The sequence below is a fragment of the Dreissena polymorpha genome, chromosome 15, assembly GCF_020536995.1.
Source record: "Dreissena polymorpha isolate Duluth1 chromosome 15, UMN_Dpol_1.0, whole genome shotgun sequence".
In the NCBI taxonomy this organism is placed as follows: Eukaryota; Metazoa; Mollusca; class Bivalvia; order Myida; family Dreissenidae; genus Dreissena; species Dreissena polymorpha.
Genome location: NC_068369.1, coordinates 6,192,185 through 6,321,188, shown reverse-complemented (window position 1 = coordinate 6,321,188; position 129,004 = coordinate 6,192,185). Strand labels below are relative to the sequence as shown.

The following is a 129,004-nucleotide window of genomic DNA, read 5'->3' as shown; positions in this document are numbered from 1 at the left end:
TACTAACCCAACTTCAGATTAACTCAATTTGAAGATAATTTATCATTGAAATATGATAAAATAAAACCTTTTGCTTGTGTCCATTTATGTTTTAATTTTCTTCTAGACATTTTGACATACATGTATTTACTTGCTATTAGAAGAAAGGTAATGTTTTGATTGAAATGTTCTCGGAGCCTATGGACACAACAGGTAATATTTTTCTGCGTCCCTGGTAAAATTATAGCGTAATTAGAAATATTTACAGCGTAAACCTAAACACTGAGTAGACCATAACCCAAACACTGGGTAGACCATAACCCAAACACTGGGTAGACCATGTTGTTTTCCGCGCACTATCCAGAGTATTGTGGTTACTGGTACTTGGCATGAAACGAAGGGGCCCTTTGATTTTGAAGTAAACAGGTCCAATGTTTTTGTAACAGGGGTTGTGGCATGAATCGTATACCATTTCATTTCTTCACAATATCTAGAGAGTTCTTTGACAAGCAGGGACTTGTTACATAAAATTCATCTCTGCACAATTTTGTTTGCATGTTTTGACCTTTGACCTACCATTATGCAATTGTTATGATGGTTACCCGGAATGAAAGGAAGACACCTATAGATTTTGAAATCATAAGTCAATTTCGCAGAAGCTCTTAACATGGAAGTTGTTTCCACACAATATTTATTTCTCATATGATAATGAACGTTATTATGCTGCCTACTGGTAGTTATGAAGCAAGGAAGTCCCTATTGATATGCAGAGCTACAGATCAAAGTTCAAGGTCGCACATAGATGGCAGACATGTTTTACAAACAGGTGTTGTTGTAAGTCATATTTTTCAACTGAATTGATTAGTTTAATTAGTAAGAAATTTTTAGCTCGTCTGATTGCTCAGGTGAGCTTTTGTGACCGGTCTTTGTCCGTCGTATGTCCGTACGTTAACATTTGCTTGTAAACACTCTAGAGGCCACATTTCTTGTCCCATCTTTATGAAACTTGGTCAGAAGCTTTGTCCCAATGAAATCTCGGCCGAGTTCGAAACTGGGTTGTGCCGGGTCAAAAACTAGTTCACTAGGTCAAAAAAATAAAAACCTTGTAAACACTGTAGAAGTCACATTTCATGCCCAATCTTCATGTAACTATGTCAAAATGTTTGTCTAAATGATATCTTGGTTAAGTTCAAAAGTGGTTCCGATCCGTTGAAAAACATGGCCGCCATGCAGTGGGCGGGGCAGTTTTCCTTATTTGGCTATAGAGAAACCTTGTAAACACTCTAGAAGTCACAATTTTTGCCAAACCATCATGAAAGTTGGTCAAAACATTGGTTCAATTAATGTCTTGGACGAGTTCGAAAATGGTCAAGATCTGTGAAAAAACATGGCCGCCAGTGAGCGGGGCATTTTTCTCTATATGTATATAGTGGCAGTTTTCCCTATTTGGCTATAGAGAAACCTTGTAAACACTCTAGAAGTCACAATTTTTGCCCAATCATCATGAAATTTGGTCAAAACATTGGTTTTATTTATATCTCGGACGAGTTTGAAAATGGTTGGGATTGGTGAAAACATGGGCGTGGGCGGGGCATTTTCCCTAGTCTTTTCTCCTCCCAGCCTATTTCATACTGGGGGATAAATCTGCTACTTTTAACACCTCGATTGATATACTTGATTAGTCACTGATTGAATTATCAATGTTATTTCAATCAGTGATCAATCAAGCTCATCAATAGAGAAACAAAGTTTATCATTGCTTCATTTTCATTATTTGACAATGAAATAGTGTCTTTATCTTATTTCAACATTATAATGTTAAATTTATTTAAACAGTCTTTATTTGAATTTTTTTTTTTTATGTTGTATCTTTTTTTGACATTTTAATAGACTTGTAAGCCAATACTTAAAAATTATTAACAATAAAGTAACTAAGAATAATATTTCAAAATAAATCAATACATTAATTTGAATTAAGTACGTACATTTATTTTAAACATATTCTAAGCTACTTTTTATTATGCCAAATTATTTATGTACAAAATGCAAAAAGTTACTAGATAATTCAAGTGATTTTTTTTTTTTTAAGTTAAACTGCTAAAGATTTAGATCACACAATGAATGATAGAAATTGAAATAAATTGCTAAAATAAGTGTGATTTAAATGGGCTATGTAGCAACCCATATTTTGAATATTGATTATTAATTTTGAATTTAATTTAGTTGAATTTAATATAAATATTTCCAAACTGTAAAATATAAATTTCAAAATGATCATGAAGCAATGAAAGTCAAATCAAAACTAACTTGTTTCATGACATTGTGACTGTAAGGATATGGACAGGATGTGGAAATGGTCAGGTGTGAATCCCTAAGACATTCTTGTGAAAAATTCATGCTTAATTACATTGGTGGAATGTGTCATCCTTTGGAATGTATCATCCTTGTTTATTTGAAAGAATGTGCCAATCAACATCTTAGCTCATTTTAACTGATCATTAAACAGAAACACAACACAATTACAAATTAATTAATTTTAATTTGTTTCAAATCATCAATTTTTATTCATAAGATGGTATACAGCAAAAACAATGTTTAGTTTTGTAAAACATTTAATGAAAGTTTAAATATATTTTAAACATAAACAGAAACACAACACAATTACTAATTATTTTATTTTAATTCAAATCATCAATTTTTACTCATAATATGAAATTTTGTATTTCCACAATGGATGTGCTGCCATAATCCACAGTTATCACAAATAGCGAAGTCCTTTCTTAACACGCGTTTTTGACAAGCAATACACTTAGAGACGGGCATATTCAAAGTTGAATATTAGCAGCACACACTTGAATATTACAAAGTGATAAGGAAGGTGAATAAAAAATGCATGGTATATAAAGAGAAAATGAGTAACTGTTTTTTTGCTCTATTATGATCAAAGGCAGCTCACACTGTGTACCCTTTTTATATTATTTAATTATCAACCAACAATGTTCCAGATCAATCATACATGTGATAATTTAATTAAATTGTGTCTTTAATTACTAGACATCAAACAGTTCAATCAGTCTGAAGTACATATAAACATATAAAGGAAGTGTGAAAAACAACATCTTTTGATCATTTCAAAAATATTCAAGAATAATAAACAATCAAATTTTATTTAATTAGTTTAAATCATTTAAACTTTGAGTCGTTAACTTATAAACTAAAACAGAAACTTAACTTTCATAGTCTTATAGACTTACAACAAAATTTAATTAAAAATAACACTACTCACTGATTAATATATATATATATATATTATATATACTAAAATATGCTCCTATATTAACAATTCTTCAATCACAAACTTCATTTTCTCCTACCTAAATATACAGATAATAAAAAAAATTGTTGGGAGGAGAAAAGACTAGGGTTTGGGAGGAGAAAAGACCAGGGAGAAACGTCCAGGGGGAGAAAAGACCGGAAATCATTTTTCTTTATATGTTTATGGTGAAAACATGTGAACGCAGTAGAAGTACCATTTTTGGCCCTATTTTCATGAAATTTGCTCAGAACAATAACATGGCTGCTGGGAGGGGGGCAGTTTTTTCGTTATGCCCCCCCCCCCCCCCCTTTTGAAGAAGAGGGGGTATATTGTTTTGCTTATGTCGGTCTGTCCGTCCACCAGATGGTTTCCGGATGATAACTCAAGAGGGCTATAATGCCAAGGATCATGAAACTTCATAGGGACATTGATCATGACTCGCAGATGACCCCTATTGATTTTCAGGTCACTAGGTCAAAGGTCAAGGTCACGATGACCCGAAATAGTAAAATGGTTTCCGGATGATAACTCAAGAACGCTTATGCCTAGGATCATGAAACTTCATAGGTACATTGATCATGACCTCGAAGATGACCCCTATTGATTTTCAGGTCACTAGGTCAAAGGTCAAGGTCACGGTGACCCGAAATAGTAAAATGGTTTCTGGACGATAACTCAAGAACGCTTATGCTTAGCATCATGAAACTTCATAGGTACAATGATCATGACTCACAGATGACCCCTATAGATTTTCAGGTCCCTAGGTCAAAGGTCAAGGTCATGGTGACCTGAAATAGAAAAATGGTTTCTGGATGATAACTCATGAACGCTTATGCCTAGGTTCATGAAACTTCATAGGTATATTGATCATGACTTGCAAATGACCCTATTGATTATCAGGTCACTAGGTCAAAGGTCAAGGTCACAGTGCTAAAAAACGTATTCACACATTCGCTGTCAAGGTCACGGTGACTCAACTTAGAAAAATGGTTTCCGGATGATAACTCAAGAATGCTTACGCCTAGGATCATGAAACTTCATAGGTACATTGATCATGATTTGCAGATGAAATAATGATGAAACTTGACCAGGATGTTTGTCTGGACAATATCTAGGTCAAGTTTGACATTTGGTAAAGATTGAATGAACCGACTCCTCTCAGGTGAGCGAACAAGGGCCATCTTGGCCCTCTTGTTTTCTTTGGCAAGTTATAAGGCAAGTTCAATAAACTATGGTATATGGTGACAAAATATGTCAAAAGTTGAAATTTGTGTAATATATATTTGAAATGTAGGTCACCATAAAGTGTAGATGAGGAAGACAGTTTTTTTCAATTCCAATGACCCACACATTCCTGAGTGATTTGCCTTTGAATAAAGCTGACAAACAGTGTTTAATTATTTGTGACGTTTGCTTTCATATACTTTTTTCAGGATTCAGAAATGAATGACTTGCTGACTCGGCCACTGAGTCGTTCTGAAGTGAGTCTCAAATCCCAGAGTAGTCACGCTGAAGTTTTTGATGGACCTCCAGCACCGCCACGACAGAGAGGTCTGATACCGTATTTACCCATTTATTAACATAAACATTGTTCTAAAATTGTCAGTTTCCTGGTCCAAAATGCATGAGGTCCCCTGCAAGTTTTACCAAAAGAGACTGTGTTAACCCTTTAATCCTGATGTCTGCCTGTCCGTCCGTCAGTATGTCCAGGCAAAAAACTGGATCTAGCAATTTTTCTACAAGAACTAGAGTTATTTAGATGAAATCTGATATCCTTATAAAGGGCAATATTAATATTATTATGGCCCTGTTAACAACAGGTTAAAGGTCAGAACTCTGTTACTTAGAATATAACAAAATCTAATATCATTATAAATAAAAATGTACATAATGCAGTAATATGGAACGCAGTCTACTCATGAAGCTGTAGGTTTTCTATTGGTCTGTCTGTTAACCCTGTATTTTTCATCGATCAATCTGTTTGTTGTTTAAAAACTGAAATAACTTGAAAAGTTACGAAGATAAAATCTGGGTCTTACGATTTCATGGAAAGTTCTCACGGTTCTTGGATGAAACTTCGTATACGTGCCGGAAAGTTCTGACGATTCTTGGATGAAACTTGGTATACGTGCCAATTAAAAGTTCTCTCAATTCTTGGATGGAACTTGGTATACGTGCCAATGGAAAGTTCTCATGGTTTTTTAATGATACTTAGAATACGTGCCAATTGAAAATTCTTACAATTCTTTGATGAAACTTGAAATACGTGCCAATTGAAAGTTCTCACAATTCTTTGATGAAACTTGGTTTACGTGCTTATGGAAAGTTCTCACAATTCTTTGATGAACCTTGGAATACGTGCCCATTGAAAGTTCTCACAATTCTTTGATAAAACTTGGTTTACACGCTAATGGAAAGTTCTCACAATTCTTTGATGAACCATGGAATACTTGCCAATTGAAAGTTCTCACAATTCTTTGATGAAACTTGGTATACTGGTACATGCTAATGGAAAGTTCTCACAATTTTTGGATGAAACTTGGTATACGTGCCAATTGAAAGTTCTCACAATTTTTTTTATGGAACTTGGTATACGTGCCAATGGAAAGTTCTCAGGATTCTTGGATGAAACTTGGTATACGTGCCAATGTAAAGATCTCATGATTCTTGAATGAAACTTGGTATACGTGTCAATGGAAAGGTCTCACAATTCTTGGAAGAAACTTGGTATACGTGCCAATGGAAAGTTCTCACAATTCTTGGATGAAACTTGGTATACTTGCCAATGGAAAGGTCTCACGATTCTTGGATGAAACTTGGTATACGTGCCAATGGAAAGTTCTCACAATTCTTGGATGAAACTTGGTATACGTGTCAATGGAAAGGTCTCACGATTCTTGGATGAAACTTGGTATACGTTCCAATGGAAAGTTCTCACAATTCTTGGATAAAACTTGGTATACGTACCAAGGTCAATGTAAGGAATATGCACGGCCTTCTGTTTCCACCACATTTAAAATGTCAGGTCACTGTTACTAAAAATTTACACAACTTGATACTGTAATAATTGAGAGATATGCTCATGTTGCTTGGTCAACTCCGTATGCTATATGTTTTTTCACATTTGACTGCCTTTCAAAACCAGGTCTTGTCAGTGGTTTGAAAAACAAACTTATCAAATTAATATCTAATCGGCCAGGTCAAGATTTAAATAAGTAACAAAAAAGACTGTTTAGTAACGCGTTTTACTATCCTAGAATATGGGACTGTTTGCCAAGTCAGAAATGTAGAATGTCAGAATATACTGATTTCTATTGTTGTCGTTATGTTTTGTGAAGCTACGAGGTTTGGTTATATGAAGTATAAAATACACCTGTCATTGTATCCGGAAGGATGGCCAAGTGGTCTAAGTGGGAGACTTTTTACTCCAGGACTCCAGGGGTCAGTAGTTCGAGCCCTGCTGAGGGTTACCTTTTTTTTTCTTTTTTAAATTTTATTCTTGATTTTTTACTGGAGATTTTTATATCCAATGTTAACAATATAAAGCATTTAATGGCAAACTTCAAAACATGCCAAAATCTGTGAAAAGGCCCCTTTAAGTTTAAACCATATTGTTGAAAATATTAAATTACATTGTGAATGGTGAATTATATGAAAACTCTTAGCATATTAGACATTGAATATACAATCTACATTTTATTTCTTGACATATTCCACACACAAATATGATTTATTTTTCAGATCCAAAGACTCGGGACGAGGCTAGGTCAGGTCAGCAAGTGCTGGACTTGTGCATACACGAGTTCATGAATGTCACGAACATGGAGGACTCAAATAGAGCTCGATACTTTGTGCAGCGAGCTGACATGGATGTGAACAAGGCTATCTCACTGTATTACGAAGAAATGTGAAACTCAGTGAACAGGGCATTAAATTTTTTCTACCTGAACTGACATGGTTTTATCAAATAAAAATTAATTCCAAGGCCCGTAACTTCGCCAAAAAATCAATGGAACGGAACGAATTTCACACTATATTTATAGCTTATGTAGGTAGCTTCACATACCAAAAATCAGCTTAATATCTGAAAGTGTAAAAAACGGTAATTATAGAGAAAATGTATAAATTCAATCTAACTTCGAAGCTGTTGACGAATTTTATGGTTTGTCTGTGTTGACGATGGTGAAAGTAAAAATGTGTAGTAGATGATAAACATTAATGATACATTTCTTTATAAAGATTTGTTATTTTCAATGTATTATTTTCTTTTTCATCAAACATAATAGATTTATGAAATCTGAAGCATTTCAGATTGGTGTGAATTTCACTGATTTACTTGTTATATTCCATGAATTAATATCACAAAAATGTTTTTGAAGCATAAAAATTTCCCTTGAAAAGTGCACAATTCAAAAAATTAAAACTCAGGAGGGGAGATCCCTCACATAACCTCCCCGGTTGGACCCCAGTGAAAAAGACATTTGAACGGCCCTGGAGATAGTCACTTATAGACCGTTCCATAATCGATAAATTGACCGCCGCCATATTGTCAGTCACGTGACTGTCCGCCATTACACTGCTGCTAACTTGTGCGAGTCTGCGATTCCAAAAGCCAAAGACGTAGAGAATACCCGCTTCACCGTTGTCGGATAAATAAATTACTTAATGAATTAATGAGAGGCGATTATCACATTGTTGTTGTTTAAATGATTGTTTGAAGTTGAGATTGATTGTTACAAATAAAATGTTTAAAATGCTTTCGTGTATTTGTTTTTTTTATCTGTTATCAAGTGGTAATCATCGGCGAAAATTTGCCGATTCAGTCGCTCATACTATGTCTTTGATTAGACTTGTTACTTTTAACGTTTCACAAACAATTCACGCATGTATTGTTGTGTTGATTTTAATAGCCGCAACATCAAGCAGATTATATTTTAATTAATACTTATTTTAATTAATACTTATAAAAGATTCTCGCGCAATTAATTACCGCTAATTGTTTGTAATTGATCTCATTTGGTAAAAATCTGCATTCCAAAATCATTACATATTATATTAAGTATGATATTTTTGAGACGCCTTCCATTATTTTTCTTGCTCTAACTGATATCAGAGATAAAAAAATTGTGGTTTGGATTTATATTTATTTTTTAGATGGAATTTTGTCACGTTAAAAACGAGCTTTTTATCATGAGAGAGTGATATTGATCTTGACGACCTTTTTATGTGATTATTCGAAAGATGAAGAGAATGCGATCTATGTGATATATCTATATTTTCATCTTTGAATCATTTAACAGCTGTAAAGCTAAAAATACTAAAAATTGTATTTTATAGGTCTTTGAAGTAACGCAAAACATATGGATAACGACACCAAATGTTTAGTCAATTAATCCACACAAAAAACTCCGATATAAAAACACCTAAATAATATTTCAAAAATATATTATTAAGCGCCAAACGAATTTATTAATACATTTATTTGCAACTTTAAAAACGCGACATAAGCATCAAATTAAAGATGACTGAAAGGCCGACAATTTGACACAATAAAGAGCTCTATGCATAAGCGGTAATATTTTTTTTGCAGAAAAGCTTCAATAAATTACAATAGTAATACATCTAATTATAAAAATATAATTATCAATGGCATGAGGACGCTAGTGTGATAAATAAATGAGTGTTAGAAAGTGTAAGGAGTGCTTTGAAAATAAACATACTACAAAGCCATATTAAAAGCAAAGGACATGACAGTATTTACATGTAATTTTAATTTGATGGGTTTTGTACAAAGAATGACGCTATTGAGGAATATTAACATACAACTGAAAAAACACAACTTCATATGATGCAAATTGAACTGTGTACTCATGTATATTGAAAACTCGTTACTAGTGAGTATGAGTGACACATATCTAACATTTTAACACACATATATTTATATACATATATATATTTTTAAATATTATTTAGCTCTGTTAGGTGTCAAATGTAATTTATTGTTTTATGATATCGTTCGTGCATTGCCGTAACATCAAATCTTCATACGGAATGACGTAGTTTTAATTAACCGATACCCGCTAAATACGTTAAATGTTTTATTTTTATATTTTTTTAAATACTTTATTTTTTCATAATTTAAACGGGCTAGTATCTTTACGGTGTACAATTTCTGATATTCTATATTGGACATAACTTTTAATTTGTAAAATATGTAACATATCTTATTTACGCAACTGTTAAGTATGTCGGAGGTAAATTATCTTACCAAATGACTGCTTAATACAACAGACAGTTCAAAGACAGACAGACAGACAGTTTATTCAGACTTATACACAAGTACATCGTCTTCATACTTAAGTTTACATATTATTTTGTGTCACGTAACTAGGTATAACAAATAAACATTACATAACATAAATATACATTTAGGAATACAAATACAAATCAACTATCAAAGCGGTAATGACACTTATGGAACAGTATTATTCAGAATCGTATTTCTTATAACAAGCTCTTCTTTTATATATTTACATACATTGTAAATGAATGATTTGTCACATGAAAGTAATAATTTGTGGAATTTATATACAGTTGGGTTTTCATAATAAATACGGCTTATAAATTTTTTCCTTAAATCAGAATAACAGCGGCATATACAAATAAAATGGTACTCATCTTCTAAATCCAAGTCATTGCAACATAAACAATAACGTTCATTACGTGGTATGTTATTTTGGGCGTATCTGCCAGTTTGAATTCTCAAAGGATGTGCAGAGACTCTTAGTCTTACAAAAAATAATCGCAGATGTCTAGGAAGTAAGTCTAAATATGTTTCATATTCCAAACAGCTTTTAAATACTTTATACATATCTAATACAGTACTATTATTCATTTTACCGTACCACTCTTGTTTAAAATTGTCAACAAGTCTACATTTAAACTCGCTAATAAAACTATTAACTTGAACAACGTTTGGATTTTCAAATACATAACCAAATCCAAAATTATTTAACATGCTCCAGGAAGATGAGACATGGTGGCATCATCAATTGTGTTAATGACCAGACTGTCATCTGCCACCCAGTGTGGTTTATGACACCATGTGGTTAGTTAAGTCTGGAAAATATCTGATCAAAACGAGATCATCGGATTATGCAGAACAAAGGGGCAATTAAACACTGGAATGCAAAGGCATACACGATTTAAAGATTGATGCAAATAATCAAATGAAAAATATTGCATTTAATTTAATTAAATGCTTTTTTAATGTGTCAATGTGTTAGTTTTCCAAGAAAACCAAGACCATGTAATGACGGCCTTAGAATTTAGAAAGAAATTCATCCGTTGAATAATCGGTGCTCTCTTATATGTTACCGATTGTTCAGCAGCAGTGTAATGGCGGACGCGGAGAGAATTCAGGGGAGATAATTATGTAATGACTAAATTATGGAACGGTCTATTGAGAAGTTCAGAATCTAAAACAGTGTCATGGCAATAGGAAGCCTTAATCATTTTGTGATTTGAATAAATGGGTATATACAAAAGGCAACTATTTTAAACTGAAATATTTCTACGGAGTCTTAGATTTTATATTTTAAAGTTTTAGTTGTGTGGAATGATAATTCATGATGGTATTTTTCTAACAAATACAATATGTTATACAAACAGTGCACAAGAATGTGTTAAAATAGAAATTCAATACAACTATTTTCAGGGTGAGAAACGAGTGTGTCGTGTAATGACTTTTCCTTTATGTGTAATATAACCATAGTGTTTAAAAACATATTGTGGCTAAGAAACTGAATGGCGCCTATACATTTATTCAATGATTGTACCAAGGGGACTCATATAAGTCAAAGATATTTTAATAAATGTTTATTGATAGATCTCTGATTTGAGACTATCAAAATGAAGTAGTTCTATGTTTGATTCTCTTGTTTATATAAGTCTGTTATCTGTTGGGATGTTATTATAAAGGAACTTGATGTTTATTGATTTTGTAAATGATGTAAATATAAATTATAAAATACAAAACAATACAAAATACTTTTTTAACTGTGGATGTATATTATGAATCGGAGTGTAAATAATTGTATTATATAATATAATTGTATTATATATGTATACATACAAGTGACAGCTCGTGTTTATACTCTTTAAGAAAGCTGAATGATTAATGCATACGTTGTTATTTTGCAACAAGCTTGTTTCGTTTGATTGGTTATTTAACGACCCTCAAAGTCTTGAAGTTGGTTTTCTACTGGCAAACACTTTCTGGCACATGATATAAATATTTTTAATGGGACATGAACTGAGATGATATCGCATAACTTAAGCAATAAAACAGACATGTTAACGTTTTATTGCAACTTTTACAAAATAATTTTCACATAAGCGCAATATAAACTGATTCAGGTGTAATTCCTATCAATGATACACAACTGTTCATTTCTAAGGGTATCTAGTCACTTCGGCATCTGGTTACTTCGGCACCGTAAAAAAGTGCTACTTCGGCACTCGGGTTTGACCATTTCGGCATTCACAGTTAGTCACTTTGGCACTGGTATATTATACCACGGACTCTAGATTACACGGATATGAAACGGGACCGTTACGCCAAATATCTTGTTGTGTCTAAGTCACGTGACCGTGTCGTATCTGTCGATCTTTTATCGAAGCGCCGATGTTATACATTTGATGTACCTACTCACGTATTTTGTTAAATTATAGTTTCATTTCTAGGCCGATTTTGACAAATTATATATCATTAGAAAGCTTACGTAATGTAGTTTTCAGATATATAAATATATATTTAGTTTTTCTTCTGATTTTGGCAGCTCGGCGAGTTATAACTTTAACTTTTGCAAATATCATACCGTTTTGGAGTTTTAGAATCTAGATTTACGGTTGACATGTTCGTACTTTATACCGATTTGTAGCGTTTATATTTGGAGTTCAGTTTTAAAAATAACATCTTGCTTAGGAGAATAGAATTCTGTATATGATAGAAAAAAAATTGGTTTAAAAATGAAAGCAAGTAAGGAATGAAGGCGGAAATAAGTAGCGCGCGGTCCTAACGAACCGAACTGATGGCGCTTATGCTTTTGTTTAGATGAATGCCGGACAAAAACCCTCCCGGATAAAAACCCTCCCGTCAGTTTTATAGGGACCGGACGCAAACCCTCCCATGAATGAACGGGGACGGACAAAAAACCCTCCCATGATAAAAACGGGGGAGGACAAAAACCCTCCCATGAAAAAACGGGACCGGACAAAAACCCTCACGTGAAATCTGAGCCACGAATTCAAGTACCAACGATTATTTATGAATTTTTAATCCGAAATCGGTCATTTCCAAATGTCATTTCCGACATTTGTATTTTGTTGTCGGTTATCCGAGATATTTATTTTTAACAAAAACCAACATTGTAGACACTTGAGAATACAAACAAACACAATTGCATTAATCTTACACAGTTCACATACACTCCTAAACGTGAATACGAATGCAGTGCCCAACTGCAGCCAAGAAGTCCTGTGCCGTCTTGTTTCCCGACGCTACCTCCTCACATAGGCGTTGCATCTTCTTCTGATGATGAAGGGTCCCCTTCCGGACTCGCTTTGCTAACGGCTCCCCGTGTTCGTACCGGTACACCTCTGCTTCGGCCAAGGCGTTGTCCTACTGCAGACATGTGATGACGTTCCACAATGACCAGCACCCGTGCATCGGTAGATGCATTGTCATAGATAAGGAATGACTTGTCCCCATCTGGCTGCGTTGTGGTTTACTGCGGCGGTAATGGTTGAGGGATGCTGACAGAACCAGCTGGCTCTACTGGTACCACGCCACGTTTCTTCCTACGGATGGCCCGCTTCAGACTCTCCGTCTTGCCGATAGCTGCTCGGACCTCAACCGGACGAGTGATAAGTGGTGATAATTTCCATTTTGGATGTGTGCCTTTACACAAACAAAAAATTATATGTTGCAATTCACAGTATGATATTTTGAGCAGATGTTGTCAGCATTAAGTGGTGTTTTCGGATTAATGAAGTTGCAGATTCACAGTTTGCTATTTTGAGAAAATTTTGCGGATTAATGAATGCAACAATGTGTAAAGCAATTGCATTTGTCGGTGTTTAATTGCTTTCACGGGAGGGTTTTTGTCCGCAGTTGCAGATTCACAGTTTGCTATTTTGATATATATTATTGTATGCCATAAACTAGTTAATTGTTATGATTAGCTGATTCGTGGGCCTAAATAACCAAATCATTGACATATTTGACAATACAGTATGCTTTATATATTGTCTGCAAAAATGCAATTCAAAACGTTACAGTCAAAGATAAATTAAATAAGTAATTAAGACAAATTAGTTACATGCTAACGAATTGTTAGTTGTTAACAGAATTTTACTTTCATTTTCGCAAAGTTTCAGTAAACTTCCCGGAAAGCACGTTTTTTGCATGAATGAGCGTATAGGCCATTAAACGTTGCACTGTATCGTATTGGGTTCAATCTAAATTTAAATTCACTTGTCTATAAATGGCCTCATTTTATGTTTAAATTGATGTTGATATTATATCGGATTATCGGATATATATGCACATTAGAAAGCGGTATGTTTACAGTTAATGAATACACATTACACACAATGGGTAATTTTGTCGGATTAATGAATGCAACACTAAGTGTTAAATTTCTTTTACGGGAGGGTTTTTGTCCGCCCCCCATTTTTTCATGGGCGGGTTTTTGTCCTCCCCCGTTTTTTTCATGGGAGGGTTTTTGCCCGCCCATGTTTATTCGTGGGAGGGTTTTCGTCCGCCCCCTATGAAAATGACGGGAGTGTTTTTATCCGGGAGGGGTTTTGTCCGTATTCCTGTTTAGATACCGGCCATTGAATTTCCTTTGCCACGATTATTATATTTTTTATGGAATATATTGAAATATTTTGTTCTAGAGACATATCCATAAAGCTAAGTATTAATGAAGCTTAATAAATTTACGATTTCAGCTCTTGATTATAACACAGAAAGGGCGTTAATTTTATGATGAAACAGCGTATACAAATGTATAGCGGACCCTCTTGATATTTTTCGGCTTTGCATACTTCAAATATAATGGGTGTCAAAACATTCATCGTTTGTTGTTTATTATCAAAAAGGTAATTATGTAAAATTATATGAAAGGTTATTAACCATAAAGTATCAATTAATTAAAATTATTTAAAGATTCTTGAAAATCACGGTCAACTGTCTATGCATGTATATTGAAATATCTTTATAAGTTAACAGAGTTATAAATATATAGAATTCTAAATTAAAACTCTGTATTATTTGTATTTTTCGGAAAGATTATTTAACCCCGTTGTGGTCAAATGAGAATGCTGTTTTAAATTATGTTGTTCCGTACACTACCATACACTCTTTATAGGACTACGAAATGACGGAGTTTTTTTACCGGTACCCGCTAAATACGTTAAATGTTAAGTATTAGATTTTGTTAATGTTTAAAATGTACATGTATAGGTATTAAGCACTTATAATTATTGTGATTTAGCTGGCTGACATCTATACAGGCAGATTTTAATAAATCACGACTAGATTAAATAATAATTAGCATGAAAATAGAATGACTAGCAAAATGCTAGTGTGCATGTTGTATGATGCTGCCAACGAAGTCATTTATGAGTCTGTTACTCAATCTCACAGAGAGCTAGCTGTAGCTCATCAAACATTGAGTAGTAATACATATCTTAGTAATACATATCTAAGGTCTGAGCTCAGCTGCTGAGGATGCGTTTCGAGGCGGCGACCACTGCTGCTCTGATGTTTCTGTACAGCTGGCGTTGTCCCTGGCTGGATAGGTGGCATCCATCTTTTGCGAAGTTTCTTTCTTTGGAGGAAATTGTCCAAAACCCTTTTAAACGCCATAGGCAAGCTCGGCTGTCTAACACCGATCTCAAACGTTCAGAAAGTAGCAAGTTTAGACTGTCCACCCTGTTATTGAACCATATCGTGTCAACTGGGTATTTTGAAGAGACTTGTGGTGTGCAGCGATGTAAACATTGCATTACCACAACATAACGCACATTCAATTCAAATAAAAGTGTTCTCACCAGGTCTTCAATTTTATTTGCCACAGAAAGAATTGAACACGACGAATCATAAATGTCGTTGGTGCCAATAATCAGCACAACAATTTCCGGTTCAAAGTCAGAAATCTCGGTTAAACGATGGTGTAGTGTTTCGACGCGAGCACCGGAGAATCCAGAGTATTGCACTAGAGGGTGTCCTAGCAGATTCAAGTTAAAACGTAGAGTGGAGTCATGTCGGATGAAATCTTTAAGGTGCCTCACGAACGAATGGCCGAACAGCTGTACTTTTAGCGGACTGGGCGCAGCCATGTTTGATGACGCGATGACGTCACTAAATTGTCAGGAAAATGGTTTTCTTTGTCTTCCAGAAAACCATGTACACATGAATTATAATCGTAAAATCCACGGTAGAGCCAGGTCGCCGCCGATGAAATGAAACGGATAACTCATAACTAAAGAAGTCTTAGCATGAAAGCATAATGCTTTACCTTGTAATAAAATCCAAAGTAATGTAAAAAGTGTTTTGAAGCGTAAGCTTTTGCGATGCAACTCGCACCAAAGCATTAACAGATCACATGACTTTTATCTATACAATGATTGGCTAATGCCTAAGCGTGCCTTTAAGGTTACACTGCACTAATGTAGTATGTAAACAAAGGTATTGAGGATAACTTCTACAAAAACAGGAAAAATCATCACAATGACATAAAAAACTTTATGTGTGCATAAACTTGGTTTAGTTTATGGCAATCTGTATGGGCAGATGACTATAAATGTTTTCAATACGCTACATATCTTATAAACGCAAAATTGAGTATTTGGCGTTACATAACTCCAAGAAATGACCACTAATACCACGATAAGACATGGAGGTATCATAAAAAGTGTAATCTGACCAGACATTGCCACCTGTGGTTAGGGACCAATATACAAGTATAGGTCCCTGCTGTGGCGTATGACACCATAGTGTTATTTAGTATTGGTCGGCACAGTTTCTGATCATAACGAGATAATTGGTTTGTGCTGAACACAGGGGCAATAAAACCACAGATCTATCAATAAACAAGATTATTGAGATATCTTTTTTGAACACCGCGATAAAAATGCTCAAACCATGGACTCTAGATTACACGGATAAGAAACATGGCAACATTCTCAGAATCATCACTGCTATATGTGTAATCACCTAACAATTCGTCTAAAAATAATTTATATATTTGAGTTGAAGACGATGTACTGTTGTTTAAGTCTGAATAAACTATCTGTCTGCCTGTCTAAATCCAAGCCGTCATCGTCCCGGTGAAAAAAATCTGATTTTCAATAGTTGGACATGATGCCCTGATGTCAAAATACGAAATGACCCGCGTAACACGGACCGTGATTTTTAAGAATCTTTAATAAATTGATAATTTAAGGTAAATAACATTTCAAATAATTATACATAATTACCTTGTTGATAATAAACAGCAAACGATGAATGTTTTTGACACCCATTTTATTTCAAGTATGCATGCAAAGCCGAATAATATCGAGAGGGTCCGCTATATACGCTGTTTCATCATAAATTTTACACCCTTTCTGTGTTATAAACAAGAGCTGAAATCGTTAATTTATTAAGATTCATTTATAATAAGCTTTATTGATATGTTTCGTGAACAAAATACTACAATATATTCCATAAAAAATATAATAAGATGGCAAAAGAAATTCAATGGCCGGTTTCTAAACAAAAGCATAATCGCCAAGACCGTAGCATCAGTTCAGTGCGTTAGGAACGCGCGCTACATTTTCCCGCCTTCATTCCTTAATTACTTTCGTTTTTAAACAAATTTTTTTTCTATCGTATACATAATTCTATTTACTTGTGACTCTAAATATTCTCAATCGTGAATTATTTAACTCGATTCTTATGATTCGTTTTTGTGAATTATTTTCCTTTACTCTAATGATTCTTCTTTCTTAGTTATATTAAACCACTGTAATGATTATTCAATGTGAATTATTGCACTGGGATTATTATCAATTTGTGAATTATGTACTTGACTCTAACGATTCTTTCTTGTGAATATTTTAGTGGTCTCTGATGATTCTCATTTGTTTATTGTTTGTTCTCGACTCTCATTACTTGTCTGTAAATTATGTTACTTGACTCTAATGATACTCCATTGTGAATTTGTGTCCTTGGCTCTGATACATCCCTACTTATTGTTTCGTCTCTCCAATGTACTTGATTCTGTCGTATACGTCTTCTGTGTCCTAGATTCTGAACTCATGTGATGGATTCTACTCTTCGTCGTTCAGTTGCTTGACGATATAATATGATCTTTTTTTCGTTAAACGGGACGTCAATTAATTTCAACGTTGACAGTTAATAATCTTACTCAGACGAATGGTACATACATAAACAGTGTTGTATCTACCGGTATGCAGTATTTACAATTTACAGAGGCCGTCCAAAAGATTTCACGTTTTGGTAAATTGACAAAATTAAAATAAAGTTGTTTCAGATTCGCAAATTTTCGTTTTACTTATGATATTTTTGAAGAACCATGCTCTTAAATATTCATTATATGCATCATTTGATGATTTGAAAACCTGAAAATTATAAAGCGGCGTGCGACACGAAACGATTGAATAATTTGGAAAGTTCTGTTGTTGTCGTTTTATTTTGGAATACTACGAGGATTGCTTATATAGGTAAAAAAATACCTCCGCTTTAAGCATGAGCATGGATGGTCGAGTGGTCTATGCGAGAGACTTTTTACTCCAGGACTCCAGGAGTCAGTGGTTCGAGCCCTGTAGAGGGTAACTTTTTTTCTTTTTTTAAATTGTATTCCTATTAGTTTTTTACTGGAGATTTTTAGTTAAAATGTTTAAATTTATCAAAATAAAGCATTTAATGACAAGCTTCAATATATGCCAAAATATGTTGGACGGCCCCTTTAATCAACTTACAGTATTCCATAATAGAATTCGCCTCAAACGTCTGATACTAGACTGAACAAAACTGCATTCTGGTGACATATATCTGTTACGACCGAGTTTTACATTAAACACATCTGAAACACCATCTCCAAATTCATCGATAATAATAGTCTATATCTAAACAGTCTCTCAGCATTCCCGCTACGGTAAGACGTACATATTCCCGCTACGATAGGACGTACATATTCCCGCTACGATAGGACGTACATATTGCCGCTACGGTAGGACGTACATATTCCCGCTACGGTAAGACGTACATAATTCCCGCTACGGTAGGACGTACATAATTTTACCTAATTAAGATACATTTTTATATACATATATACACTATATTTTGCAAACATATGTGCTTAAAAATGCGATAAGATGCAATTTTAAACCAAGAAATAAGTTTATTACACTTTCGGGCGTTATTACAACTCATGTCGACACGCGATTGTAATAATGTTATAACTTTATTACAATTGAGTTTGTATGAGAACACCTTTTTGTCATTCATAATTCGTATTACCCTATTAATATATATATTTTATATCCATGTATGCATTATATTTTGCAATAATCTGTGTTTGGAAATGTGATCAGATGCAATTTTAAAGCAAGACAAAAGTTTATTACACTTCCGGGCTTTATTACAATTCAGGTTGTCACGCAATTGTAATAATGTAATAAAGTTTATTACAATTCAGGTCGTTATTACACTTCAGGTTGTAACATGGCCTACAGATGAAGTGTGAATTTTGATCCGGTACATCGATTTTGGGCTAAGTTACAGTCTTTTGACTTAGAAATGTTCTCTACAGTTTTCATGACGTTTTTACGAAATGCTTAAAGATAGTAAGCTGATTTTTTGGTGAGTCTACATACATGACCTACAGATAAAGTGTGAGTGTCGTTTTGGCTGATTGGTTTTTGACGAAGCAATGGGCCATGGACTTTGAAATTTTCTCTATAATAACAGTTTTCCGGACGATTTTTACTAAACGCTGAAAGATATTTAGCTGATTTTAGGTATGTACGGTTACCTACATGACAGGTGAACTGTGCGCATTTTGGTTCATTGATTTTTGCGACGTTATGGGCCTTGGATTTAGATATTTTCTCTAAAATAACCTTTTCCGGAGTTTTTATTTACGAAACGATTTCAGATATGTAGATGCTTGTTATGCCCCCAGTACGGTAGGATGGCATATAGCAGTCGCAACGTTCGTCCGTCTGTACGTCTGGCTGTTTTTCTATAATAACCGTTTTCACGAGCTTGTGTACGAAACGCTTTCATATTTTTGGCTAATGATTTGAATGAATCTACCTACATCATATTTGGCAAAGTTATGGGCCTTTGACTTAACATTGTTCTCTATAATAATCTTTTTCTGGGTTTCTTTTACAAACCTCTTTAAGATATTTAGCTGATTTTTGGTTTGTGTGTCTACCAACATGATGTACAGATGAAATGTGAGTCTCGTTAATGTCCATTGATTTTTCGGCTAAGAAATGGTCACTATGATAAACGTTTTCCGGAGAGTTTTACGAAACCATTTCAGATATTTACCTGATGTTAAGTGTGCGAGTCTACCTAAATGACTTAAATATCAAGTTTACGTTTCCGCCCGGTCAACTGATTTTTGGAAAAGTTGCAATCCATTAAATTTTCTTTAGAACACCTTTTTTCATAAACGCTTGCGCAATTAGTTTTAAAAAATAAATATACGGTCAATAATTGTGATCATTTTACTGGTGTCAAAACTGGCCATGACTCATTAGTTACATTATTTTGACTTGTCGAGAAAAATAACCTTTAAATGTCTGTTAAATGACAATGCTTAAAGGTGAAGGTTTTGGTAGTTAAAATCCATCAGTGGCCCTCTACTAAGTTTGCCCCATTTATGCTAATGCACTTAAAAGTAGCCCCAAACCAGGTAGTGACGGATAAATATATCGTCAGAATAAGTCATTGGCGTCGCACTGAAATGCGGCGACTAGTATGCAATACGTTGTTTTTCGCTTATGGGAGGATAAGTTATTATACGGATCAATGTATATATTTTTGTTGTCAGAATATCTTGCATAGTGGTGATTTTTTTTAAATTAGTGTAAATAAGTACTGCATGTGTGCCTATTACATTTACTACAACATTTATTGCCAATAATGCAAAGCTAATTCTTGTTTTCATAGATGTTTCTTACGTACAGGTCTTTATTTCGTGGACAACTAAATTTTCTAAAAAAATAATGCTGCCAACATATATATGTCATTTTGTCACTGAAGTATTTAAAGCAGGAACGTTGAAGGTACATCAACACTTACATTTACAGCATTGTCTTTTGAAAGTGTTGAGTAAATAACCTTAACTTCATTGACGTTGCCAATAAAACAAGCAAATGCGGTGAATAGATATCCCCCGCCATTATACTTCGATCTGGACACAAAAGTTTTCTTGACGGATGCACAACGCCAACGTGCATCATCCTCTCTTCCATATATATACTCAAACCAAGTTTCAATGAAATCCGTCAAAGCACTTCCAAGATATGGCTCCGGACTCACAAAAAAGCATTTTTTCAAGATACAAAGGGCCATAACTCTGTTATTATCCGAGGATGTACAATGCCATTTGTCTTGCATCATCCTTTTATCCAAATATATACTCATACCAAGTTTCAATGAAATCCGCCAAACCACTTTCAAGATATGGCTCCGGGCACAAAAGTGCCGGACGGACGGAAGGACAGAAAGACGGACGGACGGACAACACCCAAAACAATATCCCTCCGCCTATGGCAGTGGATAATAAAGCTGAACATTGTCAAGAGAAAGAAGATGGTATAATTGGAAACGTGGATTGAAATATTCATTGTTATCCCTGCATGCATGAGGAAACTGGTGCTTATTCAGTTCCCCATTTATGCTTGGAAAGTCGTCAAAGGCTGGAGTTATAAACAAAGTCCATAATAACTAAGTTACTAAGGGAAGGGAAGTAACTGCGCGACGTGCGCGTGGACCAGTTTATGGATATGAAAAACACATAACAGGGCTTGAACGGCACGTGAATCGTCTTGTTAATACACGATTTCTTCCGTTCAAGCCCTCCTTTTGCAAAGTTTCTGCACCCTGTCAGAGAGCATTATAGATAAAGTTTATGCAATAATTTGTATTCTATCTTAATGAAACTTTATAAGACTGAAAGTCTTCTACACTGGAAGCAGCGACCCAGATGCCTCTAGTAGATTACAAAGTTCCACCACGATACCTCAATATGAAAAACTCATGATAATGGTCCCACATCTCAGTTCAAATGATTAGGTGTTTATTTTAAAATCTTTAATCCTTTGCATGCTAGGAAATGTGTCATCTGTTAAAATGTCATCTGCTGAATTTCTATAATTAGCATTTTCTTCGATTTTTTTTTTAAAGAATACGATCAGAATAGCAAACAGTTTGGATCCTGATGAGACGCCACGTTCTGCGGCGTCTCATCTGGATCCAAACTGTTTGCAAAGGCCTTTAAAAATTTGGTTCCAGCGCTAAAAGGGTTAATTTCTTCAAATATTGTTTCGGTTCATATAAAGAATATATTTCATTCGGAGAAACAATCCAAGATACATGTATCAGCCACAATTATGATACAAACATCACAGAAATCTGAACATACAACTTTTGTTTCCACATGTCTTTGGTGAGGGACCTATGGCCTTTTGGCCATTTTGTTATTTAATAAAGCTTTGGATATAGATAAATTAACATGATCATTACTAACTATAAATATCTATCATATTTGATTTTCAACTAGTGTGCGATTAACTTTGATAAGAATTAACTAATTTGTAATGAGTTGTTCTTCCGTTTAATATTTTGCCTAAGTGTTTAGCAATTTGCAAGACATCTTCAGGTTCACTCCAAGAAACATCACAATTTATTCTGTTAAGCAGAGGATCTAAATTTGTAGAAAAAACAACAATTATTTGAAAACTATGCCATTAAACTTCAGGAAAAATGTATTTTCATTCAATTTAATGAGGTAAATGGTACTAAAATACACAACAAAACATGCGTTTCAAATGTCATTAAACAATAATGTTTTATTCAACTTGACATAAATTTTAAAGAGTCATTCATTAAATTTAAAAGTGTTCTAAATGTTATCATGAAAAATGTGATCAAACTCCATTAAATACAACTTTCTGCATGTGTGTTTGATAAACTTATCTATTAAATGTAACTATTCATGCAGAGTCAATTTTGGATGCTTATACTAAACACAACAACCGACAGCGCTCTTCTCACCTCACGCCGGGTATGCGAATACTTCGTTTACGGATGGCACTTCACTAACAGAGAACAACAAACGCCACGCGCTAGAGGTAAGTTCCTCTGTTTTATTTAAAGTTATATCCTAAAGATTAGTTTTTAAGACAAGACACATGGTCGAGTTGATAAATGGTGTATCCTTTTGTATTGGGAATACACAATTTCACGGAAAAATGGAACAGTTTTGCCCAAAAAATAGAAAATTTGATCGGAAAACAGCATTAACTGGATGAACAGTAAACATTTTAACAAAATAAAACTACTTAGAATTATTGCAAGAAATTTTTTGCTATTCCAGCATGTATAGTAATCACTGTGCTTCAAATACTGAAATTTTGATAGCATTCAATGAAATATAAACAAAGATAGTACATTTTGTAATAGGTGGCATACATAAAGTTGCAGCCACTTTGTTTACCGATGAAGGGCACTTCAGATTACGGAGACTTTCAACAAAGCGGGCACTCTAATAACTGAGTTTTATCTTCTACCTCAAATGCATTTATTTATATTATGGCTATTCATACGAAACATTTTTTAAATATATTTTTCAAAAATCACATGACTATTAATTTATACTATGTTTATTATAATTGCAATTTTCAAATAAGATAATATTTATTATTAAATAAATGTGTACGGATAATGCGAATCAACACAATCGTGTTTAATTTTACTTATAGCAGGGCTCTAGATAACGGTAGTGAAGGGGTCTTTATGACGCAAATACACATTTGTTCTTCATAAAATCCTATGTCGGTTGTGCTTATTTGAATCGCATCATCAAGACGATACTTATGCGTAGCAACAAAATTAAAAAGAGAATGGTAAAACTCCCTGTATTTTGAGCGCTGCTTATAGGGAGCACTTCCCTTTACGCAACGCTAACGTTTGCTCGAAGTGCGATTCACCTGACCCTAAATCACTGTATTGGTTGAGTTTTAAGAATCACGGTTAAAATTAAATCGTAAAATCAACTGATTCTGGAAAAAAAGGAATGCGTACATAAAATGTTTAAATGTCATATTATGGAGTCAGTACTTAGTATACCCACACAAACGAAGTTTAGGGTGCTATATTGGATAGAACTTCATATGCAGCATGTGTTGTGTTTATATTAAAAAAAAGACGGATATGCATAATTTTTACACCACTATCGTGTGATTAAATCAACCCCGTCCGTTCTTTTATTGCTATTTTCGTTTATTGGCATTGAGCCAAAAAGTTCCAATAGAATTTCGAACCTGCATCGCTGCTGATATTAATCTCTGAGAGGCAGTTTAAGCAGAGTGATTATTCATGACATGCTATCTAATATAAAAGAAAATAGCCTTAGTACCTTCATTTGGACATAAAGATAAATGCTTTAGATCAACCGCTTAGACCGTAATTTAAAATATATGGTCATATAGATTTTACTCATTAGACATATCCAATTTGTTTAACATTTATCTTTCACATTTATACCAAATCATAATCATATTTCAAAGGGATAAGAACATGCTTCGGTTATTCGTTTTTTATTTGCGTACTAAGTACATACATTTTTATTTATTGCCTGCTTACTTTAACAGTATTCCACAGCGAATTCTGCATTTTTGATTCAAAAAATACGAGTGTGTTATATCTGGAAAAAAGTGTCTAGATGTCAGGAAACGAAGTGCCATTGTTTTTTAGATGATCGGTAAACGAAGTGCAGATGAAAAATGTGCATGCGACTCTTAAAACATTTGAATTTTCTCAAATACATTAGTAAACTAAAATGTAACATGTTGTAACATTACTGGATATATGGATCTTTTATTTCGAATAGTAAGCACGTTCTTGATTTATTTCCAAGTATGTTTATTTTGTTTAAATATGTACTGATCATTCAATTCATGCTGATTATCGATGAAATTTTATCGTTTTTTTTTAAAAAATAATTCACCGTTTTTCCGCGAATTTCTTTCTTCGCAATACGAAGTGCTATACCATTAATCACCCAAACAATGTTCTGTGTCTAAAAACCAAATAAACAGAACATAAATACAAAAAAGCTGAAGAACTCACCTCTCGCGCGTGGCGTTTGTTGTTCTCTGTAAGTGAAGTGCCATCCGTAAACGAAGTATTCGCATACCCGGCGTGCACCTAGGCCACCCGGGTTCAATCCACATTCCCGGAAGTATGTGAGTATGGTTGGTGGTCACCTTACCAGACAGGTTGTTATTTTTAGGTACTCCGGCTTTCCTCCAGAACACAAGACCACGCCAAAATTACAAATATCTTTAAGTAGTACAAAAAAGCAAAAAATTTCAGCTGTAATTCAAAATTTGTCCCGACTTTTGTCAGTCAAATAGTTCATTAAGGTAGGAGTGCTGGGACACATTCCTGGTTCTCACCTTACGCAGTCCCCAGGGCAGAAGAACTTGAAAAACATGCACATACAGTCTTTTCCTGGTCAAGTGACTTTTTCCATGGACCGTGTTCAAAAACATGTATTACCTTAGGTTTTTTATCTTTACTGATTGAAGTAAGGAGTTAACATTTAAAATATGCATGAAATATTATTCAAGTTCTTCCATATGGAAGGTTAATGAATCTTCCCATGGACTAAAAGTTAATCGCCCTTCATTTGAACACAACAACTAAAATACCTTTGAGTTGTATATAAAGATATGTACCAAAGACTCAAATCGTGCTGGCTATAAATTTAAAAACGAAGTAATGTATGTGTTTGAATTTCCAGCTGTTCTCACTAAGTTGCATACATACATTTACCCTTACCCATATTAACCATTTACCACTAATATACGTATTTTAACGCATGTGTAGTCACTTAAAAAATTAAATCTAATTTAAGACCTTTCTTACTAGATTAAATATTTTAAGGCTTCATTTCCAACCATGAGATACTGATTAGCAGGAAACAGCATAAAACATGAACAGACTGTAAGTTACTCGCAGGCTGTTCTGGTTTTATGCTGTTTGCACATAGCCATTTTCACTTTGCTTCTGAGTGGGGCAGGGTTAATCATACAGAAACACTGTCTGGTCTAGTAATCAATCATCACAGTTATTAAAACATTTTATAAATATTAGTGAATTAGAGTACTATCAGATATGAGAAATTGGAGCATCCGAAACTTGTAGTAGTGCAGTTCTCCAACGATGCACTCTGTTTGAAAAGCAGAAACTATCATTTTATTCGATAAATGTGCTTTATTCATAAATAAAAAAACGTCCAACAGATCACATACCAGAAAAAAAGAAAATAATTTTAATAATTATAATAATAGACATGTACCACATATATTTATATAATAGTGTAAAACAAGGTGAAAATTACTGAAATATTAATTAGCAAATTGTATAATTATTAGTTATAACAAACATCAACAGCATAGTACAATAATGGCATGCATGAAATTGCATGTTTTAAACATGTTAAATACATGTCACCTACAGCGAAAATGTTGAAATGTACAAAACATGTATTGCACAAATTATGATCCTCATGATGGTTAAATAATGACCATTTGTCTAACATATAAACACTGCCTATACTGATTTTATCATTTCTATATTATTTAATGCAAAAAGCAAAACATTATTTTCACTTCAAAAGTACACTATAATAATGCTTACATTATAATATCATTATAAATAATATTTTTTCAATAAAACACACTCTACAACAATTGTATAGACATTTTACAAATAGAAGTAAATTAATCAGAAATAAATAACAAACATTAACAAAAAATGTGTTAACAAAAAAATAAAACACGATAAGTGTCAACGCTAAAAATAATTGTATATTGCAGATGTAAAATGCGCCCTGTTAAAAAACTCTTACTGATAACCGGTCAAAAAATTTACTCGAAATCCACTTAGTCTAAAATTGAACACACAGCAATAAGCTCATGAGTGAACATAACTTCTTGGTAGATACATGTATAAAGGTATACAGTTTTAAAAATCACTTTAAGAGTGTGTCATGGCTAAAACCCTAGAAAGCAATTGTGGTTTGATTGAGATGGAATATATTGTTGTTTAACCCTTTACGACTTAGATACGTACTTTTACGCATTAATAGTCCCATAAAAAGTAAAATTTAATTAAAGACCTTTCTAACTAGATTCAAGTTTTAAAGGCTTCAATTCCAACCGTTAGATACTGATGAACAGCAAACAGCATAAAACCTGAACAGTCTGCGAGTTACTTGCAGGCTGTTCTGTTTTTATGCTGTTTGCACATAGCCATTTTCGTTTCTGAGAGGGAAAGGGTAAATACAGTCATTAATAAGATTATAAATGATGGATTCAGTTGGCTGATCAGTAATTGCAGTTTCAAAAATGGGGCTGTCTGCACCCTGCAGCTCTGTCACGCCTCCTCGTCTCAATGTGTTTTGTTGTGGATATAAAAAATAAACACACTTTTAATAATGTTGACTACTGGTAGTTAGCTGAAAAAAGTATTTCTTAATGTGTTTTGTTGTGGAATTAAAAAATGAACACACTTTTAATTATGTTGACTACCGGTCAAGTTAGCTGAAAAAAGTATTTCTCAGTGTGTTTTGTTGTGGATTTAAAAAATGAACACACTTATTGTTATGTTGACTAGTTAGCTGAAAAAAGTATCTCAATGTGTTTTGTTGTGGATTTAAAAAATAAACACACTCATTGTTATGTTGACTAGTTAGCTGAAAAAAGTATCTCAATGTGTTTTGTTGTGGATTTAAAAAATAAACACACTTATTGGTTATGTTAACTAGTTAGCTGAAAAAAGTAATAAAAGTATATTCAGGTAACCCGACAAATGTATCTTTCCTGAGATGATATATTCTATGTCTTCAAGTATTTTCATTAGTGCCTGCTGAAATTGTCTCCCTTTCTAGTGAGGAAATGGTATAATCACACATAAAACCCACACATGTTTTTTTTTTATTCATTGCTTACCACTGTGTATTGTATATTTTAACAAGATATGTGTTTGTCAGAAACACTATGTCCCTTTTGCGCCACTTAGAAGCTATATAATTGACCTTTGACCTTGAAGGATGACCTTGACCTTTTACCACTCAAAATGTGCAGCTTTATGAGATACACACGCATGCCTAATATCAAATTGCTATCTTCAATATTGCAAAAGTTATTGCAAAATGTTAAAGTTTGACCAACCAACCAACCAACAAACCAACAGACAGGGCAAAAACAATATGTCCCCCACTATAGTGGTGGGGGAAAGACATTTCAGCACGGTAACTTGTGCAATTATTTTCGTCACTGGAATGTGTCAATATTTCATAATTGAACATCAATTTAAATGTGATATTTTAATAACTGTTCACCAGCAATTATTCTAATGAACAAGATTTGTAAAGGGGCCTTTACACATTTTGGTAAATTGACAAAATTTAAAAAGTTGTTTCAGATTCGCAAATTTTTGTTTAAGCTATGATATTTGCGAGGAAACAGTTATGCTGAACATTTACCATGCTCTGAAGTACCATGCTCTGAAGTATCCAATATATGCATCTTTTGACGATTTAAAAACCTGAAAATTATAAAGCGTTGCACCACGAAACGATTGAATAAATAAGAGAGTTCTGTTGTTGTTGTTATATTTTGTGATACTATGAGGATTGCTTAAATAAAGTATAAAATACATTCCTCAATGTATGGGCACAGATGGCCCATTGGTCTAAGCGGAAGATTTTTTCTCCAGGACTCCTGGGGTCAGTGGTTTGAGCCCAGTTGAGGATTTCTTTTTTTTCTTTTTTTTTTAAATTGTATTCCTGTGTTTTTTACAGGAGCTTTTTATACCCAATGTTTACATTTATAATATAAAGCATTTAGGTGCAATGAGTCATCCCTGGTTAGCCTGTGCAGACTGCACAGGCTATTAAGTGACAACACTATACAAATATTATACATTAAGCCCTGTTTTCAAAAAGGGCAGCTCACACTTATAACTTGAACTTACAACAATAATGCATAAGTTTACAAATACAATTAATTGCCTTGCAGAATGCACTATGTTAGTCCTGCATACTGTATACTCTCTAATAATTACTATTGGGAGTTATATTTGTATTATAAAAGAGCATACATTCAATTTACCCTTTGCATGCTGGGTAAATGTTGTCTGCTGAATTTCTAAAATTTGCATTTTCTTCGACTTTTTTCAAAGAATACTATCAGGATAGCAAACAGTTTGGATCCTGATGAGACGCAACGTTCTGTGGCGTCTCATCTGGATCCAAACTGTTTGGAAAGGCTTTCAAAATTCGGTTCCAGCACTGAAAGGATTATGTATAGAGTCTAATCTGTCACATTTTGTTACATGTAACAGTATATAGAAAAAAACTGACAATTTGACATTTAAATTTCTCTACACACAAGTATCACAACCTGTGTAAAATACAGGGGTGTGTGGGGGCAGCGTATTTAGCAAGGAGGCATTTATTAGGAAATTTACAGTAGGTGTACATGACTTACCGGAAACCTGCAAGACACTGTTACATTTTGCAACTTAATGTGCTTTGGAATGTTAAATATAAGTTTTTGTTGCGGCATAGTCATTAAAGTTGCTTCTCCATATATAATTCACATATTTGATCCGCATTCTGGGACAACTGGGCTTAATAAATGTGCGTAAAGTGTCATCCAGGAATTAGCCTGTGCAGTCTGCACAGCCTGATCAGGGACGACACCTTTTGCTTTTAAGGAAATTTTCGTTTAAAGGAGGACTTTTCTAAACACAAATAGGCAGAGAGTGTCCCTGATAAGCCCATGCTGAATGCGCAGGCTAAAACAAATAGGCAGAGAGTGTCCCTGATAAGCCCATGCTGAATGCGCAGGCTAAAACAAATAGGCAGAGAGTGTCCCTGATAAGCCCATGCTGAATGCGCAGGCTAAAACAAATAGGCAGAGAGTGTCCCTGATAAGCCCATGCTGACTGCGCAGGCTAAAACAAATAGGCAGAGAGTGTCCCTGATAAGCCCATGCTGACTGCGCAGGCTAAAACAAATAGGCAGAGAGTGTCCCTGATAAGCCCATGCTGACTGCGCAGGCTAAAACAAATAGGCAGAGAGTGTCCCTGATAAGCCCATGCTGACTGCGCAGGCTAAAACAAATAGGCAGAGAGTGTCCCTGATAAGCCCATGCTGACTGCGCAGGCTAAAACAAATAGGCAGAGAGTGTCCCTGATAAGCCCATGCTGACTGCGCAGGCTAAAACAAATAGGCAGAGAGTGTCCCTGATAAGCCCATGCTGACTGCGCAGGCTAAAACAAATAGGCAGAGAGTGTCCCTGATAAGCCCATGCTGACTGCGCAGGCTAAAACAAATAGGCAGAGAGTGTCCCTGATAAGCCCATGCTGACTGCGCAGGCTAAAACAAATAGGCAGAGAGTGTCCCTGATAAGCCCATGCTGACTGCGCAGGCTAAAACAAATAGGCAGAGAGTGTCCCTGATAAGCCCATGCTGACTGCGCAGGCTAAAACAAATAGGCAGAGAGTGTCCCTGATAAGCCCATGCTGACTGCGCAGGCTAATTTATGCTGACACTTTATGCACATGCAGTAAGCCCACTTTTCTCACAACAAGGCTCATCTGATCCAGTTTAGCTCAACTGGTTACCCGCTAGGTCCTGGTACTGTGGTTATATCCACTATCCAATGAAGTGCTGGATCCCTTTCTGTTTGTTGAAGTAAGGGTACCAGTAGATGAGGAATGGTGACTGACCAATGAGGACGAAGAAAACAACTTGTACCAGCCAATCACAATGTTCGACAGATCCAGCTGGCCAAGCATGATTTGAGCCACACCCATGAAGACTTTCCTGTCCATGCGACCGTAATCCCCCCATACTGTGAGCTGTAATGTGCGCTAAAATGGTTAAGTTGCAGTATGAGTAGTTTTTAAGCAAGAAAACATTGTATGGTTTGGGAGTTTTTAGGATGTAATCATGAAAATGACTGGCTGTCTTAGTACACACTAGTCCCAATTATTCAGGTTAAAGATTTTATCCTTTTGTCACGGTCTGAACTTGGTCATGCTAGGGGAGAAGTTGTGTGGCGGCCCGGTTAGCTCAGTCAGGAGAGCAGTCGCCCTGTAAGCGAGGTGTCCCGGGTTCGAGTTCCGGACTGGCCGCACAATTTTCTAAACCTTTGACACTATTTTGTATTTAATTCTTTGATAAATACACATTTTATAGGGCTATTGGCATTTATATACTGTTACAAAATGCTTTTACTTGTATTATGCATAATTATGTAACAAAAATCAAATTTAACACTCATTTTGATTTTGTAATTTAACTTTGTAAAACTTGTCAGTAATATCCACCAAGAGGAACACGCATAAAAAAGCACATCATTTTAGTAATTACATGAGCAAACAGTGCAATCAGCTGGGAGCACATAAAGGTTTGGGTAAGGACATATGACCTGTGTAAAAATGGATCTAATGTCATATGTGGAAAGTGTAGCTCCAGACCAGCCTTTACACATGGTACCCATGGCAGGTCCTGTCCACACTGCACAATTTCATATGGCCGTATATGGCATAGGACCTGTTTTTGCAGTACGTTACTCATACAATGTGGACAATTGGAAGATTTTGTCAATATCTTGCGTCAAATTTATATGGATTTTTTTTTATTCGATCCAGAAACTAGTGCGCAAATAGAAACAGTGGTGTCCAGGCCACAGTCTGATCAGAAACAAGCTTTACCAATAAATACCTTGACTCATTAAATGAAATATCAACCGTATCAAACGCTGTAGTATTTTGAAGACAATTTTCGTAACATTCTTATGTGTATTCACATACCTGTACTACTTTGTCTGTGTAGGGCTCCGTGAAGACTAGTTGCTGTTGGTAGAGCGGGTCCAGTGTGCGCCTGGCGACTGTTGTCTTCTGCTTCTCAATGCAGTGCTTGCCCTCAATGATGTATACTTTCACATACGGAGCTGGCAGAAAATGAAAGATATTGCTAAATCATTATTATTTTAGGGACATAATTTTTTGTTTATTTTACGGTTTGACCGATCCACAAATTTACAAGAGCTGTCTCCATCGGAAGACTGTGATATGCCCCTCAAAAAACACTTTTCGAAACCTAAACGCAGATTTCGAAACCTAAACGCATACCCTAAGTTCAAGGACAAGGTCAAAGGGGTCAAAATTTGTCTGTGTATGGAAAGACCTTGTCCATATACACATGCATACCAAATATGAAGGTTACATCTGAAGCGACATAGAAGTAATAAGCATTTTTTTAGCTAAAACGCAATTTTTTTTTTTTTCAAGCGCCGTAACTCAGAAGTGCCTGGGTAAATTTGGCTGATTATCAAGCTTTACCAAGATTTTATTGCCTTACACATTTTTTTTAAGTTTGGTGTAGCTCCGATGACAATTGCTTGAGTATAATAGAGCGGGAACGAAAAAAACTCAATTTTTTGATGATTCAATGGCCATAACTCAGGAGTGTCTTGGTCAATTTGGGTGATCATCGAACTTTACCTAGATTTTATGAATTAACACATTTTCATGAAGTGTGGCGAAGATCCTATGACATTTGCTCGAGTTATATATTGAGCCGAAACAAAAAAAACAACAATTTTACGATGATTCAAGGGCCGTAACTCAGGTGTGTCTGGGTTATTGGCCGATTATAGAACTTGACCTATATGTTATTGCCTTACACAATTTCATGAAGATTGGTGAAGATCTGATGACAATTGCTTGAGTTATTGAAAGTAAACGAGAAAACAAGATGTGTTTGTGAAACACAATGTCCCACTATATGATGTTTGACCTTGAAGGATGACCTTGACCTTGTGAAGGATGACCTTGACCTTGACCTTTCACAACTCAAAATGTGCAGCTTCATGAGATACACATGCATGCCAAATATCAAGTTGCTATCTTCAATATTGCAAAAGTATTAATAAAATAAGCGATTTGGGCCACATATATTTGACCTCTGACCTTGAAGGATGACCTTGACCTTTCACCACTCAAAATGTGCAGCTCCATGAGATGCACATGCATGCCAAATATCAAGTTCAAGTTGCTTTCTTCAATATTGCAAAAGTATTTATAAAATAAGCGATTTGGGCCACATATATTTGACCTCTGACCTTGAAGGATGACCTTGACCTTGACCTTTCACCACTCAAAATGTGCAGCTCCATGAGAAACACATGCATGCCAAATATCAAGTTGCTATCTTCAATATTGCAAAAGTATTCATAAAATGAGCGATTTTGGCCACATATATTTGACCTCTGACTTTGAAGGATGACCTTGACCTTTCACCACTCAAAATGTGCAGCTTCATGAGATACACATGCATGCCAAATATCAAGTTGCTATCTTCAAAAAAGCAAAAGTTATTGCAAAATGTTAAAGTTGGCGCAAACAGACCAACGTACAGACCAACGTACAGACCAACAGACAGCGCAAAAACAATATGTCCCCCACTACTATAGTGGGGGACATAAAAACAATTTTACGATGATTCAAGGGCACAATTGATAGGTCTGGCACATGCATATCATTAGAGCATAATATTATGTATAAACTATACATGTAATAGATTTCCAAGAATGGTAATACTGACTACAGCTTCTTATAAGAGATTGCTTTAAACAAACGGTCACTAGACATGTGTCTATAGGAAAAAAATTCACTGTATTTTACTTGTGTCTGGAAACTCCACAATCAAACATGAATATTGTAAAAGTAGCCACCTAGTGCTAATTCGAGACATCATCTCCTAAAGTTTGTACAAGAGTATATTCAACTAAAAAGATTCACGATAGAAAAACCAACAGACAAACATAATTCTTTAGAATTAAGCATGTAAGCATTTAATTGGTTGTATTGGTGAAGTATTAAATATAAGGGAAATTAAAAATTTATAAATTGTGTAGTGGAGGGGCATCAGGTCCTCAGAAGAGGAGTTAATAGTTAAGCTCACTATTTTTTTACCTCAATATATAAAAATAAAGTTAAATTAACATTATAAATTACAAATATACTACACAGCGCAAGGGTTCTTGGATGTCTTGAAGACTAACCAATCAATTTGCAACGCCCTGTGTAGAAAATACGTGATACCAATAAAACAGCTTTGTTTTTGTCTCAGTCAAACACATGTTCTTTAAATAACTTAAAACTTAGCATAAAGGGATATTTTTTTTATTATAAACCTATCATTGTTAGTTGCTGAACACCAGTACAGTAAAAATGTACACTTTTGTAATAAATATGAGTTGACCTCTGAGAAAACAGAGTTCAATGCATGTGCGTATAATTTCTTCTCAGTTTACCCTATTCAGTCTGAACTTGCTAATCAAAGACGACATGTACTTTTTGCCCATTCTGGATCTTTGCATGACTTCCTTCAAACAAAACATAAAATCCAAAAAGTGTCATCCTTGATAAGGCTGTGCATACTGCACATGCTATAAATCTGGGAAGACACTTAACTCACATGCATTCAGCCTCGTTTTCCCAGAGCGAAATTAGACAGATTCTGACTGTCCATACAATGTCCCCATACCTGGCAATATTTTTGCCCCTGGTTTGGCCATTAGTCCCCGGGCCCGTATGACCTCGACCTCTAGATGACCTTTGCGGTCGTACAGACTGAGCTGGATCTCTCCCAGGCAGGCTGACCCCAGCACCTGCCGCCCAACCAGCTGACCCGGGCCAAGCCCCTCCACGAACTCCCCAAATGCCCCGTCCGCGCCCATACGCATCCCCGGGGGTAACCAGAGACTGAAATGAGGAAGGGTGGGCCTTTGAGAAAACACTTGGCATCCCATGTTGATTTTGTTTGTAAGCATAAAATGTGGATGAGACATATAATAATTTCTGATTTTTGAACGCATACAATTGAAACATCATTGCAATAACAGTCTCATTTACATGTAGATCATAACTTTTAAAGACAAAATAACTAAATGCTAATAATTTAATATATATTTATATATATAATGTGTATGTCAGAAGGCACCTTGTAAATAGGACCACTCTGTTGTGGTCTAGCTGATGTAATTTACATCATAATGTAAGGCGTATGTGGCTACATGTTTATTCAGTCATACCCAAGCTACATGTGTACAACAAACTGTGAAGCATAATCCTATAAATACAAGATTAACAGTAGAGACAACTCTTATGGATCTATTGTTCAGTATAACACAGTAATATCCCTTTAACTATTCCGTAACAATATGTAAAGCACATTTCTGACATATCCTTTACTGGGTAAATGTACCCTTTCCAACTAACTTGTTTTGGGAAAATTACCATCTTCTTTTCATTTATACTTAGTATGTAATCGAAAACATCTGACCCATTTGACCATTTCATTGTGGAAGAACTTTTTCAATAAGCTGGCGAAAATCTCAATAACAAATAACACAATCTGTGAAAATTTTGTTTCACAAATTATGGTAAAAAAATCAAAGCTTATGTAAAATCCAATACTTCTACATTTCTACACTTACACGCTGCAACATGAAAATGTGTTGCTTTTCACAAACTATGGTGTGTTTTTTTAAGACAAACTTGTGTCAATTCCAATATATGAGCCTTGTTCTAAGAAAACTGGGCTTAATGCATGTGCCTAAAGTGTCATCCTAGATTAGCCTGTGCAGTCCGATAGGCCGTATGTTCAGTGAAGCGGTAAGGTTATTTAATAGATCAGTTTCGCGGATCAGTCTATTTTGAAAAACGGGGATTTTATCAGTGTCAAAAACTAGTTTTGTTTTCGTTTCTTTTCCATTAGATTCATGCCTAACATTTTTAACATCACCTATATTCGTTTTTATGTTGAACGATAAACATGCATGATCAGAGAACTCGTTAAAGTCGTGAACACAAAAATCGTGAATTAAATTAAAATCTTCGTGTTTTAGTAGAAGATAGTCAACGACGCTTACTCCCCTACTAGAGCAAAAAGTGTATTCGCCCACTTTATCGTCAGTCCCCAATCTTCCGTTTGCTATTAAAAAACCTGTTGCTTGACATAGTTGTAAGAGAATTTTACCAGCAGCATCAATGACTGTATCCTTACTGTTTCGTTGTAAATTATTATCATTAACTTGGGTTATCATCGGTTGAAAATCGTCTAAATACTTGTCAAAAATTATAAAGTCATATTCATTAGATGTTCTACAATTTAGGTCTCCTGTAATGAATGTAAATCCTAAATTATCAAATTTTAACATTTCAGATTCAATTTCTCTAAAAAAGTCAAAGTCATCTGCACATTTTGAATTACTTGGTAATCGATAAGCATGACAAATGTAAACGTCAGTATTGTGTGGAAAAACTGATTTGTCTATCTTTATCCATACAATACCATGTTTGTCTTTACTAACTAAATATGAAAAAACACCGTTCAAAATCTTAAGTTTGTGAACAAACAACTCGTTTATGTGAACCAACAACTCGTTTATTTGTCCATATTCAAATAAGGTTTTATATTCCCAGCAACTAAAAACCCTGGAAATATTTTATATTACGAAATCGTTTCCAGTTAAAAACGCTATGCAACTTTCTAAAATTTAAATCACTACATCTCATTGGAGTATATATCCATGATTTAAGTATTATTGCAAACATATAAAAAAAATGCCTTTTCTGGTTGGAAGTTTTCAAAACAAGAGCTGTCAGAGGACAGCGCGCTCGACTATTCGAGTGCTTGACAGTATAATGTAAGCCATCATGGAGAGGGGGTATAATGTGGGTGTGTGGTCATTTAATAGATGATCTTTAAAAAAAGAAAAAAAGAAAAACAAATTATTATTTATAAACAAACAATTGGGGGGATTCTGGGGTGGGGCGTGGGGGATGGTTTGGGTGGAGTCCATTGTGGCATGTCAGGTAAGTGTTGTTTTGTCAAAGTATGAATCAAATCTGATATAGAATAAAGAAGTTATGGCAATTTAAGCAAAATTTATTAATTTGACCTTGAGAGTCAAGGTCATTCAAAGGTCAAGGTCAAATTCAACTTGCCAGGTACAGTAACATCATGATAGTAAGAAAGTATTTGAAGTTTGAAAGCAATAGCCTTGATACTTTAGAAGTAAAGTGGATCTAAACACAAAATTTAACAAAATATTCAAAGTTACAAAGACAAAAAAGGGCCATAATTCTGTTAAAAAGCCAACCAGAGTTATGCAACTTGCCCTGTTTTCTTCGTGAAATTTCAGCTTATCAACAATGTTCGATATGTTTGTAAAATGCTCATTTAAGGCAATTAGGATCCTACTTTTGCCCTCAACATACACACCGTTCATTAAAATTTTATTTGGCAAATTCACCCCGCTGTTTTGATCATAGTCATTATATGATATAATTTTTAAATGTTTCCAAATATGTGCCGTATTTGTACCATTTTTAACTGCATTGTTGTAATATTCTTTCTTGCTTTTGCGAATTAATGCCGTAGTTTTATTTCGTAACAGTTTATATTTATCCCAGTCTTTAATTTTGCGGAAATGATCTCTATCGTGCATACTTTTAATAACTTCTTGATTTATCCATTTTGGCATATGTGTGCTTTTTATTCTCTTTTGCTTGTAAGGGGCGTGCTTTTTTAAAACGCTATTCAAAATTGTATATAAAGATTGAAGAGACAAATTTGGATCGTGAACAGTTTCAATTAAATTTAGTTGCGAAATCGATAGATCAAATTGGAAATCAGATATTACAAACTTTTTAAAGCATCTATATCTTATATTAGAGTGAGTGTCTTGTTTTGAGATTTTATAGTTAATTTTCCTTGTCATGCATACCGGATAGTGGTCGCTTATAGATATTTGTGGGACATAAGTAGTACTTACTCTGTCTGTTCGATTAGTATATATATATGATCAATTATTGAAGACGATTTATCTGTGACTGGTTGGTGTGTTTATCAGTTGCACGAGGCCATGCTTTAATACAGTTTTTGAACACATTTTGCATTCATATGACTTGCTGTCAGCAATGTATTTAAAATTGAAATCACCTAATACGTGATACTCAATGTTTAAACCCTCAAACTTATCAAGTAATGCATCAAATTTTTCTATCCATTTCTGCGTCTCATTAGGTGGACGATAGATACAATTTAATAGAAAAGATTTTGTGTTTTTAAAGCATATCTCAATACAAACAGATTCAATCTGTTCGTATTCTTTAGATTTGTGATCGCGTAAAAAAATAATTTTACAAGTTTGTATTCGCAATTTATTTACAAAACACAATAGAGAAAATATATAGTTGTTTCATTGGTCCATAAAAGTAAAATGGATGTAAAATTACCAATTTAAAATTAACTTTTTGATACACTTATTGAATCTGTTTCCATGGAATATGCTGTTCTATTAATATTTACCTTTATCAATGATAATCCGCGAGGTATGCCGATTAGAAAAATCGAGCTATCTCAATCGGACTGACTCTGTCTTTTACATTGTGAAGAATGTGTTCATGGTATGATAACTTAGACGATCTGCTTCGCAGCATCGTCAAAAAGTACTCATGCTCCAACAAATAGGACGCACCTCTATAATAACATGCATTTGTGATGTACCTATGTGTGTACAGTGTATGTTTGTGCTGTACCTATGTGTGTACACTGTATGTTTGTTTGTGCTGTACCTATGTGTGTACACTGTATGTTTGTGTCTGTTTACTGTTATCCAGAGGTTTTATCTACCTTTTTATAGCAATACCTGTAAAATATCAATCACGCTGAATTATGAACGAAACTCTATTGTATCCTTACACATAAATATGTAAACTAACAATACAATACGATACGCATGGAGGCGAATACAAGCTACATAAAGAAAAAAAATGATTTTTTTTTTTTTAAGTTAAATGGCATTAATTTGATATTGTCTTATTTGATATTGTTTCACTTTCTATTAAAGGATGCGAAAAATAAGTGTCTATCCGAACGTTATTTGAGTACTGCTTTGACTTTTGAGCTACACTTACGTGGTCGTAAAATGCGGCCTAGTCAAAATAATACCAGCGTAAGGTTATGTTCCGGAACACATAATTGAAACAATATGTGTTTGTGAAACATTATGTTCACCCCCCCCCCCCCACCCCCATATATTTGACCTTTGACCTTGAAGGATGACTTTGACCTTGACATTCACCACTCAAAATGTGCAGCTCCATGAGATACACATGCATGTCAAATACCAAGTTGCTATCTTCAATATTGCAAAATTTGATCTTTTACATTGACCTTTGACCTTGAAGGATGAACTTGACCTTTCACCACTCAAAATGTGCAGCTCCATGAGATACACATGCGTGCCAAATATCAAGCTGCTAATATCAATATTTCAAAAGTTACGGCCAATGTTTAAGTTTGACGCAAACAAACCAACATAGCAACAAACCAACAGACAGGGCAAAAACAATATGCCCCCAGTATAGACGGTGGGACATAAAAAGCAAACACTCACACTGTGCAAACAATAAATTCTCTCTTCATCCAAACAAGATATGTTGTCATTCAAATTGTTTGCAATTTAAAACAAAGGTCAGTACTCATCAGGGCTCTTAAGAAAATCATAGAGAAAAAAACAACACCCAAGCGCATGTGTTCACATGATGAACATGTTTATATACCAGCATCACTTGTAAATTGAAACGAAACTACTCTGCACGAGTAAATCAATGCCACATTGGGCATAACGGACAATACTCCATTGATCTATAACAAGCCGTTTCCTTTAAGTCCACTCCCATATAAGTACGGATGGACTAGGCAGTCCATGACCGCCCCGGATCCCCCCGAATCAAAAACCGGGACGAACCGGGATCTTTTGGGATTTTTGAGCGTCGACGGTCTTCGGAAGACAATCATCTCGATGACAACACGGCTTCAACACGGACTAAAACCGGCAGCAACACGCCATCAACACGACGCCCACGCCGATTGTCCCGGACAGTAACTGCATAGCTACGGACCTACACGACAGAGACACGGATAAACACGGACCAACACGACATTTACACGAACTATTCTGGACCTACACGACGACACGGACTAACACGGCATCCATACGGACCAAACCCGATCTGCACCGGACCGACAATAACTTGTATAAAACATGTTGATCTTCGGTGATTTCATAATTCAGCAATCAAATCTCGAAGGTGTAACCTCGTATACACATATAAATAAAAAAATAGAACGTTCTCGTCTTTTCAGTGAAAATTGAGGTCATCATGGCCAATTAGCTCAATGAGAACCCTATGTTAAACACGAAATGCAATGCTGCCTAATTCAATCCAAATAGATTTGTAGTCGGCGTCGCCCAAGGCCAAGAGTATTATGGAATGCTCATAGTTGTAGTAGGACCTACCACACCGAGGACGAGTACGGCGATGTGCTTCCAGTCCGATACAACCACAATGTAATGCAACTTCTATAGGTCGCCGAACTGCTTAAAGATGCTCTTCTACTCATCTGGCGTTTCAGGACAGGGCATGGGCTCCTCGGCAAATTCTACAAATACGCATCGCAAACCTGAAGCATGATCTTGCAGATGGTGCTGTGTGCGACCCGAAAGCCATACATCAGACAGTGGTAAATGTCCCCGGTGTTAGGTACCGCAAGGTTTTTGCAAACTTTATGCCAGCTTTCAGATGCTTCCTGCATTTTAAATTCTTCGGTTTGATTGTTTGCTCAATACGTGTCAGGATCTTTTGGTTTATCTGATAGCCCATGTGCAGGGCATAACAGAAGTATTTTGTGTCTTTTTTCTTGAGTTCGCCCATCAGACGGTCTGGCTAGCCATTGTCTGACCCAGATGGTTCTCCTTTCCATTCTATTCACTGGTTTAGATAAATATTGTTCGCGATTTTCTATTTCTCTGTCGTAGCGTTGCTTTAGCAATCAGGACCATCCCGGATTGTGCTATCATCCCGGATCGTCAGGGATCAACACGGCAGTTATGAACTTTCTAAAACTGCCGTGTTGGCCTCCCGGAGCGCCTAGGACATTCTCGAACGTCCCAGTACCTACACGGCGGCTACACAGTTCACATGCCGGGTCATCACGGATATGAACGGTGTTGATCCGGCATCTGTAAGGGACTGGGGCTTCAATCAGAGGGGGTAATCACGTGATAGTGAAGATGGCGACGCCCATGCCGTGACAGTTAATTTTCACAGTTTAATACCATTTATTACTTGTTTTTTTATAAAAAAATTTTAATTGCGTTATATTTCCATATCAGTTAAAATGTGATTAGCGTTTATTTCGTTTGAAAATTCGCTTTATATCTCGGCTTTACTCCCCGTAAATTCTCTTCGTGGAGCTGCAATAAGATCATTCCGCTAAGAAATTTCGCAGCGAGTAAAGTCGAAATATAGAGCGACTATTAAAGGGACTGTCCAACAGATTTTGGCATGTATTGAAGCTTGTCATTAAATGCTTTATATTGATAAATTTAAACATTTGAACTAAAAATCTCCATATAAAAAAAAAACAAAAATACAATTTCTAAAAAGGAATAAAAAAGTAACCCTCAACTGGGCTCGAACCACTGACCCCTGGAGTCCTAGAGTAAAAAGTCTCCCGCCTAGACCACTCGACAATCCATGCTCATGCATAGAGTGGATATATTTTTTACCTATATAAGCAATCTTCGTAGTATCTCAAAATAAAACGACAACAAGAGAACTTTCCAAATTATTCAATCGTTTTGCGTCGCAAGACGCTTTATAATTTCAAGCTTTCAAGTCATCAAAAGATGCATATAATAGATATTTAGGAGCATGGTAAATGGTCAGTATTACTATACCCTCAAAAATATCTATGGCAAGCGGTTCGACGCATAATCCCAAGAAACTAGTTTTTTAATGAGAACCTAGGTTCTCACGAGAACTATGGTTCCCAAATAAAATCTTGGGGTCTCATGAAAACTTAATCTAGGTTCTTGTGAAAACCTTGGATATCAAACGAGAACTTTGGTTCTCAGAATGAGAACCTATGTCCTAATAAAATCCTTAGTTTCTCATCTGAACCATAGTTCTATGTGTCTATGTGCGTCGTCTCGCCGAGAACTAAGGTTTTCAAATGAGAACCTAGGTTCTCATGAAAAAAACTAGTTTCTTATGAGAACCTAGGTTCTCATTAAAAAACTAGTTTCTCATGAGAACCTAGGTTCTCATGAAAAAACCTGGTTTCTTAGGGATTTCATAAACCTAGTTTCTCATGAGAACCTAGGTTCTCATGAAAAACCTGGTTTCTTGTGATTTCATTAACCTCGTTTCTCATGAGAACCTAGGTTCTCATGAAAAACCTAGTTTCTTGGGATTATACAACAGGCATAAGCCGTCGGTGACCGCCTCTTGTTTATATGTACGACGTTTTCCGTGCATGGGTGTTCTTGAGGAATGAAATTAGTAAAGAATTCGGACTCCATAGGTCTGTACACTTGAATAAAAAATTAAACTGTTTATGAAATACTTCTTGAGAACCCAAGATTTCATTTAAGAACCTAGGCTCTCATGAAAAACATAGTTTCTTGTGATTATGCGTCGAACCGCTTGCCATAAATATCATAACTAAAACGAAAATTCGCGAATCTGAATCTATTTGTCGCTATTTTTCATTTTGTCAATTTACCAAAACGTGAAATCTGTTGGACGGCTAACGCTTGAAATTTTCTTGATATGACTGAAATGTGAGCGGCATAACAAAAAATTAATACAAGTAGAAAGCGTATAAAACGGCAAAAAATACCTCCCTCGGCATGGGCGTCGTCATCTTGACTATCACACGATAGCCCCATCTGTTAATTACTTATTTGCTTGTTGAGGAGTATGCTTATACATCAATCTCCACGCAGAGTTGTCGTTCCATGTTCTAACATACACTCTTAGCAATCACAAGAAAATCCTACAATATTTGGGATGATTTATTTAGTATTATATGTATATCAAGATTTTTTAAATTATCGGTATATTATGAAAAGGAGTATCATTTTCCTGTATATTTTCAAAAGAGTATATAAGTTGTGGTTCATAATAAAATAACTTATTTCAAAAATAATAACGGGCAAATTAAAGTTCAACGTGGTTCGGCTATCATCACGTGGTTGGTTATGAAGGCAGGGATTCGATCCAGCTACATGCATGTTGGTTCTAGTCAAATCACTGCGCATAGGTTGCGGATACATTTGTAGCGTTATCATTTATTTAGTTCTGATTTAAAGCAGCCTTTTGTTTTTCTTTTTTCCCTTAACATTTTCCATAAGTTCGCTTAATATAATACTCGTACATAGATGCGCAAGTTAGATAAATAAGGAAAAATAAAAACATTTAAGTTGGTATAACGTCATGTTAAGATTCCTATTATTAAACCGAATGTGTGCACTGTTACGCTACATGTTATGATGTTTTATGCATCTCGATTATAATGTGCCCCGATGCATCACAATTAAACTTCAATTGTAATACAACTTGCATGCATTCTACATTGTGATTATTATATTTAAATCATCTTCATCACCATGTAACTTTAACCTAATTTAAATAAATGTCGACAAGCCGAATGTTTATAATTGTAATTGTCTAAGGCCTCCTCATGACAAGATCTATCGGCTGATATGCTGGCATCCGCGCCGTGTTACACAATGCAGAAGACAATACAGAGCACACAGAGGGGCTATACTCTGTCCAAGTCGTACGAAAATTTTTTTTTAACTGTTCACATAGTGGTTTTTGCCGTATATTGGATACAGTGTTACCCTGCTTATTGGTTATGAACATACATTTTAGATATTATGTAAGCTAATGGATACCTGACACATTGAAATTATTGTGCATTTTAAACTATTGACATTGAAACAAAACAATACGTTACGGATAGGTTATTCTATGTAACTATAATGGAGCATATAAATAAGCTGACACAAAATGTATTCAGTTGTTTAACCAAAAAAATGCACACGAAACAAGTACATGTATAGAATCAGAATGCGACTCAGTTAAACAATCGCTGAAAATTTATGGATTTAATGAATACACGGAACGTACTGGTTAAACCTTATGTTTAACATAACACATCCAAAAGCTCGTTGCTACAGTTATCTTTCGTGCTTAAGTTCTATAACCAAGCGTCTGAAAACTTGCTCCCTAAATCCCGCATTTATATTTACTGGTTCAACCATGTTAAACCCGCACGGTGATATTATCACGTCTCTCTACGCGGCAAGAGCTGGGAACCAAGTCCATCTGGACACAGAGTCCCTGAGCGACTGCGAGATGGGGTCCACGTGTTCCCTGTACCGTCCGTCCAGCCGGCCGGGATCCAGACACAAGCGCTGGTCATGGGCGAATCCAAGCATGCGCAGTAGCACAAGTAGTCTGAGCGTCAAGCCGGGGACCTGTATGGAGACGGAACTTGAGCGCGTGAAGAAGGCGTTGGCAAAGTTTAAACTGCAGAAAGAGGCAAACGCTCACCCGAGAACCAATACTGATGGAAGGAAATCGGGTGTTCGCTCGAGATACATGGATGTGTTTAGCAGGCAAAATATGTTGACGAAGAAGTCCAATGGAAAAGAAGAAGACACGCACGCGGGTAAGAGTATACAAACACTTACTACTCCGATTGTAAGAAACGGCCCTGATGCGGTTTCACCTAGAAATGTCACCTTCACAGCTGATACTACGAGGGGTGAAGGAGGGCCGAGTAGATATGAACTCGAGCGGAAGTACCATGATAATATACGAAACTTTCACAGACATAGCAAGTATGATGAAACCTGTACGCCGAGGTCAGCGGAAACAAGAAACGAAATGACGAAAGTCAAACAAGCATCGGAGAAAAGAAGACACGATTTGCGCGACAAATCGCTCGCAACGGAAAAACAGGCTAGCGCTATTCCGACACATGCGCAAGACAATAATCAAAGCAAACCTGTCGATGCAACTCTTAGAGACCATGCGCAGTCGATGGCCGTAAGGGAAAAACCAGCGCAAACGGCAACACACCCACGCAGTCGAAGGCCACACAATCCTCACCAGCATGAACTTAATAAACCCAATCGAGTGGATCACCCAGTTGTCGCCCCGGTGCGAAACGAACACACTACGGACCTAATTAATACACCAAAGGAACGTCAAACGAGTGAAAATTCACATGAAAACAACGAGACATCGAAAGTCAAAGAAACGGTTGCAAGTGAAGTTTGCCCGTTTTGCTCCAAACCAATATCGAGCCTACAGCAGTTACCATGCGGACATAAGCTTTGCTCCAGATGCATCAACCGGATGCTGGACAGGGGACGAAGGTGGGGCATACTGTGTCCGGTATGCAAGTGTATCATAGAAGTGATCCGCAAAGCGCCCACCGACGCCCGCCAGTGGCACGAACGAGTGTCCAAGAAGACGGGAACGGTACCGGTTATCACTGAAGCCGTTTTTGATTATTAATAAACTGTTTTCTAGTCAGCTGATTTGGTAACCGTTATTGGCGTATATTCGATCTATAGTCGGCAATGTAAATGAGTCTCGCTCGAGGAAAACGGGACTTAATGCATGTGCTTTAAGGGTCGGTCTAGATTAGCCTTAGCATTCCGCACATGCTTATCCTGTGCGTACTGCATAGGCTAATCAGGGACGACACTTTAAGCAGATACATCAAGCCCCGTTTTAACAGAGCAATGCTAAAATGCAGTTCTATTTAGGCCGTGCTCTGTGAAAAGAGGATTTAATGCATGTCCGTAAAGTGTCATCCCAGATTAGACTGTGCAGTCCGCACAGGCTTATCAGGGACGACACTTTCCGCTTTTATGATATTTTCTGTTTAAAGAAAGTCTCTTCTTAGCAAAAATCTAGTTTAGGCGGAAAGTGTCGTCACTGATTAGCCTGTGCGGACTTCACAGGCTAATCTGGGACGACACTTTACGCAAATGCATTAAACCCCTTTTTCACAGAGTACGGCTCATTTAGTAATTTGAAAGCTCTTTAACAAGGCCAAGTATGTTTATCGAATTAAGACGTTATTTGTAGTGTCTACTTAAACAACCGTATTTAAATATTGTATGTGACCCCAACGATTCACTGTTATTTATTCACGTGAACTTTATAGAATGAAACGTTTGTTGCGTTTGTGGATTACATTCGGTTATGTTTTTAATGTGTTAATTTGAGCGGCGCTCTGGAAAAACTGGGCTTAATGCATGTGCGCAATGTGTCGTGATGATAAGCCTCTGAAGTCTAATATATCCTACCTATCATATTGTCTTCTGCATTGTGCATCACGTTATTACCCCTCTGGTTTGGGGATTTTATATCACGTCATCGATTGGTCTAATCAAGTCCAAGGCAATCGTCTTTCAATATATATGGCTAAAAGTAAAACCTACTCAGATTTACTCAAGCAAGTGTATGCCCCCTTCAGATGCAATATTATTTTGACAAACGACTGCATCAGTCTTGGAGTTTCAGAAAGAACTGCTTTTCTGTCAACAACTCCATTCGTCATTATTCTATCCCAATTTAAAATAATATATATTCGTGGACATACAATCTAGAATGATATAAAACACACATGCATGTAGCCCTGTTTTACCAGAACAAGGCTCATATGTTGAGAGCTGGAATTCGAACTCGCAAGTGCGGATTAAAATTCTGATCTTACCAGATACCCTCTACCACTTAGATACGTATTTTGACGCATTTGTAGTCCCTTGGAAAGTTTAATTTAATGAATGACCTTTCTTACTACATTCAAGATGCCTCATTTCCAACCCTCAGATACTGATGTGTTACTCGCATGCTGTTCTGGTTTTATGCTGTTTGCACATAGCCATTTTCCCTTTGCTTCTTTTAGGGAAAGGGTTAAAATTCTGATCTCACCAAATACAACAATGAAGAAAAGGTTTAAGACGTTTATTTAATCAAAGTGAGTACTTACTACGTGTAAAGTGTGCATGTAGCATGTTAATGAAATTAGTACATTGTGAATACAATAAAACAACAGCACAATACTGATAAATTAATATAAAAAATATATCAGGAATATTGATAATTTGAGCTCTCGAAATCTTGCACAATAAATGATTTAATCACAGTAGGTTGCTTTACATGGCCACGAGGTGATCATGAAATAATGTTCAATATAAATAGCAAATACCAGTTTTAAGTATGAATCAAGTATGCATGATCTAAATATACAGATATTTTATTTATCATCCACATGTTTTAAAGAGTCTTAACAATTAGCAATTAGGTATATGAGGCACACTCTGGGAAAACCAGGCATAATACATGTGAGTAAAGTACTGTCCCTGATTAGCCTGCTCAGTCTGCCCCAGGCATAATACATGTGAGCAAAGTACCGTCCCTGATTAGCCTGCTCAGTCTGCCCCAGGCATAATACATGTGAGCAAAGTACCGTCCCTGATTAGCCTGCTCAGTCTGCCCCAGGCATAATACATGTGAGCAAAGTACCGTCCCTTTTTAGCCTGTGCAGTCTGCCCCAGGCATAATACATGTGAGCAAAGTACCGTCCCTGATTAGCCTGCTCAGTCTGCCCCAGGCATAATACATGTGAGCAAAGTACCGTCCCTGATTAGCCTGCTCAGTCTGCCCCAGGCATAATACATGTGAGCAAAGTACCGTCCCTGATTAGCCTGCTCAGTCTGCCCCAGGCATAATACATGTGAGCAAAGTACCGTCCCTGATTAGCCTGTGCAGTCTGCCCCAGGCATAATACATGTGAGCAAAGTACCGTCCCTGATTAGCCTGCTCAGTCTGCCCCAGGCATAATACATGTGAGCAAAGTACCGTCCCTGATTAGCCTGCGCAGTCTTCCCCAGGCATAATACATGTGAGCAAAGTACCGTCCCTGATTAGCCTGCTCAGTCTGCCCCAGGCATAATACATGTGAGCAAAGTACCGTCCCTGATTAGCCTGCTCAGTCTGCCCCAGGCATAATACATGTGAGCAAAGTACCGTCCCTGATTAGCCTGCGCAGTCTGCCCCAGGCATAATACATGCGAGCAAAGTACCGTCCCTGATTAGCCTGCTCAGTCTGCCCCAGGCATAATACATGTGAGCAAAGTACCATCCCTGATTAGCCTGCTCAGTCTGCCCCAGGCATAATACATGTGAGCAAAGTACCATCCCTGATTAGCCTGCTCAGTCTGCCCCAGGCATAATACATGTGAGTAAAGAACTGTCCCTAATTAGCCTGCCCAGTCTGCTCCAGGCATAATACATGTGAGCAAAGTACCATCCCTGATTAGCCTGCTCAGTCTGCCCCAGGCATAATACATGTGAGCAAAGTACCGTCCCTGATTAGCCTGTGCAGTCTGCCCCAGGCATAATACATGTGAGTAAAGTACTGTCCCTGATTAGCCTGCTCAGTCTGCCCCAGGCATAATACATGTGAGCAAAGTACCATCCCTGATAAGCCTGTGCAGTCTGCCCCAGGCATAATACATGTGAGCAAAGTACCGTCCCTGATTAGCCTGCTCAGTCTGCCCCAGGCATAATACATGTGAGCAAAGTACCATCCCTGATTAGCCTGCGCAGTCTGCCCCAGGCATAATACATGTGAGCAAAGTACCGTCCCTGATTAGCCTGTGCAGTCTGCCCCAGGCATAATACATGTGAGCAAAGTACCATCCCTGATTAGCCTGCGCAGTCTGCCCCAGGCATAATACATGTGAGCAAAGTACCATCCCTGATTAGCCTGCGCAGTCTGCCCCAGGCATAATACATGTGAGCAAAGTACCGTCCCTGATTAGCCTGTGCAGTCTGCCCCAGGCATAATACATGCGAGCAAAGTACCGTCCCTGATTAGCCTGCTCAGTCTGCCCCAGGCATAATACATGTGAGCAAAGTACCGTCCCTGATTTGCCTGCGCAGTCTGCCCCAGGTATAATACATGCGAGCAAAGTACCGTCCCTGATTAGCCTGCTCAGTCTGCCCCAGGCATAATACATGTGAGCAAAGTACCGTCCCTGATTAGCTTGCGCAGTCTGCCCCAGGCATAATACATGTGAGTAAAGAACTGTCCCTGATTAGTCTGCGCAGTCTGCTCGAGGCATAATACATGTGAGTAAAGAACTGTCCCTAATTAGCCTGCCCAGTCTGCTCCAGGCATAATACATGTGAGTAAAGTAACGTCCCTAATTAGCCTGCGCAGTCTGCCCCAGTCATAATACATGTGAGCAAAGTACCATCCCTGATTAGCCTGTGCAGTCTGCCCCTGGCATAATACATGTGAGTAAAGTACTGTCCCTGATTAGCCTGCGCAGTCTGCCCCAGGCATAATACATGCGAGTAAAGTACTGTCCCTGATTAGCCTGTGCAGTCTGCCCCAGGCATAATACATGTGAGTAAAGTACCGCCCCTGATTAGCCTGTGCAGTCTGCCCCAGGCATAATACATGTGAGTAAAGTACCGTCCCTGATTAGCCTGCGCAGTCTGCCCCAGGCATAATACATGTGAGCAAAGTACCGTCCCTGATTAGCCTGTGCAGTCTGCCCCAGGCATAATACATGTGAGTAAAGTACCGCCCCTGATTAGCCTGCGCAGTCTGCCCCAGGCATAATACATGTGAGTAAAGAACTGTCCCTGATTAGCCTGCGCAGTCTGCTCCAGGCATAATACATGTGAGTAAAGTACCGCCCCTGATTAGCCTGCGCAGTCTACCCCAGGCATAATACATGTGAGTAAAGTACCGCCCCTGATTAGCCTGCGCAGTCTACCCCAGGCATAATACATGTGAGTAAAGTACTGTCCCTGATTAACCTGCGCAGTCTGCTCCAGCCGTAATACATGCGAGTAAAGTACCGTCCCTGATTAGCCTGTGCAGTCTGCACAAGTAATCAGTGTTGACACTTTCCGCTTCTATAGACTTTTTTGTTGAAAATAAGAATCTTCTTAACGAAAATCCAGTCTAGGCCAAAAGTATAGCATAAGCAAAGGCTAATCTGGGTACATTACTTTACACACATGCATAAAGCACATTTTTTTCCAGAGAGTGGCACATTTATATATGCTTCAATACGAATGAAGTAGATAATTTAAATGATTCAAAAACATAGCAAATAGTGTATACGCCAAAAGAATGTGAAATTACACACATTTTGAAAACATTTTTTTTTAGTATTGCAAATATTTGATACAAAAACTAATATTAAACAATAAATAAAACAAACACATACACAGGAAAAGACTGGTCACAGTAAGTACAATATAAATCCTTTTGCCAAACAGAAATCCAAGTTGCAAGGCTGGCTCGAGGTTGTCCATGACTTGTTCAGAAGTTCAGAGACTTGAACACTTCAGGGTAGTGCTCAAAGAAGTTCTGCAAAACACAAATTTTCATGTTTATAAAGCAAGTTTGTTATCATGTTGGACGTACTATGGACAAAACAGGGCATTTTCTCAGTGACACAATTATCAGTGGCAGCTTGAATTTATTCAAAAGCTGGACATGTTTTTCTTGGTTCAAGGTCTATTCTTTATTCATAAGTCTAAGAATTGGTTGGTAAATATGAGGCCAGGTTAAGCTATAAAGTCTACACAAGCCTTATTTGATATTTTCGAAGGGGCGTAATTCAAATATGACAAGACAAATGCAATGAAAACCAAACTTCAGTTCCCTTTTTTGCTGAATAATTTGTTCTCTCAAACTTAAATCACAAAAAATCTAAAGTTATTATCAGCATTAAATGATTTTTTTTTTCCATTCATGACCATTTGCATAATACTCAGTTAAAAAATCTGATGTTTACCGAGTGTCTCATCATTTAGGCGCAATCTAGAAGAACTGGGCTTAATGCATGTGCATAAAGTGTCATTACAGATTAATCAGGGACAACACTTTCCACTTTTATGGTATTTTTAGTTTCAAGGAAGTCCCTCCTTACCGAAAATCAAGTTTAGACGGAAAGTGTGGTCCCTGGGATGACACTATGCACACATGCATTAAGCCCAGATTTCCCAGAACAAGGATCATTTAGCTGCAATCTAGGAAACAGCACACAGGTTTATCTGGGACAATAATTTCCGCACATGCATTAAGTCTGGTTTTTCCAGATTGCGACTTTTTTTAAAATGGATCCTGTAACTTAAAAACTAGGTTGCCGTGGCGTAGTGGAACTGATGTCAGCCTAGCGACTGGGAGGTCACGGGTTTCATCCCCATGGTAGTAGCATTCTTTAGATCCCCCAAAAGACAAGTACTGGTTATAGTCCCTAGAAACTCAATCAACAGTTTCAGTTAAGCCTTGAGTTTTCAATGCAATCAAGCTAAAATAAATATGTTTTAACTACAAAACTTTTTTGTCTTAATTCTGACAAAACTAAAGGAGGACGAATCAAACCCAAATACCTTGAAGAGTGTTTCTGCCTGTAGCACGCTTGATGTACAACACATCTCTCGGATAGAGTGCATGCTCAACATTGGAGCCCCAATATCAACTGTTGCCATTCCGAGCTTGGCAGACATGATTGGTCCGATGGTGGAACCACAGGGAGAGTCGTTTTTCACCATGAAATCCTGAAATCATAGCGTCAGTATTGATAGGAGACTCATTGTGGAGAAACACAGTTAACCCTTTACCACTTAGATACGTATTTAACCGTTTATCATTTAGATATGTATTAACCCTTTACGACTTAGATACATATTTAAACCTTTACCACTTAGATACGTATTTAATCCTATACCACTTAGATATGTATTTAACCCTTTACCACTTAGATACCTATTGAACCCTTTACCACTAAGATACTTATTTAACCCTTTACCACTTGAATGAAATAAAAACATTGTTAGTTGTTAATTGTGCCCTCAATGTCCTTTCCCCTGCATCTTTTTTTGCCAAATGGCTATTTTTCTATTCAATTTGGTAAGGCCAACATTTTCACCAGAAAGTTATTTCAAACAGAGTAAATAAAAAAGCTACATTCAAAACAAGTTGTTTCATTACCAAAGTCAACCTTTGAACTCTAAGCATGACCTTGACCTTGACTTTTGAGATAGGGAGACGGGTTTTATGTGCACATATAACATACAACAGTACAATGGGTTCCTACCTGCAATGGTACCTCAGCCTTTCCCGCTATCTCCCGCAGTATCGCCATGGTGATTGCTGTTGAGGTGTACCTCTGGTTACTGTTAATCTTCACCACAATACCCTTGTGTAGGCCGGGCTGGTGATTGCTCTCGTGCTTATCGCTAAATCAGTGTCAACAATATATAGAGGGTATTTGTTGGATTTGGTGGAATATTAATTTTAATTCATGAGTCAGCATAGAAAAATATTTTTCCTTACATAACGAGTAAATAAAAATTATTGCATAAACTCTATCGATAATGCCCTCTGGAGGGGTGCAGAAACTTGGCAAAAGGAGGGCTTGAAAGGGAGAAATCGTGTATTAACAAGGCGATTCACATGCCGTTCAAGCCCTGTTATGTGTTTTTCATATCCATAAACTGGTCCACGCCCAGTTACTTCCCTTCGTCTTCTTTAAGTCCTTCTTAGTGGATTCAATGAAGTTATTATGAACTTTGTTAATTACTCCAGCCTTTTACGACTTTCCAAGCATAAATAGGGAACTGAATAAGCACCAGTTTCCTCATGCATTCAGGGATAAAGGCAATGAATATTTCAATCCAATTTTCAAATATACCATCTGCACTGTCTGAGTCTCTTGACAACAGCTTTATTTACTGGCAACGTAAATGAAGTTGATGTTATTTACTCAATACTTTCAAAAGACCATGATGTAAATGTAAGTGTTTATGTACCTTCAACGTTCCTGCTGTATGCTTGAAATACTTCAGCGACATTTTGTTGGCAGTATTAATTTTTAGAAAATTTAGTTTGAACGAAAAAAGATAGACCTGTACGTAAGAAACATCTATGAAAACTACAGCTTTGTCACAGACGTGACGAATACCCCCCCATGCTGCATTGACACATAATATTTTGCATGTCGTCTTCACAAAAAACAGCGGACACCATGCTCAATTTTTAAAACGCACTAAGTGACTCCTTGACCTAGTTTTTGACCCAAAAAGGCCCATATTCTAACTTGGCCTTAATATCATCTCCATAAAACTTCTGACCAAGTTTGGTGAAGATTGGATGTAAACTACTTGAATTAGAGAGCGGACACCATGCTGAATGTTAAAAAACGCACTAAGTGACCCAGTGACCTAGTTTTAGGCCCGGAATCGCCCATGTTTGAACTTGTCCTAGAGATCTTTTAGCAAAAACTTGTGACCAAGTTTGGTGAGGATTGGATGAAAACTACTTGAATTAGAGAGCGGACAACATTGTGAGGTTTAAAACCCACTAAGATACAACGTGACCTAGTTTTTGACCCAGCATGACCCATATTCAAACTTGACCTAGACATCATTTAGATACAACTTCTGACTAAGTTTAGTAAAGATTGGATGAAAACTACTTAAATTAGAGAGCGGACAGCATGGTGAGGTTTAAAACACACTAAGTGACCCTGTGACCTAGTTTTTGATCCGGCATGACCCATATTTAAACTTGCCCTTGACATTATCAAGATACAACTTCTCACCAATTTTGGTGAAGATTGGATTAAAACTACTTGAATTAGAGAGCGGACAACATGGTGAGGTTTAAAACACACTTAGTGACCCCGTGACCTAGTTTATGATCCGGCATGGTCCATATTCGAACTTGACCTACACATCATCTAGTTACAACTTCTGACCAAGTGTGGTGAAGATTGGATTTAAACTACTTGAAATTGAGAGCGGACACCATGCTCAATGTGTAAAACATACTAAGTGACCCTGTGACCTAGTTTTTGACCCGGCAAGGCCCATGTTCAAACTTGGCCTTAAGATCATCTAGATAAAACTAGATAAAACTTTTGACCAAGTTTGGAGAGAATCGGATGAAAACTACTTGAATAAGAGAGAGGACACCATGCTGAATGTTAAAAAATGCACTAAGTTTTTGACCCGGCAAGGCCCATGTTCAAACTTGGCCTTAAGATCATCACCATAAAACTTCTGACCAAGTTTGGTGAAGAAAGGATTAAAACTACTTGAATAGAGAGCAGACAACATGTTGAATGTTTAAAACGCACTAAGTGACCCCGTGACCTAGTTTTTGACCTGGCAAGGCCCATGTTCGAATTTGGCCTAGACATCATGTAGATACAACTTCTGACCAAGTTTGGTAAAGAGCGGCTGAAAATACTTGAATTAGAGAGCGGACACTTAATATGGACCGACAGACCGACCAACCGACAGACAAGTTCACTCCTTTATACCCCTCTAAACTTCGTTTGTGGGGGTATAACAATTACTTATTCGGACAATATATTTATCTGTCACGACCAGTAAATTTCAAAATTATTCCCCGTTTCTTACTTTTTATGGCTGCAATTAAACTTTGCATTAATCCATGGTTTAAACACATTTTAAATTGAAAACTGCCTCCGGTATAGCCTTGTCATTTCTGATGTGACTGAGTGAGGCATATGTAAAACACAACCTTGAACTGTATGACGTCATAATAATAATAAATAATCAAATTATTTTGTTGACGTTGAATGAACAAGACATATTGTTTACAATGTTATTTAAATTTATTTTGGTATGTGTGATTTGTTTATGCAATAATAGCGAAAATACACATTTTCTCGGACATGATCATCTGCGGGCGATCTCTCAAAAGTCGTTCCTGCCCTCGTGTTGCCCACTCGGGCAGGAATGGATTTTTTGAGCGCTCGCAGATGATCATGCCCTCGAAAACATGTATTATCCCTATATCGATATTCAACCAAATGAGGACAGCACAGGTTAATCAGGGACTACATTTTATGCACATGCAATTCTTGAATATTCCAATTTAAAGAATATTCTTTATTCTTAGACTGAAGTCTTAAAATTGTTTGGGGCCCAGTACACCCTCTTCAACTTAATAACTTAATTATCAAGTCAGCACAGTGGTATCTTTGGTCAATATTGGAACAAAACTCAGATGCATTCCTAATCTTAAAGTTTTTATTTTTCCTAAAAGACCCGGTTAATTACCCAAAAGGGAAGGTTTTAAAAAAAAATGAGTGAACATTTGGTTTAATTCCATATCTAGCTCTTTAAGTTAAACGTAGTTAGATACAATACATTGTAGAGAAAACAATTATTTTCTCAATTTAATAATATATTTTAGCAAGAAGACCTTTTACATCAAATTCCCCATTAAAATCAAGACGACACAATTTTTCACAATCCAAAGGCCCCTGGCCCCATTCCCAAAATGGCGAAATTTAAAACCACTGCAGCCCCTCACCTGTAGTTGGGGTGAAGAGCGTGAGCCTGGTCAGCACTGATCATGTAGGACTTGGCAATAGCCTCCTCAAACGCGGTCTGGGACCCTCCAGTGCTGATACGGCGCAGCACGTACTCCTGAAAGCTCGAGGCTGCTCCCTGGGCACTCTCCGACCCGACCTCTTCATTGTCGAATAGACTGATCATCCTCACGTTAGGGTCAGCATCCAGACTGGGACCGGTGCAGGAGTTGATCAGGCCCTGCATGCAGAGGTAAGTAATTTGGTGAATATACGAGTCGCGCTCTGGGAAAATGTTGCTTAAAGAATCATTCTATATAAGACTGTGACATTCCCAGCAAAGATTTACTTAAACAATTCATTATACAGCACAATAAGCAATTACAATAATAAACTATATTTTTTACAGATTAAAGTCTATTCAAACTAAGTGTAATTTTTTCATATAGTACAAAATTTTCAACTAGAGCTTTGTCACAGAGGTGATGAATACACCCACATGCCGCATTGGCACATAATATTTTGCATGTCGTCTTCACAAAAAACAACGGACACCATGCTCAATTTTTAAAACGCACTAAGTGAACCCTTGACCTAGTTTTTGACCCAGAAAAGCCCATGTTCTAACTTGGCCTTAAGATCATCTCCATAAAACTTCTGACCAAGTTTGGTGAAGATCGGATGTAAACTACTTGAATAAGAGAGCGGACACCATGCTGAATGTTAAAAAACACACTATGTGACCCCGTGACCTAGTTTTAGGCCCGGAATGGCCCATGTTCAAACTTGTCCTAGAGATCATTTAGATAAAAACTTGTGACCAAGTTTGGTGAGGATTGGATGAAAACTACTTGAATTAGAGAGAGGACAACATGGTGAGGTTTAAAACGCACTAAGATACCCCCTGCCCTAGTTTTTGACCCGACATGAGCCATATTCAAACTTGACCTAGACATCATCTAGATACAACTTCTGACCAAGTTTGGTGAAGATTGGATGAAAACTACTTGAATTAGAGAGCGGACAACATTGTGATGTTTAAAACGCACTAAGTGACCCCGTGACCTTGTTTTTGACCCGGCATGACCCATATTCAAACTTGCCCTAGACATTATCAAGATACAACTTCTGGCCAATTTTGGTGAAGATTGGATAAAAACTACTTGAATTAGAGAGCGGACAACATGGTGAGGTTTAAAACACACTAAGTGACCCTGTGACCTAGTTTTTGACCCGGCATGGCCCATGTTCGAACTTGACCTACACATCATTTAGTTACAACTTCTGACCAAGTGTGGTGAAGATCGGATTTAAACTACTTGAAATAGAGAGCGGACACCATGCTCAATGTGTAAAACGTACTAAGTGACCCTGTGACCTAGTTTTTGATCTGGCATGGCCCATGTTCGAAGTTGGCCTTCAGATCATCTAGATAAAACTTCTGACCAAGTTTGGTGAAGATCGGATGAAAACTACTTGAATAAGAAAGAGGACACCATGCTGAATGTTAACAAGAGCACCGCCTTGCGGGTGCAGACCGCTCATCTATTTTTCTTTTTAAAGGTGTAGGGACCTATCTCAATTTCAATCACAAAGGAGGGAGGGGTGGAGAGGGGTGTATAGTGTGGGGGTGTGGTCATTTATTACATTATCTTCCAAAACTGCCAAAAAAATGCAAAAAAAAAATTATTTTTTTTGGGGGGGGTGGGGGGATTCTTGGGTGGGATGGTTGGACGGTATTTCAAAAATAAAATTATAAAAATAAATATTTGTGTTTTTTAACAATGTTTGAAAAAAAACACAAGAGATGTGTTCGTCAGAAACACAATGCCCCCTATTGCAACACTTTGAATTTTTTTTTTTTTTTTTTTTTACCTTTGACCTTGAAGGATGACCTTGACCTTGAACTTCCACCACTCAAAATGTGCAGCTTTATGAGAACGCCACTTTGAAATATTTTTTTTTGACCTTTGACCTTGAAGGATGACCTTCAAGGACGGATGACTTTGACCTTGAACTTCCACCACTCAAAATGTGCAGCTTCATGATAACACCGCTTTGAATTATTTTTTTTACCTTTGACCTTGAAGGATGACCTTGAAGGATGACCTTGAAGGATGACCTTGAAGGATGACCTTGAAGGATGACCTTGAAGGATGACCTTGACCTTGAACTTCCACCACTCAAAATGTGCAGCTTCATGATAATGCCGCTTTGATTTTTTTTTACCTTTGACCTTGAAGGATGACCTTGACCTTGAAGGGTGACCTTGACCTTGAACTTCCACCACTCAAAATGTGCAGCTTCATGAGAACGCCGCTTTGAATTTAAAAAAAATAATTTTACCTTGAAGGATGACCTTGACCATGAACTTCCACCACTCAAAATGTGCAGCTAATGAGATACACATGCATGCCAAATATCAAGTTGCTATCTTCAATATTAACAAGAGCTTGTCACAGTAGTGCCCAATCCCCGCGGAAATGTGTTTGCTTGTATGACAACATTTGTTTGAGAGAGTACAATAATATTTGTTAAAAAAAATAAAGGGAGATAATTCATTATGCTCCGGACAAAAATTTACTTTGAATTTAAATAAAGGGATATAATTCAAACACTAAGGTAGGTAGAGTTATGGTTCTTAGTCACTGCACTTCTCCTAGTTGCCATCTGTTTAAGTTTGAAGTTTCAAGTAAATCCCTTCAGTAGATTTAGAGTTATGCTCCCTCCGGACAAAAATTTACTTTAAAATTAAAAAAAGGGGAGATAATTCAAAAACTAAGGTAGATAGAGTTATGGTTCTTGGTCACTGCACTTCTCCTAGTTGCCATATGTTTATATTTCAAGTTTCAAGTAAATCCCTTTAGTACATTTAGAGTTATGCTCCGGACAGAATTTACTTTAAAGTTATATAAAAGGGGAGATAATTCAAAAACTAAGGTAGATAGAGTTATGGTTCTTAGTCACTGCACTTTTCCTACTTGCCATCTGTTTATATTTCAAGTTTCAAGTAAATCCCTTCAGTAGATTTAGAGTTATGCTCCAGACAAAAAATAACTTTAAAATTATATAAAAGGGGAGATAATTCAAAATCTAAGGTAGATAGAGTTATGGTTCTTGGTCACTGCACTTCTCCTAGTTGCCATCTGTTTATATTTCAAGTTTCAAGTAAATCCCTTCAGTAGATTTAGAATAATGCTCTGGACAAAAATGTACTTTAAAATAATATAAAGGGGAGATAATTAAAAAACTAAGGTAGATAGAGTTGTGGTTCTTGGTCACTGCACTTCTCCTAGTTGCCATCTGTTAATATTTCTCGTTTCAAGTAAATCCCTTCAGTAGATTTAGAGTTATGCTCTGGACAAAAATTTACATTAAAATCATATAAAAGGGGAGATAATTCAAAAACTAAGGTAGATAGAGTTGTGGTTCTTGGTCACTGCACTTCTCCTAGTTGCCATCTGTGTATATTTCAAGTTTTAAGTAAATCCCTTCAGTAGATTTAGAGTTATGCTCCGGACAAAAATGTACTTTAAAATCATATAAAAGGGGAGATAATTCAAAAATTAAGGTAGATAGAGTTATGGTTCTTGGTCACTGCACTTTTCCTAGTTGCCATCTGTTTATATTCTAAGTTTAAAGTAAATCCATTGAATAGATTTGGAGTTATTCTCCGGACAAAGTTTCAGCCGGACGGACAGACGGACAGGACCAATTACTATCTCCCCTCCGAAAATTTTTCGGCGGGGATAAAAAAGTTATGGCCAATGTTAAAATTTTCGGACGGACAGACACCATATATTTGACATTTGACCTTGAAGGATGACCTTGACCTTCACCTTTCACCACTCAAAATGTTCAGCTCCATGAGATACACATGCATGCCAAATATCAAGTTGCTATCTTCAATATAGAAAAAGTTATGGCCAATGTTAAAGTTTTCGGACGCACAGATGCCATAAATTTGACATTTGACCTTGAAGGATGACCATGACCTTTCACCACTAAAAATGTGCAGCTCCATGAGATACACATGCATGCCAAATATCAAGTTGCTATCTTCAAAAGTGAAAAAGTTATGGCCAATGTTAGTTTTTTTCGGACGGAGAGACAGACTGACTGACATACTGACGGACAGTTCAACTGCTATATTCCACCCTACCGGGAGCATAAAAATTATTTTTTAGGGGTGGGTATAGTGTGAGGGTGTGGTGATCATTTATTAGATGATCTTTTAAAAAAAAATTGGGGGGGGGGGCGTTGGGGATGGTTTGGGTGGAGTCTATTGTGGTATGTCAGGTAAGAGTTGTTTTGTCAAAGTATCAAACAAATCTAATCATAAATGAAGAAGTTATGGCAATTTTAGCAAAATTAAATAATTTGACCTTGAGAGTCAAGGTCATTCAAAGGTCAAGGTAAAATTCAACTTGCCAGGTACAGTACCCTCATGATAGCATTAAAGTATTTGAAGTTTGAAAGCAATAGGCTTGATACTTTAGAAGTAAAGTGGATCTAAACACAAAATGTAACCATATATTCAAAGTCAAAAAAGGGCCATAATTCCGTAAAAATGACAAACAGTGTTATGCAACTTGTCCTTTACTGTCCCCTTATGATAGTTTGCGAGTGTTCCAAGTATGAAAGCAATATCTATGATACTTTAGGGGTAAAGTGGAACAAAACACAAAACTTAACCAAATTTTCAAGTATAAAGGGCCCATTATTCCGTCAAAATGCCAGTCAGAGTAAGATAACTTTGCCTGCACAGTCCCCTTAAGATAGTTAGTAAGTGTTGCAAGTATGAAAGCAATAGCTTTGATACTTTAGGAAAAAAGTGGACCTAAACACAAAACTTAACCAAATTTTCCATTTTCTAAGTATAAAAAGGGCACATAATTCTGTCAAAACACCAGTCAGAGTAACATAACTTTGCCTGCACAGTCCCCTTATGATAGTTAGTAAGTGTTGCAAGTATGAAAGCAATAGCTTTGATACTTAAGGAATAAAATGGACATAAACACAAAACTTAACCAAAATTTTCAATTTTATAAGTATAAAAAGGGCACATAATTCTGTCAAAATGCAAGCCAGAATTATTTAACTTTGCCTGCCCAGTCTCCTCATGATAGTTAGTAACTGTTACAAGTTTGAATGCAATAGCATTGATACTTTATGAGAAAAGTGGACCTAATAGCAAAACTTAACTGGACGCCGACGCAGACGCCAAGGTGATGACAATAACTCATAATTTTTTTTCAAAAAATAGATGAGCTAAAAATCGTATGACCCCGTGACCTACTTTTTGACCCGTCAAGGCCCATGTTTGAACTTGGCCTTAAGATCATCTAGATACAACTTTTAACCAAGTTTGGTGAAGATTGGATGAAAACTACTTGAATTAGAGAGCGGACAACATGCTGAATGTTTAAAACGCACCAAGTGACCCCGTGACCTAGTTTTTGACCCGGCAAGGCCCATGTTCGAACTTGGCTTAGACATCATGTAGATACAACTTCTGACCAAGTTTGGTGAAGATCGGATGAAAACTACTTGAATTAGAGAGCCGACACTTAATACGGACCGACAGACAGACCGACCGACTGACCGACAGACAAGTTCACTCCAATATACCCCCCTAAACTTCGTTTGTGGGGGTATAACAAAAGCATTTTCAGTTCCTGGAAGTCTTACAGCATAAGCATTCAAAAATAAGAAAACATTTAAATGCATGTAATGTTATCATGCATTACTCATAAAATTTACTTGGTTAAAAAAAAACACAAAATGAAAATCCAACAGAGGACATCTCAGAAGTCATAATGCCACATTGCCCAGTACCATATTGCTGCCACTATGCCCAAAATATGATTATACAATTAGGATTATTTATGAGCCTTATTCTGGAAAAAAAAATGTTATCCAAGATTAGCCTGTGCAATCCCACAGACTAACCAAGGACTATTAGCCTGTGCAATCCCACAGACTAACCAAGGACTATTAGCCTGTGCAATCCCACAGACTAACCAATGACTATAAGCCTGTGCAATCCCACAGACTAACCAAGGACTATTAGCCTGTGCAATCCCACAGACTAACCAATGACTATAAGCCTGTGCAATCCCACAGACTAACCAATGACTATAAGCCTGTGCAATCCCACAGACTAACCAATGACTATAAGCCTGTGCAATCCCACAGACTAACCAAGGACTATAAGCCTGTGCAATCCCACAGACTAACCAATGACTATAAGCCTGTGCAATCCCACAGACTAACCAAGGACTATAAGCCTGTGCAATCCCACAGACTAACCAATGACTATAAGCCTGTGCAATCCCACAGACTAACCAATGACTATAAGCCTGTGCAATCCCACAGACTAACCAATGACTATAAGCCTGTGCAATCCCACAGACTAACCAATGACTATAAGCCTGTGCAATCCCACAGACTAACCAAGGACTATAAGCCTGTGCAATCCCACAGACTAACCAATGACTATAAGCCTGTGCAATCCCACAGACTAACCAAGGACTATAAGCCTGTGCAATCCCACAGACTAACCAATGACTATAAGCCTGTGCAATCCCACAGACTAACCAATGACTATAAGCCTGTGCAATCCCACAGACTAACCAAGGACTATAAGCCTGTGCAATCCCACAGACTAACCAATGACTATAAGCCTGTGCAATCCCACAGACTAACCAATGACTATAAGCCTGTGCAATCACACAGACTAACCAATGACTATAAGCCTGTGCAATCCCACAGACTAACCAAGGACTATTAGCCTGTGCAATTTCACAGACTAACCAAGGACTATAAGCCTGTGCAATCCCACAGACTAACCAAGGACTACACTTCCCACCTGAACAGGAATTTTGCTAAATACAAAAAAATCCCATAAAAGCAGAAAGTGTCCTCCCTCATAAGCCTGTGAGGACTGCTCAGGCTGCTTTTGGACAACACTTTACGCAATTGTATTAAGCACTGTCTACTAAGAATGCTACACATGGCTAACTTTTATTTTTTGCCAGCTACCACTTTGCAACGTACAACAGTTGCAGAGTATGCATTGAGCAGATTGTCCCACCTAGATGTACCATAGTTGAAGTGTATGCATTGAGCAGGTTGTCCCACCTATATGTACCATAGTTGAAGTGTATGCATTGAGCAGGTTGTTCCACCTATAATTACCCCAGTTGCGATGTATGCATTGAGCAGGTTGTCCCACCTATACATACCACAGTTGCAGTGTATGCATTGAGCAGGATGTCTCACCAATACGTACCACAGTTGCAGTGTATGTATTGAGAAGGTTGTCCCACCTATATGTACCACAGTTGCAGTGTATGCATTGAGCAGGATGTCCCACCTATACGTACCACAGTTGCAGTGTATGCATTGAGCAGGTTGTCCCACCTATATGTACCACAGTTGCAGTATATGCATTGAGCAGGTTGTCCCACCTATATGTACCATAGTCGAAGTGTATGCATTGAGCAGGTTGTCCCACCTATACGTACCACATTTGCAGTGTATGCATTGAGCAAGTTGTCCCACCTATACATACCACAGTTGCAGTGTATGCATTGAGCAAGTTGTCCCACCTATGCGTACCACAGTTGCAGTGTATGCATTGAGCAGGTTATCCCACCTATACGTACCACAATTGCAGTGTATGCATTGAGCAGGTTGTCCCACCTATACATACCATAGTTGAAGTGTTTGCATTGAGCACGTTGTCCCACCTTTACGTACCACAGTTGCAGTGTATACATTGAGCACGTTGTCCCACCTATACGTACCACAGTTGAAGTGTATGCATTGAGCAGGTTGTCCAGTCTTGGAGAAAAGATGAACTCATCCAGAACTCCTCCAATCACCTGCAACACATAAAATGGGCTTGAAGTGAGCTGCGTTTTGGGAAAAGGGGGCTAAATGCATGCTCTTGTCACCCAAGACTATTGTAAGTTCAGTTTTTTTTTCAATTTAACTTTTTAGTGGTTTGCAGTTCTTTTCATTAAATGGGAACACAACTACTTTGCTCCAGTTGCATATTTGCACATTCAAAACTTCCTTTGACACCTTTTGATATAAACACTATTTAAAACAAGAAATGTGTTAGTCAAAAACACTATGTCCCCTTCTGCGTCGCTTTGATTTAGTTTTTTTGACTTTTGACCTTGAAGGATGACCTTGACATTTCACCACTCAAAATGTGCAGCTTCATGGGATACACATGCATGCCAAATATGAAGTTGCTATCTTCAATATAGCAAAATTTATTGCAAAATGTTAAAGTTTGGGCAAACAAACCAACAGACAGACCACCAGACAGGGCAAAAACAATATGTCCCCCACTGTAGTGGTGGGGGACATAAAAAAACATGTCAAATGATCAAAACTGAGCGATTGGCATTTCAGCAAAACCACACGTTACATCGTGATATATTATGAAATTTGACATATTGTTAATATCACATATGGATATCATTAATATTGCATACTAGTAAAATGGCATACTGGTAATCTGACATACCCGTAATATGGCATACTAGTAATATGGCTAACCAGTAATATGGCATACATGTAATATGGCATACTGGTAATACGACATACCCCTAATATGGCATACATGTAATATGGCTAACCAGTAATATGGCATACATGTAATATGGCATAAATGAAATATGGCTACTAGTCACATGGCATGTATACAAATATAGCACACTCAATTATTTTGTATATAACAGTAAAAACAAGAGAGCCATGATGGCCCTGAATCGCTCACCTGACTAACCAAATACAATCCCAACCCAGTTTTCATCAAGATAAACATTCTCACCAAATTTCATAAAGATTGGATGAAAACTGTGACCTCTATTGTCTACACAAGGTTTTTCTAATATTTGACCTATTGACCTAGTTTTTGACCCCAGGTGACCCAAATACAATCCCAACCCAGATTTCATCAAGACAAACATTCTGACCAAATTTCATGAAGATTGGATGAAAACTGTGACATCTATTGTCTACACAAGGTTTTTCTATTATTTGACCTAGTGACCTAGTTTTTGAACCAAGATGACCAAAATACAATCCCAACCAAGATTTCATCAAGATAAACATTCTGACCAAATTTCATAAAGATTGGATGAAAACAGCGACCTCTATTGTCTAAACAAGGTTTTTCTATTATTTCACCTTGTGACCTAGTTTTTGACCTAGTGACCTAGTTTTTGACCCCAGATGACCCAAATACAATCCCAACCCAGATTTCATCAAGATAAACATTCGGACCAAATTTCATAACGATTGGATGAAAACGGTGACCTCTACTGTCTATACAAACAAATTGTTGACGGTTTTTCTATTATTTGACCTAGTGACCTAGTTTTTGACCTCAGATGACCCAAATACAATCCCAACCCAGATTTCATCAAGATAAACAAACAGCGTTAGGCATTGTAAAGTACTGCGTCTTTTTAACGCTTCTTATAAGGGTCAGATATTTTTAAACTAATAGATTTTTATTAAGGCACCGCACCAACACTGCAAATTTTTCTATTTATATCAATGGTACAGCCCAGTAAAATCTGGCTGTCCATTTTATGGCCGTTTTCGGCTTTTTTATACAGAGTTCTATGTTTAGCAGTGTGCTCAGGCAATGGTTTATAACCGAAGTCCCGAGGGTAAACAATCCCATTAGTCAAGATAAACATTCTGACCAAACTTCATAAAGATTGGATGAAAACTGCGACCTCTATTGTCTACACAAGGTTTTTCTATTATTTGACCTAGTTTTTTACCTAGTGACCTAGTTTTTGACACCAGATGACCCAAATACATTCTCAAGCCAGATTTCATCAAGATAAACATTCTGACCAAATTTCATAAAGATTGGATGAAAACTGCGACCTTTATTGTCTACACGAGGTTTTTCTATTATTTGACCTAGTTTGATGATTTTTCAATTATTTGACCTAGTAACCTAGTTTTAGACCCCAGATGACCCAAATACGATCCCAACCCAGATTTCATCAAGATAAACATTCTGACCAAATTTCATAAAGATTGGATGAAAACTGCGATCTCTTTTGTCTACACAAGGTTTTTCTATTATTTGACCTATTATGTGACCTAGTTTTTGACCTAGTGACCTAGTTTTTGACCCCAGATGATCCAAATACAATCCCAACCCAGATTTCATCAAGATAAACATTCTGACCAAATTTCATAAAGATTGGATGAAAACTGTGACCTCTACTGTCTACACAAACAAATTGTTGACAGACGGACGCACACACAACGGATGCCGGACATCACACGGTCACATAAGCTCACCATGTCACTTCGTGACATGGTAAGCTAACAAGAGATTGCGAAGCAATATGGTCCCCTACCGGTGAAACTCCACCATTGTCAGTATTTGTTGCCAAAGCAACCAGAATTCTTGACGTAGGAACAAAATGAATTGACGTGCATAATCTCCATATTGCCATCTGTCCATGTTTCAAGTTTCATGAAAAAATATGAAGAACTTTGAAAGTTATTGCAGGATCCAGAAAAGTGTGACAGACTGACAGACAGACTGACAGACAGAGCGCAAACCATAGGTCCCCTCAGGTTTCACCGGTAGGGGACAATAAGCATCTCCACGACCAGTACGTACAGCAGGTTGAGTGTCTGCAAGGTGAAGGTCAAAGTCGAGCAGCTGTTCTGGCTTCACCTGTAGTTCCCCACACAACAGCTGGACCAGCAGCGCCTGGTGCTTATCACTCTGAAGGACATACACATATAAATAAATAAATTATATATATGCTCTGTGAAAAGGGGGTTCAATGCATGTGCGTAAAGTGTCATCCCACATTAGTCTGTGCAGTCTGCACAGGTTAATCAGGGACGACACTTTCCGCTTTTATGGTATTTTTCGTTTAAAGAAATTCCCTTCATAGCATAAATGATGAAAATCTAGTTTAGGCGGAAATTGTTGTCCCTGATTTGAATGTGCAGACAGCACTGGCTAATCTGGGACAACACTTAACGCACATGCATCAAACCCCTATACCACAGAGCACAGCCCGTATATATGAGAGTATGTAACACATTTTAAGTAATAATTGCTAATAAAAGTCTCATCTCTACAAAACCTGATTAGCTGATTTGCTTTCTTCAGTTTTGGACGCATCACAGCTCCCACCTCCACCGTTCAGTTGGGATTGTACAGTCGTCGCCAACACTGGGATTCTAGCAAGAACAGGAAGGGATACTTAATTGAAAAGGCGATATTTGGCTTTATTGGTAGTCTTTTTGTGCTATAAAAAACAAAAAAAACGTCGGAGACGGGTGATGCTCCCCAAAGGTTTTTTTTGGTCACAATATTGCACTATATATTCAGATAAAAGGAAACTTCTTGAGGGCACAGTAGTTTGGGGGGACAAGAATTTTTTTATAGAAAATTTCAAAGGGCCATAACTCTTGTGAAAAATCATCCGACCAGAACCCGCTGATAATATGCACATCTCCTCTTGGCAGTGAAGCTTCCCATAAAGTTTCATTGAATTTCGGTCATTAGTTGCTGAGAAATAGCCCGGACAAGAATTGCACTATATGTACAGTTAATGGAAAATTTCAAAAATTTCAAAGGGCCATAACTCTGTGAAAAATCATACGACCAGAACCCGCTGATAATATGCACATCTCCTCTTGGTAGTGAAGCTTCCCATAAGGTTCATTGAATTCGGGTCATTAGTTGCTGAGAAATAACCCAGACAAAAATTGTGCACGGACGGACAGACAGACAGACAGACAGACAGATGCACACACGGACAGACGAAGCAGCAACTATATGCTTCCCCCAAAATAAAATTTTGGGGGAGCATAAAAATTATTCGAGGCAAATTGATCAAAGGCTATGCCATTAGGTACATTCTCATATAGTAAACTGCTTCCCCTCTTGCCTAAAGATTTATATAACTTACATGATGAAATGACTATTTGATGTGTTGTGCACTCATTTATTGGGGCTATTGTGCACTCAATTATTGGGGCTATTGTGCACTCAATTATTGGGGCTATTGTGCACTCATTTATTGGGGCTATTGTGCACTCATTTATTGGGGCTATTGTGCACTCAATTATTGGGGCTATTGTGCACTCAATTATTGGGGCTATTGTGCACTCCATTATTTAGACTATTGTGCACTCAATTATTGGGGCTATTGTGCACTCAATTATTGGGGCTATTGTGCACTCAATTATTTGGGCTAATGTGCAATCAATTATTGGGGCTATTTTGCACTCAATTATTTGGGCTATCTGGTTAATCTCCAAAGTTGCATGTACATGTCTTGTCAAAGTATTTTAAAATGATAGCAGTACACAGACTTCCCTTTCATTATCAAATATAAAATTTGCATCATAAAAAAATGTGTGTAAATGCTTTGCATCAATTAAAAAACAAACATCAATTGCATATACTACCTGCAGTCGTGCACCCAATGTAGAAATCACACTAATTTAACTAAAATTTTAAACATGTGGATTAAAACAGACATATTAAAAAAATCTATGTTTTCAATATAATCTCAAACATATGGGTATAGCCTTGTCAAACAAACTTTTCCATCAAGTTTATTTTAATGATACATAGAGGATATTTGTTCATGTCAGTGTAAGATCGTTTGTTATTTCACGAGTGATCATAGAAAATATTATTTTGCTCTGATCAGAATGAAATAACAAACGATCTTACACTGACATGACCAAATTTCTGTTTCTTTTATGCCCCTTTTTCAAGAAAATAATTAACAGCTGTTTCCCTTTCGCTGAACAGTTACCATTTTTTCCTGTGCGTGCCTCAATGCATTTCAAAACACAAAATGACGTCATTAGTGTTACGAAATGACGTTATTATACCAGCGAAATTCTCCAGTTAAACTCTTTTACAATGTAAATTAACGGTGAAAAAGCATAAAATAAAAAGAAAATTTGTTGGATTCGGTGGAATGTCGATTTTAATTCACTCGTGATCATAGAAAATATATAAAAATTATTTATGACAAGAGGGCCTGAAAGGCTCAAAGTTGCTCACCTGAGATTCAAAGGAACTGACCTGTTCTGTGCAGCCCAAGATGTCATTAGAACAAAATGTTCTTACCAACTTTCATGACTAGTGAACACCCTTCCAGCCACGTTTTTCAACAGACCAGAACCATTTTCATACACATCCAAGATATCATTTAAACAAATATACTGACAAAGTTTCATGAAGATTCATAAGTCCATATAAGGAAAAATGCCCCGCCCACTGGTGGCCATGTTTTTCAAGCAACTGGAACCATTTTCAACCATGTCCATAATATCATTAGGACAAATCTTCTGACAAAGTTTCATGATGATTGTACAATAAATATTACTTCTAGAGTGTTAACAAGGTTTAACTATAGCTATATAAGGAAAAATGCCCCGCCCCCTTGGCGGCCATGTTTTTCCATCAACCGGAACCATTTTCAAACTCATCCAAGATATCTTTGGGACAAATCATCTGACCAAGTTTCATGATTATTGGTCAATAAATGTGGCCTCTAGAGTGTTAACAAGGTTTTACTAAAGCATGATATATAGCCATATCAGGAAAAATGCCCCGCCCCCTGGTGGCCATGTTTTTTAAGCAACCGAAACCATTTTCGAACTCATCCAAGATATCATTAAGACAAATCTTCTGACCAAGTTTCATGAAGATCGGAAAATAAATGTGGCCTCTAGAGTGTTAACAAGGTTTTACTCTAGCCATATAAGGAAAATGCCCCGCCCCCTGGCGGCCATGTTTTTCAACTAACCAGCATCATTTTTGAACTCGTCCACAATATTATTGAGATTAATCTTCTGACCAAGTTTCATGAAGATCTGACAATAAATGTGGCCTCTAGAGTGTTAACAAGATTTTACTATAGCTATTATAGCCAAATAAGGAAAAATGCCCCGCCCCTTGGCAGCCATGTTTTTCAAGAAAACGTAACCATTTTCGAACTCATCCAAGATATCATTGAGACCAATCTTTTGACCAAATTTCATGAATATTGAACAATAAATGTGGCCTCTAGAGTGTTCACAAGGTTTTACTAAAGCCATATAAGGAAAAATTCCCCGCCCCTTGGCAGCCATGTTTTACAAGCAAACGTAACCATTTTCTAAATCATCCAAGATATCATTGAGACAAATCTTCTGACCAAGTTTCATGAAGATTGGACAATAAATGTGGCCTCTAGAGTGTTAACAAGGTTTTACTATAGCCATATTAGGAAAACTGCCCCGCCCCCCCTGGCGGCCATGTTTTATCACCGATCTGGACCATTTTCAAACTCATCTGAGATATCAATAAAACCAATGTTTTGACCAAGTTTCATGATGATTGGGCAAAAATTGTGACTTCTAGAGTGTTCACAAGGTTTCTCTATAGCCATATAAGGAATACTGCCCTGCCCCCTGGCGGCCATGTTTTTCAACATACCGGAACCATTTTTGAACTCAACCAACATATCATTTAGACAAACATTTTGACAAAGTAACATGAAGATTGGGCATCAAATGTGACTTCTACAGTGTTCACAAGGTTTTCCTTTTTTTTGACCTAGTGACCTAGTTTTTGACCCAGCATGACCCAGTTTCGAACTCAGTCGAGGTATCCATGGGACAAATGTTCTGACCAAATTTCATGAAGATCCGGCAATAAATGTGGCCTCTAGAGTGTTCACAAGGCAAAACATTGACGATGCACGACGGACGACAGGCGATCACAAAAGCTCACCATGAGCACGTTGTGCTCAAGTGAGCTAATAATCTTAAAATAGAAAAAGGAGTTTCGAAAATTTGTTATTTTCACCGGTGAAAATAACAACTTGTTTATTTTCATTGCTGTTCTTTCACTGCAGAAATGTATTATTTTATCATAAGGTATAAAAGAAACAAGTTTCAAACCCCTTTAATAATGACCTTCAAATGATCCAAATCTTTATGCATCATCAAAAAAGAGATATTAAGGTCGGCATCCGGGTTGGTTGTGTTAGTGGAAATAAACAATTGTTTGATGGTGAATATTTTTAATGTAGGATGTTGTTGCTGAAAAGTTTGTAAATAGTAACAAGAATGTCAAACTCATGTAAAACACTTAACATATAATAATATATGACATATAATATCAAGTTCTAAAAAAGTATGAAATACTGAAAATAAAACTCTATAAAAAACACCATTTGTCATCCCCAACCCTAAGACATCAATAAACTCATCCCCAATATCAACAACTCCAACTTACTCATCACTGCCTCCAACGGCACCAACTTCATCCCCACTCATTCCTTTTAGACCACAATGCCATCATCATCGCCAACCGCACCAAATTGTCTACATATAATTTAACCAGCGATCTATAAACTAAAACACTGTTTGTTTGAAGATCTTCAATTTGACCAGTATATCGTGTGTCGCATACATAAACAAGAGAGCCATGATGGCCCTGAAGAGCTCACCTGAATTCAAGGTACACCAATTGTTGAAGACTTGATCTAGTGACTAAGTGTTTGACCCAAATTGACCCAGATTCAAACCTGGCCTTAACCCTTTACCACTTAGATGTGTATTTTTACGCTTCTTTAGTCCCATAGAATGTTAGATTCACTTAAAGACCTTTCTTACTAAATTCAAGTTTTAACAAGGGACAAAATTGTCACAAAACCAGGTTTTCATTGTGAAAAAAAAATCTGATAAAGGGAGAAAACTCAAACTGAACTTTTGAAATGACCAAAAAAAATTAACCCCCTTTGTAATTTTTTTTTTTTTTTTAAATCTATTTTTAGTCGTGGCGACCTTGACATTGGAGATATTGACGTGATTCTTTCGTGGGACACACCGTCCCATGATGGTGAACAAATGTGCCAAATGATTTTAAAATCTCACAATGAATGACATAGTTATGGCCAGGACAAGCTCATTTATGGCCATTTTTGACCTTTGAACTCAAAGTGTGACCTTGACCTTGGAGATATCGACGTAATTATTTCGCGCGACACACCGTCCAATGATGGTGAACAAATATGCCAAATGATTTTAAAATCTGACAATGAACGACATAGTTATGGCCCGGACAAGCTTATTCCGCCAGCCCGCCAGCCAGCCAGCCAGCCCGCCCGCATTCGCCAATCTAATAACCAGTTTTTTCCTTCGGAAAACCTGGTTAAAAACGGCTTCTTTTCCAATCCTTAGATACTGATGAGTAGCAAACAGCATAAAACCTGAACAGACTGCAAGTTACTTGCAGACTGTTCTGGTTTTATGCTGGTTGCAAAAGCCATTGTCACTTTGCTTCTTGTTATTGGTAAACATAAACATTTTGAAAATCTTTGAAGTTACTGATTGAGTCATAAATGATGCTTTTTAAGTGGGATTTCTAAGAATTGACCTAGTGGCATAATTTGTGTACGGATGTGACCCAGATTTGAACTTGACTTGAATTATATCTTAATATTCAACAAGCAAATTCGTTAAATTGATATCCCCCGCCAATATGCTGCTGGACACAAAAGTATTATATTTGACACTCAAAAAAGCATATTTTCAAGATACAAAGGGCCATAACTCTGTTATTAACAGATGATGTACAATGCCATTTGGCGTGCATCATTCACTTATCCATATATATACTCATACCAAGTTTCAATGAAATCCGCCAAAACACTTCCAAGTTATGGCTCCGGACACATAAAAAAAGCATTTTTTCAAGATACAAAGGGCCATAACTCTGTTATTAACTGATAATGTACAATGCCATTTGGCGTGCATCATTCTCTTATCTATATACATACTCATACCAAGGTTCAATGAAATCTGCCAAAGCACTTTCAAGATATGGGTCCGGACGGACAGATGAACGGACGAAAAGACGGACGGACAACGCCAAAACAATATCCCTCCGCCTATGGCGGGGGATAATAACAGTAAAAAACAAGTTTTATCAAGATTATGTTACGAATATGGCTTTTAGAGTTGTAAGAGGTTTCTCTAAGATTTTAGCAAATAAGCTGTTTTTTTGACACACATGACCCAGATACAAAGTTGGCCTAGATACTGTCAAGATAACATTCTGGACAAGTGTTATAAATATTGGATAAAACAAACGTGGTCATTAGAGTTTTATTTACTTATACAATTGACACATGACACACTGTGCACATAAACAGACAAAGACTGACAACAATAGCTCAGACACAGAAAAAAATAATTAATGATAAATACTGTAATTAATTTAGAAAATCACTTACAATAACTTTTCTTTCCCTTTTATCAAATTCATTTTCTGTGCCAACTTTTTTACTACATGTAAAGACATCCTTCACTAATCAATGGAACCCAGGCGTTCAAACAGGCGTATTTTGTGACAATTTGGCACTCTTGTTAATTTTGGAAAGAGTACTTTAAAAATGTAAGAGAACTATTTTCTCAAAAACCTGTGACTCCAGCACAGAAACTATACCACGAGCCCTGGTCTTCTACGAAGTTATTGAAAAACTCCATAAAAGCAGAAAGTGCCTTCCCTGTCAAGACTGTGCAGACTGAACAGGCGATTCTCGGAAGACATTTAAGGCATACATTAACTAAGTTTTGCTTACAGATTGGATTCTTTATTAGGCGAGAACTTCTCATTCATGTCCCTCATGAGATGGATTGCAATGTTGGGCACACGCAGGATGGGTCTCTCGATGTTCACCAGTCTGTGCTCAATCCTACCTCCATTCTGAAGTGTAAAGGGTAAGGTCAATTCTAAGTCCATTCTGAAGTGTAAAGGGTAGGGTCAATTCTAAGTCCATTCTGAAGTGTAAAGGGTAAGGTAAATACTACCTCCATTCTGAAGTGTAAAGGGTAAGGTCAATTCTACCTCCATGCTGAAGTGTAAAGGGTAGGGTCAATCCTACCTCCATTCTGAAGTGTAAAGAGTAAGGTAAATACTACCTCCATGCTGAAGTGTAAAGGGTAAGGTCAATTCTAAGTCCATTCTGAAGTGTAAAAGGTAAGGTCAATTCTACCTCCATTCTGAAGTGTAAAGAGTAAGGTAAATACTACCTCCATTCTGAAGTGTAAAGGGTAAGGTCAATTCTACCTCCATACTGAAGTGTAAAGGGTAAGGTCAATTCTAAGCCCATTCTGAAGAGTAATAGGTAAGGTCAATTCTACCTCCATTCTGAAGTGTAAAGGGTAAGGTCAATACTACCTCCATTCTGAAGTGTAAAGAGTAAGGTAAATTCTACCTCTGTGCTGAAGTGTAAAGGGTAAGGTCAATTCTACCTCCATTCTGAAGTGTTAAGGGTAAGGTCAATTCTAAGTCCATTCTGAAGTGTCAAAGGTAAGGTCAATTCTACCTCCATTCTGAAGTGTAAAGGGTGAGGTCAATTCTACCTCCATTCTGAAGTGTAAAGGGTAAGGTCAATTCTACTTCCATGCTGAAGTGTAAAGGGTAAGGTCAATTGTACCTCCATTCTGAAGTGTAAATGGTTAGGTCATTTCTAAGTCCATTCTGAAGTGTAAAAGGTAAGGTCAATTCTACCTCCATTCTAAAAACTTAAGGTCAATTCTACCTCCATTCTGAAGTGTAAAGGGTAAGGTTGTGACGTAATAGCCTAAAGCTTGTTAACATTTGAGAAAATCATTTTACAATTTCATGGTGTTGCGGGCCTTATTACAAGTTCAGGGTTCGACACTAAGGCACAAAACAGACATTGTCTAGTAAGATCCGTGGTCGGGCTAGTAAAACTGTGGGCTAGCTTGTCCGACTGGTCGTACGTAAAAAATCTATACTGATTCATATAACTATAACTAATCGAAAACCTTTTTCTCTTAATGTGTAAAATAACTCTCTTATCTGTTATTTTCATCAGAACAAAACTAGCGTATATAAATACACGCGAAGCATTCACATGATTTATCACTATTTTTAGACGCGTAAGAGAGCTTCCTGCAGAAATTGCTTGTTTCCATTGATCAAGTTGTCATGACTATTAATGATTTTCTGCAGTGTCTTAGAACTTTACATCATGTTTTTAGGACTTCTATCAAAAATCGGTATCATCAATGTAAACATTTTGGCGTAGCAGACGAGAGAATGTAATTTAAAGAATGGCTTTGTTCAAGAATGGATTTTTGTCCGACAAATGAGTTAATAAAGAAGAATCCGACGGTAAAACTGACACAGATTATGATGGAAAAAGGGCCTTGGAGCTGTGGTTGCATGGAGCACAGCGGTCAAGGAGGCCAGAATTTGATGACGTTGAATAAATGTCACCTGCTGTACAGACATCATTTGTTTAACTGGTGATAAACAGTGAAATTATAACAAACAATTTATGTTGTTAAATAGTTTTATTTTAATTTTTACTCTGTGCATCAAAATAACTTTCTTGAGTTCACTAATTATTTACTGATAAAACCTGATTAAACAGTTACACGACACAATTGTGTTTATTTGCTGTAATTTATGGTCTAGTACACATCAGATTCGGGCTAGTGCATTTTAAGAGGAGCTGGTCCGATGGTCTGGCTGTAAAAAAAGGTAATGTCGAACCCTAAAGTTATGTATTAATTTACCCATTCATCTTCCACATGTTGTCAATTGCTTAGGCCAAAACGTCTGGTGTTAATCAAACTCTTTCCTTAATAGGCTGGACTTTTCCTTATATTACATACTAGCGTCTAGTGTTAAATGGATATATAAACTGCCACTTTTTGCATTAATAAGCAGTACCATGCACACAGGCAAGGATGTAGTTACATGATTTCTTGTTGTATTGGGCAAGGCTCTGCTCAGGGGTTCGCTCGTATCTTGCTGATTAACTATTGTATTTTGATCTGGACTTTTGAAAGTTTTTTAGATAAAATTTATGGAGCAAAATAAAATGGAAACTTTGTCTATGTGTTAGCATCATTGTTTAGATCCAATAACAGGTCAATTCTACCTCCATGCTAAAGTATAAAGGGTAGGGTCAATCCTACCTCCAATCTGAAGTGTAAAGGGTAAGGTCAATTCTACCTCCATTCTGAAGTGTAAAAGGTAAGGTCAATTCTACGTCCATTCTGAAGTGTTATAGTAAGGTCAATTCTACCTCCATTTTGAAGTGTAAAATGTAAGGTCAATTCTACCTCCATTTTTAAGTGTAAAATGTAAGGTCAATTCTACCTCCATTCGGAAGTGTAAAGGGTAAGGTAAATTCTAAGTACATTCTGAAGTGTAAAGGTTAAGGTCAACACTACCTTCATTCTGAAAAGGGTAAGGTCAATTCTACCTCCATGCTGAAGTGTAAAGGTATTGTACCCACGCGCTGGGAAAACTGGGCTTAATCCATGTGTGTGACATCTTAGATTATCCCTTGAAATTCCCACAGGCTTATCAGGCCAACACTTTCCACTTAGACTTATTTTTTGTTTAGGAGAGACTTTCTTCAACCAAAAAATGTATACAAGCTGAAAGTGTTGTCCCTGATTAGCCTGTGCAGATTGCACACCCTAAGGCTAAACTGAGACAACACTTTATGCACATGAATTGTTTACAAGAGTGCCGCTCATTTATTTGAGACTTTTAGACCCATTTGTCGAAAGCTTGATAAGACATGTTTGAGTTGTCTGCTTGAATAACTTAAATAATTTAACCACTCCCCCCACCAAAGTTTGGATCAAACAGAAATTTACAAAATGTGTGGTTAATTTGTTAAATAACAATGTTATATATACAAAAGAGCAGACAGATTCAAGAAATATTTAAGATTGAAACATACATTTTTATTTTACATAATATAGACTGTTATAATCGATATAATAAGCCTGGTTATGGGAAAACTAGGCACATGCATCTGAACGAAAATCAAGTTAACGTGGAAAGTGTCATCCCTGATTAGCCTGTGACACAAGCTTATATGGTAAGACACTTTAGGAACTAGCATTAAGCCCAGTAAGAAGGCTCTCATTATAATGGAAACTCAGTGGATTTTTTTTTTAATTTTTTATTATTATTATTATACCAGATTTATATAGCGTCCTTTTCATGCAAGAGTGCATGTTCAAAGGCGCTTCAAATAAGAACATTTGACTTAATACATTTTGCAACACTGTTTCAAAAGAAATCAATCAAAAGTACTCAATTATACTATAAAACTACTCTATTATACTTATACTATAAGTACTACGTAAAAACAAGCACAGTAACCATAGATTAGAAAGATCAAAAAGACACTATAAAAACTACTCTATGTGTATAGCTATAAGACAATTTATGAAACAATAAAATCTAAAACTTAAACTATAAGTACTATGTAAAAAAAAATGCACAGTAACCATAGATTAGAAAGATCAGCAAGACAAAACAGAGATAAGGATACCATTACCACGAGTCCACAAACCCTCAAAGCAATAATTATGCTTCCTTTAAAAGGGTTAATTCCAGTTCATGCTGATTGATTGACTGATCAGCTTTTTTAATAGATATAGGCTAACTGCAAAAGAGAATGTTACCTTGACAAGGACACGACCTCCAACACCAAGGTCACGGTCAAACCAGGTGTGCCAGATACCCCCGCCATAACACTCCACACCCACCAGGTGAAAACCACACCTGTTCACCTTCGAGACTGGCTTCACCTGCAAGGATAATGTTCCATGTCATCAACAACACACATTTGATTTTTTAAGGACTGATTTAAAGTCAAAGCTATATTCTATGTTTCACTAATAGGAAGTCTGATGATTATGTTTGCTTCTGTTTACAACAGGGATATGATGCCACAAGTAACTCACTTCAGTAATAATGATAAAAAACATATGCCTCTCTCTGGGAAAAAACGGGGCTTAATGAATGTGTGTAAAGTGTCTTCCCTGATTAGCCTGTGCAATCTGCTAACAATTATCAGTAAAAACATTTTCCCTTTTCTAGGAATTTTTTGTTTAAAGGCGGTCTATCCGAACAAAACTCCAGTGTAGGCAAAGAGTGTTGTCCCTGATTAGCCTGTGCACACCCCACAGTCTTATCTGGGACGACACCTTACGCAAATGCATTAAGCCCAGTTTTCCCAGGACAAGACACATAAGTACTCAAAATACTGCATATACCAATACTTAGTCCCACCTTCAAGCAGGGGCTGTCTGTATGAGCCCCTATTATGCTGAATCCATTTCCAGGCTTGAACTGTCCTCCCACTGCAAAGGCAATAATGGTAGACTGGTTCTTGGTCACGAAGCACTGAAACAATCATTGTGATCGATAAAATAGAAACAAACATTGTGCTTGATAGCATAGAAACAATCAATGTGCTTGACAGCAAAGCACTGAAACAATCATTGTACTTGATAAAAAAGCACTGAAACAATTATTATGCTTGATAGAAAATCACTGAAACAATCATTGTGCTTGATAGCAAAGCACTGAAACAATCAATGTGCTTGATAGCAATACACTGACACAATGATTGTGCTTGATGGCAAAGCACTGAAACAACCATTGTGCTTGATAGCAATGCACTGAAATAAGCATTGTGCTTGAGAGCAATACACTGAAACAATCACTGTGCTTGATAGCATAGAGACAATCATTGTGTTTGATAACACTGAAACCATCATTGTGCTTGATAGTATAGAAACAATCATTGTGCTTGATAGTATAGAAACAATCGTGCTGGACAGCATAAAGGGCTGTTAAAACTCTTATTGCTAACATTTATCAATCGTCCATGGTAAAAAAATATAAACAAGAGCTGTCAGAGGACAGCGCACTCGACTATTTGAGTGCTTGACAGTATAATGTAAGCCATCTTGGAGAGGGGGGGGGGGGGGATATAATGTGGGTGTGTGATCATTTAATAATGATCTTTCAAAAATAAGAAAACAAAATTGAATTTTTTTTTAGGGGGGGGGGGGGGTTTGGGGGAGAGGGGGGTATAATGTGGGTGGGTGATCATTTAATGGATGATCTTTCAAAAATCAAAAAGAAAAACATTTTTTTTTTTTTTTTGGGGGGGGGGGGGTGGGGGGGTTCAGGGGGGGGGGGGGTGGGCGTGGGGGATGGTTTGGGTGGAGTGCATTGTGGTATATCAGGTAAGTGTTGTTTTGTCAAACTTTAACATAGATTCATCAATAATATGCATATCCTAAATACCATAAATCCATGAATATAATACGCCCTCGTGCATAATACGCACCCCCGAGTTTGGTGAAAATTTATTGGTAAAAATTGAAAATCCGAGTAAAATACGCACTTAAAAAAATCAGTGTCCGAAATGGGCCATTTCTGAAAAAATGTGTCAATATATATTTTTGTGTTGTGAAAATAGCAAATCAATTTGGTGTTGTCAACTATCTGTTACCCCGGTATATTGATCGGGATGTGTTATAGTGCTGTTGTTATGACAGTCGCATAATAAATATCTCTGTCTATTTTTTATATTACCATTGATTGTTACCAATAACACACGGGCCCCTTACTGACATCCGGGTCAAGCAGTCATAATAACAAAAGAAAGAAGCAGAGACGCTGTTTTTTGTTTTCACATTTAATTCAATTTGACAATATTCGGGACGATAATAATTATAATAATAATAAAGTAATAAGAAGACAAAATGGTTACTTCCGTTTTTATAGTTGTCTAGATGAATTACTTTTTCTTTTTTCGAGTTACAAACTCTATATTTTAATATAACTTTAAATACAATTAAACCGCTCGTGTTTTTCATGATCTCTTTAATTAAAATACGCTGCTGTCATTAAGGCTAGTTTGGGAGTAAAAAACAAATTAATTATCACCTTTCAATTTAATTCGGCAATCGGCAGACAGGTGTAATAGACTATTAGCATCATAAAACTAATTATTTAATTACCACTCTTTACTTCAGATATGGTAAATATGCGGTAGAAAGATAAATAGTGGTCAGCTAAGAAATATTTATTTACAGGTATTGTCAGTGGTTTTTTTTTCATTTGCTAATCTCTTTATACGACTTAGCGTCCAGTCGATAATTTGTAGGCAGACGACGATATTAACTGTGTATTCAAAGTATACAGTGTCTGCGCATGGATGACCCAATATAATCCGATAGCTCCTCCCGTTCTCACGTTTCATTCGACAACGTCATTTCATATGTAAGCGAGCTCAATGTTGATTGGCCAGCTACCATGCGCACTTCAATAACAATAAGGTCAAGCGATGTCTCATAATCGGGTACAGACCGAGTTTCGTTTACTGTTCGAATTGCGAACACTTTCATTAAAACAAAGAGACAAATATAGAAAACCAGTCCGATATAAATGGCGGATGTTTTCAATGAAATTTTACTAGATTTTCGCATTTTCACAAATAAGATTTTTATTGAGCCAAATTCTCAATATTTTCGCAAATGACTCAAATGGCGAACAACAGCGCGAGCCCTGTTGCACCCCTTTGATGTAATGGTGTAATTCAAAATGGCTGCCGCGAAGCGAATAACAGCGATTAAGTTGAAAATTTGCACAGGAAAAATTTTGTTCTGCTCTAAACGCGTATATTATACGCATCCCCTACTTGAAGAAAAAAATCTGCAGGTAAAAAAGTGCGTATTACATTTGTAGATTTACGGTTTAAAAGGTGCCATAATTCTGTCAAAATGCTTGGTACAGTTGTCTGCTCTTGTTTATAGGTTGGGGTCATGTTGGTCAACAACGATGCAAAATATGAAAGCAATATGTCAAGGGAAATTGAAAATAGTTGGGGTAGTACGCAAACTTTAATATTTGCTTCATATTCTAAGTGGAAAAGGGGCCATAATTATGACAAAATGCTTGATAGACTTGTTTTCTCTTGTTTATAGGTTGGGGTCATGTTGGTAAAGAAGTATGCAAAATATTAAAGCAATATGTCAAAGGATATAGGAAATATTTGGGGTAGTAAGCAAACTTTAACATAGATTTATCAATAGTATGCATATTCTATGTATAAAAGGGGCAATAAATCTGTCAAAATGCTTGATACAGTTGTCTGCTCTTGTTTATAGGTTGGGGTCATGATGGTTAACAATTATGCAAAATATGAAAGCAATATGTCAAGGTACATTGAAAATAGTTGGGGAAGTACGTAAACTTAAACATATGCTGCATATTCTAATTGGAAAAGGGGCCATAATTATGACAAAATGCTTGATACAGTTGTCTGCTCTTGTTTATAGGTTGGGGTCATGTTGGTAAACAAGAATGCACAATATGAAAGCAATAAGTCAAGGGACAAAGAAAATATTTGGGGTAGTACGAAAACTTTAACATTTGCACGCTAATGCAGACGCTAACGCCGAGGTGAGTAGGATAGCTCCACTATATATATTTTATATATAATAGTCAAGCTAATAAAAAATGCAAAAAACTATTTTTAAACATCAATAAGACATTTGGTAAGCAGCATACTTTATCTTTTGGCTTCAGATCCCAGCTGTCTGCCTCCCGCAGTTCACGGAAGCCTGCCGCCAACAGTCTGGTCTTTACCTCTTCTACAGCTAGCAATTAAATCATGGAAGCATTTTACAACCTTGTGCATGCTGTCCTTGATAAAAATCAGTCACTATGCAACTATTGAAGTGACATTTTTCTTCTGGTTCATTAAATTTTAAAATCAGCATTATTAATTTTGTTATTTTACTGATCCATGAATTTAAGATACCCTAAAATAATTATGCAAAAAAATATGTGTTTAAATTGCAAATAACTATATGCAGTAATGACATGAATATTAAATGTAATCATTGCACACATGCTGAATTCATTTTGCAATCTAGATATTACCAGACAATACACAAAGGGAAGTATATGAACCCTTCATCACTTAGAAGCGTATTTAACCCTTTTCCACTTAGATACATATATAACCCTTTACCACTTAGATACGCATTACCCTTTACCACTTAGATATGTATTTAACCCTTTACCACTAAGATATGTATTTAACCCTTTACCACTTATATATGTATTTAACCCTTTACCACTTAGTTATGTATTTAACCCTTAACCACTTAGATATGTATTTGGACCCATTTGTAATCAAAGACATTTCTTACTAGATTCAAGTTTTAAAGGCTTCATTTCTAACCCTTAGATACTGATAAGCAGCAAACCAGGGCTTTTTTCTGATTTTGTGAAGCAGCCCTGGCCCCCTCACTTTGTGAAAAATGAGTTGCGAACTTTTCAAAATTGTGAAAAAAATGAGTCGCAAACTTTTGAAAATTTAAATTGTGAAATGTCCGTTTTTGACAGTTTTTAGCACAAAATGTCCGTTTTTTTGTGTGTAAAAAAGTCTCAAAGAAGGAAAAAAAGCCCTGCAAACAGCATAAAACCTGAACAGACTGCGAGTTACTCGCAGGCTGTTCTGGTTTTATGCTGGTTGCAAAAGCCATTTTCACTTTGCTTCTGATGGGGGAAAGTGTTCAATGCACTCTGAGTAGTGTAGTGTCTTGATTTCAAAACATGCAGGAAGTTTGTGTGGATTAGGTTGGATATTAATATCCTTTGTGGCTATGCTTATTTAGTCTTTAAACAATTAAACATTTTAAATTCTTGTTTGTCAGGATATTAATCTCCAATTAATATTCTGAAGCATTGTTCAGTGCTTATGTAGGGGTCATTTACAGCAAGCAAAATCAAATGAGCCGCGCTCTGTGAAAAGGGAGTTTAATGCATGTGTGTAAAGTGTCGTCCCAGATTCAACTGTGCAGTCTGCACACGCTAATCAGGGACGACACTTTCCACCTAAACTGGATTTTTGCTAAGAAGGTAGTTTCTGTAAAAGAAAAATATCATAAAAGCGGAAAGTTTCGTCCCTGTGCTGACTGTTTGTTGTAAAATTATTTAAAAAAAACCCACAAAAGCTAACTATTTTTTGTAGAGTTGTTTATAAATAAGCAGCAAAAATGTAAACAGACATGGCCATTTAATAATGAGACCAATCCAGTATGAATTTCTGAAAAAAACAGAAATGTGTTTGTCAGAAACACTATGTCCCCTTCTGCGCCGCTTTTAGTTTTTTTTACCTTTGACCTTGAAGGATGACCTTGACCTTTTACCACTCAAAATGTGCAGCTCCATGAGATACAAATGCATGCCAAATATGAAGTTGCTATCTTCAATATAGCAAAAGTTATTGCAAAATGTTAAAGTTGGCGCAAACAAACCAACAGACAGACCTACAGACAGACCAACAGACAGGGCAAAAACAATGTCCCCCACTATAGTGGTGGGGGACATAAAAAATACAATAGCATACCATGATATGGGGATGGTGTTTTATTGACAAAGTTCAAGAACTGTTTTGCTGCAGAAAGGACAACTTCCTTCGATGCCTTAAAGAAGAAAATAGCATAAAGTTATTTATACAGTTATAAAGATTAGAGTTATTATATCAACAAAGGACTACAGTTGTAATTTTTACCAACAATGCTGAAAAAGACTGTTTTACTTGTAATTAAATATTTACTAACAATACTATATTGCTTGAATAGGCTAGATAATCATACATCGAGAACAAAAATTTGAATTATTTGTGTGTCTTGCATAAATATTGTCCCAGACTATACTCATATTCACAACGGAAGACAGACAATTGACAAAAGGTGATAACAAAATTTCACCTTGAGCAAACAAGATATGAGTTTGTCAGAATGACCTTGACTTCACCACTCAAAATAGGCAGCTCCAAGAGATACACATGCATGCCAAATATCAAGTTGCTATCTGATGCGACATAGAAGTAATGAGCATTTTTCGAAACCTAAACGCGACAACCTAAACGCAAAGTGTGACAGAAGGACAGACAGACGGACGGACGGTCCGATCACTATATGCCCTCCTTTGAGGGCATAAAAATATTATGCTCATAAAGATTGTCACCATTTTTGAAGATGATATTATTAAAACTAATTTAGTAAACTAAATCAAGATATGATATATACATTTGCACTCAGCAAGTGTCATTCAGATTGAACTAAAAATGTGACTAAAAGTATTCACAATGTTTCACTATAAACAACTGTAGACATACAATAAAACCCAGTTTATTTTAGCAGAAGTGTGGACCCTTAAGGGAGAGTATCTTGAGCATACTAGTATGTTGATAAATACAGAGTGGTCATTATCTACTGCACTAATTATGTAAAGGTAAGCCAGTGCATTTAACTGGAGTCAATGTTGCCATGGAAACAATTTCATAGCACAGTAGATGTTCAATCAATACACCAAACACAGTTGGTTAACTTGGCTTATCAGTAAAGATCAGTAAAGATCAAAGATAAGGCTCTACAGTGCATTAGTACATGTGCAGTTATTTTATGACATAGAAACAATAGGTTTATTAAGTGCATGCAAACTACTGTCTTTATGTACACCACATTTTATGAAGGTAGTCCCAGGTTTATACAAGGGAGTTAACTATTAGAATGTATGTACAGGTTATCTTTCTTTAACATTATTGCTTATCAGAACTAGACTGTTCACATGTTTTCATTATATACATATAGAGAAAACTGCCCCACCCCCTGGCGGCCATGTTTTTCCACCCATCATGACCATTTTCGAACTCGTCCGAGTAATCTAAAAAATTGATGTTTAGAAAACAAATTAAGATGATTAGGCAAAAAATGTGACTTCTAGTGTTCACAAGCTTTTTTACTAAATAAATATAAGGAAAATGACCCCCCCCCCCCCCCTTGGGGGCCATGTTTTTTTACCGATCCAAACCATTTTCGAACTCAACCGTCATATCCAGAAAACACATGTTCTGACCAAATTTCATGAAGATTGGACCACAAATGTGACTTCTAGAGTGTTCACATGTTTCCACTATATACATATAGAGAAAACTGCCCCGCCCCCTGGCAGCCATATTTTTTCACCGATCTGGACCATTTTCGAACTCGTCCGAGATATCAATGAAACCAATGTTTTCAACAAGTTTCATGATGATTGGGCAAAAATTGTGACTTCTAGAGTGTTTACAAGGTTTCTCTAAAGCCATATAAGGAATACTGCCCCGCCCCCTGGCGGCCATGTTTTTCAACGGACGGGAACCATTTTTAAACTCAACCAACATATAATTTAGACAAACATTTTGACAAAGTAACATGAAGATTGGGCTTCAAATGTGACTTCTTCAGTGTTCTCAAGGTTTTTCTTTTTTTGACCTAGTTACCTAGTTTTTGATCCAGCATGACCCAGTTTCGAACTCAGTCGAGGTATCAATCGGACAAATGTTCTGACCAAGTTTCATGAAGATCGGATAATAAATGTGGCCTCTAGAGTGTTCACAAGGCAAAATGTTGATGACGCATGACGCATGACAGACAAAAGGCGATCATAAAAGCTCACCATGAGCACGTTGTGCTCAGGTGAGCTAAAAATAAATATGTTCGTATATTTTTTTAAATAATTCTTAACATTGATTTCATCTTCCATCCAGTTTCATAAGTTGAACCTTAGTTATATGTTATATTGAACTCACTTTTGTTTTCAATTTTTAAGTACTTGTAAGAAAAAAAAACCCACTAATTTAAAAAGTTTTTCTTTCATTTTTTCCCCAATTAAAGCCCATTCCCAAAACAAAATCCATAGAAAATGTAAAGGTGGCATGCAAAATGACCTTTGATGTTGGGCAACTGTGGTTATTGTTTGTTGCACTACACACGTGCAGTGCACCAGCTAGGAATATAAAAGGGCATAGGCCGGGGGCTATTTTCTCAAAAGGGCACTTTCGAGCACGCAGAACAGTGTTTTTTTTCACCATTTTGGGAATGATTATGGGGCCAGGACCTTTTGGATTGGGAATATTTGCGGCATCTTGACTAAAATTGGGAAATTAGTGTTATTGTTGTTTTGCTCAAAAATGCTTCAAAATTATTATATTTACTAAGGTTGAACTTATCTGAAAGGGAGATGAACAAAGTATTGAGATCTAAAAAAATATTAATAAATAAATAACTTTCTATTGAGAATTTTTAGCTCCCATTTGGGAAAAATATATACTTTTGTCCATTGGGAATGAGGCCGATTACCGGACCCGATTTGAATGAAAATAAAACACTGCAGTATTTTGTCAAAAGGGCACTTTTGAGCGTGCAGTCGTATCCAGAATATCTGTTGCATATTTATTGTTATATCATTAATAATTGTTAGAATATATATTGTCCAGTATTATTAAACCATGCAAATAAAATGTCTAGAATAAGAAATAAATTCATAACAATGTAATAAGAGATTACTCAATTATATATGTCTCAATTTTTTTTATATATAACAAGGAACCGTCCGAGACGGGTGATGCTCCCCAAAGTTTTTTTTTGTCACAATATTGCACTATATATTCAGATAAAAGGAAACGTCTTGATGGGCATAACTTTGGACAAAATAATACAATGGATGGTTTAGCATAAACTTAAAAATTTCAAAGGGCCATAACTCTGTGAAAAATCATCTGACTAGAACCTGCTGATAATATGCACATGTCCTCTTGGTAGTGAAGCTTCCCATTAAGTTTCATTGAATTCCAGTCATTAGTTGCTGAGAAATAGCCCGGACAAGAATTGAACTATATGTACAGTTAATGGAAAATTTCAAAGGGCCATAACTCTGTGAAAAATCATCCGACCATAACCCGCTGATAATATGCACATCTCCTCTTGGTAGTGAAGCTTCCTATAAAGTTTATGAATTCCGGTAATTAATTGCTGAGAAAAAGCCCGGACAAAAACTGTGCACAGACGGACGGACACACGCACGGACAGACGAAGCGGGGACTATATGCTCCCCCAAATTTTTTTTTGGGGATCATAAAAAGGGCAGGATGGGGCCTTGGAAGAGCAGGGCAGGGCTTTGGAAGGGTAGGGCGGGGCACACTTCCATTTAAGCCAAGCTGGAGCACTGCAATCATGAATGTGATGTACAATAAATGCAAACAATCTGGACCAAACTGGATTTATGAATATCTGATTCTATAATAAAAAAACATACTGAAGTGGGTGAAAAAGAATAGTGTCCATGGCCAACATGCGATATATTGGACATCTCGATATATAATTGGACATCATGATATAACCGACTGCGATACAACGGATTTGCAGTGAATACACAAAATGCAAATAATCAATGAAAACGTTTATCTATCTATCTATAAGGTTGTCACGTTAAAACGGTCGCGTTTAGTGTTTTGCTGAAAAACGTTTACCAAAACAGTAAACGTTTAAAAGACAGTCAATATCAATATAATAAGTATTGGGATGCAAATAACGTAGCCGACTAGCCGTACGAAGTATATCGATGAAGAACTGCGAAATCCGGGTACTTGCGGTAAATCCGGGCTACCGATTTCGGCAGTAATTTATTTCTGATTGGTTAGCACAGACATGAACGGAAACTAACGGAAAATCTTCGCTACTTTCTGAAAATCTTACAACTTGGCAACGGAACAGTGCATATGCCGCCATCTTAAAATATTTTTATTGATTGATTAGCAAAGTAAAACAGGGTGGTAGCATGTTGAAAAGCAATATTTTAACCAAACTATATATTGATTACGTTTTTGCTACTTAACTGGTTTTTCATTTTCTGCAGTCAAACGATATGCACATTGTATTTCATGTACAAAATACGTGTCGTTTTCGGAAACAGTATTTTTCATTGATTTTAAATTATTTTCTACGTTCTTTAAATTATTTTTATACAATGACGAATACACATGTGATGATACGGATGGTCTGTTTTATAATATTTTATGGTTTAAATATTACGTCATTGCGCGAATAGTATATGCACTGAATATTACTTCCGGAAATAACTATTTTCAGTTTGAAAATGTGATGGTACTGATGCTTTTTAAATGGACATAGGGATACCGTTTAAATGGTAACGTTTCGTTTATTTCATTTCGTTTAAACGTTTAGAAAAATCTGTTAACATGACACCCTTTTCTATCTATCTATCTATCTATCTATCTATCTATCTATCTATCTATCTCTATCTATCTATCTATCTATCTATCTATCTATCTATCTATCTATCTATCTATCTATCCATCTATCTATCTATCTATCTATCTATCTATCTATCTATCTATCTTTTTATACTGCAACACCTTCTTTCGCGTATTATGTGCAGTGGTGCTGTCAGTGCAAGAAGTTAAAGGAAGAAATGTATAGGAGACTAAAAGTAATACTGTACAGTATTTGTGAGACATGAAATAAAAGTTGATAGTGTTAATTAAGAAATTGAATATACAGTTAAAAGAGATAACGTCAACACTTGTTTTATTTATGTATTACCAGATGTTTTAAAAAACTTATTAATGTAATGCCACTTCTTTATCATTCTTTTATAATTCTTTTTTGAATGTATGACTTGTTTTCATTTTGCATTAGTGGTCAAAGTCCTTGTTTAGTCATGTGTGACCTTTACAGAAGCATCTGTTTGACACAGATGAACATCTTTCGTTAAAGTTTTCACTCAGTTAATTTGGTGGTCATTTTTACAATTATATTAGAACCAATTACGCTGTAAATCGTGTACGTTAAATAGACGTTTCATATAACAACAAACCATTTTTCTTCAATGCAATATTGTATTTAAGGGTTGAAAGTACGATGCCTTCACGTCTGCGAAACGCTTGTTTTGTAGGATCTAGTGAATAACTTAATTAACTAATACTTTCCTCACTTAACGCTAAACGAAATACGATATGCAATATTACTATTTCAAATAATACTATAATTAATAAAAGTATAAAACTTCGATAATTATCCTTGTTTAATGGTTGAGATAATTTAATGTTAAAAACCGATTTAAATTAAGTTATTCACTTACCCAGTAATTTTAGTTGGAGGTCATAATACACTAAATAGTTGCCCTATATAATTCAATGTAAAAGCGACAACTTTGAGCGAAAATAAATGCAACATTTTGCACATAGAGACCCCCTTAACCATACCTTTTCTTAAAGGCCATTCTAAGCGGAATCGATTTATGCAATAAAAAGGATATGTCATGTACAATGCAAGAAAGAACTTGACACAAATCAAAATCGACTGTTTTTGCAACTTTTTTTTTCGGCCGTTTCTTAGTTGAATGTAACCTTTTCTAGTGCAATGGTTTACTATTGTCTTCACGTGTATCATATTTCAGGGATTCAGTAGTGAACACCTATTCATTCCCTACCATTATATCCGCAAGATAACACCCGAATAATGGTAAAACGTGTAAAACATGCCTTCCTGTCAACTATGATATTTTTTAGAGAGTACAGCCCTTCATGAAGCGATCATTTAGTGTATTGTAACCTATAAGACAACGTTTACTGTTAACATCGCGAAAAATAAGCACTTCTCGATACGTATAAACCTATTTTCTATGTGCATGCCAATTTTCAGACCGATCTTTCACGTAGATATGCTTGAAAATGCATTTTATTATAACGCCTGATAAGCCATGTGGCTTTCGCGTTCGGAGCTTTGATTTATAACGGGCGTTCAGGCGTTAAACGATTACTCTAAGTAATTACAATCGGTCAAAATACTGGAATATTGTTACAAGCTATGTAGAAAAAGAAGTTAACAACTATTAAAACGTGTTCGTGAGCTCTTTCAGCACACATTGTTGCGATTTAAGATGCTCAAGACGAGTTTTTGTACGTTTTTTTTCTTATTTTCCTCTGAAAACGTATTTTCTTCTTAAAAACTCACGATGCTCCTTAAATTCGTGAAACAAACGCATTTATTCCGTGAAATTCGCCAAAACGCGTCATATCCCACTAAAAGAATGATGATTTTCTGTAAATACAGCTCCTTTGAGACTTGACCTGGTTTTGCGTTTAGGTCATAATACACTAAATAGTTTCCCTATATAATTCAATGCAAAAGCGACAACTTTGAGCGAAAATAAATGCAACATTTTGCACAGAGAGACCCCCATAACCATACCTTTTCTTAAAGGCCATTCTAAGCGAAATCGATTTATGCAATAAAAAGGATATGTCATGTACAATGTAAGAAAGAACTTGACACAAATCAAAATCGACTGTTTTTGCAACTTTTTTTTTCGGCCGTTTCTTAGTGGAATGTAACCTTTTCTAGTGCAATGGTTTACTATAGTCTTCACGTGTATCATATTTCAGGGATTCAGTAGGGAACACCTATTCATTCCCTACCATTATCTCCGCAAGATAACACCCGAATAATGGTAAAACGTGTAAAACATGCCTTCCTGTCAACTATGATATTTTTTTAGAGAGTACAGCCCTTCATGAAGCGATCATTTAGTGTATTGTAACCTGGATTACTTTGGTGATGACCGCAAGTGGATTCTTCAAAGTTTTGTTATTATGATAATCGAACCTGATTTTGGATGAGTCATGTGTATTGCTTAGGATTGCTAACAAGTGTTTGTCATGTAATAAAAACAAAGTTAAATTAACCGTGAAGAGATGTGCTTAGGTGTGGTGTAAAGAGGTTGTTAACTGCTTATGTATTATTCGCAACAAAACTGACGCTGTACCTCAAACACAAAGGTGTATCATCGGGCTGATCAGCTTCAGAAATTCAGTAAGAAAGCGTGATGTCAGAGATGATGTTATCTTGCTATGGAAGCTGCCGATTTTAAAACAGATACAATCCTACCCGCAGTCATGGTAAAATGATGATAAGACTTTCATTTAGTTTTCTCCAGCGTAAATGAATTACGGGTTTTGCAGTGCTGCAAGTTGTACAAATGGATAGAACTGGATATGAAAGACTAATGTAAGATTTTGTTTTATCTTATAAATTATGTGAGATAACTATTGTCTATATATTAGAAATTCATTTACATAGTTTTAATCTGCTTGTCAGTTGATTATATTTAATAATTTATATTTGTCAAATTAAAGTTTATATATTTAATGATGTAGTCAATAGATGACAACACATTTAATTATACTCATGTAAACAAACTTATATATGGATATAACACTTGAAGTCTTGATGATACAACAAAATAGAAGGTAATAAATATGTTTTGAAAATTCCAAACTGTGTTAATGTATTACATGTATATATATTGAATATAATTATATAAATAGGCGTTTCATCAAATTAGCAAAAAAAAAAAAATTAGCAAGTTTGACCTAACTAGTTATATTGATATCCGTGGAAACTGCAAATCATGATAAAAAAATCTGTAGTTAATACCCATTTCGGGAAATAAATAGAAGAAAAATAAAGATAATAAAAAAAGTGTGTAGAAGCTCTGAACAGAAGTAATGAAGATTTTTATTTTGTACATGTAGAAGTGTTTGTTTAATAAAGTGTAATATATAATTTAATGCACACATTCCAAATACATAGTTACATAAAATAATATTTGACACTTAAATCTAAAAATTGAAATTTTTCACTGTTGCATACTAAAATTTTATTGTTTTAGCCATGTTGTTGCTCTTGTTGTTTTCTTGAAATTGTTAAAAAATTTGGTATACATTTATTACTAATTTTCTATCAAACTCTATTATTTTTATAAACCAAAGCATTCTCATAACCTTGGAATCAAATTTTCATTTTAAAGAAAAAATAAAATCAGTAAAAACTTGATTAATGTAAACAAGTTGAACAACATACTGAGATGAGTGTTTTCACAATATCATCAGTTATCCCATGACTTTAAAATCTGCCAGCTTTATTAATGAAATTGGTGAGAGCAAAGAAGTAATTCAAGTGACTGTTGTATGGACCTTTAATGAGCCTTGTTCTGATAAAACTGGACTTAATGCATGTGCGTAAACTGTCATCCCAGATTAGCCTGTGCAGTCCACACAGGCTAATCAGGGACAACACTTTCTGCCTAAACTTTATTTTTGGTAAGGAGGGACTTCCTTGAAACTAAAAATACCATAAAAGCGGAAAGTGTCGTCCCTGATTAGCCTGTGCTGACTGCACAGGCTAATCTGGGACGACACTTTACGCACATGCATTAAGCCCAGTTTTCTCAGAACGCGGCTCAAATAATCGTTAGGTTCAAACAATTTGTATTATTGTGGACACTTGTGTCACATAAACATTCAGCTACTGATAAAAGATTTTATGTCCAATTAAGTTCACTGTAGACTGTAGGTGTGGGTTGATTAATGATGTCAGGCTTTTTATCCCCTCTAACACTACAGGGTATCATTACCAACAGCCCATTGTAATGGTTACATAACATTTTATCTCAATATAAATTATAATGATTACAAGGTAATGCAATTGTTTTGTTAAGAAAAACTAAATGAATGAAGAAACCAGGGCTCGACATTAACTTTTGAAGCCACTTGTCCAGTCGGACAAGTAGACCATAATTTCACTTGTCCTGACCAAAAAGCAACTTAAATTAAATGTCCTGACCATTATATCTTTATTCTGCTCAGTACTTTGCAAAATAATGAAATAATACAAAATGCTCAAATCACAAAGTCTTGAATCGTTCAAATTACATGTAAACATAATTGTAGAAGTAGTAGTAGTAGTAGTAGTAGTAGTAGTAGTAGTAGTAGTAGTAGTAGTAGTAGTAGTAGTAGTAGTAGAAGTAGCAGTAGCAGTAGCAGAATCAGTAGCAGCAGTATTACAATACCAATACTTAAGAATGATCAAATGGGAAAAGGTAACCTAGCACTGGCAGTAAATATGGGGCTTATTTACAGGTCAGATTTTGAATCTCTGCTGTAAAATGAGATTTTAAATGCTGTAATAAAAAGGACATGCATAAACGGTAGTTGTTTACCTTGTTTTAACCATGCTAAATCCTTAAAATGCCTATTTCCATTAACTGTGACCTTCACCTGTGACCTTGACCTTTGACCTAGTGACCTCAAAATCAATAGGGGTAATCTGCGAGTCATGATCAATGTACCTATGAAGTTTCATGATCCTAGCCCCAAGCGTTCTTGAGTTATCATCCGAAAACCACCTGGTGGACGGACCGACCGACCGACCAACCGACCGACTGACCGACATGAGCAAAGCAATATACCCCCAGCAGCAGCATTACAATACCAATACTTAAGAATGATCAAATGGGAAAAGGTAACCTAGCACTGGCAGTAAATATGGGGCTCATTTACAGGTCAGATTTGGAATCTCTGCTGTAAAATGAGATTTTAAATGAATTAAAGGGAGGCAAATGATGTAATAAAAACAGAGGTTTTTTTTAGAAAAAGGGGAAGATGCTGGACGCTGGGTAAAGGGGGAAAATCGAGCGCGACAGAGATATATTTGGGGAAAAAATAAAAACTGTTCATTTCAATGTCTATAACTCGCCTACAGACTTCAGGGGTTTTTTTTAGAAAAAGAGGCATGTCTCTGACCTTTTTGTTCTTAAACACATGAACAAGTATGATATTAAAGTCAAAGTCCTAAATAAAGTTGCAGGGGTAAATCTAATAATGGGAAATGTTTTCAACTGGGGCCGGGGAACAATTTCAATATTGTGATTTCAATTTCATGATGAATGGGTTGAGGATCTAGATCTGCTACAGTATTGGAAGGGAAAGGTGCGGCAGCTGCCGATTGTCTACTTTCACTTTCACAATAATCTAACAGTATTAATCGATGTTGATTACATGTACCTCCGAATCCTGCTGGGTTTCAACGGTTTTTGATGATTCATTCTTAAAAAATGCGTCAACGCAATTAATATTTTCCGAGTCCGAACGTTTTATTTTGTTCGTGTATGAACGCCAATTGTGAGACTTTTTTTTCTGTTTTAACGTTTATACCCATCTTGGCTTTCACATAACCCGGATGAAAACTCGACTGGTTTCCGGTAATTAATTGACGAATCACCCTTCTCGCGCAAGACCGGAATCCAGTAAAATAGTCACATGATTAATACGATTAGTTGCCCGGTTTCCATGACGTAATTTAAGAGCTATATATAGAATCACTGGGATTCCCAGATTTTAGTGTTCGTCGGGAGACAGAGAGAGAGAGAGAGCGAGATCGTTGTACATGGTACAAATAGGAAGTGTCGACTTCCCTAAAGAAAGAAAAAAACATTTCTTTGAGGGTAAAATATTATATTTTGGTGAAAAATTATATTTTTGGAGGGGAAATGGTAGTTTTAGGGGAAAAATTTTGGTAGGGGAAGACGCCGATTATCGGCGTCACTTTCTTAGTAAAAAAAACCCCTGAAAAAGGACATGCATAAACGGTAGTTGTTTCCCTTGTTTGAACCATGCTAAATCCTTAAAATGCCTATTTCCAGTAACTGTGACCTTCACCTGTGACCTAAACCTTTGACCTAGTTACCTCAAAATCAATAGGGGTCATCTGCGAGTCATGATCAATGTACCTATGAAGTTTCATGATCCTAGCCCCAAGCGTTCTTGAGTTATCACCCGGAAACCACCTGGTGGACGGAACGACCGACCGACCAACCGACCGACCGACATGAGCAAAGCAATATACCCCCTCTTCTTCGAAGGGGGGCATAAATATATAGCAAACATTTACAAAATTATTAAAATAAATGGTACAATACATTTTATTAAGAAACAGATATGTTATCAACGCAAGCAATCTCAAATTAATTTCGTTTCTATAGAGAGTACAGGTACAAGTGGTATGAAATTGTTGATGTACGTACTTTAACATTTTAACTACTTAAGGTGTTTTGGTTAACCGGTTACTAACCGGTTACAGCAAAAGGTTAACCGGTTAATGATTTTTGTAACCTCTTGCATCCATACTATAAAGGCATTTTTTCTAAGTTATACAATTATAATGACCACTTGTCCTGTCGGACTAGCAAATTTCTTTATTTACTTGTCCGGACTAACAATTTGGTTGTCCCGGACAGTCGGACTACCTTTAATGTCGAGCCCTGGAAACTTAAAAAAAAAATACAATACATGTACACATGTTTTAACTTATAAACAGGAGTTTATTTATTGTCATAGATTGGCATTTTGGAATGCTTACACTAGACTTCTTTAAAGTACTTTGACCAAGCTGTTAACAGGATAGAAGCATGTAAATTATGAATGTACCCATTGAAAACCTTTTTCTCAAGGTTTAGTACTTTTTATGTCTCCCACTATAGTAGTGGGGGACATATTGTTTTTGCCCTGTCTGTCTGTTGGTCTGTCTGTCTGTTTGCGCCAACTTTAACATTTTGCAATAACTTTTGCTATATTGAAGATAGCAACTTCATATTTGGCATGCATGTGTATCTCATGAAGCTGCACATTTTGAGTGGTGAAAGGTCAAGGTCAAGGTCATCCTTCAAGGTCAGTGGTCAAATATATGTGGCCAAAATCGCTCATTTTATGAATACTTTTGCAATATTGAAGATAGCAACTTGATATTTTGCATGCATGTGTATCTCATGGAGCTGCACATTTTGAGTGGTGAAAGGTCAAGGTCATCCTTCAAGGTCAGAGGTCAATTATATGTGGCCAAAATCCAGGGTTTTTTTTCCGATTTTTGGGAAGATAGCCCATGGCTGTGGAATTGGGAATTTTATCGGCATTTTCATGAAATTGGGAAAATTAGTTCATTAGCCTTTTTTTCCACATGAAAAGTCCACTGATTAGGGAAATACTAAATTTGATATAACTCTTTATGATCATTCAAATTAAAAGAACAAAATCATATAGTACTTTGTTAGATGTAATTGAATTGAAATTGAGATAAAATATGCATTAGACTTCTTTCTTAAAAAAAAAAAAAAAAAAAATGTTTTTTTTTTTTTTTTTTGGAAATTGGGAATTTTTTGCCACATTTTGGGAAAAAAGTATACTTTTTGGGATTGGGAACATAGCCGAATTTCGGCTATAAAATCGGGCCAAAAAAAACCCTGAAATCGCTCATTTTATGAATACTATTGCAATATTGAAGATAGCAACTTGATATTTGGCATGCATGTGCATCTCATGGAGCTGCACATTTTGAGTGGTGAAAGGTCAAGGTCATCCTTCAAGGTCAGAGGTCAAATATATGTGGCCCAAATCGCTTATTTTATGAATACTTTTGCAATATTGAAGATAGCAACTTGATATTTGGCATGCATGTGTATCTCATGGAGCTGCACATTTTGAGTGGTGAAAGGTCAAGGTCAAGGTCATCCTTCACAAGATCAAGGCCATCCTACAATGTCAAACATCATATAGGGGGACATTGTGTTTCACAAACACATCTTGTTATCTGTTATATTTTATTTATTTACATGTATTGTAATTTGACTTTTTCTCAACAGTCTGACAATGATATTGAGTTGAACCAATATTTTACAACGGAACATAGTTAACCATAATGACAGCTTTTGACCTTTTCTTTAACAAAAACCTGCATGTAAGTAAACTTTCAGATATGTGAACAATACATAGACCATATGGCAGCTTAAGCAGTGCCGTTGTGCAGGGTGAGGTTTGAGAGGTGATTTTAAAGACTTAAAGTATACATGTAGCAAGATATTTTCTGCAGTTAAGACACATTTTGATGTGGTTTGATTTTCATTTAAGTAGTTCAGAATTCATACATGAAGTGCACTTTTTTTACGCACCAAAACAAGGCTACCCAGGGGTTTTTCAGCACTGTTTGCGCCTCCGTAAAACGGAGGCACTCCTAAAGCAAACGGACCCGATCCCAAACCGAAATTATAAAAAAAATCCCAATTTGCAAAAAAAAAAATTTTTTTTTTTTTTAAGAATGAAGTGTCTTATAACTTGTGTGACAAACCAGTGTTTTTTTTTGGTCAAAAATATCTGCTATAAGGTTTTGACTGTTCAGTTCTTATCTCAGAGTGTAACTGTAACTGAAAAACAAAACTGCAGTACTTGAATAAACGTTGAACATGCCCAATATGTATCTGTTTATATAAAGAAGACAAAATAACAAATAAAAACAAATTTATTTGTTAAACCACTGAATTATTTAAGCATGATAAATTCACAATTTTTTTCCCAAATGAGCCGTTTCATCGAAGCAAAAATTCCCAAAATGACCAATTTTGTCGATAAAAAAATCCCAATTTGGTCAGACTCCTTTCCCCAAAATAGGCAGAAAAACCCCTGCTACCAAATGATGAAACTGTCATTCTACATAACTTTTTCATACTTTAACCAACTTAACTGATCAATAGAAATGAACAAAAAACATCATTATTATTCAGGTGAGTGATAAAGGACCATCATAGTCTTTTGTTTTAACTTACAGCTGCACCAGAACTTTTATTTATTGAAGATTTAGTAAAAAATATGAATGATGTAAACATTCTGTCATATAAAACATATATACATGTATAACATATATATAAACATAATTTTATGTATCACCAACTACAAAATACAGTCACTTTTAATTGAATATTATCTAAAACTTCTCAGTGTTTTCTTCTCGTTCAAATTCTGGTCAAGTAATCGGCCCCGGCCATTAGAGAGTGCTCCAAAAAATAGCTTTTTCGCAACATTACAATATGCAATATAGGGTGATGGCTACTATCAGCATATGCCTATAATTATATTCAATGCAGCTTGTATTAAAAACTTAAAAAGCGTTGAGGAAGTCCTAAATGTTGTTATTGGAGATCTCAACATTTTGTTCATCTCCCATCCAAGTATATCAGTATTACCTAAAGTAAATATAATACTAAAAACTTTTTTTCACAATTTTGACGCATATTTTAGCAAAACAACAATAACACTTAATTTTCAAATTTTTGTAAAACCCTGCACATTTTCCAACAGGACCCAGCCTCGTAAAATTCATACCATCATTATTTCACAAAGCCAACTAAATATAAACATCAGAAACCTTGGGAAATGACTTTTCTTCATCTTTTATGTCTACTACATGTAGGTGGACTAAGGTACATGTCAGATTTTGAATTGTAATACGAAGAAATAACCTAACCATTTGAGCCCTGCTCTAAACAAATCGTTCTTAATTCATTTGCATGAAATGTCGTCCCAGATTAGCCAGTCCACAGAGGCTAATTAGGGACAAAATTTATTTTGGGGGGAGCATATACATGTAGCCGCCGCTTCGTCTGTCCGTCCGTGTGTCCGTCCGTGCACAATTTTTGTCCGGGCTATTTCTCAGCAACTAATGACCGGAATTCAAAGAAACTTTATGGGAAGCTTCACTACCAAGAGAAGATGTGCATATTATCAGCAGGTTTTGGTCGGATGATTTTTCACAGAGTTATGGCCCTTTGAAATTTTCCATTAACTGAACATATAGTGAAATTCTTGTCTGGGCTATTTCTCAGCAACTAATTACCGGAATTCAATGAAACTTTATGGGAAGCTTCACTACCAAGAAGATATGTGCATATTATCAGCGGGTTCTGGTCGGATGATTTGTAGCTCATCTATTTTTTGAAAAAAAAAAATGAGCTATTGTCATCACCTTGGCGTCGGCGTTGGCGTCGGTGTCCGGTTAAGTTTTGCGTTTAGGTCCACTTTTCTCAGAAAGTATCAATGCTATTGCATTCAAACTTGGTACACTTACTTACTATCATGAGGGGACTGGACAGGCAAAGTTAGATAACTCTGGTGTGCATTTTGACAGAATTATGTGCCCTTTTTATACTTAGAAAATTGAAAATTTTGGTTAAGTTTTGTGTTTAGGTCCATTTTATTCCTTAAGTATCAAAGCTATTGCTTTCATACTTGCAACACTTACTAACTATCATAAGGGGACTGTGCAGGCAAAGTAATGTAACTCTGACTGGCATTTTGACAGAATTATGTGCCCTTTTTATACTTAGAAAATTGAAAATTTGGTTAAGTTTTGTGTTTAGGTCCACTTTATTCCTACAGTATCAAAGCTATTGCTTTCATACTTGCAACACTTATTAACTATCATAAGGGGACTGTGCAGGCAAAGTTATGTAACTCTGACTGGCATTTGGACGGAATTATGGGCCCTTTATACTTAGAAAATTGTAAATTTGGTTAAGTTTTGTGTTTTGGTCCACTTTAGCCCTAAAGTATCATAGATATTGCTTTCATACTTGGAACACTCGCAAACTATCATAAGGGTACAGTAAAGGACAAGTTGCATAACTCTGGATGTCATTTTTACGGAATTATGGCCCTTTTTTGACTTAGTAACTTTGAATATATGGTTAAATTTTGTGTTTCGATCCACTTTACTTCTTAAGTATCAAGGCTATTGCTTTCAAATTTCAAATACTTTCATGCTATCATGAGGTTACTGTACCTGGCAAGTTGAATTTTACCTTGACCTTTGAATGACCTTGACTCTCAAGGTCAAATTATTAAATTTTGCTAAAATTGCCATAACTTCTTTATTAATGATTAGATTTGATTGATACTTTGACAAAACTACTTTTACCTGACATCTCATCTCACAAATGACCACCACACCCTCACACTATACCCCCCCCCACCCCCCTCCAAATTTTTTTTTTAAACGGTTAAAAAACACAACTATTTATTTTTATTATTTTATGTTTGAAATACCGTCCAACCATCGCACCCAAGAATCCCCCCCCCCCCCCCGAATCCCCCCCCTAAGTTGTTTTTATACGCCCGTATAAAATACGGGACGTATTATGTGAAACCCCTTGGCGGCGGGCGGCGGGCGGAAGGCATCACTTTGTCCGGACTCTAATTCAAATTGTATTCATCCGATCTTCACCAAACTTGGTCAGCAGTTGCATCTAGTTGATATCTAGGCCAAGTTCGAATATGGGTCATGCCGGGTCAAAAACTAGGTCATAGGGTCAATAAGTGCATTTTCAAAGGGGCCACTTTGTCCGGACTCTATTTCAAATTGTATTCATCCGATCTTCACCAAACTAGGTCAGCTGTTGCATCTAGTTGATATATAGGCCAAGTTCGAATATGGGTCATGCCGGGTCAAAAACTAGGTCATAGGGTCAATTAGTGCATTTTCAACGGCGCCACTTTGTCCGGACTCTAATTCAAATTGTATTCATCCGATCTTCACCAAACTTGGTCAGTAGTTGCATCTAGTTGATATCTAGGTCAAGTTCGAATATGGGTCATGCCGGGTCAAAAACTAGGTCACAAGGTTACTTAGTGCATTTCAAGCATTTAGCATGGTGTCCGCTCTCTAATTGAAGTAGTTTGCATCTGATCATCACCTAATTTGGTCAGAAGTTGAGTCTAGATGATATGTAGATCAAATTCGAATATGGGTCATGCCGGGTCAAAAACGAGGTCACGATCGGACACATAATGAATTTCAAGCATTTAGCATGGTGCCCGCTCTCTAATTGAAGTAGTTTTCATTTGATCTTCACCAAATTTAGTCAGATGTTACATCTAAATGATATCTAGGTCAAGTTCAAATATGGGTCATGCCGGGTCAATAACTAGGTCTCGAGGTCACTTAGTGCATTTCAAGCATTAAGCATGGTGTCCAAAACCTCCGAACGGGCGTATCTTGTGACAGTTTGGCACTCTTGTTTTTTTTTGTTTTTTTTTTTAAGATCATCTCACAAATTACCTCCACACCCTCACACTATACCCCCCCCCCCCCCACCACACCCCCCAATTTTTTTTTTGAAACGGTTAAAAAACACAAATATTTATTTTTATTATTTTATGTTTGAAATACCGTCCAACCATCGCACCCAAGAATCCCCCCCCCACCCCCCCCCCCCCAAATTTATTTATTTTTTTACATTTTTTCCGCATTTTTGGAAGATAATGTAATAAATGTCCACACCCCCACACTATACACCCCTCTTCACTCCACCCCTCCCTCCTTTGTGATTGAAAATGAGAGTCCCTTCACCTTTAACAAGAAAGTAAATGAGCGGTCTGCACCCGCAAGGCGGTGCTCTTGTTCACAGAGTTATGGCCCTTTGAAATTTTCCATTAACTGTACATATTGTGCAATTCTTGTCCGGGCTATTTCTCAGCAACTAATGACCGGAATTCAATGAAACTTTATGGGAAGCTTCACTACCAAGAGGAGATGTGCATATTATCAGCGGGTTCTGGTCGGATGATTTTTCACAGCAGTGATTTTTTTGCTCAAATTTACAGCCGAATTTCGGCTGCTTCCCAATCGCAAAAATACACATTTTTTCCCCAAATTCTGACCAAAATTTCCCAAAAAAAGCCCAACTAAAAAAAAAAAAAAAAAAATGTTTTTTTTTTTTTTTTTAGAAAGAAGTCTCATATAACTTAATTATGATTTCTTAAATCTAGGTCACAACATTTTTTTTTTTAAACATCTTACAAAATATATAACTCGAATTTAGTCATTTTTGTCCATATATCATTCCCAAACTTGCCACTTTTATTGATTAAAGAAAAAAAACAATTTGACCAGACTCCTTTTCTAGAAAACTCCCTGAACATGCACTTAAAAACAATATCACTTCTGTTACTTATAATCCTATTTATAATGCTTAATTTTTCCCAATTTCATGGTTTATCGCGCTATTTTTCCCAATTTCACGGTTTATCGCGCTTATTTTCCCAATTCAAATGGCACAGGGTGTATCAAATTAAAGCAAAAAAAATCACTGCACAGAGTTATGGCCCTTTGAAATTTTCCATTAACTGTACATATAGTGCAATTCTTGTCCGGGCTATTTCTCAGCAACTAATGACCGGAATTCAATTAAACTTTATGGGAAGCATCAATACCAAGAGGAGATGTGCATATTATCAGCAGGTTCTGGTCGAATGATTTTTCACAGAGTTATGGACCTTTGAAATTTTCCATTAACTGTACATATAGTGCAATTCTTGTCCGGGCTATTTCTCAGCAACTAATGACTGGAATTCAAAGAAACTTTATGGGAAGCTTCACTACCAAGAGGAGATGTGCATATTATCAGCGGGTTCTAGTCCGATGATTTATATGCTCCCCCCAAAAAATCGCCGCTTTGTCTGTTCGTCCGTGTGTCCGTCCGTCTTTCCGTCCGTCCGTCCGTGCACAATTTTTGTCCGGGCTATTTCTCAGCAACTAATTACCAGAATTCAATGAAACGTTATGGGAAGCTTCACTACCAAGAGGAGATGTGCATATTATCATAGGGTTCTGGTCGGATGATTTTTCACAGAGTTATGGCCCTTTGAAATTTTCCATTAACTGTACATATAGTGCAATTCTTGTCCGGGCTATTTCTCAGCAACTAATGACCGGAATTCAATGAAACTTTATGGGAAGCTTCACTACCAAGGGGAGATGTGCATATTATCAGCCAGTTCTGGTCGGATGATTTTTCAGAGAGTGATGGCTCTTTGAAATTTTCCATTAACTGTACATATAGAGCAATTCTTGTCCGGGCTATTTCTCAGCAACTAATGACCGGAATTCAATGAAACTTTATGGGAAGCTTCACTACCAAGAGGAGATGTGCATATTATCAGCGGGTTCTGGTTGGATGATTTTTCACAAAGTTATGGCCCTTTAAAATTTTCCATTAACTGAACATATAGTGCAATTCTTGTCTGGGCTATTCTCAGAAACTAATGACCGGAATTCAATGAAACTTTATGGGAAGCTTCACTATCAAGAGGAGATGTGCATATTATCAGCGGGTTCTGGTCGGATGATTTTTTACAGAGTTATGGCCCTTTGAAATTTTCCATTGTACATATAGTGCAACTCTTGTCCGAGCTATTTTTCACCAACTTATGACGGGAATTCCATGAAACTTTATGGGAAGCTTCACTACCAACAGGAGATGTGCATATTATCAGCGGGTTCTGATCGGATGATTTTTCACAGAGTTATGGCCCTTTGCAATTTTCCATTAACTGTACATATAGTGCATTTCTTGTCCGGGCTATTTCTCAGCAACTAATGACCGGAATTCAATGAAACTTTATGGGAAGCTTCACTACCAAGAGGAGATGTGCATATTATCACAGGTTATGGTGGGATGATTTTTCACAGAGTTATGGCCCTTTGAAATTTTCTATAAAAAAAATTATTGTCCCCCCAACTACTTTGCCCTCAAGACATTTCCTTTTATCTTAATATATAGTGCAATATTGTGACAAAAAAAAACTTTGGGGAGCATCACCCGTCTCCGACAGTTTCTTGTTCACAGATTTATGGCCCTTTGAAATTTTCTATAAAAAAATTATTGTCCCCCCAACTACTGTGCCCTCAAGACATTTCCTTTTATCTGAATATATAGTGCAATATTGTGACAAAAAACACTTTGGGGAGCATCACCCGTCTCTGACGGTTTCTTGTTGAGTCTAGATTGGATTTTGGGTATTAGGGATTTAAATACAGCTTTTGAAAACCAGGAGTCAAATGATACAACGCTTAAAATTTGTAGGGGTCGAATGAAATGTGTAGGATTCAAAATACTGAAGTCCAGATATTTTGTTTATATATATTTGTTGATTGCTCCACAGTATTAATTGCTTAGTTAAAAAATTGATTTCTTTAAAAAACACAATTTGTGTAATATGAAGCACATTTTTATGTTAGTTTCATTGTAACATTTGCTTCAAGTGATGCAAGGCAGATAATTTGGAGGAGTCAAAAGTGACAAAAATCAATATGCTTGCATCATAAAGCAGAATTCTGATTCAATTGAAATCCCTTGGTATGAAGAGACTTTTTTTAAACAAAACTGGTTACGGTTACGGTATAAGCAGAAAGTGTCGTCCCTGATTAGCCTGTGCATACTGCACAGGCTAATATGGGATGACATGTTACGCACATGCATTTAGTTCAGTATTCCTAGAATGCACGCCTAATCTTTTGCAGGAGTATCCAGTTTGGGAGTGAAATTTACTCCAGTCAGCGCTTTGATGATTTACCCCTGGTAGAGGTAGGACCCTTGACAGATGAGATCTTCGCAAGCTACTCAGGTCCAGATACTGGACTTGCATTTGGCTTCGAAAACAAGGCTAATGGTAAGTCCCCACTCATTTCAAATAGCCATAAATACATCCCCTGTAATTTAATTGTTTATACGTTATTGATAATAAATGGCCATATCACGGGAACACCCATTAGTGTGTGTGTGTGTGTGTGTGGAGGATCTATATCTTGAGAATAACTTGATCCAGCATGCATGAACAATGACTTGGAAGAAGTAAAAAAATGTAAGAATTTGGGGTGTCCCACACTAGAACAGGTCTCAATGTCTCTGGTCATGGTCAAAATTCCATGTCATACACATGAAGATAAAATATAAGGAATGATCTTAAGCACTTTTTTTCAAAAATATATATTGTGTCCAGTTTGGATTTATGTTCAGAAGTGTAATGCATTATGAGCCAGAGCAGTGATTCTTTGTCCAAAACGACTGCCTATTAGAGGCTGTTTCCCCATTACAATGGAACCATGCTATGTGGAAACTGGGTTTAATGCATGTGGGTTAAGTGTCGTCCCAGATAAGCCTGCACAGACTGCACAGACTAATCTGGGATGACACTCCACGCATATGCATTAACCCTTTGCATGCTGGGAAATTTGTCATCTGCTTAAATGTCGTCTTCTGAATTTCTAAAATTTGCATTTTCTTCGATTTTTTTTTCAAAGAATACTATCAGAACAGCAAACAGTTTGGATCCTGATGAGACGCCATGTTCTGTGGCATCTCATCAGGATCCAAACTGTTTGTAAAGGCCTTCAAAATTCAGTTCCAGCACTGAAAGAGTTAAACCCGCTTTTCACAGAGCACAGCTAAATTGTATTCCCCAAAAAAATCTTAACAGAATTTCCCCAAAAAGGTTCCAAACTATTTCAATTAACTTAATACATTGTAATTAGTTTATTGAGTTTATTGTACAGCAATATAATACCATAGCTCTTAATACTATTACTTTAATACTGCAGTTAAATATGCGCTTAAGAAAAATCGGAATATTGTTATTTATGATAATAAAACTTGTCTCATTTTCCTCCATTTCATGCTTTATCGTGCTATATTTCCCAAAGGCACTGGCTGTGGAATATAAAGAAAAAATATCACTGCTGACTGTTAGGTTCAAGGTTACAATTTGTGGTCCCTGTTAGGAATTAACCTCTCTTATAATGTTATAACCTTCTATGTCATATACATATGTCATGACCATGTTCATTCAGAGGGTTTGACAGCAACACCAGCAGTGAAGGTTGTAATGTTGTTGCAGCTACAACATGTGATTCATTAGCTTTGTATGTGCAAATAATAATCCCCCGCCAGAGGCGGAGGGATATTGTTTTGGCGTTGTCCGTCCGTCCGGCTGTCTGTCCGTCCTTCCGTCCGTCCGGCACTTTTGTGTCCGGAGCCATATCTTGGAAGTGCTTTGGAGGATTTCATTGAAACTTTGTATGAGTATATATATGCATTAAAGGATGATGCACGCCAAATGGCATTGTACAACACCTGTTAAAAACAGAGTTATGGCCCTTTATATCATGAAAAAATGCTTTTTACTATAGGCACTTTTGTGTCCGGAGCCATATCTTGGAAGTGCTTTGGAGGATTTCATTGAAACTTGGTATGAGTATATATATGCATAAGAGGATGATGCACACCAAATGGCATTGTACACCATCTGTTAAAAATAGAGTAATGGCCCTTTGTATCTTGAAAAAATGCTTTTTACTATAGGCACTTTTGTGTCCGGAGCCATATCTTGGAAGTGCTTTGGCGGATTTCATTGAAACTTGGTATGTGTACATGTATATATATGCATAAGAGGATGATGCACGCCAAATGGCATTGTACACCATCTGTTAAAAACAGAGTGATGGCCCTTTGTATCTTGAAAAAAAGCTTTTTACTATAGGCACTTTTGTGTCCGGAGCCGTATCTTGGAAGTGCTTTGGCGGATTTCATATAAACTTGATATGAGTATATATCCCCCGCCAGAGGCGGAGGGATATTGTTTTGGCATTGTCCGGCTGTTCGTCCGTCCGTCCGTCACTTTTGTGTCCGGAGCCATATCTTGGAAGTGCTTTGGTGTATTTCATTGAAATTTTGTATCACGCCAAATGGCATTGTACAGCATCTGTTAAAACCAGAGTTATGGCCCTTTGTATCTTAAAAATATCTGTCAGTTTGTTCATCCGTCCGATTTGCACCCATCCTCAAACAAAGCATATGTTGCGGGGGATATCAATTCTACGAATTTGCTTGTTATTATCTATAAGAGGTTGATATTACCACAAAAAATCCAGCTTTAAGTTTTATTTACACAAACTTTAAACAAATTGCAAATATTGACATAAAACTTTGAAGTGTCTTTTGGAGTGTCATGACTCTTGAATATCATAATTGTAGTATGTCTCTTTGAACTTTGTAAAAAACAATGGAGTTCAATTACCTTCATAAGGAAATACTTCAACAAATGTTTATTGACATGAATGAATCATTTTGCCAGACAAAAACATTTAAATGAAAATATTATATGAGTGTTGCATAAAGAGTATGCTAACCTTGTTCTGAGACGTGGAGCTTACAGCATTATGCAGAATGTTTTTACCCAAAGGCTTAGGGTACATAGAGACGACACTTAACGTTTTTATGGTATTTTTTGTATAAGTCTCATCTTTACAAATATCCAGTAACATGTAAATGCAGTTAAGGCAGAAAGTGCAGTCTGTCATTAGCCTGTGCAGACTTATCTAGGATGTCACTTAAACCCTTTACCCCTTAGTTAGAAACGTATTTTGAAGCATTTGTAATCACTTAGAAAGTTTAATTAAATTAAAGACCTTTCTTACTAGATTCAAATTTTAAAGGCTTCATCTCCATCCCTTAGATACTGATGAGCAGCAAACAGCTTAAAACCTGAACAGACTGCGAGTCACTCGCAGGCTGTTCTGGTTTTATGCTGGTTGCAAAAGCCATTTTCACTTTGCTTCTGATGGGGAAAGAGTTAAGCTAATGCATTAAGTCCCATTTTCCCAGAACAAGGCTCAAATGGTTCAGCAAGGCTTGTGCTGCACTGTCTGTGGCACATTATGGAAAAACTTACTTTGTTTTTATGCCCCCGGTAGGGTGGCATATAGCAGTTGAACTGTCGGTCAGTCAGTATGTCGGTAAGTCTGTCCATCCGTCCGAAAAAAACTTTAACAAAGGCCATAACTTTTTCACTATTGAAGATAGCAACTTGATATTTGGCATGCATGTGTATCTCATGGAGCTGAACATTTTTAGTGGTGAAAGGTGACGGTGAAGGTCATCTTTCAAGGTCAATATCAAATATATGGCGTCTGTCCGTCCGAAAACTTTAACATTGGTCATAACTTTTTCAATATTGAAGATAGCATTTTGATATTTGGCATGCATGTGCATCTCACAGAGCTGCACATTTTGAGTGGTGAGAGGTGAAGGCCAAGGTCATCCTTCAAGGTCAAATGTCTAATATATGCCGTCTGTCCATCCGTCCAAAAACTTTAACATTGGCCATAACTTTTTCACTATTGAAGATAGCAACTTGATATCTGGCATGCATGTGTATCTCATGGAGCTGAACATTTTGAGTGGTGAAAGGTGAAGGTCAACGTCATCCTTCAAGGTCAAATGTCAAATATATGGCGTCTGTCCGTCCGAAAACTTTAACATTAGCCATAACTTTTTCAATATTGAAGATACATGTAGCAACTTGATATTTGGCATGCACGTGCATCTCATGGAGCTGAACATTTTTAGTGGTGAAAGGCGACGGTGAAGGTCATCTTTCAAGGTCAATATCAAATATATGGCGTCTGTCCGTCCGAAAACTTTAACATTGGTCATAACTTTTTCAATATTGAAGATAGCATTTTGATATTTGGCATGCATGTGCATCTCACAGAGCTGCACATTTTGAGTGGTGAGAGGTGAAGGCCAAGGTCATCCTTCAAGGTCAAATGTCTAATATATGCCGTCTGTCCATCCGTCCAAAAACTTTAACATTGGCCATAACTTTTTCACTATTGAAGATAGCAACTTGATATCTGGCATGCATGTGTATCTCATGGAGCTGAACATTTTGAGTGGTGAAAGGTGAAGGTCAACGTCATCCTTCAAGGTCAAATGTCAAATATATGGCGTCTGTCCGTCCGAAAACTTTAACATTAGCCATAACTTTTTCAATATTGAAGATACATGTAGCAACTTGATATTTGGCATGCACGTGCATCTCATGGAGCTGCACATTTTGAGTGGTGAGTGGTGAAGGTCATCCTTCAAGGTCAAATGTCAAATATATGACGTCTGTCCGTCCGTCCAAAAACTTTAACATTGGCCATAACTTTTTCACTATTGAAGATAGCAACTTGATATTTGGCATGCATGTGTATCTCATAGAGCTGAACATTTTGAGTGGTGAAATGTGAAGGTCAACGTCATCCTTCAAGGTCAAATGTCAAATATATGGCGTCTGTCCGTCCGAAAACTTTAACATTGGCCATAACTTTTCCAATATTGAAGATAGCAACTTGATATTTGGCATGCATATTTATCTCATGAAGCTGCACATTTTGAGTGGTGGAAGTTCAAGGTCAAGGTCATCCTTCAAGGTCAAAGGTAAAAAAAAATAAAATAAAATAATAATTTTCAATGCTGCATTCTCATGAATATGCTCATTTTGAGTGGTGGAAGTTTAAGGTCAAGGTTATCCTTCAAGGTCAAAGGTCAAAAAAAATAATAAAATAAATAAAGTGGCGTTCTCATAAAGCTGCACATTTTGATTGATGGAAGTTCAAGGTCAAGGTCATCCTTCAAGGTCAAAGGTAATAAAAATGAAATATTTCAAAGCGGCGCAATAGGGGGCATCGTGTTTCTGACGAATACGACTCTTGTTTTCACCTACACTTATAAAATCATGTTATTACATTTATCCTTAAATTATAATATTCTCGTTAATTGTAAATGGTAAATACAAGATTAAACATATGTTTTGTTTACCATGTTTGGTTGATAAAAGACATCAGCATTTAGTATGATGTCATTTAGGAACAAATGTTATTCTAAAATATGTGTTCAGTGCAACTAGTTTGTAAATTTAGAATATCCAGGATGTTCTTTTTATGAAACAGAAAATGGTAAATTAGGACATATACATATACTCTTGTATGATGTGTCATATCATTTACATATGTGTCAGTAAATGTAGTAGCTTATATTATTACTTCAAATAACAACAAAACAGATTGCACAGGCTTATCAGGGACAACACATTTTTTTGGCATGCATTAAGCCCCGTTTGCCCCAGAGCAAGGCTAATTTACAAGTAACAAGTTTTATGTTTTGTAGGTTCCAATGGGGAGATCGCAGGGGCCACTAGATGGAATGTGAAAGAGCAGAAAGCCTATGGGATCTGTATATCCCTGTATGAGCAGCATCCTGTGAATGGGAAAATGTCAGGTGAGAATTGATAGATGACATCATGTGTATCTATGTATGAGACAGAAAGCCAATGGGATCTGTATATCCCTATATGAACAGCATCCCTTTGAATAGAAAAATGTCAGGTGAGTATTGATAGTTGTGTATTTATTTATGAGAGAACATAAAAAGTGAATTTTTTTTCATTCTTTATACTGTACAGGAAAACAACACTTCCCCAATATGGAAAAAAACACTAAATAATAATCCTTATGCAGCTCTATGGCTTGAACCAACTGTAAGTGAATATAATATTGACAACTTGACAACACTAAGTTTCAATCAATTTTCAAGTATTTGTTATTAACAAATCAAATACACCAATATCCCAATCTGAAGACTTCACAAAGTGAATTCCCAAGGTTAGATTTTTTGCACTAATGTTTCCCAGTTGGGCTGGTACGGGTACTTTTCCCAAGTAGGAAACAAAAATCGCTTGACATCGTTAAACAGTCTGTAGTTTGTATCAGTCAATAACTTATTATTAATAAAAAGAGTTGGTTGTGGTCCTTAAAACATTTGTAGGAACTGGTAAAGGGGCCTTTTCACAAATTTTGGCATGTATTGAAGTTTGACATTAAATGCTTTATATTGATAAATGTAAACATTGGAGGATCTAAATATCTCCAGTAAAAAAAAAAAAAAAAAAAAAAAAAAAGTAACCCCCAACTCAACATTACAACGCTTTATAATTTTCAGGTTTTTATGCCCCCCTTCGAAGAAGAGGGGGTATATTGCTTTGCTCATGTCGGTCGGTCGGTAGGTCGGTCGGTCCGTCCGTCCATCAGATGGTTGTCAGACGATAACTCAAGAACGCTTGGGCCTAGGATCATGAAACTTCATAGGTACATTGATCATGACTCGCAGATGACCCCTATTGATTTTGAGGTCACTAGGTCAAAGGTCAAGGTCACGGTGATCCGAAATAGTAAAATGGTTTCCGGATGATAACTCAAGAACGCATACGCCTAGGATCATGAAACTTCATGTGTAGATTGATCATGACTCGCAGATGACCCCTATTGATTTTCAGACTATATAGCCTTGCATCATGCATAGATAAGTGTACAAGTAGTACTGCTTTGTTAGTTGTTAAATATTATATGTTAAAGAATAAAAGAAACATTAAATGGGTGGAATTGGTCAGCTGTATCGGGAGGAGGAGGCTGAATATGTCCCAAAATTAGTCAGTGAAAACCAAGATTTGGTCAGGGAAAAGTCAGTGAAAAGTCAGGGAATTTTATTTCATCAGGTTGGTGGCAACCCTGATTAACTACATAGCAACTTCATATTTGGCTTACTGGGGGGCATTGTGTTTCTCAAAGAAATCTTGTTTAATCTTCAAAAGATGCATAATAATTATAATGGATATTTTAGAGCATGGTAAATGTTTAGTATTATTATTTCCTCACAAATATCACACCTACAACAAACATTTGCGAATCTGAAACATTTTTAGCTCGACTATTATATATGAAATATATATAGTGGAGCTATCCTACTCACCCCGGTGTCGGCGTTCCCGTGTCCGTTTGCGTGCAAATGTTAAAGTTTGCGTACTACCCCAAATATTTTTTCAATGTCCTTTGACATATTGCTTTCATATTTTGCATACTTGTTTACCATCATGACCCCAACCTATAAACAAGAGCAGACAACTGTATCAAGCATTTTGACAGAATTATGGCCCCTTTTATACTTAGAATATGCATATTATTGATAAATCTATGTTAAAGTTTGCGTACTACCCCAAATATTGCCTGTGTCCCTTGACATATTGCTTTCATATTTTGCATACTTGTTAACAATCATGACCCCAGCCTATAAACAAGAGCAGACAACTGTATCAAGCATTTTGACAGAATTACTGCCCCTTTTATACTTAGAATATGCATATTATTGATAAATCTATGTTAAAGTTTGTGTACTACCCCAAATATTTTCTGTGTCCCTTGACATATTGCTTTCATATTTTGCATACTTGTTAACCAACATGACCCCAACCTATAAACAAGAGCAGATAACTTTATCAATCATTTTGACAGAATTATGGCCCCTTTTATAATTAGAATATGCATATTATTGATAAATCTATGTTTAAGTTTGACAAAACAACATTAACCTTACATACCACAATGCACTCCACCCAAACCATCCCCCACGCCCCCCCCCCAAGAACCCCCCCCCTAGAACCCCCCCCCCCCTCCCTTTTTTTTTCCCTTATTTTTGATAGATCATCTATTAAATGATCACACACCAACATTATACCCTCCTCTCCCCCCCCATTTTTTTTTTCTTATTTTTGAAAAATCATCTATTAATTGATCACACACCCACATTATCCCCCCCCCCCCCCCTCTCCATGATGGCTTACGTTATACTGTCAAGAACTCGAATAGTCGAGCGCGCTGTCCTCTGACTGCTCTTGTTTAATTTTGTCAATTTAGCAAAACGTGAAAAGGGGGCGCTTTAAGAGTACAAATCAAGAGTTCTGTGGGACATTTTTATGATTGCAACTTATCCAATATGAAAAAAACAAATATTTAGACCTAGTAAAAGGGGAAAATCGTAAGAAGATTTTCTATTAATACATGGATTATTCAAATTACTAATCTGTTTGAGATTATTTGTGTGTGACTCTTTAAAAAAAACACTGCACTTTATTTATGGTTCTGAACAGGAAATGGCTGCACCGTAGTCATTGACTTGAGTGTTCCTTTTGTTGTATTGATGGATTTGTACACATGTTCTAAGTTGTTTATACTTTGGTGTGTGCATTATGTTACCCCATGTTCATGTTGCACTAATGTGTCATTCTTTCAAGATGTTCTGAATGAACTTTTCAGCTTGCTTGAAATGCATGCTTTCGTCTTCGTCTCCAACTACTGTTTTCAGTGTGTTTTTTCATTCAAAATCGGGTCCGGTATTCAGCCCCATACCCAATGGAAATTTTTTTTTTTTTTCCCAAATGGGACCTAAAATTTCCCTATTAAAGTTAAAAAAAATAAATGTATCTCAACATTTTGTTCATCGCGCATCAAGCTATATAAGTTCAACCTTAGTAAAAATAGTACTGAAAATTCTTTTATTCTCAATTTTGAAGCATTTGTTTGCAAAGCAACAAGAATACTCACCCCGGTGTCGGCGTTCCCGTGTCCGTTTGCGTGCAAATGTTAAAGTTTGCGTACTACCCCAAATATTTTTTCAATGTCTTTTGACATATTGCTTTCATATTTTGCATACTTGTTTACCATCATGACCCCAACCTATAAACAAGAGCAGACAACTGTATCAAGCATTTTGACAGAATTATGGCCCCTTTTATACTTAGAATATGCATATTATTGATAAATCTATGTTAAAGTTTGCGTACTACCCCAAATATTGCCTGTGTCCCTTGACATATTGCTTTCATATTTTGCATACTTGTTAACAATCATGACCCCAGCCTATAAACAAGAGCAGACAACTGTATCGAGCATTTTGACAGAATTACTGCCCCTTTTATACTTAGAATATGCATATTATTGATAAATCTATGTTAAAGTTTGTGTACTACCCCAAATATTTTCCGTGTCCCTTGACATATTGCTTTCATATTTTGCATACTTGTTAACCAACATGACCCCAACCTATAAACAAGAGCAGATAACTTTATCAATCATTTTGACAGAATTATGGCCCCTTTTATAATTAGAATATGCATATTATTGATAAATCTATGTTTAAGTTTGACAAAACAACACTAACCTTACATACCACAATGCACTCCACCCAAACCATCCCCCACGCCCCCCCCCCCCCTCCCCCCCCCCTCAAGAACCCCCCCCCCTAGAACCTCCCCCCTCCCTTTTTTTTTCCCTTATTTTTGATAGATCATCTATTAAATGATCACACACCAACATTATACCCTCCTCTCCCCCCCCCCCCATTTTTTTTTTCTTATTTTTGAAAAATCATCTATTAATTGATCACACACCCACATTATCCCCCCCCTCTCCATGATGGCTTACGTTATACTGTCAAGAACTCGAATAGTCGAGCGCGCTGTCCTCTGACTGCTCTTGTTTAATTTTGTCAATTTAGCAAAACGTGAAAAGGGGGCGCTTTAAGAGTACAAATCAAGAGTTCTGTGGGACATTTTTATGATTGCAACTTATCCAATATGAAAAAAACAAATATTTAGACCTAGTAAAAGGGGAAAATCGTAAGAAGATTTTCTATTAATACATGGATTATTCAAATTACTAATCTGTTTGGGATTATTTGTGTGTGACTCTTTAAAAAAAACACTGCACTTTATTTATGGTTCTGAACAGGAAATGGCTGCACCATAGTCATTGACTTGAGTGTTCCTTTTGTTGTATTGATGGATTTGTACACATGTTCTAAGTTGTTTATACTTTGGTGTGTGCATTATGTTACCCCATGTTCATGTTGCACTAATGTGTCATTCTTTCAAGATGTTCTGAATGAACTTTTCAGCTTGCTTGAAATGCATGCTTTCATCTTCGTCTCCAACTACTGTTTTCAGTGTGTTATTTCATTCAAAATCGGGTCCGGTATTCAGCCCCATACCCAATGGAATTTTTTTTTTTCTTTCCCAAATGGGACCTAAAATTTCCCTATTAAAGTTAAAAAAAATAAATGTATCTCAACATTTTGTTCATCGCGCATCAAGCTATATAAGTTCAACCTTAGTAAAAATAGTACTGAAAATTCTTTTATTCTCAATTTTGAAGCATTTGTTTGCAAAGCAACATGAATACTAATTTCCCAATTTTAGTCAAAACAACGCAAATGTTCACAATCCAAAGGAACCTGGCCCCATTCCCAAAATGGAAACACTGGTTTGGTTGTTTAGGTGTGAGAATTTTTTTTATATTATTTCCACTAACATGACAGACCCTAATTTTTTATCAACTACATTATGTGACTTAAAACAATTGTATATTGAAGTCGGAAAGCAAATAAAATCACATCATCACAAAGGAGTGAGGCTAATTCTGTTATAAAGTTATTTAGAGTTGTGTGCAGAAGGCATGCATCTGTCAAGGTCAAGGTCATGTATTTAGGACAACACTTTCAGCCTCCAGTTTTGTGTCTTCTACCTTCATGTATATGGAAGGGTTTCCTGAGTGCAATGTTTCAAGTCATGGCAGGCAAAGGTCAATCACTCTGGTGTAAAGTCAAGGTCAACTACTAGGTCTCTCTGAAATGTCATCAATTTAGTTCTTGTATCTGCTTCATATCCCCTTTACCAATTGAAGACTTTTATTGAAATGTCAAATGTCATTCAGAAAATGTCTTTTAAGTCTAGAGTCAATCAGGTTGCTTCAAAATCAATGGCGCACTTCAAGGTCAAAAGAACGTCCAGCAGGGATATTATAGCTGTCTCTTGGACTACCCTGTTAAATTCGATTGTGTCCTGGGCTTTTTTCTCGATTTGGGGAAAGGGCCTTGCCTTCCACTTTGGAGTACAAAATTATCAACAAAACTGAAAAAAGGGAAGAATTTTCCCAAAGTACAATGTAAGCTTGAAATTTGGGGAAAATTGCATCATTTTAAAGAAATTCTCTTAGGGGAAGGAAACTTTATCTGGGGGGAAGGGGTCTATATAAGGCCCTTGCTAAAGAAAGAAAAAAGCCCTGGTGTCCAAATAACTTGACTAACTGAGACACTTTCACTGTCTTTCAGTCTGTGTCAAGGCTGTATTTGAGAAGGATCGTTTTAACACTGCTCATGTATTGATCTAACCCACCAACTCCTGGTGATGTGCCTATCTTTAAAACCATTATGACCATAGAAAAGAGCTCCATTCAGGGCTGTATGCATGTGCGTAAAGTGCAGTCATCATAGACTAAGCAGGAATGACACTGTTCGCTTGTATGGAATTTTTTGTTCAAAGGAAGTGTTTTCTAACCGAAAATCCTGTCTATGTGGAAGGTGGTGTCTCTGATAAGCCTACCAGGCCCCGGTGTGGGACTACACAGGTTAATCTGGGAGGACACTTGACCCACATGCATAAAGCCCCATTTTTCTTGACAGGCCCAAATGTAAGGCATTTAACAGTAAACTCGGTTCAGTAATTGCTTCAAAGCAGTTCCAGCAAAATTAATGTTGATCAGAAATTTGCACAAAAATGTCTTCTGAAAATGCGAGTTATATCATGTAACAGATACTTTTGTTTCGCTTTTGTATCGCTAGCAACAGAGAGATTTCTGGGGACCTATTAATTATAATAGCTGGCTGACATTTGGATCAATATCCCACTTTGCTATCATATTGGGTACAAAGACATAATAATGAATTAGCCAGGATATCAGATATTAGATGATAAGCAAAGTCGAACATAGGAAAACAAAGTATGATGAATGGGACACGAATCCCAGAATTAATATTTCATATGCTCGGAAATTGAGCTTATTTATTGATCACATGTTTCTTCCAGTGTATTTTGCATTTTTCTCATACAAATGTATCTTGGCACAACAGAGACAATAGGAAATCCAATAATTAGTAAATGTACTTAGTTTCTGGGCAGTTACTCAATAATTTGTTTAAATCTGTCTACTTTGTTGCATCAGAATAACATTCAAAATCATGCTTAAAAACTGAAATATTTAAAGCTCTTAGCTTTTTTAAGAATAAAAATGTTTACAATAAAAAACACACACAATTAAACATAGAAATATGACTCACATTTAGGCAAACAGAAGCAAAGTCATGTTATCAAAATACAACATTTGTATATGAGTCATATTCTGAAAAACTGGGCTGAATGAATATATAAGTTTAAAATGTCGTCCCAGATTAGCCTGTGCAGTCTTCACAGGCTCATTAGTGACATCACTTTCTGCTTGTATGAAATCCAGCACATTAATTAAGCCCATTTTTTACAGAGTAAAGCTCTTGTGTATGTAACAACATACCATACTTTAGGTGACCCTGTAGCCGACGCGTTTGCAGTGTGCGCTAGGGGCAACAACTGTGTCATGCTGATTGCCGACGGGGTCAACTGGGGTGAGAAGTCCCGTTTGGCGGCCCGCGCAGCTCTCCATGGTAGCATGGAGTACATCAACACTCGCATCTTCACCCTGGCCAGGCCACCTGCCTCCACTCACGTAAGATCTTCTTAGATGGGTTTGACAATTACAACAGATATGAGTCGCCTTCTGAGAAAACTGGGCATAATGCATGTGCGTAAAGTGTCGTCCCAGATTGGCCTGTGCAGTCCGCATAGGCTAATCAGGGACGAAACTTTCCGCCTAAAGTGGATTTTTGCTAAGAAGAGACTTCATTTAAACAAAAAATGTCATAAAAGCGGAAAGTGTCGTCCCTGATTAGCCTGTGCGGACTGAACAGGCTAATCTGTGATGACATTTTATGCACATGCATTAAGCCCTGTTTTCGCAGAACACGACAGATTTGTCAGTTGAACTTCTCCTATGAGGTGTTTTCAGTATGTTAGCCTTGCTCTGGGAAAATCAAGGCTGCACGGGCTAGTAAGGGACAACACTTTAGACTTTATAGAATGTTTTCTTTTCAATGAAGTCTCTTCTTACAATCCAGTTAAGCCAGAAAGTGTCTTCCCTGATTATGCTTCACAGGCTAATCTGGGACAGCAATTTATGCACACGCATTAAGCCCCGTATTTCCATAGTGTGGGTTATTTCTACACCATTATGCATAAAATACCTGGACACTTGATTAATTGTACTTAAAAAAGTATTATCAAATTTTCGTAGATAAAACCATTTTGTCATTTTCTAACTACATGCCTTCATAACATTTTCCTAGCTATTTTTGCAATATTATGTCCTTGGCAATAAAATATATTGTCTGAATATTAACCTAACATGCCCAATGTTTTATTTATCAGATGGTAAAATTGTATAAAGCGGAAATGCTTTCCGTCTTATACAATAAATTCTGTGTAAATATTCCTGACATGTTTGCTATGCCCCATTCAGGACACCTTTGCCATCCAATTTTATAAATGTTGCATTTATACCCAATCCAAAGGGCCATGGTCCCATTCCCAAAATGGTGAAACAAAAAACACTGTATGACGTGTTTTCAGGACATATTTGCAATCCTTCGCAAGTCGCTGGACAAGGCGCATGAGGAGATACTGGAGAGAGAGGGGGGCCTCACCACACTGTGTGCTTGTCTGGTTGTCCCTGTCAGCAAGTCTAGACAGTTCGCAGTGTGCTCTCTCAACGTGGGGGACAGCTATGGCTACATCTTCTGTCATAATCACGGTAAGTAGACAGCTATGGCTACATCTTCTGTCATAACCACGGAAGGTAGACAGCTATGGCTGCATCTTCTGTCATAACCATGATAAGTAGACAGCTATGGCTGCATCTTCTGTCATAACCATGGTAAGTAGACAGCTATGGCTGCATCTTCTGTCATAACCATGGTAAGTGGACAGCTATGGCTACATCTTTTGTCATTACCACGGTGAGTAGACAGCCATAGCTGCATCTTCTGTCATAACCACGGTAAGTAGACAGCTATGGCTGCATCTTCTGTCATAATCAGGTAGAGTAGACAGCAATGGCTGCAACTTCTGTCATAACCAGGGTAGGTAGATAGCTATGGCTGCATCTTCTGTCATAACCATGATAAGTAGACAGCTATGGCTGCATCTTCTGTCATAACCATGCAAATTAGACAGCTATGGTTGTATCTTCTGTTGTAACCAGGGTAGGTAGATAGCTATGGCTGCATCTTCTGTCATAACCATGGTAAGTAGACAGCTATTTCTACATCTTCTGTCATAACCAAGGTTAGTAGACAGCTATGACTGCATCTTCTGTCATTATCAGGGTAAGTTGACAGCTATGGCTACATCTTCTGTCATAATAAGGGTAAGTAGACAGCTATGGCTGCATCTTCAGTCATAATCAGGGTAAGTTGACAGCTATGGCTACATCTTCTGTCATAACCAGGGTAAGTTGACAGCTCTGTCATAATCAGGGTGAGTAGACAGCTATGGCTGCATCTTCTGTCATAACCATGGTAAGTAGACAGATATGGCTGCATCTTCTGTCATAACCAGGGTAAGTAGACAGCTATGGCTACATATTCTGTCATAATCAGGGTAAGTTGACAGCTTAGGCATCATTTTTTGTCATAACCAGGGTGAGTAGACAGCTATGGCTGCATCTTCTGTCATAACCACGGTAAAAAGACAGCTATGGCTGCATCTTCTGTCATAAACAGGGTTAGTTGACAGCTATGGCTACATCTTTTGTCATAACCAGGGTGAGAAGACAGCTATGGCTGCATCTTCTATCATAACCACGGTAAGTAGACCGCTATGGCTGCATCTTCTGTCATAACCATGGTGAGTAGACAGCTATGGCTGCATCTTCTGTTATAACCAGGGTGAGTAGACAGCTATGGCTGCATCTTCTGTCATAACCAGCGTAAGTAGACAGCTTTGGCTACGCCTTCTGTCATGAATAGGGTAAGTTGACAGCTATGGCTACATCTTCTGTCATAACCATGGTAAGTGGACAGCTATGGCTGCATCTTCTGTCATAACCAGGGTGAGTAGACAGCAATGGCTGCATCTTCTGTCATAACCAAGGTAAGTAGACAGCTATGGCTACATCTTCTGTCATGAATAGGGTAAGTTGACAGCTATGGCTACATCTTCTGTCATATTCAGGGTAAGTTGACAGCTATGGCTACATTTTCTGTCATAAACAGGGTAAGTTGACAGCTATGGCTGCATCTTCTGTCATCATCAGGGTAAGAAGACAGCTATGGCTGTATCTTCTGTCATAAGCACTGTAAGTAGACAGCTATGGCTGCATCTTCTGTCATAACCAGGGCGAGTAGACAGCTATGGCTGCATCTTCTGTCATAACCAGGGTGAGTAGACAGCTATGGCTACATCTTCTGTCATAACCACGGTAAGTAAACAGCTACGGCTCTATCTTCTGTCATAACCACGGCAAGTAGACAGCTATGGCTGCATCTTCTGTCATAACCAGGGTGAGTAGACAGCTATGGCTGCATCTTCTGTCATAACCAGGGTGAGTAGACAGCTATGACTGCATCTTCTGTCATAACCACGGTAAGAAGACAGCTATGGCTACATCTTCTGTCATGAATAGGGTAAGTTGACAGATATGGCTACATCTTCTGTCAGAATCAGGGTAAGTTGACAGCTATGGCTACATTTTCTGTCATACACAGGGTAAGTTGACAGCTATGACTACATCTTCTGTCATAATAAGGGTAAGTAGACAGCTATGGCTGCATCTTCAGTCATAATCAGGGTAAGTTGACAGCTATGGCTACATCTTCTGTCATAACCAGGGTAAGTTGACAGCTCTGTCATAATCAGGGTAAGTAGACAGCTATGGCTGCATCTTCTGTCATAACCATGGTAAGTAGACAGATATGGCTGCATCTTCTGTCATAACCAGGGTAAGTAGACAGCTATGGCTACATATTCTGTCATAATCAGGGTAAGTTGACAGCTTAGGCTACATTTTTTGTCATAACCAGGGTGAGTAGACAGCTATGGCTGCATATTCTGGCATAACCACGGTAAGTAGACAGCTATGGCTGCATCTTCTGTCATAACCAGGGTGAGTAGACAGCTATGGATGCATCTTCTGTCATAACCAGGGTGAGCAGACAGCTATGGCTGCATCTTCTGTCATAAACAGGGTGAGTAGACAGCTATGGCTAGCCATAGCTGACTCACACTGTCATAATCAGTTTAAGTTGTCAGCTATGGCTACATCTTCTGTCATAATCAGGGTAAGTTGACAGCTATGGCTATATCTTCTGTCATATTCAGGGTAAGTTGACAGCAATGGCTACATTTTCTGTCATAAACAGGGTAAGTTGACAACTATGACTACATCTTCTGTCATAATCAGGGTAAGTAGACAGCTATGGCTACATCTTCTGTCATAATCAGGTTATCTTGACCGATATGGCTACATCTTCTGTCGTAATCGAGTAAGTAGACAGCATGGCTACATCTTCTGTCATTAATTTATTTTTGGTTGGGCAGCTTATTTTGCGTTTGCATCGTATCACTCACAACACTGTTGTGATTCTTTGTTCATTGTGTTTTAATGTTTAAACTAAAATTAACTTAATTTAACTTATATGCAAAACATGCACAAAACAACATGGTTCATTTGGCCAAGAAAATGACATTGGTCACTATCATGTGGCTGAAATATGGTCCATCTATCAAACATATTAAACTATTAAGTTAGCAATGTATCTACCAGATAACTTGCAGACTTTTCAGGTTTTATGCTGTGTGCTGCTAATCAGTATCTAAGGGACCAAAAAAGAATCAAAATGCGTTTCTGAGTCGGAAATGGTAAACTAACATGATGGAGCACTCTTTATTTCCAGGCATTCGAGAAGTCACCCAGGGCTCCCACAATGTTTCCATCGTCCGTGACATTCGAGACGCGGGAGGCGCCATCGGACCAGTAGAAGGGAGAAATCCCGAACTCCACAATCTCACATACGGACTTAGCTTCGCCAATCCGGGCGACATCGTGTTCCTGACCACAGATGGGATATCAGACAATTATGATCCGGTTGTGACCAAAATCGCTGCGGCCCCCTTAGACATCAAGGACGGTCAAAGCAATAGTGTTGAGCCTGGGCTTGTGGAAGCTGATGAAGACCAGGAAATGGGGCCTTCTGGCTCTGCGTACAGTATTGCTGGAAAGCCCGTTATGCAGCCAAAGGAAAGACATGTGTATGCAATGAAGGAAATGGAGCGTGTGTTACATGAACACGAACTTGCCACCGAGGAGCAGATTTCAGCTCAGGAGTTGTGCAGCGCCATGGTGCAGCATGTTCTCATGGTGACGGATCCGAAGAGGAAAGTGCTAGAGAATCCGGAACTCTACAAGCGCAAGAAAATGTCTCAAAACGACAAGCAGAAGAGGGATTCAGAGATTGTCTCGAAGATGTCTGAATCACCAGGAAAGCTCGATCATGCCTCCATTGTGGCATATGAGGTCGGAGAATGGAGGCCAGACTATGATTTCATGGAGTCCATACCGTTGGGAGGTCAGACCTCGGAGTCAAGCAGTGGGTCACGGCACAGCTCCATTCTAGACAACGCTAAGAGTCCCACCTCACCCACTCGCAATATTACATCACCATCGTCAGGTACGAAGAGAATTCGACCGAAAAAACTCTTTAACAAACTAAAAACCAATCTCAACATCAAATCAAACCCAAACTCTCCCACAGCTGAAAATGCCCCATCCATTCAAGGTCACTCTTCGCATAAGAAGTTTTCTTTTAAGCGGTCGCGAGCGCGCTCAGAACCAGGGGTCATGACCCCAACTAGCCCAGTTGCCACGGGCAACATAGTGTCACCGGAGTACAGTGGTTTTCCCTCCAGTCCCATGGTTGTTAGCCCCACCTCTCCAACGCGTCACTTGCAGGCCCCACCTACGCAGATATACAGGAAATCCAATCCATTTGAATCAGCCGTCTGATAAATGTGGGCATTCTTTCTAGTGTAGACTGTGTTATGTTGTATTTTACTAGTCGTGTTACAGAGCAGAATGGACAGAATTGAGTCGTGTTCTGAGAAAACTGGGCATAATGCACGTGCCACTTAGATACGTATTTTTGTCCCCTACCGGTTTCACCGGAGGGGACTTATGGTTTCGCTCTGTGTGTCTGTCTGTCTGTGAGTCAGTCCCACTTTTCTGGATCCTGCAATAACTTAAAAAGTTCTTAATATTTTTTCATGACACTTGAAACATGGATAGATGGCAATATGAACATTATGCACGTTATTTCATTTTGTTTCTACGTCAAAAATTCTGGTTGCTATGGCAACAAATAGACTAGAAATACTGCTTAAAATGGTGGTTTTCTGGATCCTATGATAACTTTTAAAGTTCTTCATATTTTTTCATGAAACTTGAAACATGGATAGATGGAAATATGGACATTATGCACGTCATTTCATTTTGTTCCTACGTCAAAAATTCTTGTTGCTATAGCAACAAAAAAAATAAAAAAATCTGACAATGGTGGAGCAGGTAGGGGACATATAGTGCTTGGCAATAGTCTTGTTACACATTTGTTGTCCCTTAGAAAGTTACATTTAATTTAAGACCTTTCTTACTAAATTCAAGTTTTAAATGCTTCATTTTCAACCATTAGATACTGATGAGCAGCAAACAGCATAAAACCTGAACAGACTATAAAATCTGAACATACTCGCAGGCACATACTTGTTTGCACATAGCCATTTTCACTTTGCTTCTAAGAGGGAAAGGATTAAAGGAAGTCTTTTCTTAGCAAAAACCCAGTGTCGTCTGATAAGCCTATTTGGACTGCTAGGGCTCATCTGGGACGACACTTTACGTACATGCATTAAGCCCTGTTTTCCCAAAGGGACCTCATATATTGAAATGACGAGTTGTAGAGCAGAACAGGCAGATTTTGTGTATACTGAAATAGGTTGTAATCAGTCATTTGCTACCTCCCTGTGATAATTAGCACTCATTCATTCATGATGTCAGGAATTTTACAAAGATTTTTTATTTGCGGATGTAAACGCTTGGTTTAATACATGTGTTTGATGAACAATTTTGAGCTGAAAAAATATGATTACACTGGTATTTGTGTAGCTTTTTTGTCTTTATTTTGCTTTGCCTATATTAAGTTTTATTTATCAAAGCTTAATAAAAATGTATAATTTCACAATTATTTTATTCTTTTATTGTGCATTATGATCAATATATGATTGAGATTGTGACACCAATACTCCGCTACGGTAAACACATGGGTGGAACTTAAGCTTGACAAGGGTTGAAGTTATTCTGATGGCGACGGATCACATGCTCAAAGCTTTTGGAGACAAAAGTTTGTAGTCAGAATGTAAATTAGTCTAGTCACAAAAGTAAATTAACTCAATTTCCTAAGGCATTATGATTGTTATTTATGAACAATCAATGGTTTGATGTTTGATGCAAATCGGTATCAAGATCCTGATTGGTTAGTTTTCGACGATCTCCAAAACCATGCTCTAATCCTCAGTACATTTGTATTATTTAAAATCTTGACTATGGTTTTTATTGAAGTATAAGTAATATGAAAATGTTTGTTAACTGTTTCAAATAGTGAAAAGGTTGAAAATTTTCACTGTTTCATTATAAAACTTTTTTGCAGTCTGCACTTTCCCCTTTCTGGTATTTTTCATTGAAAGGAAGTCTCTTCATTGGAAAAACCCAGTTTAGGCGGAAAGTTTCCTCCCTGATTAGCCTGAGCAAACTGCACAAGCTTATCTGTAAAGACACGAAAAAGGCAATTGCCCCATTTTTCTATAGCAATGCTCATATGGTATCTCTGTTGACAAAATGCCCAAATATCAATAAAGGCAACCTAGCTGTGGCACCCATGTTGCCTGATTATCCCTTTACCACTTTTTTTTTTTCGACCCATTTGTAGACCCTTACAAAAGTTGAATTTAGTAAAAGACCTCTCTTACTAGATTTAAGTTTCAAAAGCTTTAATTCCAACTCATAGATACTGATAAGCAGCAAACAGGATAAAACCTGAACAGAGTGCGAGTTACATGTACTTGCTGGCTGTTCTGGTTTAAGCTGTTTGCACATAGCCATTTTCACTTTGCCTCTGAGTGGGAAAGGGTTTTGCTAGATGTTGTGTTTCAATGAATGATATTTGTGCCATGTTTTTTTTTTCATTTTTTGTTTGAAATATAAAGATCAGGTCAGTATTTTGTGTTCAATTCATTTATTCCCCACCTGTATTTGTATTTCTTGCCTTTGTTTTTTTGCTTTTTGTCACTATAACCACACGATTTTATTCATAATAGAAAATATTAGAAAATATTTGCACATAAAGATCGCATGTCTTACTTTTTTCTTATTACAATATAAAATTGTTTAATTAGTACATGAATTGTCTGTGAAATGCTTGTATAGTGCATAAATTGTGTTAGTTGCATATCTGTCAGTGGCTTGAGGCAGCTTTTATCGTTGAGTAATGCTCATGAGGCAGGTTTAAACAGACTCATACTTGGATATTTTATTTTTACCCCGTGCATACTAACACCAGTTATTAGCTCGGCGTTTTCGGACAAAACCCGAGATATTGTCATAGCCAGCTCGTCGTGTTGTCCTCCGTCCGCGTCGTGCTAAAACCTTAACATTGGCTCTAAAATCAAAGTGCTTCCACCTACAACTTTGAAACTTCATATTTAGATGCACCTTGATGAGTTATACACGCCACACCCATTTTGGGGTCACTAGGTCAAAGGTCAAGGTCACTGAGACCTCTTAAAAAAAAAAAAAAGTTCCGACAAGCTTTCATTTATTCAAAACTGCACCCGTAGCCGAGCGTGGCACCCGTTATGCAGTGCTCTTGTTTTTATAAACATTGTGTAGGAAACATTTTGCCATTTTCACTAAAAATAATTATTTTTTACTGAAAAGAATAAAATCAATGTAAGGATAATCATTTTGTGGTTCAGTATTTTTTCATTGTTAGGTTAATAGATTTTTGTTTTTATCAATAATTCTTGCGAACTTTTGCGAATGTCTATTATATCACTGACTTCAAAGATATTTTCATTCGAACTTATATTGTAAGAAATATAAAAGCCATGTATATTGCATTTATACGAAGTAATCTTACTTATGACTTTTGTATTCAAGCTCATTTATAATATAATAATGTACTGATTAATGTTAGCCAAAATAATTTAGAATTATTTATAATCATTAGCATAAAATGTTTGAGTTTTTCAAAAAAAGGAGACTTGGTGGACGCTTGATTTTAAGGATTTCTGATATAGGAAACAAGATGTGTTTGTGAAACACAATGTCCCCCTATATGACGTTTGACCTTGAAGGATGGCCTTGACGTTTACCCTTCACCACTCAAAATGTGCAGGTCCTTGAGATACACACGCATTTCAAATATAAAATTGCTAGCTTCAATATTGCAGAAGTGACATTACATGAGAAATTTTGACCCATATATTTGACCTTGAAGGATGACCTTGACCTTTCACCAGTCAAAATGTGCAACTCCATAAGATACACATGCATGCCAAATATCAAGTTGCTATCTTCAATATTGCAAAAGTATTCATAAAATAAGCGATTTGGGCCACATATATTTGACCTCTGACCTTGAAGGATGACCTTGACCTTTCACCACTCAAAATGTGCAGCTCCATGAGATACACATTCATGCCAAATATCAAGTTGCTATCTTCAATATTGCAAACGTATTCATAAAATAAGCGATTTGGGCCAAATATATTTGACCTCTGACCTTGAAGGATGACCTTGACCTTTCACCACTCAAAATGTGCAGCTCCATGAGATACACATGCATGCCAAATATGAAGTTGCTATCTTCAATATTGCAAAAAAATTCATAAAATGAGCGATTTTGGCCACATATATTTGACCTCTGACCTTGAAGGATGACCTTGACCTTTCACCACTCAAAATGTGCAGCTTCATGAGATACACATGCATGCCAAATATGAAGTTGCTATCTTCAATATAGCAAAAGTTATTGCAAAATGTTAAAGTTGGCGCAAACCAACCAACAGACCAACCAACAGGCCAACCAACCAACCATCAGACCAACCAACCAACAGACAGGGCAAAAACAATATGTCCCCCACTATTATAGTGGGGGACATAAAAATTAGGAATTTGTGTCCCTCATTTTCCATGAGTTCATGTAAAATTCAAAGAACAGTCAACCCAGCAATTGAACAAAAATTAATTTCCCACGATAATAGTGATTTCACTGTAACTATAATAGTTGTTACATTTTCTCCCAAGACCACCAATGTTTTGCACATGATAAGTGTGAACATAACTGTGTAAAGAAAAGTGTATATGATAGTGTCATCACTTGCAATGAAGGGCTAGCCAATTTCAACTTCTGAGTCCCAGGGATATTTACTGACATACTCATTTACTTTTTATATCTATCCTGTATGGGGGGTGCTTGGCAGTAATGCAATTGGTACTCCTGGATTGAACAAGTTGTTGAGTAGGCAACCAACCAGATCAGAATGAGGCCTTTCGACTCACTCCAATGGAGAGGTCCCTGACAACTTGAGGAAAAAAACAACGGTGGGCATGTATAGTACTAGGTTGTCAGAAACTCACTCGGGCTACTAGTATAAGCCATGTCATGCAGAAATGGGTCTGATGCCATATGAGGCCAGGGTAGCCAGATCAGCCTTCGCAATAGCGCAGTCTAGTTAGGAGCTACCCTATCCGCTAATGACATCACAAAACTTTGCATGATATAGAGTGGACAGGGTTGCTCCACACCAGCCTGCTTATAGGGCATAAGATGTATTTTAGCATGACATGGCTCATATGATGTTCTCGGATGAAGTTTTATCCTAAAAAATAAGGTATCTTCTAATGAACGAAACACATCCTTAGTAGCCCATAATGCAGATTCTTGTACATTCGACAAAACATTGTTCAACCATTTACCACTTAGATACGTATTTTTATGCATTTGTAGTCCCATAAAAAGTTAAATTTCATTAAAGACCTTTCTAACTAGATTCAAGTGCTTCATTTCCAACCCTTAGATACTAATGAAAAGCAAACAGCATGAAACCTGAACAGACTGCAAGTTACTTGCAGGCTGTTCTGGTTTTTGCTGTTTGCACATAGCTATTTTCACTTTGCTTGTGAGTGGTTGATTGGTTGCCCCTAAATTACTAGGTAATAAACTTATGGATCAATTAGTTGTTTGGTTCTTGATATGTTTTGTTATGTGTTATTTATTATTAGATTCAAAATATTATTGTGTTTTAAATCAACACCTGTAATCAAGATAGTCTTAAAACAATTGTCACATTCATTGTTAACTTTGAAGGCAATACAGTTGAGCCTCATTCTGTGAAAACTGTACTTAATACATGTGCGTAAAGTGTCGTCCCAGATAAGCCTGTGCAGTCTGCAGGGCTGAAACTCTCTGCCAATGGATTTTCATAAAGAAGAGGCTTCCAAAAAATTTCAGGTTAGCCTGTGTGGAGTGCATAGGCTAATTTGGGATATTACTTTATGCACATTCAATCTGAAGTCTCATTTCCCCAGAGTTTCTCTTGGAGACGGTTATTGTTTATGGTAAAGGTTATTAAATTTTACAGACGCAATTATGTTTCCTAGGATTGAAGGATTATGCAATCAGTTACTAAAAATCAAATTGGATAATCAAATCTTTACCTATCAATTGCAAAAATTAAAGTTGCAAATTATTTTTATATTTGCAATATAAATGGGGGAAAAATTTTGTCTGTGTTGTATGATCTTTCTACTTATTAAAATGAAAATTATATCTCAACTAGCAGAAAATTAAAATGAATTGTTTCAAACATATGCTGGTTAGAAATTGTCCTTCCTAAGAAACGTGTTGTGACTCATGATAGATAGGTTTTCATGGTATACTTGCTCAGACTTGTTTTCTTTTTTTTCCCACAACTATTTATGACAGTGGTTTTTATATTTCATGACATTTTAAAACACAATTTTAGATTATACATTGATTTGTTTGTTCACATGTAAAATAATATCTTAATTTGAGCCTCATTTTTAGACAACTTGGATTAATGCCTGTGCATGAAGTGTCATCCCATATAAGACTGTCACTTTCCACTACAAACTTAATTTTTGTTAAGATTAGACTTCTTTAAAACAAAAAAATATACATAAAAGTGGAAAGTGTCTCTCTAATTGGCTTGTGCGTGCTGTACATGGTAATTTGGGAGGATACTTATCAATGTACATGTGTTAAGCCCAGTTTTCCCAGAGATTGGCAAAATTGGTTACTCTGTGTTTTCATAGAAGCCGAATATTGTGTGACTGATGCAACAAATGACCATTTCAAACTGTGGTGCAAAGTTCTATCAAGTGTACAAATACTTACCATTGGAACTTGTTTGTGAGAATTAAATGTATTGAATGGGAAAAAATACTTGCGATTACTCAAGATTAGCGGGTACTTTTAAATTAATGATATTACTTCTTTTACAAGTTTGTATTACTATGGTGTATGAAAGACTTTATTGCATGATTTCAGTTATCAGCTATTGTCAGGTAAATTTCATTGGAAATAAATTGTGAACAGATATTCGTGTCTTATAGTGCACTTGTGAAAAATTGTCAGTTTGATTTCACAATGTTAAATAATTTCATGGATGAACGGACGAAATAAGTAGTAAAAGCACTTTTGCTCTAATCATGTTTGCAAATTATAAAGATATTTTCAGATGTTAACCCTTTCAGTGCTGGAACCGAATTTTAAAGGCCTTTGCAAACAGTTTGGATCCAGATGAGACGCCACAGAACGTGGATCCAAACTGTTTGCTATTCTGATAGTATTCTTTGAAAAAATTGGAAGAAAATGATTATTTAAGAAATACAGCAGACAACATTTTAGCAGACAACAAATTTCCCAGCATGCAAAGGGTTAATGATCATCTTTTAAATATGAGTTCACTAGTATTACTGGATAGACTATTCATTTAATAGTTCAAACTATACTTGATCCCACCCATATGTCGATGTCGGGGGAACGCCATGAATAAGGTTTGCATGCAACAAGTACATACTTGTAATGATTGGAACTTCTTCAGATACTTTAGCAGAACCATGACCATGGATGTACCTTGTAAAGTAAGGTTTGTGTTTGCTGATAAATGACTTCAGTTTGAATTTACCAACCTTGATGCAGATCTGGATATAGCATGCCTACACATACCCAAGCTTGGGTTTGCATTTGGTGACAGTTCAGTACCCAGACAAGTAAAAACAAATGGAAAAAGACACTATTTAAGTATAACAAAAAGAAAAAGACGCTCTTAAAGGATAACAAATGGAAAAAGACGCTCTTAAAGTATAACAAAAGAACTAAGGCATAAAATTTCATTTAGATATTATTGTTAAGTGTCATTATCAAATGGAAAGAATCATGATAAAGTTTTGGTTGTCAGTAAGTTCATCAATGTTGCCACTGCTGGTGGAGTCCAACGTCTGTTCTCAAGTTATAATTTATGGTTTGAGGAAGGGTCTTTTTGAGAGCACAATGCAAATTTAAGGACAAACTGTAATAAGATGCCTGCAGATATAGGCATTATTTACATTAATATTATATTCCATAAGTGGGCCATCAAGGGTAAATGTAATACAGATGTTAACAAGAAACTGTCGGAGACGGGTGATGCTCCCCAAAGTTTTTTTTGTCACAATATTGCACTTTATATTCAGATAAAAGGAAACGTCTTGAGGGCACAGTAGTTGGTGGGGGGGGGGGGACAAGAAAAAAATTTAATAGAAAATTTCAAAGGGCCATAACTCTGTGAAAAATCATCCGACCAGAACCCGCTGATAATATGCACATCTCTTCTTGGTAGTGAAGCTGCCCATGAAGTTTCGTTGAATTCTTTGAAGGAGGCTTGTTAATTATCAACGATAATGAAATATGTCTAAGTTATCTATACTTTGAGACAAAATATTCAGCAATTCCTATTGAGTTAACTCGTTTGAGCTTTT

The 129,004-nt window shown here is 36.7% G+C and overlaps 4 protein-coding genes and 1 long non-coding RNA gene across 8 annotated transcripts in view; 3 read left to right on the top strand and 2 right to left on the bottom strand.

Annotated features, from left to right (window-relative positions):
• The window catches only part of LOC127859448 (uncharacterized), a 30,899-nt gene extending 22,848 nt beyond the window's left edge, over window positions 1-8,051 (top strand). Inside the window, exons 8-9 of the mRNA XM_052396836.1 lie at window positions 4,729-4,846; window positions 7,037-8,051. Of these exons, the coding sequence (XP_052252796.1) occupies window positions 4,729-4,846; window positions 7,037-7,206 (288 nt within the window). The 3' untranslated portion in view covers window positions 7,207-8,051. The remainder of the gene's footprint in view (window positions 1-4,728; window positions 4,847-7,036) is intronic.
• A 22,073-nt stretch (window positions 8,052-30,124) lies between these two features.
• On the bottom strand, window positions 30,125-34,457 carry LOC127859452 (regulating synaptic membrane exocytosis protein 1-like). Its single transcript, XM_052396842.1, has 3 exons — window positions 34,246-34,457; window positions 31,506-31,645; window positions 30,125-30,560 (listed from the first exon to the last, which is right to left on the bottom strand). Exons 1-3 carry the CDS (start codon window positions 34,442-34,444, stop codon window positions 30,315-30,317), a joined length of 585 nt encoding a protein of 194 aa, XP_052252802.1. The 5' UTR covers window positions 34,445-34,457; the 3' UTR covers window positions 30,125-30,314.
• A 14,043-nt stretch (window positions 34,458-48,500) lies between these two features.
• On the top strand, window positions 48,501-49,630 carry LOC127859460 (uncharacterized). The gene is made up of 2 exons (XR_008039405.1): window positions 48,501-48,606; window positions 49,111-49,630. It is a non-coding gene; the product is annotated as an uncharacterized LOC127859460 (long non-coding RNA).
• LOC127859444 (aspartyl aminopeptidase-like) lies at window positions 49,212-87,786 on the bottom strand. 4 transcript variants are annotated; one of them, XR_008039388.1, is made up of 14 exons: window positions 86,656-86,910; window positions 82,342-82,417; window positions 80,493-80,581; window positions 77,196-77,309; window positions 76,586-76,711; window positions 72,700-72,824; window positions 66,184-66,280; window positions 65,706-65,813; window positions 62,839-62,916; window positions 55,030-55,268; window positions 51,779-51,920; window positions 51,072-51,239; window positions 49,485-50,043; window positions 49,212-49,316 (listed from the first exon to the last, which is right to left on the bottom strand). XR_008039388.1 is itself a non-coding variant. In XM_052396830.1 (13 exons), the coding sequence occupies exons 1-13, from the start codon at window positions 87,657-87,659 to the stop codon at window positions 49,996-49,998; spliced, it is 1,413 nt and encodes a 470-aa protein (XP_052252790.1). In that variant the 5' UTR covers window positions 87,660-87,786; the 3' UTR covers window positions 49,212-49,995. The 4 variants fall into 4 exon arrangements, 2 of the variants coding, with proteins under 2 accessions (XP_052252790.1, XP_052252789.1); XR_008039389.1 differs by having other exon boundaries at window positions 49,212-49,260; XM_052396830.1 differs by lacking the exon at window positions 86,656-86,910 and adding an exon at window positions 87,657-87,786 and having other exon boundaries at window positions 49,212-50,043.
• Window positions 87,787-89,390: 1,604 nt separating this feature from the next.
• LOC127859442 (PP2C-like domain-containing protein CG9801) lies at window positions 89,391-127,583 on the top strand. Its single transcript, XM_052396826.1, has 6 exons — window positions 89,391-89,848; window positions 102,803-102,951; window positions 108,273-108,383; window positions 115,347-115,528; window positions 116,488-116,668; window positions 119,811-127,583. The coding sequence occupies exons 1-6, from the start codon at window positions 89,820-89,822 to the stop codon at window positions 120,917-120,919; spliced, it is 1,761 nt and encodes a 586-aa protein (XP_052252786.1). The 5' UTR covers window positions 89,391-89,819; the 3' UTR covers window positions 120,920-127,583.
• Window positions 127,584-129,004: the final 1,421 nt, after the last annotated feature.

What these genes read in the sequence shown, in the direction of transcription:
- LOC127859452 (XM_052396842.1), bottom strand. Translation starts at nt 34,444, where the DNA reads ATGCGTATGGGCGCGGACGGGGCATTTGGGGAGTTCGTGGAGGGGCTT. An exon ending in AGGGGCAAAAATATTGCCAG is followed by an intron (nt 31,646 to 34,245) that starts GTATGGGGACAT and finishes ATTTTCTGCCAG; the next exon opens with CTCCGTATGTGAAAGTATAC. An exon ending in ACACAGACAAAGTAGTACAG is followed by an intron (nt 30,561 to 31,505) that starts GTATGTGAATAC and finishes TAACCATTTTAG; the next exon opens with CGCACATTACAGCTCACAGT.
- LOC127859442 (XM_052396826.1), top strand. Translation starts at nt 89,820, where the DNA reads ATGGATAGAACTGGATATGAAAGACTAAT. An exon ending in ACTGGATATGAAAGACTAAT is followed by an intron (nt 89,849 to 102,802) that starts GTAAGATTTTGT and finishes AATCTTTTGCAG; the next exon opens with GAGTATCCAGTTTGGGAGTG. An exon ending in CTTCGAAAACAAGGCTAATG is followed by an intron (nt 102,952 to 108,272) that starts GTAAGTCCCCAC and finishes TATGTTTTGTAG; the next exon opens with GTTCCAATGGGGAGATCGCA.
- LOC127859444 (XM_052396829.1), bottom strand. Translation starts at nt 86,742, where the DNA reads ATGAAAAATACTGTTTCCGAAAACGACACGTATTTTGTACATGAAATA. An exon ending in CTGCAGAAAATGAAAAACCA is followed by an intron (nt 82,418 to 86,655) that starts GTTAAGTAGCAA and finishes TTCTTCTTTAAG; the next exon opens with GCATCGAAGGAAGTTGTCCT. An exon ending in ATGCATACACTTCAACTGTG is followed by an intron (nt 55,269 to 62,838) that starts GTACGTATAGGT and finishes CTCTGCATGCAG; the next exon opens with GGCCTGATCAACTCCTGCAC.